Below are 138742 nucleotides of genomic sequence, written 5' to 3' on the forward strand. Positions count from 1 at the left end.
TTTGTAATTTCAGAACAAAACAAACGAATTTGGTTAGCTGTAAATTGAAACTGCTGTACAGAGAATCAAAGAAATCAGTCTGACTTATCTGATTTTAACTGAATTTGAAAAAGACTGTTTAATATCATCTAATTATCAAGAGCCAGCTTGTCAAATTGTAACTGCCTGGCAGTAGATTATGGGTAATCTGACTGCAAAAGCCTTCTCCAGGGCAGTGACACTGGAAGTGGCCTTGCAGGTTGAGCAGGATTTCCTCACAACAGAGAGAATATGAAGTGTAACAGTATCGCTTTCCCATAAACAAATACACTTCCTCTATTCTGTTGTGTTTTTAATATTTTTATTTTCTTTAATTACCCAACTTATACACCCTCTTCCAGATAATGCAGAAATGTGTAATCCGTATTCCGCAGAGGTAATCACTGTTTGGAGTTTGGTTGTGTGTCCTTTCAGATTTTTTTTTTTTACAAACACACCCATAATTTCAACTTCCATTCTTCTTTCTTTTTTTTCCAGATATAAATCACATACCATTTAGTGTTTTTTAAAAATATATTCAGAAAGTTGTGCAACCATCACCACTATCTAATTCCAGAACATTTCATCACTCCAAAAAAAATCTCTATACCCAAGAGCAGTCACTCCACATTCTCCACTCCCCCCGTCCTGACAACCACTCATCTATTTTCTGTCTCTATAGATTTGCCTATTCTGGACATTTCATGTAAATGCAATCATACAATATCTGACCTTTTGTGCCTGACTTGTTTCACTTAGCGTGGTTTTCAAGGTTTGTCCATGGACAAACATTGTAGGATGTTTGTAGAATGTACAAACATTCTACATGGACAAACATTGTAGAATGTACCAATACTTCATTCTTTTTTTAATGACTGAATAATATTCCACTGTATGAATAGACCACATTTTGTTTATCCATTCATCAGTTGGTAGACATTTGCATTGTTTCCAGTTGTTGGCTAATATGAATAATTCTGTTATGAGCACTCGTGTATAAGTTTTTTTGTGAACATATTTTCAATTCTTTTGGGTCTAGACCTAGGAATCACTAGGTCACATGGAAACTATGTTTAAATTTTTTGAGGAACTGTCAAACTGTTTTCCACAGTAGCTGCACCAGCTTAAATTCCCACCGGCAAAGTACAAGAGTTCCCATTTCTCCATATTCTCACAAACACTTAGTTTCTTTCTTCCTTTTTTATTCTAGCCATCCTCGCGGGTGTGAAGTGGTATCTTTTGGTTTTGATTTGTATTTCTCTAATGACTAATAATGTTGAACATTTTCGTGTACTGAGTGGCCATTTTATATACTGTCTTTGGAGAAATGTCTATTCAAATTCTTTGCTCACTTGAAAACTGGGTTGTCTTTTTACCATTGAGTTACAGGAGTTCTTTATATATTCTGTTTTGTTTTGTCATTGTTGTTTTTTTCCTTTTTTGACCATGCTGCACGGCATGTGGGATCTTAGTTCCCTGACCAGGGATGGAACCCACGACCCCTATAGGGGAAGCGCAGAGTCTTAACCACTGGACCACCAGGGAAGTCCCACAAGAGTTCTTTATATATTCTGGATACAAGTCCCATATCAGATGACTTGCAAATCATATATCTCCCATTCTGTGGATATTATTATTTTTTGTTTGTGTTTTAGACTCAAAACGAATTATTAAATATACTGTTCTGTAACTTGATTTTTTTCTTCGATGGTGAGTATATCATGGGCATCTTTCAACATCAAGAGAAAGCTATATCATTCTTCCCCCCCCCATCTTATTTTTTTTCAATCCTCCTTCTTTTTTGTGGCTACATAGCATTCCATTACGGTTGTACCACAGTTCATCTGACCAATCCTCCACTGAGCTTTAACGAATCTTAAGTTTGTGCGCTGGTGAAGGACTGAGACACAGCAGCTCTCGGGCAGCACTACTGTGCTGCCTGCCCCTGGATGATAAGAAAATGCAAGCAGGCACAGGAAGTGTCTTTAACCTGCTTACACTTCCTCTCTGAACCCATGCGGTTTCACAACCCCTCCAGGCACAACCCTCTCTCCCCCAGTGCAGTGTCACCAGCCTGGCGCCTCTGTGAGAAAGTTCCACTGCAAGAGGCCCCGGGGCATTATCATTTCCCTCTTTCACCCTGTCTAGGTTGCCAGTAAATCCCAAGAGCCCTCTGAGACTGCACCTGGGTCGGGTCCCTCCAGCCCCTTGAAAGATGAATTCCTGCATCATGGTGATAAGGCTGCTGCTGTCTGGGCCTTTTCTCTTCGGTAGGCAAGAGGGGTGGGGAGGGGAGGGGACATGTGTCTGTGCCCAGGGAAACTGCAAGGCTTTGTGGAACCAGAATAAATGAGCAGCTGTTTTAAGTGTGGGATTGGCCACAGGTAACGTGGGGCCCAGGAATCCTGGAGGGAGAAGGGGGAAAAGAAAGAAAGTCAGAGTCCAAAGTATAGGCAAGGTCTGAAGGAAAAGACAGAAAAGGGAGACAAAGGTGGCAGCAGTGAGAGACGGGGCAGTGTGCCCTTAAAAAAGGGGGATGGTTAATGGGTATGGACAGCTGGTCTAGGGTCTGGTCCTACCCATGGTTCTACCTCTCTTTGCCATCTTAGGCAAGTCCCTTCCCCCTTTCTGGGGGGGCCAGCATCTCTGACATCTTAAGGTGCTGTGAAATGAGCCTGAGGCCTGGAAGGAAAGCAAGGCCAAAAAGGACAGTTTGGGGCTTAGGTGGGGGATGTGATGGGGGAATTTGAGATCTAATGGTTATGGCAGAGACTGGTCCATGGTGGGGTGGGGAGGGAGGGAGCATTACGTGAGTGAGGAGGCAGCTTCACAGGATCAGGGGATCTTGAACTTTCACGGGGAGGGAGTCTGAGGCTAATTATCTGAGTTTTCAGGGCGACGGGGCCCCAAGCCCAAGGGAGAAGTGGGTGTGTGTGGGGAGATGCACCCTGCCTTGGGGCATCCCCACCGCCTCGGGGGTTGGGGGGGCCTTTTGACCTCTCTTAGGGGCCTCCGCCTTCTCATCCTTCCTTCTTTGCTGATGGGCCAATCGGGAAGTTGTGTGTCCTCCCCAGGCCCTGGCGCTGCCAGAGTTCTGGGTAGTAGGGAATTGCTTCCACATTTCCTGGAGTCCAGGAGATGGGCTGCCAGCCCTGCCCCGGGTGTGGGCGGCCTGGGGAGAAGGAAGCGAGGTCTTTGGGGGTGAGGCCGCCCACTGGGGGCACGTGGGTTGCGGCCAATCAACGACCGCCGTTCCGGGGCGGTCGTGGGGGGGTCCCTGGCCGGAAGTGGCTGACCTGGTCCTGGTATCCCTCAGCCCCAACCTGGAGCTACAACCTGGATGTGCGACACGTGCAAAACTTCTCCATCCCACACGCCGGGAGGCATTTTGGGTACCGCGTCTTGCAGGTTGGAAACGGGTGAGCTGTCGCCGCAGGTCCTCCCTGCCCTGGCCAGGACCCTCCTGTTTCGAGGAGTCCGTGGTGGGACCCAAGCAACAGATAGTAGGATGAGGACCATCCATCATTAAAGCATCTTATAAGTGCCTAATAGAAGGGGATATGTATCACAACCCCTAAAACACTTTGCCACACTTCCTAGATTCCAGACTCTTTCCCAGACTAGACAGTGAGCTCCTTGATGGCAGAGATTTGGTTTTTCTCTCTAATCCCCACCCCTCCCTAGTACATACCACAGCCTAGCACATAGCAGGTAGGCCATAAATGACTTTTGAATTGTTGGCTGATTGAATGAACTCATAATGTGACGTTCTAGCAGATCATTCTCTGGGCCTCTGTTTTTCTGGACTGTAAATGGAAAAGATCCTTAACTTTCTAGAATTCTGTCATATTGGATTATTTATCTGGGATTCAATAGGGACGAGATGGGGGCTGAGGAGTCACCCAGAAGAGGAGTGGCTGAATTGCTTTGAGATATCCTGTGGGGGGTCCGAACCCCCTTAATAGGTAGGAGTGGGTGGGTAAAGGCCTGGGCAACTCCATCTCACAGATGCGATTTCTCATCAGGGTTGTCGTGGGAGCTCCAGGTGAGGGGAACAACATGGGAAACCTCTATCAGTGCCAGCCGGGCACTGGACACTGCCTGCCAGTCAGACTGAGTAGTGAGTAACTGATTTGGGAGCTGGGAGGAACGGTACCAGGAAATCGAGGCTGGCCCCATCACACCTGGATTGCCTAAGTTCCTCCAGATCAATCTTCTGGTGCCTGCAGGTTCCAACTATACCTCCAAGTACTTGGGAATGACCTTGGCGACAGACCCCACAAGTGACAGCCTTTTGGTAAGAGTTCTGTACAGTGTGATATCAGCGCCTGTGAAGCTTGATGCTAGGAAAGGGAGACAAACGAAAGAAAAAAATGGATTAAAGATCCTATAGAACAGCGGTCCCCAACCTTTTTGGCTCCAGGGACTGGTTTCGTGGAAGACAATTTTTCCACTGACTGGGCTGGCGGGGGGATGGGGGATGGTACAGGCGGTATTGCGAGCTATGGGAGGATGGTGAAGGGAAGCCATGGGGAGAGGCAGATGAAGGTTTGCTTGCTTGCTTGCCGCCGCTCGCCTCCAGCTGTGAGGCCCAGTTCCTAACAGGCCCCAGAAGGGTAGCGGTCCACGGACCGAGGGGGTGGGGACCCGTGCTAAGCCAGAAAGAGAAAAACAAATACAGTATGCTAACACATATATATGGAATCTAAGGGAAAAAAAAAAAAAGGTCATGAAGAACCTAGTGGCAAGACGGGAATAAAGACACAGACCTACTAGAGAATGGACTTGAGGATATGGGGAGGGGGAGGGGTAAGATGTGACAGGGTGAGAGAGTGGCATGGACATATATACACTACCAAATGTAAAATAGATAGCTAGTGGGAAGCAGCCGCATAGCACAGGGAGATCAGCTCGGTGATTTGTGACCACCTAGAGGGGTGGGATGGGGAGGGTGGGAGGGAGGGAGATGCAAGAGGGAAGAGATATGGGAACATGTGTATATGTATAACTGATTCACTTTGTTATAGGGCAGAAACTGACACACCATTGTAGAGCAATTATACTCCAATAAAGATGTTTAAAAAAAAAAAAAAGAAGATTATAAGCATCAGAAAGATTCAGATTCAGTCAGTGTTTATTGAGAACCATCTATCAGTCAGCTATTTTTGAGACCTTAGTTATCTCAGTGTTTTTTCCAAATGTACAATATCTGTGACCGTTAATATACAAGATGATTTGTGGTGGTACACAACTTTTAATGTTTTAATAGTCATATATTTATTTAATGGCTTATTAGAAAAAATATTCAACAGGTACATTAAATTCATGATTTCTTGGCTCGCATTGCACAGGATGAGGCTAAAGTTTAAAAAAGTAAATTTTAAACAACAAGTTCCTCTTGGGTTTTTCTTTTGTTTTTTGTTTTTGTTTTTAATTTTATTGAAGTATAATTGATTTACAATGTTGTGTCAATTTCTGCTATACAGCATAGTGACTCAGTTATACATATGTTCTTTTTCACATTCTTTTCCATTATGGTTTATCACAGGATATTGAATATAGTTTCCTGTGCCGTACAGTAGGACCTTGTTGTTTATACATCCTATATATAATAGTTTGCATCTGCTAATCCCAAACTCCCAATCCTTCCCTCCTCCATCCTCCCTCCCCCAATAAGGTCCTATAGTATAGCACAGGGAACTATATTTAATATCCTGTCGTAAACCATAATGGAAAAGAAAATATGGAAAAGAACGTGTATATATATATATCTGAATCACTTTGCTGTACTCCAAAAACTAACACAACATTGTAAATCAACCATACTTCAATTTTTTTAAAAGAGTAAATTTTGGGCTTCCCTGGTGGTGCAGTGGTTGAGAATCTGCCTGCCAATGCAGGGGACACGGGTTCGAGCCCTGGTCTGGGAAGATCCCACATGCCGCGGAGCAACTAGGCCCGTGAGCCACAACTACTGAGCCTGCGCGTCTGGAGCCTGTGCTCCGCAACAAGAGAGGCCGCGATAATGAGAGGCCCGCGCACCGCGGTGAAGAGTGGCCCCCACTTGCCACAACTAGAGAAAGCCCTTGCACAGAAACGAAGACCCAACACAGCCATAAATAAATAAATAAATAAATAATTTTTTTTAAAAAAGGTAAATTTTAGTTAAATAAAATATTAAGTAAATAATAGTGTGGATGATATGCCCATATGACAGAAATTGTGAACTGGTACACAAACGCCTAAAGTTTGGGAAACACTGCCTTATCTCTTTTAATCCTCAAGACACTCAGGTGAGACAGGGATCAGTATACAGATTTTACACATGAGGAAACAGGACCAAAGGGGTTAAAAGACCTGGTCAAGGTCACATGGTTTTAAAGAGGTAGAGCCAGGATTTGAATATAATTCCTATTTGATTACAAGTCCATTACTCTTTACAGTTCATCCCAACAGCATCCTTCTGACACAGGTATATGAGAAATAGAAAGCTAAGCGAGTGAAATATTTATCCAGTATTTAATTGGAGCTTGATTACTTAGCTGCTCTTACATGCCAGGCATTGTGCTGGGTTCTGATGGGGGAAGGGGAGTGAGATACAAAGACCATGACATGAGCCCTGACTTTCAAGAAATTACAGTCTGGCAGGAAAGATAGTCATAAATGAAAGAAACATCATTGTATATTCTGGGAATAGGGAGTCATTTGATTTGGCTTAAACACAGAATGTGTAATTGGAAATAGAAGAGGATGGGTTTGGAAATGTAGGATAGTGCCTACTGTAAACTATATGAATGCCGAACTAAGGAATTTAGACTTCGTCCTATAGGCAGCGAGCATCCGTTGGCATATAACATTGGTAGTGGGGATGGAGAGACTGATACAAGATGCCTGGAGGCTGAATTACCTTGCCTTGGTAACCAGTTGGATGATGGGAATGAGGTCGGGGGATGATGACCCTGAAGGTTCTTGTTCTTGGTTGATGATGCCCAGAAGACACACAGCAAGAGGAAGCCCCAACCTTTTTAAAAATCTTTGATTCCTTCAGGCCTGTGACCCTGGACTGTCTCGGACATGTGACCAGAACATCTATCTAAGTGGCCTGTGTTACCTCCTCCGCCAGAATCTGAGGGGTCCGGTGCTGCAAGGGCACCCTGGTTATCAGGGTAAGGAACGGGGGATCCAGTGGGTAAAAATACCTCCAAGTGGTTGCCCATACATGGGAACTGGCATGGGCAGGCCAACCCTCAGAGACCCTTTACCAAGTCCCTCTGTGTCTGGCCTCTGTAGAATGTATAAAGGGCAACGTAGACTTGGTATTTCTGTTTGATGGCTCAAGGAGCTTGCAGCAAGATGAATTTCAGAAAATTCTGGACTTCATGAAGGATGTGATGAAGAAACTCAGCAACTCTTCCTACCAGGTAAATATATTAGTTAGGATTCCTGGTTGTAGGCAATAGATGCCTACCTGAGCTAGCTAAGGGCATAAAGGGAAAATTTAGTACAAGGTGTCTCTAGAACCTAAGGGCATGGCTATTACTGGACGTCTGCTTCCAGGATTCTCCCTAATTCTCATTTCTGTTTCTTTTTGGCTCTTGCTTCCTTCTCTCTTTCTCTTTCTCTCTGTAGACTGGCTCTCAGCTTCTTTAGATCACATGGGCCTGTGGAAAGCTCCCAAGTTCACATGTTAAAGTTTCAGGAGGAGGTTTTTTTTTTTCCCCAATCTTCCTCTCAAGCAACCCCTCCCTCTGCAAATTCCAGTTTCTCAGAGAAGAGATTCTGACTGGCCTCACCTCAGTCCCAGCCAACTGTATCCTGTTTAGCAGGGTCACTCAGCAGAAATATGGTTGCTGGGAGCCATCTCTATTGATGAGGTAGGCAGAACCCAGAGAACCGGAGCCCAGCAGACAGCGCTCCATAAGGGGTTCCAGGTTGATTTATTTCTGTGTTTGTTTATATACAGCCTCATTTTCAAAAGAATGATTCGAGGGACTTCCCTGGTGAATCCATGCTTCCACTGCAGGGGGCATGGGTTCCATCCTTGGTCGGGGAACCAAGATCCTGCATGCTGAGAGGTGTGGCCAAAAAAACAAAACAAAACAAAACGAAACAAAACAAAAGAATGATTCAAGGCAGGAATGTGGAGTTGGGTTGCCCAGGTCCTGGATAAGAAGTAGAGATGGGTGGGACTTCCCTGGTGGTGCAGTGGTTAAGAATCCGCCTGCCAATGCAGGGGCCACGGGTTCAAGCCCTGGTCCGGGAAGATCTCACATGCCGCGGAGCAACTAAGCCTGTGTACCACAGCTACTGAGCCTGTGCTCTAGAGCCCATGAGCCACAACTACTGAGCCAGCATGCCACAACTACTGAAGCCTGCGCGCCTAGAGCCCGTGCTTTGCAACAGGAGAAGCCACCACAATGAGAAGCCCGCGCACCACAACGAAGAGTAGCCCCCGCTTGCCACAAGTAGAGAAAGCCTGAGCGCAGCAATGAAGACCCAACGCAGCCAAAAATAAATAAATAAATTTATAAAATAAAACAAACTTATTAAAAAAAAAGTAGAGATTGGCGCAAACAAGTGGGAAGGACTATGTAATGACATTTTTTGTCTTCCTTCCTTTTTCTAGTTTGCGGCTGTTCAGTTTTCCTCAACCTACAAAACAGAATTTACTTTCTTGGATTATGTTAAATGGAAGGACCCTGATATTCTGCTTGCCAAAGTCAAACACATGCACCTGTTGACCAACACCTTTGGTGCCATCAACTATGTCGCGTGAGTTCCCTTTTGTGAGAGAGCCCATCCGTCGGTTGTTCTGTGTGTACTAGCTCCTTCAAGTTGCAAGGTGTAGGAACTCAACAGGTGGGTTCAGCAAGGGGCAGGTTATTGTAAGCATTCTAGTGGAGCAATTATATTCCAGGTTCTTTATTATTATTATTATTGAAGTATATAGTTGATTTACAATATTGTGTTATAGTCCAGGTTCTTTTGATTTTTTTTAATTTTTATTTATTTATTTATTTTTGGCCACGCCACGTGGCTTGTGGGATCTTAGTTCCCCGACCAGGGATTGAAGCCAGGCCCTGGGCAGTGAAAGCACAGACTCCTAACAACTGGACCGCTAGGGAATTCCGGGGTTCTTTTGATTATAACAGGACTCTACACCAACTAAATCCCAAAGGGGAATTCATGAGAGGATGCAGGGATAGCTCATGAACCTTTGGGACAGAGAATATTTCCAGGCCTCATGAGGGATTAGAACCAGAACTTGAAAAGAGATTGTGAATGATGGCAGCCACGGTAGAGTCACATCTTAGTTGGGGATCAGCTTTTGAAGTCAGTGTATGAATACAAATCTCAAAGAGTCAAATTATTTTTGAATTATTCTTTGAATTGTTCATCAGAGTCAATATATCCAAGTCCCATATTGGAAATTAGCATATCCTGATTTTCTAAACCTACTGACCCAGAGTTGGATCAGATTACTGTGTTTAAATTGAGGCCTAGATGAATGTAGTTGGACTGTGTTAAAGGGCCATATTGTGTATTTTAAAAATACCTGTATTTAAACATTAGAGTGGCCATGGAAACTGAGACCACTTTGGGGAATAAGAGAATTACATCTCTTATCTCATGCTCCCCCAGGGCATACGCTCAGATTGAGTGAAATAGCAGAAAGGATCTCCTGTACTATTACACTTATATTTTTCATTTATATTTCTTTGCCAAGCATGTATAGTTGGATTTGCATAAGTTAAACATGCATGTGATGTATCTCGAGACTCTGCATGTGTTTCCAGCTCTTTTCTTCTGGGGCTTACTTGACCTGTCATGTCTACTTCATTCTTCTCTCTGTAGATTGCTCTGGTGGGTACATGATCAAACAATGTCCATTGAAAAAATGGCAGCCTCAGTTCCTCAATTCAGGTAAACAACCTGAATTCTAGCTTCCAGGAGAGGAAATCTGATTGGCTGAGCCTAGATTGTGTGTCCATGGGTCAACCCAGCTCAGGTCTTGTTCTACTTCATGGCATAGAGTCACATGGATTCAGGAGTCCCACCTCCATTGGGAAAGGGGCAGTTCTTAGAGAACTGGGTCCCCACAGGATGGGAAGATACCCCAAAAGGTGTCAACTGTGGGAACAAAAAGAAGCGGTCATGGAAATGTATTTCATAAATAATTCTTGACCATCTGGCTGTGTGCCAGGCAGTGTTCCAGGTCAGGACTTGGCAGATTTTTTTCTATAAAGGGCCAAATAGTACTATTTTAGACTTTTGTGGCCACATAACAGTTATCTGTTGCATATTCTTTGTTTTTGTAATTCTTTAAAAACAAAAATATAAAAACCATTTTTAGCCCAGAGACCGTACAAAAACAAGCTGTGGGCTGGCTCTGGTCTGCAGGTTTTTGTTTGCCATTTTCTAGGTGCTAGGAATTAACAGTGAACGAAACAAAGAAAAGTCTCTGCCCTCCTGGAGCTTAACATTCTAGTAGGGGAGAGAAATGTAAGAAATAGGCTAAATAAGTAAATTGGATCATATAGTAGAAGATGTAAGTTTTACAAAGAAAAATAAAGCAATGTTCAGTAGGAAGATCAGGGAAGGTTACATCTGAGCAAAGACTTGGAGGTGAGGAAGCAGGCCATGTGGATACCTGAAGGAAGACTATTCCAGGCAGAGGGAACAGCAGAGGCCCTGATCCCATGCTTGGGATGTTCACAGAAGAACCAGGACACCAGTGTGGCTGGAAAGAAGTAAGTGATGAGTTCAAGTAGTAGGAGGTGAAGTCAGAGAGATCATCGAAGTCTGGATGAGGCCCTAGTGAGGACTTTGGCTTTTCCTCTGAGTGAGATGAGAATCATTGGTGGTTTTGATCAGAGGAGTGATAATCTGATTTATGTTTTTAAAAGGATCCCCCTGGCTGCAGGGTTGATATTAGACTGTGGAAGGGACAAGGGTGGAAACAGGATGCCAGTTCGCAGACTATTGAAAAATCCAGACGAGAGACGATAGTGGTTTAAACCAGGGTGGAAATCCATGAACAGGATCCATGATAGGCCATGTCCAGGTGGATGGAAGTTGGGGAAACATTTGCATCCGAGATAGAACAAGACGTGGTTTTGACCCCGCCCATCAGGTTCCTCTGTCTTTGGCAGCTTCCAAGTAGCTCTCCTGCCCTCCTCTCTGTATCTCTTCACCTCCCACTGTGGCCTCTCCAGGTGAGTTTCAGCTTCTGTTCCCAGTACAGGTCATGCCATAAGTCAGGGGTTGTGGATTGGCTGCTCTTGGATTAATTGTCCATCTTTGGTTAGCTGTCGGGTGAGGAGGGGAGGATGGTTCAAATAGAGCGGCTGTCCCAGTGGAAGCTGTGGGCAACCTGTCTTGCTTCAGAAGGAAGCTGTGGGCAGGGCAGGAATTTGGAGCCTCAGCCTGTCCAGAATTCAGTCCTTCCTTCTTTCTCTTCTACCGCATGCACTGAGCACCTACTCTGAGTCAGGAGCCAGAGATACAGCAGCAAATCTGGTTTGGGGAAAAACTGACACAGAAACAAGTCTCTCTGATTGCCTAGGAGATTTGCTGCAGCAGAGATGTACAGGTAGCCTGGCAATGGTAGGGGAGGCAGAAGGGGGTGTTATATGAGCTTTCTCTAGAAGAGTGGCTTTCCAATTTCCTTCTGCCGTGGAGCCCATCCTTCCACTGGAATCTCACCTAGATCACCAGCATATGTAACTGATTAAAGGGTAGTTGCCACGTGGTTGAAATGAAGAGTAGGAAGCCCAGAGTTTCCCCTCACTGCCCACAGACTCTGGGACAACCTCGTGGCTGCCCAGAATTCGGTTGAAGACCACTGGTCCAGAAGGAGGGATACGGCAACCAGGGTGAGGAAGGAGGTTCAGAAGAGAGCTTTGAAGACTGGGAATAGCTGTCTGGGAATTGTGAGAAGGGATTTGGCATAATCAGCAGGACAGTGACTTAATGAGCAGGGTGAGGGGGAGACCTCAGGTGATTTGCGGGGAGTCTCTCACATCCCCCCCCCCTTCCTGGACACAGGACCAAGGTGTTCCGGCAAGAGCTGGGGGCCCGACCAGATGCCACCAAAGTGCTTATCATCATCACTGACGGGGAAGCCACTGACAAAGCCAACATTGACGTGGCCAAAGACATCATCCGCTACATCATTGGGGTATGGGCTCCAGGTCCCTGCTTCTTCTTATGACCCATCTTCCCTCTCCTATTCCTGAACCCCTCTCCCTTTCTCCCTGGGGCCAGGGTCTTGTGAAAATAACAGAAAATTGGTCTGCCATTCTGGGGATGCTAGCTCTTCACTCTTCATTTCTTCCAGATTGGAAAGTATTTTAAGACCAAGGAAAGTCAGGAGACACTCCATGAATTTGCCTCAAAACCTGCGGAGGAGTTTGTAAAGATTCTGGACACATTTGAGAAGCTGAAAGATCTATTCACCGAGCTGCAAAAAAAGATCTATGTCATTGAAGGTGAGTGGCAGACCCTGGAAGAGAGGGTTCAGGGGGATGTATACAGAACCTCACCTGGGACATTAGATTAAGGACACGCGGAATAATAATCACGGGAGCTTACAGAGCATCTGCCACTGTGTTAAGAGCTCTCCGGTTAAAAGACCTCAGGTAGGAACTTAGGGGAGGGTGATTTAGGAGCAGCCTCTATTTCCCTCTGAAAGTCTGTCTTCCTCTTGAAGCTCAGCCTGGTCCAGGATGGGTCCCCGAGCTGACCTATATCTTGTAGGCATCAGCTGAGCCATGTAGAATGACAATAATCCCTTCCTCTCCTCACTCAGCTCCCTCATTGTCACTTGTCCTGGGCCTCAAATTATTTAAGACGGGCAAGCAGGCAGGGGCCAAGTGCAAGGAGCCCACAGGCCCTCTTCTTTGGCCCAGAATAAGAGAAGGTTTGATTGTAGTTGCCAGATGGAGGACTGCCTATGGGAGAGTATTTCCCCAGGTAGCTTAGTCTGCTGAAAGGTACCTGATTCCCCCAGGAAGCCCCTTCACTAGGACACAGCCTTGGTGTTCAGTTCACTTGAAGAGGCAATGTATTATATTTAATGGGACCAGGCAAACCTGCTCAAGAATTCACTCTGCCTGTGCTGTGTGACCTCAGCCAGGTGACTTTCCCTCTCCGAGGCTCATTGTTCTCTGTTAAAGGGGGATAGTGATACCAGTCTCAGGGGGTTGTAAGGTTTAACTGCTGTATTCATTTCCTAGGGCTGCTGTAACAAAGTACCAAAAACTAGGTGGCTTAAAGCAAGAGAAATGAAAAAAAAAAAAATAGCAAGAGAAATGTGTTGTCTTGCAGTTCTGGAGGCTAGAAGTCAGAAATCAAAGGTTTGACAGGGCCATGCTCCTTGTGGTGGTTTCGGAGAGAATCCTTCCCTGCCTCTTCTAACTTCTGGTGTTTGCTAACAGTCCTTGGTGTTCCTTGACTTGTAGCTGCATCACTCTGGTCGCCTGGCCGTCTTCTCCCTGTGTGTTTACCCATCGTCTTCTCTCTGTGTCTGTCCCTCTGTGTCCAAATTGCCCCTTTTAATAAGGACACCAGTCAGATTGGATCAGGGCCCACCCTAATGACCTCATTTTAACTTGATTACCTCTGAAAAGACCCTATTTCCAAATAAGGTCACATTCTGAGGTACTAGGGGTTAGGACTTAGACATCTTTTTTCAGGGAACACAATTCAAGCCCTAATGACTGCTTAGCAAAGTGCTTGGTACCTTGTAGACTCTTGATAAATCATAGCTCTTATCCTCTATCCTTCCCTGCCCTTACTCATCCTTCAGATCGTAGGTTAGATGTCATTCCCTCTGATAAGTTCTCGCTGATCCCAAGTCTGGGATCCCATGTGCTGCTTTAACCATTGTACATTCCCTGTCACAGCCCCTGTGACATACATTGTATTAAGAACTCTCTATTAGGGGACTTCCCTGGTGGTCCAGTGGTTAAGAATCCGCCTTCCAATGCAGGGGATGCGGTTTCGATCCCTGGTCAGGGAACTAAGATCCCACATGCCGCAGGGCAACTAAGCCCGGGCACCACAACGAAAGATCCCACATGCCACAGCTAAGACCTGACGCGTCAAAAAAATAAATTAAAAAAAAAAAAAAAAGAGCTCTCTATTAGATGTCTGTCTCCCACACTAAACTGAGAGGTTTAGTGACAAGTATTGTGCCCACTTTCCCACCCTTGTATCCCTGGCACCAAATATTTAGTGACTCTAAATGTTTCTTCAGTGAATGAACAAATCTTCATAATAATTGCTATGGTTCTTGAAAGCTTACAGGTAACAGGCACTTTATCTATATCATTGAATCGGTCCTTCTCAGTATCCTTGCAAGGCTGGTGGTATTATTTTCATTTTATTTATTCATGCTGGCAACAACCATGGAGCAGGCACTGTGAATCAGACTCTCAGGGATATTGCCAACATAGAACTCATATTCAGGTTGGATAAAGAAAGACAGTAAACAAACAGGATGATTCAAGATTGTGGTAAGTGCTATAAAGAAAATGAGTAAAGTGATAAGACAGCTTTAATTGAAAGAAGCCACTTTAAATAAGCTTTTCAAGGAAGGCCTTTCTGAGATGCAATTTTTTTTTGGCCACGCCGCGCAGCTTGCGGGATCTCAGTTCCCTGACCAGGGATTGAACCTGAGCCAGCAGTGAAAGCCCGGAATCCTAACCACTAGACCACCAGGGAAATCCTGTGAGGTGCTTTTTTTAAAAGTGAGGTAAAATTCACTGAGATAACTTTTGAGCTGAGGCATGAAAGATGAGAATCAGACAGCCATGGGAGAAGTGTGGGCAAAGGGCATTATAGTCAGAGAGAAGATCAAGTGCAAAGGCCAGGAGATGGGGCAGGGCTCGGTGTGCTGGAGGAACAGGAAAAAAGGTCAGTGTAATAGCAGTGTGGGGAGTAAGGGAGACAGAAGTTTGGAGAAGAAGACAGGGGCCTCCCAGCTCCTCATGAGTTTGGATTTTAGTCTTCAGACCAATGAGAAGTTACGAAGGATTTTAAGAAAGGGAAAGATGAGGTCTGATGTACATTTTTAAAAAAGAGTACACAACTTGCTCTGTGAAAAAAGGCATAGAAAGAGGAAGAATGAAGTCAAAGGGGCTTCCCTGGAGGTCCAGTGGTTAGGACTCTGCACTTCCACTGTAGCGGGCACAGGTTTGAGCCCTGGTCAGGCAACTAATAACCCATGTGCTGTGCAGCATGGCCAAAAAAATAATAAATTTAATTAAAAAAAAAAAGAAAAGAATGAAGTCAAAGAGACCAAATTAGCAAGCTCCTGCCTTAGTCAGGCACAAGAGGAGGATGGCTTGGGCCAGTGTGGCGGTGATACAGACGATTCACAGAAGTGGGCAGATGTGTTTTGCAGGTAGAACTATCATGATTTGGTCATGTGTTGGAGGTAGAATGGAGGGAAAAGGGAAGAATCAAGGTTGTTTCCGGGGCTTTTAGCGTGAGTCACTAGGTGGGTGTGGGGTGCTATTCATTGAAGAGGGCAAGCCTGAGTAGGAGCAGAAATCAAGAGCTGCCTCTTAGACGTGCTGAGTCGGGGAACGGAATATCCACACCTGGGGCGCGTGGAGAGTCACGGGAGACTCAGGGCATAAGTCGCTTCCCCGTCTGACGCTAAAGTTCATGCTCTTGGGAATTCCCTGGCAGCCCAGTTGTTAGGACTTGGCACTCTCACTGCCAGGGCCCCGGGTTCGATCCCTGGTCGGGGAACTAAAATCCCATAAGCTGCACAGAGCTGCCAAAAAAAAAAAAGTTCATGCTCTTTCTACCTTGCCTACGGGTAGATGCTGTGTTTTTTTCCTCAGTCCTTTCTTGAGCATCACAGTTTTCACTGCTCCTTGGGTCTCGGCCCTTTCTCCCTACCTCGTCCCTCAGGCACAAGCAAACAAGACCTGACATCCTTCAACATGGAGCTGTCCTCCAGCGGGATCAGCGCGGACCTCAGCAGGGTGAGTGGCAGGCCTGACACTACCGGCTGAGGGATGTGGTGGGAACGCAGCTGACCCGCACTCATCTCCCTCCCTGGGCAGGGCCATGGCATTGTAGGGGCCGCTGGAGCCAAGGACTGGGCTGGGGGCTTTCTCGATCTGAAGACAGACCTGCGGGGTGATACATTTGTTGGGAATGAACCATTGACACCAGAAGTGAGGGCAGGATATTTGGGTGAGTACTTCTCTTTCCTGCTGGGTTCTTTCAGCTTTGGGGAACCAGGGAGTCACTCAGATTGACTTTCGAAATAATAATGAAAACAATTAAGCAACAACATGAACAAACTCAGTTTAAATATGGTTATAATAGTCTTCATTTTTCCCTTACTAACCCCTCACCTGTGTATTAATCATGTTTTTATTTTCTGTACCTTATGATGCTTTGACATCTTGTGGCCTTGCTAATCCTGGAGAGACTTCTCCTCCCAGGGCCAGCTAATTCCTACAGGTAGGAAACAACTTGCCTGGGAGCAGGCCTTCCATAAGCCAAATGGCCAAACCAGACACTGCATCCCAACCACCCTTTTATCTAACTTTCACACACCAGGCCAGTATCTACCCTGACGTAAATCACTCCAGGCCCAGGTACTAGACAACTGAAGACCACCTCTATAGCCCAGAGCCTGCCAACATTATTCAAACCGTCCAGTCCTAAGCTTGTTCAAACTTGCCTTGCCTCCCTCATTCCTTCCCACCGAAACTGCAATAACGGCTCTGGGCCATTCTCCCCTTGCTCCTTCCACCCTGGTGCTTCTCCCATGTGGCCCTGCATGGCCTGCTGTGGCGCCTGCTTTGGGGAGCTGTGAGTGATAAACTTTTTTCAATGGCAGTGACTTCTCTGTGTCGTTACTCAGTTATACCTATAAATTAAATCCCGAGTCCATTTTAAAACAACCTGCCTCATCGGTGGGAGGACCAGCCCCTCCTCCGTGAGGCTTCCTCCCCTTGAATTGTCCAGGAACTCCAGGGTTGATTCAGTCTCAAGAGTTCTCAGATGCCAAGCACAGAGGAAACGAGGCTGGTCAATCCACAACTGCTGTTGCTTCTCTCTGCCTCATGGTGTCTTGTCCTGCATAGTCCTGGGGATGCTGTCCATCCAAGCCGACGCCAGTCTCAGGAGCAGAACGGCTTCACCCTTGTGCTTGGGGTTATAGCTCTTCTCGTTCACTTTCAAAGAGTCAGCCTGTCTCAAGGCACGAACTGACTCCAAGAGCCCTGGGATAGGAGTGCTTCCAGATTCTACCTCCTCATAGATCTAGAACCACCACCCTCCACCCTGCCTCACCCATGACCCTTGCCTGGGGGTGGGCTCAGTACACAAAGATTATTGTTAAACTTTCAAAACACAAGATCTTATTAAATACTTTCCTCGGGAAAATTGGTGCTATTCATCGTGCATCTACCCTTACCCTTCTAAGGGAGACTGCCCTCAGTGATTTTTTTCCTTGTTTTCCTTTTCTTTTTCTTTACTGAGCAAGTATTATGTGCCAGGTACTGTTCTAAGTGCATGGCACATATTAAATTATTTTTATCTCATTTTATCCTCCCAACAACCCTGTAAGTAGGTATTTTTATCATCTCTGTTTTACAGATGAAGAAACTGAGCCCAGGAGACTTTAAATAACTTCCCCAGCATCACAGACTAGTAGGTGGAACCCAGGTAGTCCAGCCCCAAAGTCTGTGCTTAGTAACCACTGCACTTACACTGCAGCACCTACACTACTGCCTTCAAGGTGGTTTTCTGTTCTTCAGTATCCAGTTGGCCCTCTGCAGCTGCGGGTTCCACGTTTATCATCCATGGTTGGTTGAATCCCCAGATTTGGAAGCCGGGGATACCACGGGCCAATTGTGGGACTTTGAGCGTCTGTGGTGGATTTTGGTATCGGGGCAGGTCCTGGAACCAATCCCCTGCGGATACGTAGAGATGACTGTACTGCAAAATAGCTGGCAAAGTTGCTCACTGAATAAGAAGAAATAACCCAAAGTTGAATCTCTAGTTAGGCACCCATACCACTATATACACACACACAGATGTATGTGTGTGTTGTGTATATGTAGAAGTAAATATAATCTTGATTGCCTACTATGCTACTATCCTTCAGATCTTAGTTTAGATCTCACTAACATGGTGCTAAGCATTTTACATCCACGGTCTTATTTAATCCTCAAAACCCCCCTATAAGGTTGGTATTGTCCCAGGTTTTTTTTTAGACGAGAAGACTGAAGCTCAGACACATGAAGTAATTTACTCAAGATTAGACAGCCAGGAAGAAGTAATACTCAGATTAAAACCTTGTCTCTCTGATTTCAAAGGGCAAGTTCTTAACCCTTGTACTTCAGGAATATACATGAAGAAACAGGAGAGTGGTTCAGCCTCTTCACCCTTCCTCTCATGGACTATAGAGTCTCGGACATCTGTTTTTCTCATTCACTTTCAACTGCTCTGAGCAAAGAAGGTCATGTGGAGGAGGGATAAATTGGGAGATTGGGACTGACATATACACACTACTATACATAAAATAGATAACTAATAAGAACCTATTGTATAGCACAGGGAACTCTACTCAGTACTCTGTAATGACCTACATGGGAAAAGAATCTAAAAAAGTGGATATATGTATATGTATAACTGATTCATTTTGCTGTACAGTAGAAACTAACCTAACATTGCAAATCAACTGTACTCCAATAAAAATTAATTCAAAAAAAATAAAGAAGGTCAAACTGGGTCAATGAGTCATCTTCAGAGCATTCCTGTGAGGTGGCTCCTGGCTCCCGCCCAATCCCTGGTCCAGTTTCCTGCAGCATCTCCTCCAGCGTTTCATCAGTGTAGGAACAGAGGGCAGGGAACCTCAACCACAGGAGTTGTGAAGTATGTAGATAACCTCAGTGATATCTTGAAGCAGAAATGTTTTCAAGTCTCCTGCTTTTTTTTTTTCTTGAGGTATAGTTGATTTACAATAACATGTTAGTTTCAGGTGTACAAGATAGTGGTTCAAAAGTTTTATAGATTATGCTCCATTTATAGTTATTATAAAATATTGGCTATATTCTCTGTGCTGTACAATCACCACTCCTTATGTTTATTTACTTTAATTAATTAATTAATTAATTTTTGGCTGCGTTGGGTCTTCGTTGCTGCTCACGGGCTTTCTCTAGTTGCAGCGAGTGGGGTCTACTCTTCATTGTGGTGTGCAGGCTTCTCATTGCGGTGGCTTCCCTTGTTGCAGAGCATGGGCTCTAGGTGCACGGGCTCAGTAGTTGTGGCACGCGGACTCAGTAGTTGTGGTGCATGGGCTTAGTTGCTCCGCAGCATGTGGGATCTTCCTGGACCAGGGCTCGAACCCGTGTTCCCTACCCTGGCAGGCGGATTCTTAACCACCGCGCCACCAGGGAAGTCCACCACTCCTTATGTTTAAATTTCAGTATTTTTATTAGGCTATGTCTCCATGCTGATGGAGTCGTACTACGTTACCAAACTTTTTCATTGAAACGCATCTTTAATCTTTTCTACCAAATTTTTCTGCAAAAATTTTCACACTTTGAGAAAAGTTAATAGTACAGTGAATATCTATATACCCTTCACCTAGATTTATCAGTTGTTAACATTTGCCACATTTGCTTTATCTCTCTTTATATATATATACACATATATATGTAAAGAATAACATACATATGTATATATTATTTTATCAGTCAGGATTCTCCAGAGAAACAAAGCCCATAGGATATATCTATATGTATATCTGTATCTGTATCTCTATATAGATACATAATTCTTTTTCTCTCTTTTCCTATCTATCTATCTATCTATCATCTATAAAGAGATTGGTTTTAAGAAATTGGGTCATGCAATGTAGGGGCTGCCAAGTCTGAAACAGGGCAGGCTGGCAGTCTTGAGGCATCTGCTGCTTTATTTTTAATCTTCGTGCAAACTTTGCCTTCTTCTTACTAATATATTCCATTTCATTTTACTCTTTAAAAAGAAGGTAGTCTGCTTTATAAACCCTTAGGTGAACTGAGCCTCAGGAAGATGTTTACCCTGCAGTACGCGGCTGCTTCGTCCTGCGCATGCGTGTTGTCCACAGTGTGAGACATGCAGTCTTGGACCCTGACGGCACGATTTGTACTCCTCGGAGCACGTGGCTGCTCTTCTCGGGAGAAGGCCTTCTGGCTGTCTCAATGCATCTTTGCTGCTAACCCAGCTTCCCAGGGTCTCTGCCGCCTTTCCCCCTGGGTTTTACCTTCGTTCAGCAGCCGTTGTGTTCCTAACTCCAAGCCCCGTGCTCGCTCTCTCCTCAGGCTACACGGTGACCTGGCTGCCCTCCCGACGGACCCCGTCGCTGCTGGCAGCTGGAGCCCCCCGATACCAGCACGTGGGGCGGGTGTTGCTGTTCCAAGAGCCAAAGGGCGGAGAACCCTGGAGCCAAATCCAGAAAATAGATGGGATCCAGGTGAGCGTGATTGCAGGGGTGTCCGCCCAAGAGGGGGCTGGAGTGACACTAGTTATGCTTCCTGCTGTCTTCCAAACACGCATCCACTTGCTGAGCGCACGCCCTGTGCCGAGCACTGTCACATTTGTTCCCCTGCAAAGTCTCTGAGGTTAGCCTTGTCATCCCCACTTGCCAACTTAAGATCCCAACTTGTCTGAATTCATACGGGTTCTAAGTGGGATCCAGGACTTGGACCTTCATTTGAGGGCTTAGAGTAGGATGGATAGGGTGCACTTGATGGGGAGGGAGTTGTCCTGCTCTAGGTTTCTTCCTCAAACGTCTTCCTCTCCCTGCAGATTGGCTCTTATTTTGGTGGCGAGCTGTGTGGCGTTGACATGGACCAAGATGGGGATACAGAGCTGCTGCTGGTTGGAGCCCCCCTGTTCTATGGCGAGCAGAGAGGAGGCCGGGTGTTTATCTACCAGAGAAAAAAGGTGGGGACCAGGACACTGAGCGGAGGATGTGGGAGAAGGAGATTCCCGTGCCTTCTCAGGTCTCAGTTATTCTGAAAGCTTTTCCCTGCCTGATCCTGTGTTAATCAGACCTTTAGAACAACGACAAACAATAGCAAATATGCGGAGGTGGGTAAAATGTGTGCAAGGCCCAGTGCCAAACTTTTTATATATAGGATACCTCGTTTGATTCTCATAATCACCTTCTGGGATACTATGAGCTTTATTTTACAAATGGGAACGTCGCAGCTCAACAAGGCTGGGCAACTTTCCAAAGGCACAAAGTCACACAGATAACAAAGGTGGGGAATTCCCTGGAGGTCCAGTGGTTAGTGCTGAGTGACTGAGGTGGGACCTGTTGCCTTGCTCCTTCCCAGCTGGGGTTCGAAATGGTCTCAGAGCTGCAGGGGGATCCCGGCTACCCCCTTGGGCGATTTGGAGCAGTCATCGCTGCCCTGACGGACATCAATGGGGATGAGCTGACGGACGTGGCCGTGGGAGCCCCTCTGGAAGAGCAGGGGGCTGTGTACATCTTCAATGGGCAGCAAGCGGGGCTGAGCCCCTGGCCCAGTCAGGTGAGGTACCCCGCCTGCCAATCAGAACCCATTCCCAGGCACCTGGCAGCCACCAAGCCCCAACCCCACTCCTCAGCCCGACTCTTCCCGCCCTTCCGCCCGTCCTCTCCCCAGCTTAGCATGAATTTCTCTCTTGGTCTCAGCGGATAGAAGGGACCCGGATGCTCCCAGGAATTCGATGGTTTGGACGCTCCATCCACGGCGTGAAGGACCTTGGCGGGGACGGCCTGGTAGATGTGGCTGTAGGGGCTGAGAGCCAGGTGATCGTGCTGAGGTAAGATGGGACTCCTGAGTCCTACCTGGGGATGACTGCAGTCCTCATCCTTTCAGCAGTTACGATGTACTGGGCATCGTGCTAAATGCTTATCAACGTCGGCGCATTTGGTCCTCGGCTCAACCCTGTGAGTTTGGTTCTCCTTTTATACCAGCTTTGTGTCTGGCTCCAGGTCAAACAGCTGCTATTCAGTGACAGACTGGGATTTGAACCCAGGCCCATCTAACACTAAAACCTCCTAGAGAGATGTGGGATGGCTTTAGAACCTGGTGACCTGGATTCAAGTCGAAGCTCTGCCGTTGACTTCTTGGGTGATCTTACCCCAGTCACTTTGCTTCTCAAGACCTCAGTTTCTTCATCTTTGAAATGGTGATGGCATTTCCTGCCTGACCCAGATCTTAGAGTCACTGGAAGCCTCATGTAACGTCATCTAGTGACTAGATACTTTCTTCAATACGGAACAAGGCATTGGCTACAGTGTATGTGTGGGGAAACATATAATAAAAAAGTAAAACAAATAAATAGATCATTACAATTGTGATAAGTGCCATGAGGGACATGAACAGGGTTCTGTGAGAGAGAGTAGCAGGGGAGACCTACTATAGACTGGGTGGCCAAGAAAGGCCTTTCTGAGGAACTGGGACTTGAAAGATGAGAAAGAGCCAGGCTTGCAGAAATCTGGCGTAAGAGCTTTCTATGTCGAAAGCCCGGGAGGTGTCAAGGCTGTAAGGCAGGCAAAAGTGTGACGTGTTCAAGGCACGGAAATAGGGTCAGTGTGGTAGGAGGTGAGACTGGAGAGGAGGGACTTCCCTGGTGGTCCAGTGGGTAAGACTCCGTGCTCCCAATGCAAGGGGCCCGGGTTCAATCCCTGGCAGGGAACTAGATCCCGCATGCCTCAACTAAAGATCCCCCTGCATGCGGCACTGAAGATCCCACGTGCCACAACTAAGAACCAGCGCAGCCAAAAAAAAAAAAAAAGACTGGAGAGGCAGGTGGTATGGCACAGACAGTGAAAAGTTTAGATTTTATTCTGAATACCATGGGGCATCCTTGAAAGGTTACTGGCATGGAAGCTCAATATCTTTGTTCCCTGACCAGGGATCGAACCTGGGCCCTCGGCAGTGAAAGCTCAGAGTCCTAACCACTAGACCACCAGGGAATTCCCTGACTTTTCTTTTTATAAATTTATTCATTCATTCATTCATTCATTTTTATTTTTAGCTGCGTTGTGTCTTCGTTGCTGCGTGCCGGCTTTCTTTAGTTGTGACGAGCGGGGGCTACTCTTCGTTGAGGCACGCGGGCTTCTCATTGCAGTGGCATCTCTTGTTGCGGAGCACGGGCTCTAGGCGTGCGGGCTCAGTAGTTGTGGTGCGCGGGCTCAGTAGTTGTGGTGCGCGGGCTCAGTAGTTGTGGTGCACGGGCTTAGTTGCTCTGCAGCATGTGGGATCTTCCCGGACCAGGGCTCGAATCCGTGTCCCCTGCATTGGCAGGCGGATTCTTAACCACTGCACCACCAGGGAAGTCCCGACTTTTCTTTTTAAAAGCTCATTCTTCTGTGTGAGAAATGGGTCAGAAGGCTGCTAGGAAGAATTATCATTATGGGGAGCCCTAATGAATTATCATTATTATTTTCATTGCAAAGAGACAGTGACATTGAGGTCTGCTTTAGGGAAGGGGAGTCCTCTGGACTCTGCTAGCTGGAGCCCCAGGTCTGGCTGGGGATGGCAGTTGAGGCTGAGGGAGAGCGTTGGTTGTTGCCTTCCCTGCAGCTCCCGGCCTGTGGTGGATATCATCACAGCCATGTCCTTCTCCCCGGCCGAGATCCCAGTGCATGAAGTGGAGTGCTCGTATCCCACCAGCGACAAGAAGAAGGAAGGCGTTAACATCACAGTCTGTTTCCAGGTCAAGTCTCTGATCTCCCAGTTCAAAGGTCAGTGCTGTCTTCCTGCTTCCCAGCGCAGCTGCCTGCCCCAAATCCAGGCTCATGGCCCCAGCATCCGCCATCATTCAACTCTTGCCTTTCCACCCTGCCCAGGGCACCTGGTTGCCAACCTCACTTACACTCTGCAGCTGGATGGCCATCGGAGCAGAAGCCGGGGGTTGTTCCCAGAAGGGAAACATGAGCTCAGCAGGAACACAGCTGTCACCTCAGTCAAGTCCTGCACTGGGTTCTGGTTCCACTTCCCGGTAAGGAGCCAGCAAGGCTGCTCAGGGCAGGGAAGGGGCGGACGAGCTGACCGCAGCGGGAGGCAGCCCCAGTGCCAGGCTCGGCTCCATTGCTGTCCAGCACAGGTCACAGGTCACCTTGATCTCCTGGTCCTACCGTTTCCTCTTCTGTACCACAGTAGTAACAATACCTTCAGCATATTTTCTTCTAGTCCTTAATCCACATCCATAGGCATTTTAAACATGATTACAATTGTAAAGTACTTACCATTTTTTCCCTACTCTTTTCACACATCATATATTAATGCTGCAGCCCAGCTTTCAGATTATTTTTAATGGCCACAGAATATTCGGTCCTATGGAATATTCAGGCGCAGTGGTGTGTCACTATTTGCCAGGTACACGTGATCATTTATTATTATTATTATTTAAATATTTATTTATTTATTTATTTGGCTGCACCAGGTCTTAGTTGCGGCACTCGGGATCTTCATTTGCCACATGGGTCTTTTATTATTAACATCCATCCCAGGGCTTCCCTGGTGGCGCAGTGGTTAAGAATCCGCCTGCCAATGCAGGGGACACGGGTTCGAGCCCTGGTCCAGGAAGATCCCACATGCCGCAGAGCAACTAAGCCCGTGCGCCACAACTACTGAGCCCGAGTGCCTAGAGCCCGTGCTCCGGCAACAAGAGAAGCCACCGCAATGAGAAGCTCGCGCACTGCACAAAGAGTAGCCCCCCGCTCGCCACAGCTAGAGAAAGCCTGCACGCAGCCACGAGGACCCAACGCAGCCAGAAATAAATAAATAAATTTATTAAAAAAAAAAATCCATCCCAGAAAGAATTTTTTTAAGTTCTTGTTAGTTTAGATAACTGCCAAAATACCCAAATTCCGTTTGCTTATACCTGTTCTGTATGAAATAAGATTGATATTAAATTTTATTCTGGCCTCAAATATTTCATAAGAGACTGAATATGTGATTGGTATACTCAGTATAAGATTTTGAAGTTTGTGTTCAAGTTTTTATTATGGGAAATTTCAGACATACAAAAGTAGAAAAATAGTTTAATGAACCGCCAAATAGCCATCACCTATTTTCAACAATTTTCAGCTCCCGATCTCATTTCATTCAGAGCCCCTCTGCCTCCTCACACCCCTAACCCGCATTACAAGACTTGGAAATGTTAAACATAAATTTGCCAGAGAAGAGGCCCTGTGACATGATGGAAAGACTTTAGACTTGGGAGTTGGACAGGCCTGGGTTCACTTCCTAGTTCTCGTCCTTAGGAAAATTGTGTCCCCTTTTTACACCTCACTTTCCTCGTCTCTAATGTGGGGATAATAATGTCTACCTCTTCGAGTTGGGGGAAACTTTAGGTGAGGACAAAAAGTCCTCCAAAGTGAGCGTCTCCAAAGTGTCAGGCACTGGTAATAATGTAAAAGACTGACACCCACCCCTGTTCTCAAGGAACTGGGATATTCTGCTTATTCTAGAGTATTCTTTTCTTGTGCAAACTTTGATAATGGTTGCCTAGAGGAGTTTGACAAAGATTCAGGGACTTCTGTTAGGACTCAGTGGGGAAAAGTGCCGTGGTTGATGACTGATGTCTGCCTTGGGATTGGGGCTGAGGGATGAACAATCGTACTGAGAAGCAAGCTGGGCATATTATAAACACCTGATGTATAGTAAACATATTTCCACTCCTGGTAAGGTCTCAGACAGCTAGCTACTGGAATGTCATCATTTATAAAGTATGGACAAGGTGTGCATTTAACTGGAAGTGTGGTGAAGGTTAAACTCATGACATAAGGTGTATTCTTACTGCCCTCAGGTGTGCACTCAAGACCTCATCTCTCCCATCAATGTCTCCCTAAATTACTCTCTCTGGGAGGAAGAAGGGACACCGAGGGACCAAAGGGCGGTAAGAAGAGATCAGCTGGAGAAACTGATAGGAAATAAGGGAGAATAGAAATTCAATGTAGGAGGACTGTATTACATTGGCTTCAAGCAATAGAAACGAAATATGCTTACTTAAGCAGAAAGGAGTCTATGGGAGTTTGTATTTAAGAGAAATTTGGAAAACTGGGATTGGGAAGATGGAGGACCAGGGTGGGTGGAGGCTCTGGGGGCTCTCAAGAGGAAGAAATAATGGATGGACTTCCCAGGGCACGGCCCCTTCCGTGAATCTGCTCCCCGTCCCTCCGTGCATCAGCTTCAGACCTCATTAGGCTTCTAACATGGGGCGAATTCTAACAGATGCAAATTACAGGGAGAGAACACCAGAAAGCCTAGGACCATCCCTTATCTGTGGAAGGACAGGGTATCCTAATTAGCCTTCTCGCCCAAGGGTATTCCGTTGAGGGCAGGTAGTTCCCTCAAAGCCTAATTGGGGTGCCCTTGTTATGTAAAAGAAGAGGAAAACACTTTCTATCCTAGTCTCCTGGATCACACGCTCCCTACCCAGTGCCAAAAGCCTAATTTCCTCTTCTGAAATCCTTGACACTCAGCTGGTGGTTTGGCTTCTGTCGGAAGGCAGCAGGGTCTGATGGAAGGAAGCTGGGCCTGGAGGCCTGAAGATGTAGATTTTTTTTTTTCTGGCCCTGAAGATGTAGATTTTTTTTTTTTTCCTGGCACAAGCACATCTGTCTTTCTTCGGGACTGTTTCTGCATCTCTGAAATGAGTTGCAACATTCTGAGGCCCCTTTCAGAGCCGGAGCACGGTGACTGATAAGCACACTCTTTCTTGTGGCTTTTGGCAGCTTGCACTGAGTGCCCCGCCCCCCAACCTGCCACCCACTCAGGATGTATAGGGGCAACCAGCAGTTTCTCCCATCAGCACTAATTGAAAAAAAAAAAAAAGTCAAACTGTGTGGTGCAGCAACTCAGGCTTAAAAAGAGACCTGGGAATTCCCTGGTGGTACAGTGGTTAGGACTCCAAGCTTCCACCACAAAGGGCACGAATTCAATCCCTGGTTGGGGAGCTAAGATCCCGCAAGGTGTGTTGCCCGGCCAAAAGAAATAATAATAATAAACAAATTAAAGGGTAATTTTTAAAAAAAGAGAGAGAGACCTGAGGTCACAGTTGTCAAAAAGTCTTCCTGGGGGAAGTGTCATTGGTTCCGGGTCTCACAGAATGAGTAGATTTTGGGTAGGTTGAGAGAGAAGAGGCACGATTTTAAGTTCGGGGGAAATGGGGAGGTGGGCTTAGCTTCTGGCAGCACAACTGAGCAAGACAGAGGCCCTGGATGGCCCTTTGGGGACGGGCTGTGGTCTGGTGGGTGGTGGGAAATCTGCGTGGGAATGTTGGGGTGGCTGCGAGCAGTCAGCAGAAGCTGCCAGGAGCCCCGCCCTTAGGGGAAAGTCTGGAGGCTGCTTGGCAGATGGCCTGGAAGTGGAGGAGGCTAGAGTCTCTCGAGAACATACAGTTGATCACCCATAAAACAATCCTGTGTCACCATTACCCTCAACTGCCTAATATGGCTTGCAAGGCGGGGGAGCGGAATCTGGACCCTGCTTCTCTCTCCTGCCCCTCCTGACACGTGGCGCTCCAGCCAGTCTGAGCATCTTCCTGCTCCTTACACGGGCACAATCTCTCTTGCCTTGGCCTTCACATAAACTGTTCTTTCCTCGTCTCTTGCCATTCTCTTCACCTGGCTCCCTCCTCCTCACCCTGTGGATTTCAGTTGAGATGCCGTCCCTTCAGGAAGCTTCCCTGATCTCCAAGCTTAGGATAGGATCCCCTTCTATATCCTCTAAACATACCCTGTACTTGTCCCATCCTCACACTTGAGGATGACGGGCCGTTTCTCCCACCAGCCTGGGAGGACGGGCAGTGTGTCTGTTTTGATCTCTGGTGGGGGTGTCTGGCCCAGAGCAGAAATTCTGGAAATGTTGAAAAAACTGGCCTTGATCTGATAAGAGATGGAGAGCTGGGGTTCACAGAGGAGAACCACAGGAGGAGCTAGTTCCAGGCAGGCGAGCCTAGAGGCTGCACGGCCAGGTGTTGCTCCCAGCAGAGGCTGGGAGAACCTGGGGGAGCTGCTCGGTCAAGGCCCAGATCTCGTGGCCAGGACAGGAAGTAGACACCCTGAGCCTCCCTCAAGGAATTGCCACCAGAGGAGTGTGGCACAGACAGCCTTGGGCTGAGTCGGGAGGTTGGGGCCTGCCCCGGGAAGGCGTTGGCTCCTGAGAGGGCCCCGACCACAGCCAGCCCAGCTGAGCACCAAGCTCTGAGCCCCTCCAGCTCTCCTCCATCAGTTCTGCTGCCTCAACTATTCTCTCCTGTCTCCCCCTCCTCCGTGCTCAGCAGGGCAAGGACATCCAGCCCATCCTGAGACCCTCACCACACTCGGAGACCAAGGAGGTAAGAGAGGAAGAGGGGCAGACAGAGAGGCCAGGGTCCAGTCCTCCTGGGTGTGGGGATCTGAGCCTCCTGGTCCTTTCTTCTTGGCCTTTCAGATCCCTTTTGAGAAGAACTGCGGAGAGGACAAGAAATGTGAGGCTGACCTGGGGCTGACCTCCGCTGCAAGGTCTGTAAGCCCTCCTATTTCACTCGATGTTTTCCCGAGGCAGCTCCTGTGTATAGAAAGAACACGGGACTTCAGGTCGGAAGACCCCCACGGTCACTGACTCCGTTTGTCATCTGGGCCTTAGTTTCCCCCTCTGAGAAATGCTGGTGCCTTGCAGCTCTCCTATCAGGAATAGATGAGATCGCAAAACTTAAAGCCTGTGCATAGGAGCTTATTTTTGTGTATTTCTTTTTTCTGGCCTACCGGATCCCTCAGTTCTGAAAGTCCCCACCTCTGATCCTGCTTCCTTTGTTGGCCCCCATAACTTTGCCCTGATCCTCCCCCCAGATCCAGAGTCCTGCATCTGACCCCCTCCGCCAGCCTCTCTGTGGAGCTGACACTGAGTAACTTGGGAGAAGATGCTTACTGGGTCCACCTCAGCCTGAGCTTCCCTCGGGGACTCTCCTTCCGCAAAGTGGAGACACTCAAGGTGAGCGAGAGGGTGGGGTCTGCCCGAAGACCACGTGCCAGGCTTGTCCTGTCTCTTGGAGCCCCAGGCGGTCAGGACAGCCTGAGGATGTGGGCGGAGGTCTTCGGACCACCTCTGGGTTCTCAGCCTGATGGCCACCCTCGAGCTGTGTGAGCTGAGATACAAGGTTCATCCTCTGTGAGCCTCGGATTCGCGACCAAGAAATGAGGCTGGGGACATCACAGGGTTAGAGGGTCGCATGAAATGGAGAGTGTGACGGAGGCTCATGGACCTGGTGACCAAGAAGGTGTGCACAGGTTCAGGGAGATTGAGCTACCTTCCTCCTAAAGGTGACCAACTTGTCTTTGAGGGATGGCCTGGGTTGTTTTATTATTTTGTTTTATTTTTTCTTCTAATTTTATTGAGATATAATTGACATAACAGCACTGTATAAGTGGAAGGTGTGCAGCATAATGATTTGACTTACATATATCATGAAATGATCATCACAATAAGTTTAATGCATATGCATCATCTCGTATGGATACAAAATTAAAGAAACAGAAAAAACATTTTTGTGTGTGATGAGAACTCCTAGGATTTACTCTCTTGAGCTGGGTTATTTTAAGTACAACTTTTATTTTTTAAATTATTGTTACAAAAGTAATACATGATCACCACAGAAACTTGGAAATTACAGAGAAGTTTAAAGAAGACAAACACCCATACTTATACAACCCACAATTATGACTTTTAATATTTTGGTGTTTATCCTTCTGTTTATCTATATACATAGGTATAAATTATTGATACATTGTATATTTATTCTGTATTTTAACTAATTGGCATTTTGCTCTCCATATGGTTATTTTTCCTCCATGTTTTTTTAAAAATTTTGAATTTTGAAATTTAAAAGAAAAGTGTTGAGCCATACAATATTTGTCTTTTTGTGTCTGTCTTACATCACTTAGCATGATGTTCTTCACCTTAGCATTATGTTTTTGAGGTTCATCCCTGTGATAGCAGGTATGAATTTCATTCCTTTTTTTTTTTTTTTTTCCAAATCATGCAAACTTTTTTTTTTTTAATTTATTTATTTATGGCTGTGTTGGGTCTTCGTTTCTGTGCGAGGGCTTTCTCTAGTTGCGGCAAGCGGGGGCCACTCTTCATCGCGGTGCGCGGGCCTCTCACTATCGCGACCTCTCTTGTTGCAGAGCACAGGCTCCAGACGCACAGGCTCAGTAATTGTGGCTCACGGGCCTAGTTGCTCCGCGGCATGTGGGATCTTCCCAGACCAGGGCTCGAACCCGTGTCCCCTGCATTGGCAGGCGGATTCTCAACCACTGCGCCACCAGGGAAGCCCTCATTCCTTTTTAAGGCTAATATTCCATCACATGGATATACCACATTTTGCTTATCCGTTCATCTGTTGATGGATCCTTGAATTATTCTTATACAGCAACATTAAATGCTTTCTTAAGGGGCATCTAATAGAGTGATTGAGAACTTGAGATCAGGGGTCAAACAGACCTGTATTCAAGTTCCTACCAGATCCCTGTTGTGAGACTGGGGGGGAAGTTTCTCGACTGCTCTGAGCCTCTATTTCCTTATCTAATTTTCTTCCCAATCTGAACTGAAATCTGTCGCTCCCAGACAGTGATGAAGATGAAGAGTTTTGTCCTCCTTAGCCCAGGATCAAGTTCATTTTGTAAATGGTTGCTGAATGTGTGGATGTAGCAGCATTTTAACTCTCTCCTGTGATTGTACCACGATTCACTGAACGATTCCCACCTCTTTGGATTGTTTGATCACTTCCAGTTTTTCCCTGTGACAAACAGAATTGCAGTGAACATCTTTGTACTGAACCCCTGGCTGTAACCCTGATTCTTCGGCCCCACCTTTCTGCAAATGTGCCCTGGCAGGGGGCGGGGGCCTGAGGGTTGGTGGCCTCTGAGGAACCCTTAGCCTTGCCCACTAAAAAGCTCCTTCTCTCTCTTCTCACCCCCAGCCCCACAGCCAGATACCTGTGAGCTGTGAGGAGCTTCCCGAGGAGACCAAGCTTCAGAGCAGGGCCCTCTCTTGCAACGTGAGCTCTCCCATCTTCAAAGCGGGCAGCTTGGTGAGTGCTTCCAGCCCCCAGGAGTCAAGCAGCCAAGGGGCTGTAAGCTCAGGAGGGGAGGGAGCTCCTGGCTCTGGGAAAGGTGAAGGTGATTGGAAAGGCAGGGCTCATCCCTACCCCAAGAGAATGTGTGCAGAGGTGTCCTGTGTCGTGTTTGAGAGCCTGGACTTTGGAATCAGAGAAACCCAGGGTTGGGTCATTCATTTTGTGACCTTACACACATGACTTAACCACTCAGAGCCTCGGTATCCTCATCTCTACAATGGGGATAAAACACCCAGCCCAGGGCTTGAGATAAGCTGTCACTGTGACAATGGCAGTGGGGGCATGGGGGCTGTGAGGGGCTAAGGTGGCCCCCTGAGGGCCAGGCGCCTTCCTTCTTCATTCCCCTCTCCTCCCCTGACAGGTTGATATCCAGGTGATGTTTCATACGCTGCTGAACGGCTCCTGGGGGGACTTTGTCGAGGTGCACGCCAATGTGAGCTGGTGAGCAGGCCCCAGGCAGGCCCCTGCCAGCATCCCCTCCCACCCTGGCCTCAGACTGTCACACAGTCCTGGCCAAGCCGTCTCCTAACACTGCCCTCTACCTTGCCCCCTGCAGCAACAATGAGGACTCAGGCCTCCTGGGGGACAACTCGGCCACCACCAGCATCCCAGTCATGTACCCCATCAACGTCCTCACCAAGGAGTGAGTCCTGAGCAGCCGTCCCCCCTCTCCTCCCACCTCAGCCCCCCCACCCAGGGCCCCAGCCTTCCTCCCAGGGCTACCCCTCAAAGCCCCCCTCACCTCTTTCCTAGAGCCCCAGGGTGATTAGAACTGATTCTAGCTACAATCTCAGCAGTTTTCAACACTCAGTAGAGTGAAGGCCCTTGAAGAGCTCTGAGTCAGATCGATACTTACTGACGGAAGAAAAAGTGCACTGAATGCTGACCTGATGTGAGCTTCTGCTCCAACTGCACTGCGCAGCTGAGGGCTTTCCCTGGAGCTTTCGACACCTCGCGAGGCACCTTGCCTCTCTCTGATTTACTGATGAACAGTGAGGCTCAGAGAAGGGAGGAATCTGCCCAGAGTAGTACAGCTAGGAAGTACTGACACCAAGATCTGAACTTAAGTCTGTCTGACTCCAAACCCCAGCCAAGCTCTTGAACATTTCCAGCCGTGCTAGATTCCCTCTTCCCCGGGGCCAAGAGTGCTGGAAGAGATAGAAAAGTTTTCACAATGGCCCTTGCCCACAGAGAGGTTATGGTCAGGTTGGAGAACCCAAACACACAGAGTGAGTGAGTCTCAGAATGCTGTGGCAGGAAGGACCCATGGGGATTACTAGTTGGGTTTTCTCATTTACAGAAAAGAGGATGAAGCTGGAAAAGGGAAGTGGCGTTTTTAAGTCGGCTCAGTGAGATAAGGGCGGGGCTGTGTCTGAGCCGGGTCCCCGGTGCTTTTGAACATAAATGCCAAACACAATATTGTCTGAGGTGTGATGTGAAATTAGAGCCAGGAGAGATGATGTGAGTTGGAGGAGACTTGAAAGGAGTCGTGCAGAACAGGGGCTTGAACTGGGGTCTGGAGGGTGAGGAGGTTCAGGTAAGGGCTAGGAAGGAAGGCAGCCGTTCTCATCAGAGAGACTAGCAAAGGGGAAGGCACGGAGGCGGCAAACAGTGGGGCAGATCCGGGGAGCAGGGAGTGGGCAGGCCCAGAAGATGGTAGGTATTTATGGGGAGCAGTGGGCAGGCAGACTAGGAAGCGGGCAGGTCTGGATATGGGGGAGCTTTGGACCTGACCCTTGTGGGCAGCAGGGAGCCATTGATGGATTCGGAGGAGGTGAGTGGCAGGATCAGGGAGTGATATTAGGAAGGTCATTAGACGGATGGGGTGGGAGAGCGAGCCAGAGGCTGGTGCACTTCTCGAGGAGATGAGCAGTGGGGCCCAAGGACAGTGGAGGCCCCGGCGAGGTGGCGTCTAGTGGGGAGAACACAGCTTCAAAAGCCATCCACTTGTGTTCCAGTCCTTGTCCCCCACTGCAGGACTTTGGGCAAGACTGACCCCTTCAGTGAGCCCTAGCTTCCAAAGGGCAAGAGCAGAGCGATGTCAGGATGACACAAGATTGTGCCTGCGCCGTCTCTAGCACAGTGGCTGGCAACTCCGAGGCTTCCCCTGGCTCAGGGCCCCCTGGGTGACTGGATTGCTGTCTTCTCCAGCTGCTCCTCTCTCTCCACAGCCAGGAAAACTCCACGCTCTATATCAGTTTCACCCCCAAGGGTCCCAAGATCCACCATGTCAAGCACATCTACCAGGTATGAACCTCAATGTGAAAGGGTCCTTAGCGGTTTCACGTTCAGCCCCATCCTGAGGACCAAGGATGCAGAGACCAACTAGACCCAGTCCCATCCTCAACGAGCCCAGCCCTCCACCTCGTTCTGTGATCCTTTCCCTGAAATGCTCCCAGTGGCGCATACTCACCGGCTCCTTTCCAACTCTGGATAAATTATTTCTGGAATCACAGAACTTGAGAGCCAGAAGGGCTCTGAGAGAGAACCTAGTTTTGGGGTTGTTGTTGTTTTAATTTATTTTATTGAAGTATAGTTGATTTACAGTGTCGTGGGGTGTTTTTGTTTTTTGAAGTAGAAAGTTCCCATTTATTTTAGGATTCAATTATATAGACATTTGATCTCCTAATTGTGTTCTCAGTTAGGTACAGAATCAGATTCATGTTTTCCGGAGAGAACCTAGTTTGGTTTCTTTTGCTGCACTGTGAGGCTTTTGGGATCTTAGTTCCCCAACCAGGGATCGAACCCGGGCCAGCAGTGAAAGTGCCAAGTCCTAACCACTGGACTGCCAGGGCATTCCCGAGAACCTAGTTTTTATTCAAACATTTAATGAGCTACCATTCTAGTTTAGGTACTTTCCTAGGTGGTGGGGCAGCAATAAATAAAACAGGGTCCGCGACCACTCACCAAACCCAAGTTCTGAGCCTGGACCTCTATACATGCTAGCCCTGTAATTCACACCCAACCGTGAGAGCCTGTAAGACATGCAGTGTCGTTCCCATTTTACAGATGAGAAATCTGAGGCATAGACAGGTCAAGTAACTTGCCCTGGTTACCCAGCTAGTAAGGGGAACAGGTCAGATTCAAGCACTTACTTGTATACAAAATCCATGTGTTTAAGTCAGTGGTCCTCATTTCTCCTGCAATGCTCGGTGCTGTAGTAGAGTCTTCATTATGGGAACTCAGAAGAGGGAGGCCGACCCCTGAATCTAAACCTTGAGGCGTCTAGGGCTTTCTTGAGGTAACCTCAGAGAGGAGCAGGCGCTGAACAAGCCAAGAGCATTTTCATTTTACCGTGGGGGAAACTGAGGCCCCAAAGAGGAGCCATCTTCCCCAAGGCCGCACTGAAGTCAGGGCCGACTGGGCAGTAGCCAGCGGGGAAGGACCCCGGGCAGTTCAAGCCCCTTCAGAACAAAGGTGGGAGCCATCTCACCTTGACACCTCGATGAGGGAGAGGGGCCTTTGGGAAGGTCAGATGCCCATTTGCATTGAAATAGAACGTTCTGAGTGACCAGTGGAGTTGGCTTCCAGTGTCTTTCACTGGGATGGCTCTGGGCTCCCTATGGGGGTCGACCAGGCCAGTCCTTTTACCACCAGAATGGTGGGAAAGAGTCCGACAAACCCCAACTCTGTCGCTTGCACTCTGTATGACCTTGGGCCAAGGATTCACCTGTCCGTGCCTCAGTTCCCCACTGTGACAAGTGAGGTTTGGGATAAGAACTTCACAGGTGGTCGTGAGGTTTAAATGGGTCACCTGCTTCCTCTAGAGTGCTTGGCACAGTGTCTGGGGACGTGGAGGTTGTTACAGGGGTGAGGTGGGTGTCGTGCTGCAGCCCTGACCCTCCCAGCTACTTTGGAAACCTTACATTCTTGCCTCACTCAGCCTGGAACCAGCTCAACCCCTTGAGCACGCTCTCTCTCTCTCTCCGCCTCTGAATAGTCACCAGGGCTAGATGCCTGCACCACCTCACCAGCCTCCAGCATCTTCAGCCATGCATTTGCCTCGCTACTGCCTGGCTTGCCAAGCAGCCACTCTTGCTAAAGGCCCTAATGGTCTCCATTTTAGCTAAACCCAACACGGCATGAGTCATGGGTGATCCTGTCCCTCCCTCCTGAAGCTGTCCCATTAGTCAGGCCCTGTTTGCCTCAAGGAGGTCAGCTCTAATAACTAAGGTTTACTGTGGGCTAAACAGGCATGGAAACCCAGTGAGAGCTGGCCAGCTGGGCCACCGGATCTCCTTCCTCGTGGTCTCCTGCTCCCCTGGCTGGTTAGGAACATAGGCTTCAGCCAGACCCGAGATCTTTTTGAAGCTCTGCCACTTAAAGCTGTGTGACCTTAGGCAGCTTACTTAAACTCTCTGAGCCTCGGTAAAACGGGGATAGTAGCACCTACCTTATGGGGTTTTCAGGAGGCACAAATGAGAAAATGCAATTTAATTTTTTTTTTTTTTGGCCATGCACCCGCGCCCTCAACAGTGAAAGCGCAGAGTCCTAACCACTGGACCACCAGGGAATTCCCAGAAAATGCAGTTTAAGAGCTTAGCACAGTGCTGACACAAACGGTATCAGTCAACGTTGGCTGTTTTTAGCATTATTATTTTCCCCATCATCCAAGGAAGGTGATAGAACACAGTGGTTCCAGTCTCTGGAGTCACAGCCTGGGTTAAAATGCCAGCTCTACTACTTGATAGCTTCAGACAAATTAGTGAATCTCCCTGAGCCTCAGTTCTCTCATCTGTAAAATGGGGATGATAGTACTGCCCATCACATAGGAATATTGAAAGAACTAAATGAGATCATGCATTTAGTGAGACTCAGACGAGGCCTAGCATGCTAAGTGTTCATCAGGTGGGGATAGTTACCACCTACGTGTTCTAATCATCTGTCCTCTGCTTTGTCACCATTGCCATTGCCTCCTAGCAGATTCGGGGCTCTGGGCTTGCGCTACTGATTGTTCTGTTGTGTCTGTTTCCACTAGGTGTGTCTCACTTCCAGGGTCAGTGTCCCCCTTCCAAATGACAACTCTGAATTGTGTCCCTCTTGCTCCGCCAATGCACCTGTGCCTGCAGCTGGTCACTGATCTCCCCTGGGATGTCTTCCTAGCATCTTTTTTTGTTGTTGTTGTCTTTTAATGGCTTTATTGAGATAGAATTCACATACCAATTTACCCATTTAAAGTGTACAATTCAATGGCTTTTAGTATATTCACAAAGCTGTGCAACCATCACCATAATCTAATTTTAGAACATTTTTATTACTCCAAAAAGAAACCCGGTACCTATTTGCAGTCACACCCCCTTCCTCCCTCCCCCAGCACCTGGCAGCCACTACTTTTGTCTCTATAGATTTGCCTATCCCAGACGTTACATATAAAAAGACTCATACAACATGTGGTCTTTTGTTACTGGATTCTTTCACTTAGCATAGTATTTTCAAGGTTCATCCATGTTGTAGCATGGGTCAGTATTTCATTCTTTTTTTTTTTTTTTTTGCGAAATAATATTCCTTTGTAAGACAGGCCACACTTGATTTATCCATTCTTCAGTCTGTGGACATTTGGGTTATTTCCATTTTGGGCTATTATGGATAATGCTGCTAGAACATTCCTGTACATGTTTTTGTGTGGACATATGTTTTGTTTCTTCTGGATATATAACTAGGAGTACAATTGCTCCTCTTGAAGCTTTGGTCTCAGGATGTTCGAAACCAAATTTATCATCTTCCTGTAAGCCAGCATCTCCTTTGGTTTGCTTAGAATCCTTTAAAAGCACCACCTTTTCCTCAAGCAAAACTTCCAAGTCCGGGTGAACGTCTCCTTCCTCTGTACTTGGTTCCACTGCCTCCTCAGGTGCTGTTGTCTATATCCTCTTCTCTCTTCTGACCTCACTACTGCTCAGACTGAGTTCCTCATCTTCTTGCAGCTGGACTATGGCACAGGCTCCCAACTTCTTTCCATTCCGTGCCTGCAGTGGGTGCAACCCCCTGGAGCCATCTTCCCCTTGGCTGCCTTCCAGGACTGCCCATTGCTTAGTCGTTGGTCCCCTGACTTCTGGCCCTCCAGCCTCTGGACACCAGAATCTCATCCCAAGTCTCCTTTCCAGACTTATCTCCTATCTCTCCTTCCCAGGCACCCTACCCTCTGGCCACATCACGCTCACCTGGTGCTCTCCTAATTCCCTGCATTTTCTCTTCCCGCTGGCTTCCCCCATCTTTATCTGTTAATCTCCTCTCTACCTTTCACAGCTAAATTCAAATGCTGCCTTTAACATTAGGCCATTTAAATTTAACTTAACTGATGCTTTTAAAGTGTCCACAAATGTTTGTTGAATGAATAAATGGTAGAACCCCACAAACTGGATATGTATTTCCCTGCTTGACCTCCCTGCGATTCATTGGTGCTACTCCTGCGTCACTTTCTTCTACATTTCTGGGTCTTCCAGCCCTAGCACAGACAGATCTTTTTTATAAAAGGCACTTAGGAAATGATTTTTTTAAAAAAATCTTGGCTGCGCCGCACAGCTTGTGTGATTTCAGTTCCCCGACCAGGGATTGAACCCAGGCCACAGCAGTGAAAGCCCGGAATCCTAACCAGTAAGCTACCAGGGAACCCCCAGGAAATGTTTCTTAAGTAAATTCAGTGCACTTGCCAAAATGTTTTTCCCAAATAATTTTTGCATCTATCCTTGTTAAATGTCCTTCCTTCTTTCACTCATTCAAAAAACTACTTTTTGCGAGGCTGGTTTTGTGCTGGGTAGTGTGTCAAGGCCGTAGGGAATTGCAGGTGAAATGAGCCCCCAGCTCCTGCCCTCTCACAGCTCACAGTCTAGGGGGGATAAACGCACACAAGCAGATGCTTTGCCATCTTGCTGGTGAACGAGGGTGCTGTGGGAGAGTCAGCCAAACCTTCAGGGATGATGTTTGAGCAGTACCTTGCAGGATGGGCAAGGGTTAGCCACATGGAGGAAGCAGAGAAGCACGTGGAACCCATGCTGTAAGGGTACGGTTGACCATTCCCCGCTGCCTAACGAAGAGTGGGCCTTTGGGTCCCAGCCAAGGAGGATTGGATCTGGGGTGGCCGTTGGGGTGGCATTCAGGGCTCTGCAGCCCCTTGTCCTCTGTACCAGGTGAGGATCCAGCCTTCTGTCTATGACCACAATGTGCCCACCCTGGAGGCCTTGGTTAGGGTACCACAGCCTCACGGCGAGGGGCCCATCATGCACAAGTGGAGCGTGCAGATGGTGAGTGTGGCCCACGGAGGGAAGGGCGCCCAGGTCTCTGGGGGTGAGCTCATGACGTGGGGTTGGGGGGAGATGTGTGGGGACAGGAGTGAGGATGATTGAATCTGCCAGGGGCCAGTGGGGGAGAACTGGGATGCAAGGTGGTATCTGAGAGTGGGGAAGAATGCCAGGTCTGGCCTCAAGGGGCTGGCGTCCCCTCTCAGCTCTGGACTAACTGAAGACCTCGCCTCATCCTTCCCAGGAGCCTCCTGTCACCTGCCACCGTGAGGATCTGGAGAGTCCATCTGATGTGGCTGAGGTGTGGGCCCGTGACCTCAGAAAGTGGGGTGGGGGCTGGCCAGAGGGCAGGTGGGAAGAGACCTCCCTGACCCCCTGCTTTCCTTCTTCCCGCAGCCTTGCTCACTTGGAGCCGAGTTCCGCTGCCCAGTGGTCTTCAGGCAGGAGATCCTCGTCCAAGTGATCGGGACGGTGGAGCTGGTGGGGGAGATCAAGGTAGCTGGCAACAGACTCCAAGTGGTTCTGGGGGGGCCTCGAGGGGTGGAGGGTGGGCTTCCCCCCCAGAGAGCCTCCCTGCATTTTTTTGTTCTGTCTTGAGGAAATAGCCCCAACGTTTACACAGTTGCAGATGAAAGAGGACCATGATTTGTTTAAAATTTGCAGGACTGTTTTCAGGGGCCTACAGATAATTCCTAGGTGTTCTTTATAGGAAAAATGTCCTCCCAATAATGGCAAACGGCACGTTAGAACGCTCCAGGAGAGAATGGGGTAGAGATGGCGCACCCACTAGGACCCATTTTCCTCTGCCTCTGCCCCTTGAGTTGCACTGGGGGGCAGAAGTCAGTGGGTTCTGGGTCCTTGTTCCCTCTGGCCTGATGCCCCACCCCCGCCCCTCCCTCCCACAGGCCTCCTCCATGTTCAGCCTCTGCAGCTCCCTCTCCATCTCCTTCAACAGCAGCAAGCACTTTCACCTCTATGGCAGCAATGCCTCCCTGGCCCAGGTATCTCTCTACCCCCTCAGAAGACCCAGGAACAGAGGGCAGCAGAGGAACGGGAGGAACCCAGGGCAGAGCTAGGAGAGCTGGAGCTGGGAGTGTGGGCAGCCACAGAGGAGAAGGTTTGGGCTTTAGTGCAGTAAGAACGTCCCCACAGGGCTTCCCTGGTGGCTCAGTGGTTAAGAATCCGCCTGCCAATGCAGGGGACACGGGTTCGAGCCCTGGTCCGGGAAGATCCCACATGCCGCCGAGCAACTAAGCCCGTGCGCCACAACTACTGAGCCTGCACTCTAGAGCCCGCGAGCCACAACTACTGAGCCCGCGTGCCAGAACTACTGAAGCCCGCGTACCTAGAGCCCATGCTCCGCAACAAGAGAAGCCACCGCAATGAGAAGCCCGCGCACCACAACGAAGAGTAGCCCCCGCTCGCTGCAACTAGAGAAAGCCCGCACGCAGCCACGAAGACACAGTGCAGCCAGAAATAAATAAATTAAAAAAAAAAAAAAAGAACCTCCCCACAGCCAGAGCCATCAGCCTTGGCACAAGCAGACCACAAGGTCAAGATGGGTTTGATGGCAACTCAGCCAAGGGGCCCCCACCCCACACGCAGGGCATGACGGGAGGGGCCCAGCACGTGCAGAGCCCAGCGTTGAGAGAGTGGGCGAGATGGGTTTAAGAGCAGGAAGCTCAGAGCAGGAGAAGGGAAGGGGCAGCTGAAAAAGTAAGCAGAAGCCAGATTCTGGAAGGCGTTGCATGCTGAGCTGGGGTTCTGGCATTTCATCCTGGGGCTAAGGGAAGCCTCTTAAGGGTTTAAGGGGGCCGTGGTGCATATTTGCCTGTTCATTCTGGTGGCTGCAGTGCAAGGTGTACTGGAGAGGGGGTCTGGGCCCAAGCCCCATGTCGTGCGTGACACAGTCCAGATGGGAAATGCGGAGACCTAGGGACTGAGGCCAGATTCACAAGAAATGTCAGGGGTGGGAACGGCTTCTTCCCTGCACTCCCCACCTCTCCTCTCCCCCAGGTCATCATGAAGGTCGACGTGGTATATGAGAAGGAAATGGTCTATCTCTACGTGCTGAGCAGTATCGGGGGACTCTTGTTGCTGCTACTGATTTTCTTAGCTCTGTACAAGGTAGGAGCTTCTGCGAGGAACGGGCACCCAGCCAGGCTGGGGAAAGTGGAACTGGCAGGAGTCAGGGAGCAGAATGCCAAGATGAGGGGGCTTTAAAGCCAGAAGGGGCCTCAGGCTACTCCTCCTTCTACAGATAAGGCTACTGAGGCCCAAAGGGCAGGCAAGACTTTACCCCCATCCCTCAACAAGCACTGGCAGAGCCAGACCTGGGTACCCAGGGAGAGGAAGGAGAAGGAATGTCCCACCTATCGAGGGCCAGGCACTGGGATACGGAGGCACAGAACACACACATGGTCCGTGCCTTTGAGATGCTCACAGTCTATGGGGGAGACAGACACGAACATGATGGGGGCTATACTATGTGCTCTGGGCCTATAACACAGGGACCTAACTGAGGTTGGGGGGAGTCCAGGAAGGGCTCTCAAGAGAGGTGGCCTTTGAGTTGGGGTTTGAAGGATGAGTAGAAGTTAGCCAGATGAAGAGTGCTGGAGGGCAGCTGTTCCACGTGAAAAACTCAAATATTCCAGAAAAGAAAACATAGAAAATCAAAGTTTCTCCCTATTGCAACCCCAGAGGGTTGTCATTAACAACCATTTTTTTTATATTCCTCCAGGTTCTAATTTTATTGTTAACGTATATGGGAATGTGTGAGCATGAGAGAGAGAAAGAGAAAAGCCAGTGGATGTGTGGATGTGTACAAAACGTTACTGTATATACTGCTTGGGAGCTTGTATTTCTCCCTGGATATTATATCTTGATGTCTTTCTGTCTGAGCACACTCAGATTTGCCTCTTGCTCTTTAGTTTTGTTTTTTTAATTTTTAAAAAAACTTATTTATTTTGTTGGCTGCGTTGGGTCTTCATTGCTGCGCGTGGGCTTTCTCTAGTTGCGGCGAGCTGGGGTTACTCTTTGCTGTGGTGTGCGTGCTTCTCATTGCAGTGGCTTCTCTTGTTGCGGAGCACGGGCTCTAGGCGCGCAGGCCCAGTAGTTGTGGCGCACGGGCTTAGTTGCTCCTCAGCATGTGGGATCTTCCTGGACCAGGGCTCAAACCCGTGTCCCCTGCATTGGCAGACAGATTCTTAACCACTGTGCCACCAGGGAAGTCCCTGCCTCTTGCTTTTTAACCCGTGTGGTTTTCTACTGTCTGGATGCCTCCCCTTTTATTTAACAAGATCCTTATTGACGAACGTTTAGATTGTTTGGAATTGACCTTTTTTTCAAACTGTGTGCCAAAAGGCTTTTATTATTATTATTTTTTTTTTTTTTGGCTGCGTTGTGTCTTCGTTGCTGCGCACAGGCTTTCTCTAGTTGCGGAGAGCGGGGGCTACTCTTCATTGCGGTGCGCGGGCTTCTCATTGCGGTGGCTTCTCTTGTTGTGGAGCACGGGCTCTAGGCGCACGGGCTTCAGTAGTTGTGGCACGTGGGCTCAGTAGTTGTGGCGCATGGGCTTAGTTGCCCTGCGGCATGTGGGATCTTCCCGGACCAGGGCTCGAACCCGTGTCCCCTACATTGACAGGCGGATTCTTAACCACTGTGCCACCAGGGAAGTCCCAAAACGCTCTTGTTACCAACATCTTTGCACACTTGTCCAGATATTTTTTAGAATCAATTCCTAGAGCTGGTATTACTGAGCCAAAGAATATATATGTTTTGAGCTGTCACCAGAGAGTGCATGGCCCCTACTAATAAGCCCTATATAAGTGCAGGCTCTTGCTGTTAGTATTACTAGATATTGTCAAATCACCCACCCGCAGTAATGGTACGTGACATTTTGATGAGCCTCAGGAATGAACTATTAAACGTACAGCTTTTTAACATATTGCCAAGAAGCAGGTGTGGCAGATCCCCTCGCCCCATCCCCGGAGCAGATGCCACCTGTCTGTGGCATATGTGACTTATCCCTATAAACGGTACTTTCATGTTTTGCCGGGGCCGAATGGTCCAAAGGGCTCTGTGGACTCTTTGTTTACTCAAGTCTTGTCTTCCTACAGGTTGGTTTCTTCAAACGGAACCTGAAGGAGAGGATGGAGGCGACCGTAGATGCTTCAAATGAAATCGCTGGAGAAGACGCTGGGCAGCCGGCGTCTGGGGAAGAAGCCAAGGACCCGGGCTGCCTGGAGCCCCTCCACGAGGAGGAGGCCCGGGACGGAGGTGGCAGGGACTGAGGTGCAGGCTGGATGCAGAAGGCCCAGGACTGGACTCGGGATGCCTGGTGCCAGCCTGCCTCTACCTGAATTTCACCATGTGTCCTTGGGCAAGTCACTGCCCCTCCGTGAGCCTCAGTTTCCCTATCTTGAACATGGGCCCATTCCTGCCTGCCTCCTTTGCAGGCTTATGGTGAGGATCCTTTGAGGGATGGGCCAGGAAGGCCACAGAGGTGAGGCCTTGTTATTATCATGTGGACCTGGCTCCCACTGGCCCCTGTTAGTTTCCTTCCCTGGAAGAAAACATCTCTTCTAAATTTGGAGAAATGGCAATCTCAGAACCTAGCGACACTCCAGGCCCTCATACCCACCTGCCCTTTGATGTCCGCAGAGGCCTCAAGCTCCCAGAACCTTGCCTTGCATCCTCTCCTGCCTGGAATCCAGTCAGCTTTCAATTCTCCTACCAGAGAGCAAATCTCATCTGTGTCACTACATTGCTCCTGCAAACCCCTTGCCCTTTGGCTAACAGACTCCTTAATAGGCCTTCCAAAATCTGCAAAACTGGGCTGTTTCCTTCCCAGCCTCTTCTAGAGACATCCCGCCTCCCTTTCTAAGTGCCAGTTAACCAGCCTTTTCACTTGCCCAGCTCCTTCCTGGCTTACTGCTTTCACCCAGACTCTTCTCACTTCCTGGAACATTCCTCCTGCCTCCTTTTCCTGCCTAACCCTCTCTCAGCCTTCAGATCTCAGTTCACACATAACTTCCGCAGGGCAACCCCTCAACCCCAACTCAGTTTGGTTCCCATATTATACATGCTTACACTAGCCCGCACTTGTCCTGCATAGCACTGATCATATTCGTTAATTGTTAAGTGATTTACTTAAATTAAACAGTGGACTCCAGGGGGTTAAGGATCATACCTTTCTTGTTCACCTTGGGACCCCTGGTGGTATCACAGAGCCAGACACATAGTAGGTGCTTGAGACAATTTCACTGAATTGTGAGGGTGCCTGTGGGAAGATAGGGAAAAAAGTTTGGATGGGCCCCATGGCAACCCCATACGACAAGGCTCAGTCTGCCCCAGGTGCCTGCCCCCTCCCTCCACAGCCCCACCCCAGGACTCCATCACATCCCACTGTGGCCCCCACCATGAGATTTTGAGCTCAAGGATGGCAACTATGTCCGTTTACCTGGCTCCCAGTGCCAAGCACAGCGCCTGTACATATTTACCAAATAAATGTGAAATTCTGGCCAATTTTGTGATGTTTTTGTGCTGGTGCAACATTCCAGCCTGGCTCAATTAAATGAAAATTTCCTGGAATTAAATGGGAATTCCAGTGGTTAGAACTTGGAGCTTTCACTGCCAAGGAGCCGGGTTCGATCCCTGATCGGGGAACTAAGATCCCACAAGCCACGTGGCGTGGCCAAAAAAAAAGAACATTTCCTTCTCACCCTCCCACTAAGTGGGACCAAAACAGTCAAATCTTTTTTTCTTCCCTTTCTCCCTTCTCCTTCTCCTTTTTTTATTTGCCGTGATGACCCTCAGAAACTGACATGTGCCGGACGTTGTCAGTTCATTCAAAAGAAGCAGCAAGAGAGGCACAGAAAGTGAGGAAAGGTTAGGGAGGCATTGACAATTCATCAAGCTGTGAGAATAGACCTTCTCTGATACCCCCGCTTTAAAATTTTTTTTTTAATTGAGGTATAGTCGATTTATGCCCTCCCCCTTTTTTTAAAGAAATGGTTGTTGGGCCTTGACCCTGAAACCGCCTCCCCCCGCCCCTGCCTTAGAAGGAACAGAGGGGACTAGTCACTGCTGCCCTCTTGTGGTCAGCAGGACACCGGGGGACTATTGAGTAACTCTTAAGGTCAGCTCCTGTCCAGCAGTGGGAGGTGAGAAGCAACATTTGGTCCCCCAAGCAGTGACCTTTGATGGCTCCCTTCTGCCTACAGTGGAGTAAGTGGACATTCCTGAGCCGGGCACACGGGCTTTCAAAGCCTGCCGGCCTCTCCAACCTCATCACCCCCTTCTGGTCCAGCCTCCAAGGAACCATGGGGCTGGCTCCAAAGCAAGACATCAGGAAGGAATAAGTGAGGCTCATTTTCCCAGAGAGGGGAAGAAAAATGTTTTGACCATCAGGAGTATCGCTGAACTGCTAAAAGTACATGAAATGATCTGTAAGCCTCATGAAGCATAAGTTGGGTTCTATTCATTCCTGCAGGATTTCTTGAGCACTCTGTGTCAGGCCCTGTGCTGAGTCTGAGGACCTGCTTGTGAACATGACAGACAAGTCCGTGGCCTCGGGAAGCTTCACTTCAGTGGGAAAACAGCGAAAAAGTAGAAATGTGATTCCAGGTAGTGATAGGGCCGTAAAGAAAGTGAAGCGGGACAAGGGGTAGGGGGTGATGGAGAGGGCCCTTTTACACAGGTGGTCGGGAGAGTCTCTCTGAGGAAGCGAGATTCTGTGACACGAGGAAAAAGTGAATATTTTCATCAAGGCTGGCAACAAAACACAGAAAATCTGGGAGGTTCATTTCAGGAACAGACCTGCTGTCATCACGCCAAGGAATCTCTCTTCCAACTCGCTCAAGAGTACTGTCTTTGTGGTAGTTCCCTGGCGGTCCAGTGGTTAGGACTCCACGCTTCCACTGCAGGGGGCACAGGTTCGATCCTGGTCGGGGAACTAAGATCCTGCATGCCGTGCGGTGCAGCCAAAAAAAGAAAAAAAAGAGCACTGTCTTCAAACACCTCGGCATCCTTCCTGCCTCTGTGCCTTCACACGTGCTGTTCCCCTTGCCAGCCTGTCCAACTCCACCTGTTTTCTTTTCTTTTGAACTCTTCTCCATTATGGTTTATCACAGGATATCAAATATAGTTCCCTATGCTATACAGTAGGTCCTTGTTGTTTCCACCTGTTTTCTATCCTTTAAAATCTTCTTACTTCAAAGTATTGATACTTCAAAGCTTTTCTCATCCCCTTGGTTCCTGGACAAAGGACCCAATTCAACACCACTTGGTTTATGGCTCATTGGGGCACGTGACGCTGACTCTGTGGGCCCCTCTCTCAAGATTAGGAGATTCTGGAAGGCAGGAATCAGGCCTCACGTGCATTACCAGCACCGACCCCTCACCAGGGATGGCACAAAGGTATTGTTCAATAAATGTTTGATTCAGTGGCCCTAAATGTATATGGGTTAAATCTATTGGTTTTATCCAATTAGAAATTAAACCGGAGAAAAACTCAAAACATAAGAACATCCATGCCTACATTCCACGCAAGCCATTAGAGTGATGACACATGTCATCACATGTCATGCAGCTTCTAGAAAACAGTTCTTTATGGGAGAAACAGAGTGAAAAAAAGTAAATAACATCTTTAGTATCGTTAGGAAAATGGTCAAAACCCAGTCAGCCCTAGGATGGAATCCAGGCTCTGCTGCTTCCTAGCTGTGTCATGTGGGGCAATTTCCTTATCTTCTCTGGGATTCATTTCTTCATCTGTTAAACAGGAATAATAGTAGTCTATACCTCAGAGCCGCTCTGAGCGTTAAATAACACGTGTAAACTGCTTAGCATTGTTCCTAGCGTTTAAGCGCTCATGGTGGTGGACAGAAATGGTTGGTCTATTGTGCAGGAGGAGGGTGTAGTAAAAGCAGCAGGCTGACCACAAGTCAAGAGACTTGGTGCTGGAGCTCTTCCATTAGCCCTTCCACCTTGACCTTGGGGAACACACATGTCCTTTCTGGGTTTGGTCTGCTTCACCTGGCATCTGAAGGTACCTCAGGAGCTGTCATGAAGAGAGGGATAGAGGCTGAGCAGCTGAGTCCCCACCCTCATTTGAACCGATATTAAATACCAAGGCTACTGGGAATTCCCTGGCAGTCCAGTGGTTAGGACTCTGTGCTTTCGCTGCTGAGAACATGGGTTCAATCCCTGGTCAGGGAAATAAGATCCTGTAAGCCACATGGTGTGGCCAAAAAAACCCCAAATACCAAGGCTACTTTATCAATTAAGCACCACAGGCACTATACCCAGGTCCTTCTAGCTTTCAAGTGCCTACGGTCGGGAGCCGAAGAAAACTTCAACTCCAAAATAAGGAGATTAGGGCTTCCCTGGTGGCCCAGTGGTTAAGAATCCGCCTGCTAATGCAGGGGACACAGGTTCGAGCCCTGGTCTGGGAAGATCCCACATGCCTCGGAGCAACTAAGCCCATGCACCACAACTACTGAGTCTGTGATCTAGAGCCCAAGAGCCACAACTACTGAGCCCGCGTGCTGCAACTACTGAAGCCCACGTGCCTAGAGCCTGTGCTCCGCAACAAGAGAAGCCACTGCGATGAGAAGCCCACGCACTGCAAGGAAGACTAGCCCCTGCTCGCTGCAACTAAAAAAGCCCACACACAGCAGTGAAGACCCAACACAGCCAAAAATAAATAAATAAAATAAATTTTAAAAAACAAAAAAACAAAATAAGGAGATTAAATTGTATAATTGAAATAAATGTTGTAGTAAATGTCTACAAATGTAATATTTTAGGTAGTCAAATGCAGTTCTGTTCGACATATATAGTTACATATATGAACTACATTAAATGTGGGAGTTGGAGTATTTTAATATTTGAAATTATGTGTGGTAGGGTGGCTGTACAAAAATGTGCATAAAGTTTACAAAGGTCTTTAAAAGACTGTGAGATTTCCCTTGAAAAGTAATGTTCTACATCCAAAATAATTTAATCTTTGAAAACCACCAAACACACCAAACCGTACTGAACTACATGATCTCTAGGGCCCCTTTCCGGAGTTGGTAGATCATGAGAGGCTGGATTGAAATGTGCTTAGAGAGGTTATTTGCCCTTGACAAGTTATAAGGCCTGAGGATGGGCGCGGGGCCGAGGGTGATGTCAGGATCCTGAGGCCCAGGAGGCCGTATGGAGCGATGACTCCCCACCCGCCTGTGAGGAGGCTGAGCTGCTGGGGGCAGGTGGAGCCGGGCAGACATGGTCTGAACGTCTCCTTCACAGGGAACTTAGCAGGTGTTCCTCCCAAGATGTGCCCTGCAGCTGAGTAGTTCCCTGAGGTGTGGCCTGTCCTCCTTAGCTAAGTTCACGACAGGCCACACTCCAGAATTCCCCCAGACTCACTGATGGCACCAACTCCCCATCATTTCCTGAGGAGCCAAGTGTTAGGAGGCTGAGGCTCAGATGTGAAAGGAAAGTAGGATAAAGATGGGGTGGTAACAACACGGTCCTAAAAAGGACCAGCCTAGTGGGTCTTAAAGGCTGAAGTTGTCCAACCTTCGTACTGGGTCCAGTATGCTCCCCCTATGGGTGGGGTTGGAACTGCAGACAATCCCTGTAATTCCGGTCAGTCAGAGTGTGCACAGAGGGGTGGCTAGAGGTTCCAGCTGGGAGCGGGGAGGGGACAGCCCAGCTGGCTGCTGGGAGCCTGGGAGAGCTGGAACGCAGGCACTAGGCCTGGATATGAGAATCAGGGTCTGTTTTCTGGCCCAAGGACAGACCCTCCGTGTTTGGGAATAGGGACCTCTACAAGGTTGAGGGTTTTCTCACACCTCCACTGGACCCCCTTTGTGTTTGTGCAGCATTCAAAGCACAGGATGTGAACTTGCACAGATATGGGCAAGTCATGTCTCCTGAGCCTCAGTTTATAAGACTCCAGTGAACCACTGAATATAAAAGCACTTCCCAGACAAGGGCTTACAGCTTCACTGGCTGTAGTTATGACCTAGTATCTCCCACTGCCCAGAGCACTATCCATGCACACATTTTAAGGACAAGTCTCTTTTACCACATAAAGGTTTTTATTGAACTCAAATTCGGGGGCTCCAAAGCCTGAGGAAGACAAGGGAGGCTGGGGTTTGCACTCAGAAGCCAGGCCAAGCTTCGGGGCCCCACTCCCCGCCCCGCCTACCCTTACCCCTTCCTGACTCAACGAGGGTCTCAGTAGCTACCAATCTAAGCTACCCACTCTAATTAAGTAACCCAACCCCCCCTCCCCCCACCCCCACCTAGCACTTTGCCAAGCCAGGCTTCCACCAAGGGGCATGCTGCTGCTGAGGCCAGCTCTCTGCTGACCTCTTTCTGGATCTCTCCCAGAGCCTCCGGCTGCCAGCTTGGCCTCCCTCCAACCCCTCTTCATAGCCCATTTCCCATAAGTCTCCGTGTCATGTCGCTTCCTCCATCCCGGTCCCCTCTCCTCCTAGAACCCTCGACTCCTCCCTCCTCCAGCGTTTCCCCTATTCTCTCTCAAGGTTTCTCTAGCTCCCTGTCCCCTTCTCTTCTGCCCACCACCTCCCCACCCCGACAGGGTCCCAGGTCAGCGCCGGCCAGCCGCATGGGTCCGCTGGTGGCGGATGAGGTCGGAGCTCTGAGAGAAGGCCTTTCCACAGTCATCGCACTTGTAGGGCCGCTCCCCGCTGTGGACCCGGTGATGCTGCAGCAGCGTGGAGGAGCGGCAGAAGCCCTTGCCACACACGGCACACCTGTAGGGCCGCTCGCCCGTGTGGGAGCGCTGGTGCTGAATCAGCGTGGAGGAGCGATTGAAGGTCTTGCCGCAGTCGGGGCAGCTGTAGGTGCGACCCGGCAGGTGGGTACGGGCGTGGATGGCCAGCACCGAGCTCTGGCCAAAGCGCTTGCCGCACTCAGGGCACTTGAAGGGCTTCTCGCGGGCATGGCTGCGGGCGTGGGGGATAAGTGCCGAGCGCTGGGAGAAGCTCTTGCCACAGATGCCACAGCTGAAGGGCCTCTGCCCGGTGTGCACCCTCTGGTGACTACGCAGGGATGAGTTCTGGCTGTAGCACTTGCCACACTCGGGGCAGCTGTAGGGCCGCTCATGGCTGTGGGTGCGCTGGTGCCGCAGGAGGTAGGAGCTGTCGCCGAAGGCCTTGCCGCAGTGCGGGCACTTGTAGGGCTTCTGACCAGAGTGCGTGCGCTGGTGGCGAAGCAGGTAAGAGCTGTCAGCGAAGGCCTTGCCGCAACGGGGACACTTGTAGGGCCGCTCGCCCGTGTGCGTGCGCTGGTGTTTGATGAGGTCAGAGCTCTGGGAGAAGGCCTTGCTACAGACCTCACATTTATAGGGTTTTTCACCTGTGTGGATGCGCTGGTGCTGGATCAGGGTGGAGCCCCGCCCAAAACTCTTCCCACAGATGCCGCAGATGTTAGGCCTCGGGCCCTGCCCACCCCTGGCCCGGCCACCCCGTCGGCCTGGACCACGAAGGGTCCCCGTCAGGCCCAGGGGATTCTGGAGCATCTCAAACTGGGGTGTAGCCAGCAGGGCCCCTGTGGGCATCTCAAAAGGGGGCCCTAGGGGCAGGCCCCCAGTGGGCTGCTCCCCAAACCCTTGGGTGAAAGAGTCCAAGGGGTGGACTCCCAAGGGGATGCTCAAGGGATTCTTTTCCTCAGGATTCAGAAGAATCTCTGCACCTTCCTGGAATTTGGAACTTTGAGCTTCAAATTCAGGGCTCTGGGTTTTGAACTCAGGATTCTGGGGTTCAAATCCAGGGTTCTGCAGTTCATACCCCGGGCTCTGGGATTCATACCTGGAGCTCTGAGATTCACATCCAGGGCTCCGGGGTTCATACCCAGGGCTCCGGGGTTCATATCCAGGGCTCTTGGGTTCATACCCAGGGCTTTGGGGCTCATACCTAGGGCTTTGGGGTTCAAACTCAGGGCTCTGAGAATCTGATTCAGGGCTTCTGGGTGCAAACTCAGGGCTTGGGGGCACAAAACCAGGGCTTCGGGACTCAAAACCTGGACTCTCAGGCTCAAACCTGGGGCTTTGGGGTTCAAACTCTGGGCTTTGTGGCCCAAACCCAGGGCTCTGGGGTTCAAGCCCAAAAGGTATCTCTTCCACCTCATAGTCCCCAGTGCCTTCTTGCTGAGAAATTTCCTCTTCCTCATTCTCACTCATGTTGCCTGCAGGATCAGAGAATTACAGAAAACCCAGATTGTGTGGGGCGTGGAAGGTCACTGGGTCCCACCATTAGTTGCCACAAACCTTTCCCTCCTCCTCAAGCAGGGTCGCTGGCCCTCGGGCAAGTGCTGAAATTCCCACCTCCCCCTCAGCAAACCCAGGACACCGGGTCCCCGCCCCCGCCTCTTCCAAGTCCCAGGTGTCCAAGCCCCCGGCTCTCTTCCCCTCCCACCCACTACAGCCCCCTCTCCCGCTCCCAGTCACGCCCCTCGGAGGGGCGCTCCCTCCCTCACCTTTGAGGGACCCTTCGGGGCTCCCCATTTCGTCAGGACTTTGCACATCCCGGGGCTCGAGGCCCCACGGCGACGCCTCCCGTTCCATCCCCGCCGGTTCCCAGTGCGGCGGCAGCGGCGATGGCGGACGATCCTACGACCCGGTCTGAGTGCCCCGAGACCCGGGCCCTCGCCGCCCGCCCGCTCAGCGCCACCCAAGGGACCCGGCTGTCCAGCCCCGGCCCCTGAGGCCGGACGTCTTGACCCTGGGCCTCTCCGGCCCGCCGGGCCCCTCCCCTACCCGCGGCCCCGCCCCCACCCACAAGGTCTCGGCTTGCCCTGGGGTCCTCGCAGGCCCCCACACGTCGTGGCCTCGGAAATGAGGGGCTTCACGACTCGCCTTGCCGCCCCCGGATACCGCTCCCCGCCCAAGACCCCGACGTCTGGCCTCCCAGCTCCGGGGTGGGCTGCGGCTGGCCGTCCCCCTCCCCTCTGCACAGGAAGTGTCCGTCCGCGGCCAGTTTCCCCCGCTGGCTAGCGCCGCGGCCTCTCTAGGAGCGGCTGGAGGTGGAAACTCGTTGGCATTAACCCTGGGCTGGATGGCCCCGGCGTCGAGGTAGGCGAGGACGGGGCGCCCTGGAGCCGGCGGGAGAAGTTGGGGCAGTTTGTGTGCCTATGTCCTAGGTCCTGTCCGCCCGGGGGCCTATATGTCCGTCTCCCGGCCCTGCGTCCGTCAGTGCCTGTGGCCAAGGGCGAGGCAACAAGCGAGACCAAGGTCAGCGAGAAGGAGCGACGCTTCCCGGTGCCAGCGGGGGCGGTGTCTAGCTCCCCTCCCCTCCGGGGCCTTGGGGTCAGCTCTGGCCGCGCCTCGGGACCCCACCCCGCCACTTAGGCTCATCGAGGCTCCTGAGTCTGGAACCCCCCTCCTCGAACTCCACTCCCCCACACCGGCGCGCCCACCCCCAGTCCTCCTGGCCCCCTCCGCTCGCTGCTTCTCCTAATCTCCACCCTTCCCCCTTCAGGGAGGGCTAGGATCGTTGCCAAGGAAACAGGCCGGCCTCCAGTTTCCGGAGGCACCGCCCCTCCCTCCCAGGGAGTTCACCGATTGGTCGGTGCTGCGCGTGCTTTCACCGTCCCGCCTCCTCTCACTACACCAACTGCTAGGCGTTAATGGTCGCCAGGGAACAAGAGGCACCTTTCTGATTGGTTGCATGGTGCGCAGGCCGGTTCCACCTTCTCTGTGCTTCAGAAGTGCTAGCGGGAGGAGTGGGAGGGAGGTCCCTGGCGTCTCCCTTCTTGTCGAGCCTGTGCTTTCAGACATTTTCCCGCCCCCATTTACCCTTCATTAGGTTTTATCTTTCTGAAGAATGAAAGACAAGGCATCTGAGGACAGACACCCTTGACTCCCCGGTCTCTTTTCACACTCTCTTTCCCAGCACTTTCCTTCTTCCCACAGGTTCCAGGTGCCGAAGGGGCCAGTGGGAGGGATCCTGCCGCAGAAAGGTTGTTTCCTTTTCTGTTACCCTGACTCTCCCCTTCACCTTCCCCAAAGACTGAGTTTAACTCAGTCCCTTGGAGCCTTTGTCCCTGGTTCCTGGATTTTCTCAGGAGTGGAAGTGGATAGGAGAGAACCACTCTCCAGTCCTGTCTGACTTGGATAGAGGCTTGTAGAGGAAGGGAACCTGAGAAACACTGCCCTAGGTGCAGCTTTGAATCAAAGGAAAAGTGACCCTGGAAAGACAATTTAATAGGATCCAGTTCTTGTCCTTCTTCTACCCTTGCTGCTGAAACTAGTTGGTAGTGTTCTTGACAATTAATGAACCAAATTCTCTCTGTGGGAGTGATGCAGGAGCCATAGATTGTGTTTTCTTATTGCCTTACCAGACAAAGGAAAGAAGAAAACTGCTTAGGAGGAAAGATGGCATCTTCCATTCTCCTGAAAGGAGATGAGAACAAGAATTTGGAGAATTCCAAATGGGGAAAGGCTGGAGAGACGCGATCTCAGTTCTCAGTAGAGGCTTACAGACAGAATCACAGATAGATACCTTCCTACAAATAAAGCAGGAGTCCTTTTCTGCCCTCCAGAGGATCAGCTTCCAGCTCCATGCCTCTCTCCCATCCCACTGTCTGTCCTAAAACCTTCATGAAGAATGGTTCACAGGGTCCAGCACTAGAGGGCCCACACAGGCAGAACACCCTACAAGTGCAGTGATTATGGGAAGAGCTGGACCTGGGCCACCTCCTGGTCATCCCCAAAGCACACAAATGAGAGACAAAAGTCTCCTTCATGAGACACTTTTCTCTGACCTCCAACCTGCTTACCCACCAGAAAATTCCCACAGGAGAGCAGCTGTCCCCTGCAAAGTATGTGGCGAGTCCTCCAGCCCCAGCTCTGACATGGTCCCTGCCTGCACTCTTCATAGCGTGGGCCACAAGCCCCACGAATAGCAGAAGTTGGGCCAGGGCTTCAGTCTGCTCTGGCACCAGTATTTCCATGTGGAAATTCAGTCTCACTAGTACCTGGCCGACTTCCAGGCAGCCTCCTCCAGCACCTGTCCTCTCTATGCAATGGACCTTCGAGAGGCAGCCAGCCTCTGCCGGCCACATGCCCATAGCAGGGATAGGCTCTAAGCACAGGGAAGACGCTGATGAGGGTTCCAACTTGACCAAGTGCATGTCCTGAGTTGGGCAGCCACTTTGTCCACAGCATCATCCCTCGGTGTGCAGCAGCACTGGGGCAGAGCTATTCAGTGTGCAGCCACAGTTTATGGTCCAACCAACTTGGCCCACACCCAAGAGAGTCCTGACAAAGGTTCTGTGTGAGAGGGGCTTCTGTGTGATCTGTTTCCTCCCTGCATGCAAAGGACAAGCCCTCTAAGAGGCCTTCTGTCAGATGCTACAAGAGATGCCCAGGTATATTCAAGAAGCTTTGAGGTACCCAGAAAGAGACCAATCATGACACAGGCCCCTTTGGGAAGAACAAAGGAAATGGGAGTCTTTGTGTATGGTGAAGTCATCAGCTGGCCTGACACATTTAGAACAGGCCCTGACACCAACCCCTACTCTTGCAACGCTAAGAGCAGCTAGAAAATAACATTTTTATGTTCAGAGCAGTGGTTCTCTCAAACTTTAGCAGCCATAAGATTCCACCCCTGGAGATACAACAGACTAGGGACAGGGCCCAGGGAGCTAGCTGCATTTTGAAGAGATAACTGCATGTGATTCTGTGGCAGAAAGGCCTTACTTTGAAAAATATTGGCCTAGAGCAGGTTTTAGCTTCTGAGTCATAAATGTCTTTGCACGTACTGTTCCTAGAAAGATACACATAAACAAATATTCCCCCCAAATTTAGGGGTCTTTGGAGCTCAAATCAATACTTATCCTTTACATGGCTTGGACAAACTAGGAAGGGGCCATGTGGTCATGGCCTTGACCTCTCACTCTGGCCATGTGGATGGGGCTCATGTTTTCACTGGTGCAGACAAGCATTTCTCCTGATGCACCAATGAAGCCCTAGGAAAACCCTCTTCCTGGCTTAAATTGCTTCAGGGGCTGAGCCTCAAAAACCTGTGGTAGCGGAGAGAAAAGGGAGCCTTACCTTTAGGGCAAGTATCCGTGCCAAGGAGTGAGGAGCTAAGAAGGGGGTGAGGCTGAGGCTTAAGCGTTCCATGATACTCAAATATTAAGTGGGGGGAAAATTGGGTCACGAGGGCAGGAAGCAGAGGAGTTGGTTCTGGTTTGGGGGCCCTAAGCAAGTCTTGAAAACTTCAGAGCACTCAGAGAAAAGTAGTAATTATACCTTTAATTGGCAAGCTCAGACAGGGTCCAGATCTGGCTTTGAGGCTGACCTGAGAAGTGGTATTGCAGGCTGCGCTTTCCCCAGGCAGTGCTGAGGGGCAGGGGGAAGGATGGGTTGGACACTGGCTTCTCTAGGGGAATAAAAGCTGGTACAAAGGTAGCTACTACTGCCAAGGTGCCTCTCCTCACTCCCAAGGTGCCTCTCCTTACTCCCACATTCTCCCTGTGACAGGTGGCATATGAGCCAATCCTCCTGGTGAAGTTTAGTCTAAGAGAGATCTTGGTGGGGTCAGATTGGAAAATTAGGTTGGAATCAAGTCAGTTCATCACTTTACCTGAACAGTGTCTTTTCCCCAAGTTTTGTACCTCTTCCTTTAGAAGTTTCTTTAGGTTGACAAATCTGGTTTCTTCCTAAGGCCAGACACGGGGCTGAGTTCTCAGAAGGGAAGTGCACACAGGCCACCGAGGACATAAGTCCTTGCTACTCCTACTTGAGAGGAAGGGTCATCCTGACCAGAGGCAAGAAAGGGTCTGCACATGGCTGGCTGCTTCCATCACCTGGACAAGGCTGGACTCTGACCAAAGGAATGAGTGGTAGATGGATGATGGAGTCACAGGGTGATGGGGGAGGGATTCTCTGCAGAGCTTGGGAATATAGAATAGTACAGTTCCCTCTGGCTACTAACCCCAAATGTTCCTGGCCTTATCGCCCTTTGTTGGTGATGGAGGTCCTAAAGAGAGTGAAGATGCAAGCTTTGATTTTGTTGGCCCTGGAACTCTCATCTAAGGCTAGTTTCTCCCTTGCCTTGTTGGCTATGTGGCTGTTTTGTCACTCATCTTGTACCTGGGCTTCACTAACACTGGGCTGCTCTGTCCCTAGTCTAGGTCAGTGCCTGGGTGTCATCTCAGGGAGTGGGAAGATGCTTCCAGAACCCTGGCTGAGACACTGGCAAGGAGCTCAGGAGTGGTATGGTAAAGACAGCAGGAAACAAAGAATCCTAGCATCTCACTCTGTGTGTGACCTTGGACAGGTTGCTCAGCTTTCCCCAGTCTCAGTGTCCCCAAATGCAAAAGGATGGAAAAGCTAAGATCTCTTCCAGTTCAGAAATGTGATGAGGCCCTCCTGGCTGGGCCTAGAATAGCAAAGCCTGAGCCATAGGGCTCTCCCAGGGAGGCCCAAGGAGTACTAGAGGGGTCTCTCAGGCCCCTCCCCTTCAAAAACAGGAAGTGCAGGTCAGCTGAGTGGTGCTGAGGTGGAGACACCACTCCATTTGGGGCAAAAAATTCAGTCCTGACTACCTCTTCCTGATGGGCTGTCCTCTCCAAGCAAGATGCTTCCTTCCATAGGCAATTATGAGGGTGAAATGAGTTGATGGACAAGACAGTACTTTGTAAACCATAAAATGCAATATGAGCCAAGATCTAACATAAAGCCTCCTTTTACTTCTCTCCTGCCACCCTTTCACAAATATGCTCTCTACCTGAATCCCTGATTCAAGAACAATTGAATGCTGTAGACTACAGTTTGCAAACTCAAATGACTACAGAAACCCAACAGGTCATGTAAATGAGTAGAAAAATGCCAGATGGAGAGGGCCTGCTTTGCCAGAGATGTTGGCGAGCCATGATGGGTGCCAGCTGACACTGGTCAGGAGGTGATAAGGAGTGGCGGGCATGCTGAACTGGAGAGCCTGGTCTCCATCCAAAGGGGCAACTGCCCCTCAGCTCCCACCAATTGTGGTTTTGTGGGAGCTCAGGTGGAGTTGCCAAATCTTCGGATTTTTCAAGAGAGGCCAGAAACCTGTTTTTTTGTGTGAAATATCCTCATTTTTAAATCTTAACCAATAATTCATAACATTTAAACATGCTGGCTGGGCTAAATATATATATATATTTTAAAAGGCTGCTACAGACCACATTCAGTCCTGAATGTGACCACATTCAGTACCCGGACATCAGTTTTTAACTTCTGCAGTAAAGTCAGTGGGTAAAACAAAGTTCTCCACCTCAGTCCTCTTAGAAACAGCCTTTTCTTCCCCACAGTGGAAGTCTAGTGGGGGTTCTAACCTCAGCCCTAACTCAGCAAAGGGGGCTTCTAGAGTCTGGGACAGTAGGGAACAAGGTATCAGCAGATGAAGCTCGTGAGGGCCTAAGATGAAACAGTCCTCCTCCCCCAGGTCCAGCTCTGGCTGGGACTTCTGTGGCCTCCCCGGAGTTGCCGGAGTTTCAGGCCCCTGAGGCCACCCTGGGCCTCAGACAATGTCTAGATCTTCACCCTTTGCCTTGTCACCGTTGAGGCCATCACCCACACTCCTGGAATATCTCTGGGTAGTGCTGGAAGCCCACGGGTGGGTCCAGGTCCCCTCGGCCAGAGGCCAGGGGCACAGGCAACCCACTGGCACCCCGGCCCCTGCGCCGCCCCGCCCCGGGCCGATGGACCCACTGGTGCTTGGCCATGGCTGACTTCTGGCCGAAGCACCTGCCGCATTGCGGACAGGCGTAAGGGCGCTCGCCGCTGTGGGTGCGCCGGTGGGCCGCCATCTCGGAGCTCTGCCGGAAGCAGCGCCCGCAATCTGGGCACGGATAGGGCTTCTCGCCCGTGTGGGTGCGCACGTGGCGCCGGAGGTCTGAGGCGTGGGCGAAGGCGCGGCCACAGTCTGGGCACGGGAAGGGGGTCTCGCCGCTGTGGACCCGCTGGTGCTGGTAGAGGGCGGAGCTCTGGCTGAAGCAGCGGCCGCAGTCAGCACAGCTGTAGGGCTTCTCGCCCGTGTGGACCCGGAGGTGGGTGGTGAGGGCGGAGCGCTGGGTGAAGGCCCGACCACAGTCCGGGCAGCGGTGGGGCCGCTCCCCTCGATGGATGGCCCGGTGCTTGCTCAGAGAGGAGGCCTGGCTGAAGCCCTTGCCACAGTCAGGGCAACTGAAGGGCTTCTCGCCTGTGTGGGTGTACAGATGCTCCACCAGGGTGGAGCGCCAAGCGAAACTCTTCCCGCACATGTAGCAACCGTGCCTCTGGTCTGCCCTGGGGACCGGGGGATGGGCACAGAGTGGTGGGCGACCCCGGCGAGGCACCGTCGATGGCTGCTCCCAACCATAAGAAAACCCAGCAGAAAAGGGTTTGAGAGCCGTCAGCCTGGGAGGCTGAGCGTCCACAGAAAGGATCTTCCCCAGTGCCTCGGTCCCTTCTCTTTGTCCTTTCTCTTCCTTGTCTCTGGAACCTGCTGGGAGATAAGGGGAGAGCTCAGACCCTGGCTTATCCTGGTCCTTGATTCCCACAGCCCATATGAGGACAGAGAAGCCTCTTAGATACAGGCACCTTCTGGACCCACAGCTGCCTCTGGGACTCAGCTTGGTACAGGCAGGGAAGCTAGGAGTGACACCTTTTCCTCAGCTGCACAGGATGGTAAGAAAAGCTGCAGAGACAGAGAGAGAAGGAAGGAACAGGGGCACAGTACATTCTACCTCAGGGCTGGGAAAATGGGGGTCAGAGGGATGACAATTTAACTGGATCACGGAGGATGAGTGGATGGTAAGGATGCAGCACAAAGAGAGGCATGAAGGTGACTGGCATTGACAAGTTCAGAGGGGCTGGGCACGGTGCAACAGGTGAACAGGACGAAGTGGAGGAAGAAAACCGTGCAAGCCAAGCGAAAGGAGGCTGCTACAAAAACACAACAAAAAGAAAGTAAACGAAAACAGAGGAGGTGGCAGAGGAGCTAGACAGCAGGCAAACAGCAGATGGGGTGATGCGGAGCTCCAAAGAGCTTAGAGACCAACTAGATGTGAGGGGCTCAGATAACGCGGAGCTGGGAGTGGAGAGGCAGGTATGCCTGGGTCACACTCACAGCCCCTTTCTAGGCTGAATCCAGAGCTAGGCAGGGACCAGGCATAATAACCTTAGCTGGGAAAGCAATTCAGGGAGGAAACTGATGAGCAGGTAAGGAGTTGGCAGAGGGTAGCAGGATGGGTCGGACCCAGAGGAAGTCCCCACGGGACAAAGTACCCACTACTTCACCTGTGTCTGCTTCTCTAAGACACTCTCCCGTCTCAGGATCCCGGGCATCTGGACCCCACAGTTCGGCCTCTTCCTCCACCCAGGAGATGAGGGCTGGCTTGGTGCCTCGGAAGCCTGGGGGAGAAGAACGCAAAGCCCACGCTGCTGGGGAGGCCGCCGCCCAGGGTCGCGACTTTCTGGGGCCTCCCACTCCACGTGCAGGACCCAGAAGTTGGGCGGGGTGGACGGGGTTGTGGGCGCAGGCGAGCAGGTGGAGCCTCACCGAGCGCGCCCAGGTGGCCGTAGGTCTCCCGCATCACGTCCCGGTACAGGGCCCTCTGAGCGGGCCGCAGACACCCCCACTCCTCCGGGGAGAAGTACACGGCCACGTCCGCGAAGCTCAGGGGCTCGGGTTTCCCCCCCTGGCGCCCGGCCCCGTTAGGTTCCCGCGCGGGGAGCGGGGCCGGGGGCGGCGCCATCGTAAGTGCCACCCCGGCGGCGGGCCAGCGCCACCCCTACCCTCCGGGGTCCGCGGAGCCTCCGCGATCCACAACGCTCCCTGGTCGGGCCTGAGGGTCGGGGCGCCGCCGTGAGGCCGGGAGACCAGGAACGGCCCCTCGAGGGCCCACGGGGGTGGCTGAACACTAAGAGCAGGTGGCTGAAGGTGCACCGAGAACCAGAACTGGAAGATGCCTTCCTAAGAGATGGCGGCAACGCGGCCCCACGAACTTCCCTCCCGCGCCATCGTGCCCAGATGACGCCGCCCCGGTGTCTCCAGGTGGCTTTGTCTTCGAGCCCTCAGCCAACATGGCCGCGGCGGCTACAGGCGCCCGAGGAGGCGCTGCCACCAGCCCGGAGGCGGCGTTCCCCAGAGCTTGGCGCCCGGCCCCGGAGGCGCGGCGGCCCGGCTTCCCCGCCGGGTCCCCGCGCCCGCCGCGCTGGAGGCGCAGCCGCGGCCCCGCCCAGGTTTGGAACAGCGACCTCCAGCCCAGACCCCAGGCCGCTCCGCGCTGTTAATTCAGACGTTCAATTTCGTCGCTGGCCCATCACTGGGTGACAGCAGGCTTCCCCCAATGTTGAGGGTAAAAAAAATGGAGCGGGTAAAAGAACCTTCTCTACTGGAAGCTTGATAGAGCCTGAAATTATGGGAGCTTCTGTTTCAGGAGGTCGTGGGGGCAACTGGGGAAGAGTAGGGTGAGGTCTGAGAAAGGTCGGAAGGACCCTCTTTCTGTAAGCTTACGCTCCCCCGACATGCCCTACAGGACGTCTCCCGAACATCTATTTACCTCTAGCTCAAGCTTGGCTCCTGAGCGCCTGATCACAGAGCCACCTGCCACCTTGCCCCGGCATGGATGGCCCACAAGCACCTCGGACTCTGCGTGACTCAAACTGAACTCATCCCTTTCTTCCCATAACCTGCCCCTCCTGGGGTCTTTGTCTTAGCAAATGGCACCAACTCTCTCCATCATTTCTACCTCCAAACCCTCTCTCTCACCAGACGCATTTATTGACTGTCTAGTCTGTGCTTCCCACAAGCCTTCATAAATACCCTGCCCTAAGAAGCCTTGATATTTTTCCTTTGGCCACTTAAATCAGTCACAGCATTTCACACACTTCATGGACATGCACGTCACATCTTCAGCAGCTCTGGGGTCTACTCTGGAGCTCTTGTCTGTTTGCCTCCTTCCAAAGGCCCCCCTGAGGCTTCCGCCTGACACCCTGTATCCAGTGGCTGCTTCTCCCTAGGGGAGCTGGGCAAGTAAAGAGTTGATCTCAGCAGGAGAGAAGGGGAAGACATAAACTTGGGAGGGGTCAGCCTGGCCAAGGAGAGAGGCTTGTTGTAGGGTGGTCCGTGGGGGATAAGGACTAAGGGTGCAGAGTTGCCCAGGGGCTCAACCCCAACAAGTTGTCTTAGCCTCTCAGGCCCCCTGAAGGACACAAAAGAAATTAGAAAATTTCCACTAAGAGTGATGGCTTTTTCTCACCTGTCAGTGCCCATCCCTATCACACACTGGAAGAGTCCTGGGTAGTGCTGAAAGCTCGCAGGAGGGTCTGGACTCTCCTGGAGAAGAACCTTGGGCAGAGTCTGCACCCCTGGGTCAGACCCTGAGGGCCATGGTACCAAGCTGGTGGGTCTACTAGTGGCCTCTGGCTGAAGCACCTCCCACTGTGGGGACAGTAGTAGGCCTGCTTGCCTGTGTGAGTCAGCAAGTAGCATGAGAGGTACTGCACTAGCTGCAAGTAAAGTGTCCCTCTCCAGAGTGCACTGGGCCGGGACTTCCCTGGAGGTCCAGTGGTTGGGACTCTGTGCTTCCACTGCAGGGGGTACGGGTTCGATCCCTGGTTGGGGAACTAGGATCCTGCATGCTGCGTGGTGTGGTCAAAAAAGAAAAAACCACAAAACAGAGCACACTGGGCCAAGTTGAAGGTAAAGGTAAAGCATGACTGCACTTGGGGTGGGGATGAGGGTGTGGTGTGAGTGCCAGGTGTTGAAGCTGGGCACAGACTGAGGGCCTGGGAAAGTCCTGACTACAGGGAGCCTTGGCCACAGGCTCCAAGACCACGTCAGTGTCTCTGACTCCAGAGCCGCATGACAACTCCCAAATGGACTCCTTCTGCTGACTCCTTCCAAATGTATCATTTTTCTGAGTGAGTGTTGGGAAACATAGCAGATTCAAAACTTACCTTTTTTCCTGTTAACTCTCCAAGGCCTACTTATGTTCAGGTGATGGACTCAACCTTCACAATGACAGAAGCATTCAGATGGGTACCCAGCCCTGGAAGCCCCCTTCTAGACTGTATTGGCCAGTTGAGGGCTCCCAAGTCAGGGACATTCCCACCCACTCCAGGGCCAACCAGAAGAGATACTCTCAACCAGAAGGGCAGCTGTTATAGGAACCAGGGACCTGGAAGACTGATGAACTGCCTCCATCCTAAACTTGAATTCACACACTGCCACTGACCTACGGTCTGGATGATTCATACAGTATGACCTAATCATGTGACCACTTGGATGCCTCAAAGCCAATTAAGTGAGAAAGAGAAGGTCAAGATTGCAATCTCCAGTGGGTGTCATAAATTCAGGTCAGCGAAAATTAGTAACGCCAGCAGTAAAGAACATATAGATGGTGTTTCTTGCTCAACAAACGTTTTCCCTTATAGCTGACACTGGGACATCACCTCCACTTCCCATCTTTCTGGCTTTCTCTCAGGCTTCCTCCTCCAGGGGATCCTGAGCATCTGTACCCCACAGCTGGGTCTCCTGCTCCACCCATTTGATGAGGGCTGGTTTGGGGTCTGGCAAAACTGGGGAAGAACCCTAATCATCCAATAAACATTTCTTAAGACTACCTACGCATTCATTTAATGAAAATGTATTGGGCACCTCATGTGTGCCAGGCATTGTTCTAGATGTTCCAGGTATTGGAGACATTGGTGAACCAAGATAAAGTACCTGCTCTAAGAGAGATACCAGGTAGGAGCTTTGCTGGCACAGGTGCAGAGAAGACCTTTGGGCAGATTGTGCTCAGGGCTATAGAGATGGACACAGAGCTGCAGTTTAGAGGAGACTTCCAGCACAGGGCAGAAGAGCTCCAGGAGGAATTTCATTTCTTTTCTTTCTTTCTTTCTTTCTTCCTTTCTTCCTTCCTTCCTCCCTCTCTCTCTTTCTTTTCTTTCTTTCTAATTTTTATTAGAGTATAGTTGATTTACAATGTTGTGTTAATTTCAGGTGTACAGTGAATCAGTTACACATATACATATATCCACTCTTTTTTAGATTCTTCTCCCATATAGGCCATTACAGAGTATTGAGTAGAGTTCCCTGTGCTATATACTAGGTCCTTATTAGTTATCTTTTTTATATATAGTAGTGTATATATGTCAATCTCAATTTCCCAATTTATCCCCCCCCCAAGGAATTTCTTGAAGATGGCATTTGAGAAGGGCATTGAAGGGTGTTAGAGTTGGAGGTCAGTGTATAACACAGCAGAATAGCAAGAACAAAGGCTTATTAAGCTAGAAGCATGTCCAAAGAACAAAGATTCTACTTAGCTGGAGTCAAGGAGATGGCTTGCCTGTAGAGAAAGATTTGGCTTGAGTCCGTGGAGGTTAGTGTGCCATGCGCCTTGAAGGCCGGTACAGGTTTTAGAAGTTTTTGCAGTGTTGAAATCTGACCGGAGAGGGTCACTTATGAATTTAGACTGATCTGGCGAGGATGCCGGGAAACAGAGTCACCCTGACTCTGCTGGAGTCAGGCTCAGTGGATTCAGGCACCTGGCCCTGTTCGTCCCACCCACCCCCTTCCCTTTTCAGAGATCCGGGACGCTGGATCTCACCGAGCACGGCCAGGTTAAGGTATGCCACCGCAGACATCCCCACTCCTCGGGGAAGAAATACAGGGCCATCTTCACGAAGCCCGTGGCCCTCGGCCTTCTCCCAGGTCCTTCCCGCCCGGCCTTCACCGGCACCTGCACAGGGAGCCCAGAGCAGGGCCGGGGACGGAGTCTTGGGCTCACCACCATATCCCCGGGTTGGGACGCTGGGGATTCGGCCTGCGGTGCTGGGTGGGGGTGGGTCCCTCCGGGCCCAGACGACCGGAAGTAGCTTTGGGTGGGGCCACTCTAGGACGGCGGGAAACGGCCCGTTACGCGAACTCGTTGGTCCCAGGGCCGGGAAATGAAGAAGCCCTCAGAAGAGATGGTGGCACCCTACCGTCCTTCTACTTTAGCGAAAGGCATGTAACAGCTTCAGTGTCGGCCTGGCGTTGATGATCTGGTATACTCCCCCCTCTACTTGTCTTCTCTTGCTGTTCCGCTAGTGGCCTTGCAAGGGCCTCTTGCCCGTAGTTAAGATGGCCGCAACCGCTTCGGCGCCCGCGCTCAGGTCGGGTGGGTGAAAGGTGAGGCGCGGGTGCGGGCGCGGGTGCGGGCGCGGGTGAGGGAGGGCTGGCGGCGGCGAGAGGTTTGGGAGACGGGGACGCCGGGCTAGGAGTGAGGGCCTGTCCGGCCAAATGTCCTCTTCCCAATCCCCGCAAGAAGGCCCACTCAGTGACCCGGTCATTAAAATATTTTTTTTTATTACTGGCAAACTAATTCATTTCTCAGGTTTTTGTTTTTTGTTTTTTCATTTACAAGGTACATAAGAATATTCAGTGAATGTCCTCTCCCCCAGACCCCCACCATTCCTCTAACAGTTTCTTAAATGTCCCTACAGTGATTGTGCCTTATAGAGATAGTCAGTTTGTCTATAGTACTTCCACACATTTACTAGCTCTTACTGAGGACACTGGGCCGGAATGCCTCTCAGTCCCTTAGAGTTCAGTCATTTTACAGAAAGGAACTGAAACCCAGTGATGACCCAAGGTCAGGCAGCCCATTAGTGACTCGGGGTTTTCAGACTCCTAATGCGAGCCTTTCCACCGTCTCCTGGCGCTGCCTCCTCCAGGCTCCCAGAAAAGTAACATGAACGCTTCAAATTTACTGGCCCCTGCTGACATTGTGAAACAAACTGGATTCTCGTTATTAAGTCATTATTGTAGTATAAAAAGTTAGACGAGGGACTTCCCTGGTGGCGCAGTGATTAAGAATCCGCCTGCCAATGCAGGGCACACGGGTTCGAGCCCCGGTCCGGGAAGATACCACATGCCGCAGAGCAAGGAGCCCGGGTGCCTGGAGCTCGTGCTCTGCAGCAAGAGAAGCCACCACAATGAGAAGCCCACGTACCGCAACGAAGCGTAGCCCCAGCTCGCCGCAACGCAGCCAAAACTAAATAAATAAAAAATTTTAAATAAACTTATTTTAAAAAAAAAAGGTTAGGGACTTCCCTCGTGGTCCAGTGGTTAAGACTTCACCTTCCAATTCAAGGGGCACAGGTTCGATCCCTGGTTGGGGAAGTTCCACATGCCGTTGGGCGTGGCCAAAAAAAAATGTTAAAAAAAAGAAAAAAGTTAGATGAGTTACTGGATGACAGGACCCGTTTGCTTTCATGCTCCATCTAAATGTGCTTCCAATTCCAAGCTCCCCTAACAGAACAGTGGCCGACTATGCAAGAGCTGCAGTTGGTTCTGTGATGTGACTAAGACATTAATAATATTAGCTTATCTTGATCGATCACTTACTGCATGCCAGACTCTGTTCCAAGTGCTTTTGCCTGTTAACTCAATTAACCCTCACAACACTTCAGAGATAGGTACCCTTCTGGATCAGGAAGCTGAGGCGCAGAGGAATGACCTTGCCCCAGGCCACACAGCTAGTGAGGGTTCTGACTCCAGAACCCATGCCATGATGTCTCCAATTATTGAAGGCACAATGTCAGCAACCAGAGACAGGTGGGATTTTAGGCCAGGTATGCAGTTGTAATGTGGGGTACGGCAAGAAGCAGGGACCTAGGAAGTCAGAAGAACTGCTTCTGGTCACCTATGCAATTCCATACTGTTGTATTAAATTAAAGAGAAAAAATTAAAATGATGCGCTCTAAGCATTAAAAGGATTGTGTTTAGGGGTCAAGTCACAGGGAAAAAAATATATCATTCGAGTGCTTGGGAGGTATGTGAAATTGCCCTGCAGGAGGGTGACAGGCTTCACAAAAGGCACCCTGTAGCAGCTCTTGCTCAGGCCGTTGCTGATTTAGGCCTGGGGTCTCCTACCTGGTCTCTGGGCATCCAGCCCTTTGCCTTTCCCATCCATCCGGCACTGCAGCCTGGTGCAGTGAGAAGATCAAGAGCATCAGCTGAGAAATCGGGAGCTTTAGGTTCCAGGACTGCCTCTGCCACTAACTCAACTGTGTGGTCTAAGCCAGGTCCTTCCCGTCTCCGGGCCTCAGCCTTTCTCAGGGTGTATTCTGTGGAACAGTATTCCCATGAGATGGGAACCAGTGTTCTTCCCCGTGCCCCAGAGAGTCCCCTCCCGCCCTCGGCTTCCCAAACCCTGCTTCAAACATTGGACCAGACAGCTCCAAGAGCTCCCCGCCAGCTCCAAGATGCCACAGTCCACCCTGTCATCACGCCCAGGTCCACCCCAGGAACTGCCCCTCCATCCTCCTCACTCAGCCAGAAACCTTATCACCGTCCTGGTGCCCCTCCAATGACCCAGCCCCCACGTGCAGCCCTGGACAGGCCCTGTCCCTTCATCTTCCAGTGTTTACCTCCAGCCCTTCAGCTACTCTCCGTTTCCACTCTATCGCACCACTGCCGTCCACTCTCAGAGCAGCCAGAGTGGGTTTTTAAAATGCAAATCGGATTGCCTTGACCCTTGACACTCTGCTTAAACCCCCCCCCCAGTGGTTTATATGAGGTCCCTAAAGTAGTCAAATTCACAAAGACAGAAAGTAGAATGGTGGTTGCCAGGGGCTGGGGGATGGGGAAATAGAGCATTATTGTTTAAGGGGTACAGAGTTTCAGTTGGGGAAGATGAAAAAGTTCTGGAGTGGGATAGTGGTGATGGTTGCCCAACATCGTGAATGTACTTAATGCCACTAAACTCTACACTTAAAAATATTTAAAATGGTAAATTTTGTTATATATATTTTACCACAAAACAAAAACAGCAATGATCCAGTGGCTTCCCAGTATATTTAGAATCAGATCCAAACTTCGCATCATGGCAAGCAAGAGCTCTGTGACCTGCCCCTTTCCCACTCCCCACCCCCCCTTCCCCTGCCTCCAAACTCATTTTTGGCACCTCACCCAAACTCATCCCTACCTCAGAACTTGGCACTTGCCGGTCCCTGTTTAGAAACCCCTCTCTCCCACTCCCAGCCCCCCGGCCTCTGAAACCCTGCCCTCCCCTACTCCCACATCCTGTGACCCTACCCGGTTCCCCTTGGCTCCTTTTTTTTTTTTTTCCTGGCCACGCTGAGCGGCCCTTTGGCTCCTTCTCATCCTTTGGATCTCAGCTCAAACGTCTCCTCCTCACCAAGGCCCGGCCTAGGTATCCCCCCGCAGCAGGCACTTCCAGCATGTCCTCTGTTTTAGTTCCTTTGTAGTGCTTGTTATTTGCAATTACAGTACTTTGTCTTATGTATGTACTGGCTTATCACTTGTCTCTCCCCACCCTACCCGAATGAAAGTCCAAGAGGATGCCTATGTCTGTTTTCCTTGCTATACCTTGGCACTTAGAATAGTACCTAGTACATGGTAAATGCTTAGTAGATATTTTGTTGTTGTTGTTTTTTGTTTGGTTGGTTGGTTTTTCTTTTCTTTTTTTTCAGCTGCGTTGGGTCTTCGTTGCTGGGTGCAGGCTTTCTCTAGTTGCGGCGAGCAGGGGCTACTCTTCGTTGTGGAGCACGGGCTCTAGGCACGCGGGCTTCAGTAGTTGCAGCATGTGGGTTCAGTAGCTGCGGTGCACGGGCTCTAGGGCACACGGGCTTCAGTAGTTGTGGTGCACGGGCTTAATTGCCCCGCAGCATGCGGGATCTTAGTTCCCTGGCCAGGGATCAAACCGGCGTCCCCTGCTTTGCAAGATGGATTCTTAACCACTGGACCACCAGGGAAGTCCCGGCAAAGACGTCCGATGGGACCTGTCAAACAGCCTTGCTACTGCTCAGGGATTTTATATGGCTCCTCAGTGCCTACAGGGTGAACTTCAAGGTCCCCGCTGGGATCTGTGGTCCTCCCAGATTGGTCCCACTTCTCCGGCTGCATCTGTCATCCATCATTCTTTACTTTCAGTCTTTATGTTTCAATCAAGTGGAACTGCCAACCATTCCCTATACATGCCCATCCTGGTTGAAATCTTTCTCATCCTTCAAGGCCAGTTTGAACCACCTCCTCCAGAAAACCTTCCTCAGTCTCCTCTTGGTCCTCCTCACATATTATTTTGTGTTGTATTTGAATAAAAACAATAACCAATGTTTAGTAAACACTAATATGCAAGGCACCGTTCTATGTTATCTCATTTAATCGTTATGTCAGTCTTATGAGGTGGGTGCTATTATTATCCAGGTTTTATAGATGAAGAAACTAAGGCAGAGAGAGGTAACTTGGAGCAAGAAGTGATTTGCCCACGACTGCAGAGCTATAAAGCAATTGAGTCAGGATCTGAACCCAGACAGTCTGACTCCAGAACCCATGCCCTTAACCTTTACTCCATGCTGTGTCCCTCTTTTATCCTTTTTAGGAAATAAGCCTCCTTCGCTGCTTCCTCTGCCTGAAAATCTCACTACATACCAATTCCTCTTAATGCTATGGGAAGCACAACCACTTCCTTCTCCAAGCTACACTTCCTGGCATATCACCAACCAGGATGGGTTAAGTGGTGCCTCTGGACTTCCTCCATCACAGCCCAAATCACTGTCTTGAACATTGGACTTGAGTCAGTGTGTCCCTGGCGCCCTGCACAGAACCCCCGAGTCTTCAGACGGTGTTTGCTGAATAAAGGAAATTAGCCTTCCTCATCTTGGGATTCCCTTATCACCTGGCAGTCTCTCCAACAGAAGCCACTCAATATATGGTCACTGAATGTTGACTGCAAAGGTCTCTGGCCTTGGCGGGGCTCTCATTTTCCTGCTGAGACTCCCCCAGACAGGTGAGACTGGCTCCCCCACTTTACCCTCACCTGAGCCCCTGACCCCTGTTCTGCCCAGATCTGACTGCTCATAGGAAGCGGTAGATATGTGTGGGCACAGTGCCAGTTTCCAGCTTTGCTGCTTTGTAGCGGTGAAACTTTGATCCTCAGTTTACTCATCTGTGAAACACAGCTGTTGCTATCCATCCCTGCCTCCTTAGCAGACTTCTTTTCAAGGTCTGAAGTGTAAAATATCGACAATCATTTTCAATTGTGTTTCAACAAATGTTTATTGCACATTTACTGTGTCATACATATTATCTTGTTACAATTTCAGTCTTCACAGTAACCCTTTGAGGTAGATATTATTGATCCTTATTTTACAGATGAAGGAGCTAAGGCTCAGGGAAAACATGTGACTTACCAGCTATGCCTTGGGGGCAAGTTGCAGAGACTAGGTCTGCACCCGGTGCTTCTGTATTCTTTCCACCCACTTCACTGCCTGAGCCTCCTGTTGGTGTCAGTTACCCGGGGCTAGACCATGCCCTACATCTGAGGCCTCCTCCTCGGCCATAGTCCACCATAGCATTTACCTCTGCTGCAGATAAGCAGCGGGGATTTTTTCTGGAGACAGTGTTTGCACATGATCGTGGTTGCACCTGCTACTGAGATAACACTTTGAGAGAAGTCCAGCATCTCACTCTCTTCATTTTTTTAGAAAGACTAGGGAGAGAAGGTGTCAAGTTTAATCTCTTTGAATCTTTAGAGGCACTTTTGTTTTTACAAGTTTGGAAACTAGAGGGATCCTTGAGGGAAAACCAAGGGATGAATTTTGGGTCCCAAATTCCTGAGTCAGGAGCCTCCCTCAGGGCCCAGTTAGTCCTTAGCGCTGAGGTCAGGCTCAAGCCCAGCCAGCGGGAGCCGCTCACCCGCACTCTTCAAAGATGTCCGGGTAGTGCCGGAACAGCACCGGCGGGTCCCGGTCACCTCGGACCGGGGCCCGAGGCACAGCCCGGATTCCAGGCCTCCGGCCTCGCCGGCCCCCAGAGCAGGAGCGGTGGATCCACTGGTGTGCTTCCACGGCAAACTTCCTCTTGAAGCGCATGCCACACTCGGGGCAGGGGAAGGGCCGCTCACCCGAGTGCATGCGCCGGTGGCTGACCAGCAACGAGGGATAGGTGAAGCGGCGGCCGCAGTCTGCACACACATGGCGCCGCTGGCTGGCCTGAGCATCTACGCTGGGCACCAGGACCGGGGGCTGCGCACCTGTGCTCTGGTCACAGGCAGCTTTCCTGGGTGGCTGTGCTCTTGCCGAGGTTTCGCTGATGGTTGAGTCAAGATTGTTTTTAACCAGCTCTTCAGGCCTCTCCTTACCAGGAGTCTTTTTGGATTCTTTGGCTCCTGGCCCTTTCTCGGGTTCCTCTTCCTTTTTGTTTGGGGCATCTCCTAGGAAACAGGAATCAAGTTACATTTTAAAACACATTCGCTTATATCGTCTTAGGTTATAGGATGCTTTTACTTAAGGAAGTGCCAGAAAAGTACTGCCCAGTGATTAACACACAGGCTCTGAAGGATGGTAAACAGGGTGCAAATCTCTTAAGAATGACTCATCTGGGCCTTGCTTCCTCATGTGTCAAATGGGAATCATAATGGTTTCTTTAGTTCACAAGTTTGTTGGGAGAATTAAATGAGTAAAAGTATCTTAAGTACTTAGTAAATGCTCAATAAGCAATAGCAGGACTTCCTGGTGGCGCAGTGGTTAAGAATCCGCCTGCCAATGCAGGGGACACGGGTTCCATCCCTGGTCCGGGAAGATCCCACATGCCGGAGCAACTAAGCCCGTGAGCTACAACTACCAAGCCTGCGCTCTAGAGCCCGCGCACCGCAACTACTGAGCCCGCGTGCTGCAACTACTGAGCCCACGTGCCCCAGCTACTGAAGCCCGCACGCCTAGAGCCCCTGCTCCGCAACAAGAGACGCCACAGCAATGAGAAGCCCACGCACCGCAGGGAAAAGTAGCCCCCGCTTGCTGCAACTAGAGAAAGCCCACGCGCAGCAATTAAAACCCAATGCAGGGCTTCCCTGGTGGCACAGTGGTTGAAAAATCTGCCTGCTAATGCAGGGGACACAGGTTCGAGCCCTGGTCTGGGAAGATCCCACATGCCGCGGAGCAACTAGGTCCGCGAGCCACAACTACTGAGCCTGCGCGTCTGGAGCTTGTGCTCCGCAACAAGAGAGGCCGCGACAGTGAGAGGCCCGCACACCGCGATGAAGAGTGGCCCCCACTTGCCGCAACTAAAGAAAGCCCTCGCACAGAAACGAAGACCCAACGCAGCCATAAATAATAAATAAATGAATAAATAAATAAAGGAAAAAAGATGGTTCAATTTAAAAAAAAAAACCCAATGCAGCCAAAATACATAAATAAGCAGTAGCTATTATTATTTGTGGTTTCTCAATTTTTTGTAGGGTTAAGACATTTACAGAGGAGTACAGATATTTGCTCAAGATCACTCTGCTGAGGGATGGTGAAAGGAGAAGGGCAAAGTTGTCAATTACTGGCCAATTACTGCTTTGCCTTGTTTGAGAATGTGAAAAGCACACCTGAAGCTGCTTTCATTCTTAGGGGATTTTAGTTGTTCCTGAAAAGGGGAGAATGAGCAGCGCTTCTACCAGAGGGACTCTCAGACTTGGGCTCCTGATTATCTTACTCTGGTCTCGACTACTGTACCAAATTCTGAAAAATTTGTTATCAGGTTTGCCTCTTTTCCTTCTCCCGTATCCAACATCTGCTGACTCTTTCATTCCTTTAGGAATGCTGGAGGTGACGATCTGAAAGAAAACACTGCTAGACAGGAAGCCCTGGAATACTGGGGTTGGGGGAAACTTGGGACCATCCCTCACCTCTCAGAGCTCCTCCCAGGCTTTCCCCCTTCTCAGGATCCTGGGCGGCGGGGCTCCAAGCCTCACTCTCCTGTTCCATCCAAGAGATGAGGGCTGGTTTGGGGCCTGGGAATCCTGGGAGAGAACAGGGATCACAGTGCTGGCCTGAGAGGCTGCCCTGGGAAGATGGCATCCCCCTGTCAGGGTGAGGTCACCTCCTCAGAATTTAGGCTCAACCTGGACAGGGTCTGCAGTGCTCCTGCCTGAAGGAAGCGGATGCGGGATGGAAAGACTCCCGAGAGGGTACCTGAAGAGCTGGGGATGGGAGGTGGCTGGTGGTGTTGGTGGAATAGTGCGGGATTAGGCCTCACAATCCTCTGGGTCCTTATGTCATCTCCCCTGTGAACCCCAGTGAAGGAGCAGGCGGACTCTAACCCGGGGCCTCACCGAGCGCGCCCAGGTGGCCGTAGGTCTCCCGCATCACGTCCCGGTACAGGGCCCTCTGCGCGGGCCGCAGACACCCCCATTCCTCCAGGGAGAAGTACACGGCCACGTCCGCGAAGCTCACGGCCGCAGGCTTCTTGCAGTCAGGCCCGGTCTCCCCCGGTCTCAGCACCAGGAGCGGGGCCGGGGGCGGCGCCATGAGGCCTCCAGCCCCGAGCAGCTGCCGCCTGCTCCCCGCGCCTGGCCTCGGCTCTCGTCGTCCACAGGAAGGGCTCCCGAGCCCGGGGCCCCGCCCAGCCTTGGCCTCCGAACTCAGCCGAGGGAACCGAAGCAGCAGGGTTGGCTGTTTGGTATTCGGGATTCTGATGGGGACAAATAAACACCCTCGGTGTTTAGTCACTTCATGGCAGCTTGGACACAGACACCCGGGTTAAGGGACCCGTAAGGTGCCTTCAGAAAATATGGCGACATCCTGGCTTCAGTTGTCACTGGCTGCCCTTAAGGGCGCCGTCCCTTGACCGTATCAAACATGGCGCCGGTCTGGCTTCTCATTGTCCACTTGCCCTTAAATACAATGGCCGTGCAGGTGAGTTTTAACGGAGGGGGAGCCGAGGAGAGCTTTTCTGCCATCAAGAAAGATGGACGTGCCCGCGGCTTCCAGCACTCCCGCTGGCCGCGTTGCACAGCCGCCGGTGATTGGCCGCGACAGCAGGAAGCGGCTGTGCCGCGAGGCGGGACTGGCGGGGCGTTCTCGCCCGGAAGTCTCTGTAGGCGGGATCTGGAACCCACCAACGATCTCGGCGGTTGTGGAGCTCGGGACTTAGAACTCGATGGTCTCCCTCTGCGCCTCCCGGCATCGGGATTCGCAAGCCAGTCTCCGGCCCCTGCGGGAAGACGCACACACCTGGCCAAACCCTGGGGGCAGCCGAGGTAGAGACCAGGTACACGTTTACACTTGGGTGCACAGCTGCGGAGCCGACCCGACTCCTTGCACCGGCAGTTCCGCTCGCTCATTTTCTGGACTGGAGCCGCCGGCGAAGGAAGGTGCTTGGTGCGGCTGGAATTGGAATAGGGAAGTTTTAAATTACTTTTTAAGTTTTTCCAAAATAATTAACGTACGCGGTTTTTAAAACGTAATACAAAAGGTTTGTAATGAAAAAGGCAGCCTCCCTACCCATTCCCCCTGTTCCCTAGAGGCAACTACTTTAAACTTTTTATTAACTTGAATTATATTGTACATACAGTAAAATGCACGGATCTTCAGTGTGAAATCCGTCGAGCTTTGACAAATGTATGCCATCACCCAAAACGAGATGTAGGACATTGGTATCACCCCTGAATGTTTCCTTTCCAATCAATACATACTTTTTTATTGTGATATATGGCATAAAATTTTAACCATTTTTAAGTTTTCAATTCAGTAGCATTAATTACATTCACAATGTTGTGCGACCATCACCAGTGTCATCTTCCAAAACATGATTTTCATCCTCACAAAAGAAAACCTGGAACCCGTTAAACAGTCCTTCCCCATTCCTTTCCTCCCACCCCTGGTAACTTCCAATCTACTTTTTCTTTTGGAATTTACTGTTCTTGGTACCTCATAAAAGTGGAATCATACAGTTATTCATCTTTTTGTGTTTGGCTTATTTCACTTAACATAATGTTTCCAAGGTTCATCCATGTTGTAATGTGTATCTGAACATCATTCCTTTTCTTAAAAATTGTGATAAAATATACATAACATAAAAGTTATCATTTTAATCTTTTAAAAAATCATTTTAACCATTTTTAAGTTAAGTGGTATTAAGTACATTCACAGTGTTATGCAACCATCACCACCATCCATTCCGGAAATTTTTCATCTTCCTAAACTGATTCAATACACTTCACTCTTAGCCATTTCTTCTGGAGCTTTCATTTAAAAATACACGTTTTTTAAAAATTGCTTTTTCTTGGTATACTCATTTTAGACACTATGGGCACCCTGCTATGATACTTGATACTTAATTTCTAGCCCCATTCCCTTGACCTCTTTTCCCAACATACTTAATGCAATAAATTATTATTTTTTAATTAATTAACTTATTTATTTATGGCTGTGTTGGGTCTTTGTTGCTGGATGCGGGCTTTCTCTAGTTGTGGCGAGCAGGGGCTACTCTTCATTGCGGTGCGTGGGCTTCTCATTGTGGTGGCTTCTCTTGTTGCGGAGCACGGGCTCTAGGCGCACGGGCTTCAGTAGTTGTGGCACACGGGCTTAGTTGCTCCGCAGCATGTGGGAATCTTCCCAGACCAGGGCTCGAACCCGTGTTCCCTGCATTGGCAGGCGGATTCTTAACCACTGCACCACCAGGGAAGCCCATTGCAATAAATTATTGTAAATAACATTTCCTATATATGCTATTATTATACTTCCTTTCTTGTCAACTGTTTGCTTTTTTTCAATTTTATAATTGTCTTTTCTCCTTGTGTTATCTGCTCTGCTTCTTTAAGTTGTTGCAAATTACCAAGGAGAGCATCAATCTCAAATCCCCATTTTTTTTTCCCTGGGAAATCTCCCTCCTTGGGCCCTCAGTCCTCTCTCCAAAACAGACTGGGCCTCAGCTGTCATCCAGGGTCTTCCCTCCCTGCCCTTGGGTTGTATCCTCTGCTTCCTAGACTCAGTGTCTTCCTATTTTTGAGCTGAGACGGGTCATCTTAATGGCTTGCACTGGACTGACTACAGGTGCTAGATGTTTTCACTCCCACCTTTGGAATATTTCTGCAGTCAGGCACGATGCAGACTCTAGTTGCTAAGCGTGGGGCCGGTCACTGGAGATAACAGATGGATGAGATCTACCAGGTCTCTGTTGGCAGCAGCCCACAGTCTGGTCTTGGAACAATTCCTTGCTTGCCCTCCTGCCTGCCCTACATGCCGAATCTCCCCTTTGTGTTCAGAAATTTCAGAAATGTTCTTTGCTGATCATGCTAGTGCCTTTTCGGTCTTTATATTTTCTGGCCTTGTCCTTGCTGTTTTTCACCTGAAATACTTTCTGGCTTTAAGTGTGACTTCTGATTTTGCCTCAACAATTATGTGCTTATTTTAAAACTTTTTGAGTTCTGGAGGTACTTCACTGTGTGAACAGTGTAGAAATGCAGTAAGGAAAAAAACAGATCCTCAGAAATAAGTCTCCTTTTAAACAGGGAATCAGGGGCTTCCCTGGTGGCACAGTGGTTAAGAATCCGCCTGCCAATGCAGGGCACACGGGTTCGAGCCCTGGTCTAGGAAGATCCCACATGCCGCGGAGCAACTAAGCCCGTGCACCACAACTACTGAGCCGCGTGCCACAACTACTGAAGCCCGCGTGCCTAGAGCCCGTGCTCTGCAACAAGAGAAGCCACCGCAATGAGAAGCCTGCAATGAAGAGTAGCCCCTGCTCGCTGCAACTAGAGAAAGCCCGTGCGCAGCAATGAAGACCCAATGCAGCCAAAAATAAATAAATAAATTTATTTAAAAAAAAAACAAAACAGGGAATCAACTTTATGTAAAGAGAAGCTATAAAGCATTTCACTTGGACCAAAAAATATTTCTGTTTATTCAGGTACTATGTTGTAAATCATTTCTCTTTGCACTAGGGATGGAGAAACCTTAAGAAGATGGAGCTAAGTACAGTAAACTTGGCTGTTAACCATCAGATTGCAACGTTCAAGACTAAAACTGTTTGCTCATAAGTGGTTGGTGTCATGTTTTTCCTGCCAATCATTATAAAAATACAAAAATGATGCTTTCAAATTGTTTTATTGCCCACCAAACTGTAAATGTTTGTTGAAGAATCTTGATCAGATAATTATGAGACGTTAGGAAACATGCAGGAGATCATTATAGTTCACAAATTTTACTTGTCAGTTTACATCTGAATAATGTAATAATATAATATGCTTAAGGCCACACAGCTAGTGGGGACTGAGCTGAACCTGGAATCCAGGTCTACCAATTCAGGAGAGGCTATGTGGTGAAGTAAAAATAACCATCAGTTCCCATTAATAATCATTTTTGGAACCCAGGTATTTGGAGAAGCAGTCTTTTGGTCAAAAGATAATTTGAGCCACCCAGCACCACTCCTGACATGCAGACATGCTTAGTCCCCCCCACCTCCTTGCTTTTATTCCTTCAGGAGTTTCCTGTTCTAAAGTAGGGCTAGCAAATCTAAATAGGTCAGAAAGACCTCTCAACTGTTGACACATACATTACAGTAAAAATTAAGACAGAAGATAACTATGCCTTGATTTCAACTCTAATCACAAGTAATATACTCCTTCTTTAAAAAAAAAAAAAAAATTCCCCAGCATCATATTTCTAGCTGCTGTGGCCCAAGAATACATCTTTATTCAAAAGATGCAAAATCCAGGAAACATGCAAATATCTGGAAAAAAAACAAACAAACACATTGCAATTACTAGTTCATAAAAGTTTGGAGAAAAAAACCCTTTAAGCTCACTAAGTTTGATACCTTTGTGCACCATGTGCAGAGCAAGTGTGGAGCAGGAGAGTTCCTCACCTGAAGCCACTGTCCTCTTTACGGCCACCTCTAAGTCTTCAAGACCAAACAATGCCAACAGAGGCTTGACACCACATGTGTGTCCTTGCTAGCTACTTGACCTGCTCTGGCTAAAAGACAGAATCCTTGGATGAGCTTCCCCAGTGTGGACAGGCCCAAAGCGTGCCCTCTATTCCAGGGAGCACCAGCTCCTTTAATAGGCTGTTGAATCTAGGGTACTCCGTCTCTGAGAAGCGGGAGAGATACAGTCCAGAAAGCAGAATGCACTAAGGGAGAAAATAATCCAGAAAGAAAAGCCAGTTAGGTGAATGGTTTTCAGTGAAGTAACCTCAAGTGGGACTTGGAAGAGGGACCAGGAGTCTCAGCCCGAGAACTGAACACTAGTCGCGGGTGGCTGAAGGTGCACCAGAACCAGAACTGGAACGTGCCTTCCTAAGAGGTGGTGGCAACGCGGCCCCAAGAGTGCTACCAGTCTCAATTTAGCTGTTCTGTTGAGCCCTTTCTGCAGATCAGGTGCAGGGAGACACGGAGGGGCTCTAGAGTGGGCAGTGTGTGCTGAGGCTCCGAGTGGGGGAGGAGTTTCTCAAAGGTCACGACCTGGGGTTTGAAGTGAAGGACCTTTCCCTCGTCTCTGCTGACAGCTGCAGAGATGTGGATCCTGGGCCTCTGGGCTCCACGCCTCCACCTCTCTTTCCACCTAAAAGATAAAAGCGGGTTTGGGGCCTGAAAATCCTCACAAAGAAAAACACTGGGCTCGGCTGAGAACCCGGGAGGAGAACTGAGGGCGCTTGCTCAGTGCTCCACACTTCCAGCCCATTGCCTCTGGGCGCATCAGTCCCCGCTTCCCACAGATTACTGGGTCCTGGCTGGGCCGCCGGGCCTCACCGAGCGCGCCCAGGAAGCCATAGGTCTCCCGCGTCACGTTCCGGTTCAGGAACCTCTGCGCGGGCCGCAGACACCCCCACTCCTCCGGGGAGAAGTACACGGCCACATCCGACGAACCTCACGGCCCCTGGGCTGCTTTCCCTCGTCCGCCCGGTGCCGGGCCCCCGGGCACATCCGCCACCGGGAACCGGACCGGGGGCGGCGCCATGGGAAACCCTTCTGTGCTTCGCAGAGAGGCTTCCGGAAAATGTGGAAACGCAATTACCTGTTTCCGCCCTTCCTCGGAAAACGTCCTGAAGGGCCCACAGTCCTGCCCTTAACTAAGATGGTGCCCCTCCGGCCTCAACATCCCTCGCCTTTCTTATCTGCCCTTCCATGCCAAGGGGCAAACCGGAAGGGAGGTTGGACTCCACGGCGTAACCGTGGAGAGATAGCGTGCGTTGATTGGACAGCGCCGGTCGCTAGGGGAAGAAGGAAGGCTCTGATTGGTCTTTCCGGAGCGGTCTGTTTGAAAGGCCGAGAGTGAAGTAGCTGCAGATCCGAAGGTGGCCGGCGGTGCAGGATTTCTCTTGATCTGGCTTTTCTGGGTCTGGCATCTAAGAGAGAGGTTCTAACGGAGTAAAGGTACTCATTTCTGCTACTCTTATGAGACCTCTTATGGGCAGGTCCGGGGCTTGGAGGTGAGTAAAAGCCCAAGGGCAAGACTGAGGTGGGTTCTGGAGGTAAGGGAGTGAGCTCTGGTACTCGGGCAGGGCTAGCCCCGTGAGCTGTGGAAATGGGTTCCTACCCAGTATTTGATCTGGCCCGTGCTCCAAGGTCACAGATGTCTCCCCTTTTACAGACGCTGAAACTGAGTGACGGGGCAGGTGACTGCTCACGGGGCAGCAGAGCCGGATTCAGAGTCATCTTCTGGCTCCCGTTTCGGTTGAACTTAGGTTCAGCTAAGTGCTTAGGGTAGCGCCTTGCACAAAGTACTCAATAAATAGGAGCTTATAGTTGTTATTGTAATTATAACACTATCTGGACCCTGCCTCAATCAGAAAACCTGTGTTCAAATTACAGCTCATAAATGAATAATAACACTGAGGAATGAGTCAGATCGTATCTTAAGATTTTTTTCAATTCTGGATCAAGGTGGTGGAGTAGGAAGATCCTGAGCTCACCTCCTTCCAGGACACACCAAAACTACAGCTACATATAGAACAACTATCTCTGAGAACTGACCTGAAGACTAGCACAACAGATTTTCTACAACTAAGGATATAAGGAAAAGGCCACATCGCGAAAGGTAGGAAGGGCAGAGTCCTGGTCTAGTGAGAACCTCCCCCACTCCCGTGGGGCAACCCACAAGCAGGAGGGATATCACAACCGCAAAGGTCCCCCCTGAGGAGCAAGGGGTCCAAGTCCCACATCAGGCTCCCCAGCCTGGGAGACCTGCACCGGGAAGCCAAGCCCCATAACATCTGGCTTTGAAAACCATCAAGGCTTACATCTGGGAGAGCCCGAGGGCCGTGGGAAAGGGAAGAGACTCAATTATTAAAGGACTCTCGCAGAAACTCACTCGCTCCAAGTCCTAGCACAGAGGCAGCAGCTTGAAAAGCGCCTGGGTCATACAAGAAGGAGATTCATTGACTAATTTCAGGGCATGCACCTGAAAAGGGGCAGGGATCTGGTGGAATTTTCTCTGGGGGTGGAAGCACTGGCAGACGTCATTTGTTTTTACTTTCTTTCCACGTAGCTGGCCTGGTGCTGGTGAGCACTATGTCTATCACTCTCCATTAGCCTAGCTAACACCACGCGCCCTGCCCCTGCTTTCCCCTGAGGACCCAGGGGGCCAACCTCACCCACCAGCACACCTGCAACATTTGCTGCCCAACCGCAACAGGAGGGCACATGCAGCCCACACAGGGGATACCCCTGGAGCACCTGGCTCTGTTGATCAGGGGAGATTGCACCACTGAGCCCCACAGGACACCTCCTACGTAAGGCCACTCTTTCAAGACTGGGAGATGAAGCTGATTTACGTAGAAATGAACACAGAGGGTTAGGCAAAATGAAGAAACTACAGAATATCTTCAGAAGGGAAGAACAAGAGAAAACCTCAGAAAAAGAACTAAACAAAGTGGAGACAAGCAGTTTATCAGATAAAGAATTCAAAGTAACAGTTATAAAAATGCTCATCGAACTCAGGAGAAAAGTGGATGAATCCAGAGAGGTAATCTGTGAGGAAATCACCAAAGGACTAGAAGATATGAAAGACAAAGATTTAGAACTTTTGAATTTATTAACTGAAATGAAAAATACACTAGTGGAAAGCAGCAGGAAATCAGAGAATGCAAAAAAAAACAAAACAGACCAGTGATCTGGAAGACAAATGGAAGTTGCCCAATCAGAACAGCAAAAAGGGGGACTTCCCTGGTTAAGACTCTGCACTCCCAATGTAGGGGGCCCAGGTTCGATCCCTGGTCAGGGAACTAGATCCTGCATGCTGCAACTAAGACCCGGAGCAGCCAAATAAATAAATAAATATTAAAAAAAAAAAAGGAATCCCCAAAAAACAAGAATAGGGTCCCCACCGCGGGTCCCAGCAGCTCCAGCGCCGGGGAGAGTGGCAGCAGCTAGGCAGCCCAGCTTCGAGAAGCCTCTTGGCAGTCTGGCTGGCACACCAGGGAAGTCCCTATTCACTCTTTTTTAGATCCTTTTCCCATATAGGCCATTACGGAGTATTGAGTAGAGTTCCCTGTGCTATACAGTAGGTCCTTATTAGTTACCTATTTTATATATAATAGTGTGTATATGTCCATCCCAATCTCCCAATTTATCCCTCCCCCCCATTCCCCCTGGTAACCATAAGTTTGTTTTCTACATCTGTGACTCTATTTCTGTTTTGTAAATAAGTTCATTTGTACCATTTTTTTAGATTCCATATATAAGCGCTATCATATGATATTTGTGTTTCTCTGTCTGATTTACTTCACTCAGTATGATAGTCTGTAGGTCCATCCATGTTGCTGCTGTAAATGCTTTTTTTTAAGAGGTGAAGTCATTTGCTGGTTGTTTATTTTTTGGTACAACCAGAAAATAGTGGCATATTGAATATGGGAGGTTCTGATTGTCTTGGGTGTCAGCTTAACGTTCCATAGATGGGGTAGCTTTTCTATCCTATAATACAAAGCATACTAAATGGCAATTTGGAGTCAGTTGTACATTTAATGTCTTGAACACTTTATTTTTTTTTAATATTTATTTTATTTTATTTATTTATTTTCCTTTTTTTTTTAATTGGCTGCGTTGGGTCTTAGTTGCGGCACACGGGATCTTTCTTGAGGCATGCAGGATCTTTCTCGTTACAGCGCGCGGTCTACTTGGGCTTCTCTCTAGTTGTGGCATGTGGGTTTTCTCTCTCTAGTTGTGGAGGGTGGGCTCCAGGGCACGTGGGCCCTGTAGTTTGCGGCACGCAGGCTCTCTAGTTGAGGCGCAAGAGCTCAGTAGTTGTGGCATGCGGGCTTATTTGCCCCATGGCATGTGGGATCTTAGTTCCCCAACCAGGGATCGAACCCGCATCCCCTGCGTTGGAAGGCGGATTATTTACCACTGGACCACCAGAGAGGTCCCTTGAACACTTTACTTCTCTTCCCTTGTTGTTTTTGGTAGAATTGTTTCCTAAAGCAAACCACTCCTTGATCTTGGCTCTCCTGGTCAGAATTTTGTGCACTCTGTAACATCTTTGGTCCTGGTAGTCCAGTTTTCCTAATAACTTTGTTAATGTGCTGTGAATGATTGAAAACTTGAGTATGTAATGTATATGATATTAAATTGTGAATTAGTGGAACTTAAGATGTAACAGCATATCAACATTTGAAGATATGGGTACTTGATATCCTGTTAAGGAAAATTTGCCTCCGAATTTTAAGCTGGAAAGGCACTGGAATAACTGTTCAGAAAAGAATCATGGGGGACTTCCCTGGTGGTCCAGTGGGTAAGACTGTGCTCCCAATGCAGGGGGCCTGGGTTCGATTCCTGGTGGGGGAACTAGATCCTGCATACATGCCGCAACTAAGAAGTCCTCATGCCACAACTAAGAGTCCACATGCCGCAACTAAGAAGCCCGCATGCCGCAACTAAAGATCCCACATGTCACAACTAAGCCCTGGCGCAGCCTAAGTAAATTAATTAATAAATTTAAAAAAAGAAAAGAAAAGAAAAGAATCATGGGAATTTCCTGGCTGTCCAGTCGGTTAGGACTCTGTCCTTCCACTGTGGGGGGCACAGGTTCGATCCCTGGCTGGGGAACTAAGATCCCACAAGCTGCGCAGCGCAGCCAAAAAAAAAAAAAAGAATCACAACTACATAATTTTTTAGGTTTTTGGTATGTATGTTAAGAATTGTGTACAGGGCTTCCCTGGTGGCGCAGTGGTTGAGAATCCGCCTGCCAATGCAGGGGACACGGGTTCGATCCGTGGTCTGGGAAGATCCCACATGCCGTGGAGCAACTAAGCCCGTGCACCACAACTACTGAGCCTGTGCTCTAGAGCCCATGAGCCGCAACTACTGAGCCCATGTGCCTCAACTACTGAAGCCTGCGCGCCTGGAGCCCGTGCTTTTGAAAGTTTGAAAACGGTCTTTAACTTTTGACATTTTAATTATGTGTCTTTGGTGTGGGTCTCTTTGGGTACATCTTTTTTGGGACTCAGTGCTTCCTGGACTTGGTTGTCTGGTTCCTTTGCCAGGTTAAGGAACTTTTCAGCCATTATTTCTTCAAATAGGTTTTCTGTCCCTTTCTCTCTCTCCTCCTTCTGGGACCCTACAATGCAAATGTTAGTCTGCTTGATGTCCTCTCAGTGGTCCCTTAAACTATCTTCATTTTTGTTTTGTTTTCTTTCATAATTGAGATTTTATTGGTTGTTTTGAGGATCAGTACACAGGCATCTCAATTTGTACACAACTCTTATTTTTAAATAAATTTATTTTATTTATTTTTTGGCTGCGTTGGGTCTTCACTGCTGCGCGCGGCCTTTCTCTAGTTGCGGCGAGCAGGGGCTACTCTTCCTTGCGGTGCGCGGGCTTCTCATTGCGGTGGCTTCTCTTGTTGCGGAGCATGGGCTCTAGGAGCGCGGGCTTCAGTAGTTGCGGCATGTGGGCTCAGTAGTTGTGGCTCACGGGCTCTAGAGCGTAAGCTCAGTAGTTGTGGCGCACGGGCTTAGTTGCTCCACAGCATGTGGGATCTTCCTGGACCAGGGCTCGAACCCGTGTCCCCTGCATTGGCAGGTGGATTCTTAACCACTGCGCCACCAGGGAAGTCCCTGCATTTTATTTCATAATATAACCAAATGCAAAAGAATATATAGTCAAAAGTAAGTTTCACAAGTGTTGAACTCTTATACTACTGGTGGAGTGTCAGTTGGTACAGTCACTCTGGAAAGCTGGCAGTATATAATAAAGCTGAAAATATGCCATACCCTATGACCTAGTAATTTCATTCCTAGGTGTATACCCAACAGAAATGAATACATATGTTTACTGAAAGACATGTGCTCACAGCAACATGAGTTGCAATAGCTCAAAACTGGAAACTATCCACAACAATAGAATGAATAAACAAAGTGGGATATTCACTAAATGGAATACCATTCAGGAATGAGAATGAATCATCTACAACCACATGCATAATATGGATGAATCTTATAGACAAATGTTGAGCAAAAGAAGCCAGACACAAAATAGTATACATGATTCTATTCATATAAAGTATAAAAACAGGCAAAACTAATGCACGCTATTAAGAATCGGGATAGAGGGTTACCTTTTTTGCTTCTAGGGTGCTGAGGAGATTCTGATTCCTGTTCTAGGTGCTGGTTACTCAGATGTGTTCAGTTTGTGAAAATTGAGCCGTACACTTGTGATATGTGAACTTATTTGTGTATTATGCTTCAATTTTTTACAAAAAGTCTCTCCTCTAGTCCCTTTCCCCTCCCTAGAGGCAACTTCTGTTACCCGTTTCTTATGTCCTTCCTGAGTTATTTTACTTTACTTTTTTTTTTTTTTTTTTTTTGGCCACGCGGCATGTGAGATCTTAGTTCCCCAACCAGGGATCGAACCCACGCCCCCTGCATTGGAAGGCAGATTCTTAAGGCAGGTTCAGACTGGACCACCAGGGAAGTCCCCCAACTTCATTCTTTTTCATGTCCCAGCACCACTTGTTGAAAAGACTTTCTTTCCTTGCAGTGTCTTGGCACCTTTGTTGCAAATCAGTTGATCATAAATACAAGGGTTTATTTCTGGAAGAACATTTTGTCTTATTTAATACATTTCTCTCATTTGGATCTCTAAGAATTAGAATCCCTGAAAACTCTAGTTACTTCCCTTCTCCCATGCCCAGCCACCCTGGTAGATGGCTGCAGGTACATTTGGAAAAGGGTAGGAAGAAGTTTTACAGTGTCTTTGCCAATGTAACATGGTCCTTCATCAAGGGGACCCAGCCTTCCCTTATTCAAGGAGCTCTCGGTCTGGAATTGGCTCAAGTCTGAGAATTTGCTGAGGGCAGAGCCTTGTGTTTTTTGGCGTACTCAGCAAGATGTGTAGCAACATGAGAGACCCATGGAGGAGCATCTCCTAACACTGACTTTATGGGGTTCTCATACCAACTATAGATTGGCATGTATATAAAATGCTTAATGCCATGGTACATGGCACATCATAAATGCTCAACAAAATAGCTAGAATACTATTGCAGTAGGCCAAAGAATAAACGGAGTGGATGTAGTGAATGTAGGCTACTGTTGTTTTAAAAAACTTAGCTGAAAATAGGAGATGGGGACTGAGGCCAAAGGGAAATTTCTTTGTTTTCAAAGACAGATTTTACCATGTTTATAGGTTGGCACGTATATATTCCAGGCAAGAGAGGGACTCTGAAACCATAAAACTAAGAGAGAATAATAGATGGAGCAAAGTCCCTGAGAGGGCATAAGTAGATGAAATCCAGGCACACCTATACTGACAAGCTCTGCATATGAGGGACTTCCCATGAGGTGGGTCAGAAGCAAGTACGAGTGGTCACACTGGTAAATAGGGAGTCACAGCAGGGAGTGGAATGTTCAGGGAGTTCCTATTTGACCGCCTGTGTTTTCTTAGTGAAGGGGAAGGCAGTCACTGGTTTGGGGCTATAAAAGACATAAACAATGTTGAAGGTGCAGCTGAGGATGGAGTGGAAAGGCTGGCCCCTCTCAGCAGCACTGTGATTTTTTTTTCTTCATAGCTCACATATAGGCATGAAGGCAGATGGGAGATATACCCATATTGGGGCTGTGGATTAGTTAATTCTTTTGGTTGCAAGTAACAGAAACTCAACTTAAACTACCTGAAGCAGAAGGGAGAATTACTTGGAAGAATACTGGGATCTCCCACTGACTACAGTTAATTGTCAAAGGGATCCTGGGACTGAAGTGCATTAGGAAACCTAAGAACTTGTCTGTCATCTCGGCCCTCCACAGACCACATACTGGGACTTGCCTACCAACGGCTCCCAAGTTTATGAGTTACAATCCAGGCCCAAAGAAATTTCTAAAATTCCTAGGTAAGGAAGTAGTTGGGTCAGCCTGGTGATAGAGGTAGGGAAAAGAGGCAGTTCTAAAACAGGAAGCTAGGCAGAATTCTAATAGGTTTCTGCTAGGGAAGGGCAGGTTTCCATCAGAACTGTAAAAATGTCTACTTAGTCAAGGAACTAGATTTACATTTTATAAACAGTAATTCCACACAGAACATAATCATTCATCAGACATTTTAATGAAACCCAATCTGGTATGACCCCTGCTTTGGGGGTAGCCCATCAATCCAAGGAAAAACAAACAGTTACAATGCAACTTGCTAAATACCAGAACAGGTAATTACAAATACTGTGTGCCCCAGCTACACCACCCTGGGGCTGATATCAGGTGGACCGAGGGAAGAAGCAACAGGGGTAGGAGGATGACCCACACCAGCTGTTGGAATATGAGATACGTCATGTTTGGAAATTCCAATTTGGTACAGCTACCCAAGGCAAAGTGGTAGGCCTTGTTTACTTAATTCAGTAAAGCTTTACTGCACACCTACTTAGGAATGGGTGCCATGGAGGCATATCAAAATTAAAACACATTGCTGCTGCTGCTGCTGTCTGGAGCTTATATGAGGGAGGCAGGGCATGAACACAACTTGATGACTACGGACTCTTCCTGCTTTGTATTCAGTTACCTAACTCTTTAACCTCCTTGAATGGCCTCACTTCATTTCATGGAAAATGTTCACAGAGGACTCATGGAAGGTTCTGTGCTAGTGTCTCCTGATTCTGATGAGACTCAGGGAGGAGTGAGACCCAGTTCTCAAGAATTTTCCAGCTACTGGCTGCCTGGAACTAATCCAAATCCACCAAATAAAGTACAACAAGCTGGTCCTGGTTCTACTTCTTGCTGCCTAGACCACAGCTCCCCTGTTTTTCCTTAAAATTAATCTTCTCCCAAAACTCACTGCGCTTATGTCCCAGACCCATCTTGAACCAACTTTCCAAACACAGGGTGCAGACGACTTACTTCACAGCATGTGGTTTTAGAACAAAAGAAAAAGCTTAGGTATCTAGGTGTCTGAAACCCAATAAATTCCTGGTACACTGCTACCACCCCCAAATCCAATGCAATCTAGAGCTGTTAAAACAAGTACAGACCAAGGAGGTATAGTGTATACTGTGATGCTGGCTTACTTTGTATGATCCTTTAAAAAGGACATTGAAAAACCAGCACCTGTTTGGGGAGAGATCATGTGTGGGACTTGAAAACCTATCTTTAAGGAATGACTGACCAAATTAATGCTAATTAACCTGAAAACATGGGGGCAGAGTATTTGTGGTTAAGTTTTCTGAAGGGCTGCCATGTAGATCAAGTTTTAAACATATTCTGGGCAAGGCTTCCAGGGAAGGAGAATGTTGTTCTTAAGGGCCTTCTAATTGTCAGAGCTGTCCCACAGTGAAATGACCTGCCTTGTGAGGTAGTGAGCTCCCTGTCAAGGGAGGTTTTAAAGGGTAGAAGACCACTTGGCAGGAATATCGTCAAAAGGGGGCTAAACCAGGTTTGTTTAAACCTGGCATGGAGGAAGAGGCAGAGGAGGAGATCTTGCTCCGCATAAATGGGATCCTCCTGACTGCATGCAAGGGGACAGGTAATCCCTGCATGCACAAACTAGAAAACACAAAGCCCGTAAATCAGATGGAGAGAACTTTTAGCCCGATATCCACACACAGAAATTCTTTTAGGATAAGGTAGGTTGGAAAACTTTAACCAAATAATCTCACTTCTCCTACTGGGACTGTCTGTTCTAGACACACGTATTAAGGCAGCCAGCGTGGTAGAATAAAGTTCAGCTCTGTGTAGCAAGAGACCTGGGTTTTAGTTCTGACTCTGCCCTGTATGACCTGGGGCTCCTTCCCTTTTCTGGGCCCCTCCGCGAAAACAAATGAACTTACACAGTCCTTCCCATTCTAAAGGGCGTTGCCTTTCTGGCTAGGCGCCCCTGTAGCAGATCTAGGGCTACAGTTCTGGACCCTGGGGCTACACTTGTGGACGGCCAGAGACCACCTCTGGCGGAAGCAACGGCCACACTCGAGGCAGGGGAAGGGCTTCTCCCCAGTGTGCAGGAGCTGGTGCTGAGCCAGGTGGCTCCACTGGGCGAACCGCTTGGAGCACAGGTCGCAAGCATAGGGCCGCTCGCCCGAGTGGACGCGCCGGTGACTGGCCAGCAGTGAGGGGTAGGCGAAGCGGCGGCCACAGTCGTCACACGCGTGCAGTTTCTCTTCGGTGTGCGTGCTGCGGTGTATGGCGAGGGAACCGCTCCGCCGGAAGGCACGTCCGCAGTCCGGGCAGGGGTAGGGCTTCTCTCCCGTGTGCAAGAGCTGGTGCTGAAGCAGCGTGCTGCGCTGGGAGAAGCGGGCCTCGCAGTGCTCGCAGGCATAGGGACGCTCTCCGGAGTGCACCCGCCGGTGACTGACCAGGCGAGAAGAGGAGGAGAAGCGCCGCTCGCAGTCCGGGCACGGGTAGGGCTTCTCGCCCGTGTGGATGCGCTGGTGGATGACCAGGGCGGTGCGCTGGCGGAAGCGCCGGTTGCATTCCAGGCAGGTGTAGGGCTTCTCTCCGGTGTGCGTGCGCTGGTGGATGGCGAGCAGGGAGGGGTAGGCGAAGCGACGCCCGCAGCTGGGGCACTGGTGGGGTTTTTCACCCGTGTGTGTGGTCCGGTGATTGGCCAAGGACCTGCTCCTCCGGAAGCAGCGGCCACAGTCAGGACAATGGTAGGGCTTCTCGCCTGTGTGGATAACCTGGTGCTGGGAGAGGTTCTTGCGCTGGGAGAACCGCTTGCCACACTGGTCACAAACGTAGGGACACTCCCCAGAGTGTGCCCGCCGGTGACTGACCAGCAGGGACGGGTAGGAAAAGCGGCGCCCACAGTCTGGGCAAGGGTAAGGCTTTTTCAGATTCTGGGCACACTTGTGGCTCTGCAGGGCCGGGTGATCGGGAAAGGTACAGCCACAGTCCGGGCAGATGGGACCTCCGGATGTCTGCCTGGGGATGAGGCGGGGTTTGCTGGGCCGGCGGCCTCGCTTCCCCTTTCGGGGTGCCTCCTTAGGCGGGAATACTTCCTTCTCTTCATTCTTCTTTCTAGTTCTGGTTTCTACAGGAACACAAAGGAGAAATTAATTTAACAAACACAGGGCTCCTACTCTTTCCTATTATAGTGTTACAGGTTATAAAACAGACTCGGCCCGCCTTCAAGGAATGTTAGTGACAAAGACAGCCAACCGAGTGTGGAAATATGGAAATACGGAGGGTATTACAGGAACCCCTAATCCAGCTTGGAGAAATCAGGGAAGGTTTCTTGGAGGAGATTAAGCTGACTTAAAAAAGGTTTTGGGGCCTTCCCTGGTGGCGCAGTGGTTAAGAATCCTCCTGCCAATGCAGGGGACACGGGTTCGATTCCTGGACCGGGAAGATCCCACATTCCGCGGAGCAACTAAGCCTATGCGCCACAACTACTGAGCCTGCGCTCTAGAGCCCATGAGCCTCAACTACTGAAGCCCGCACATCTAGAGCCCCAGCTCTGCAACAAGAGAAGCCACTGCAATGAGAAGCCCATGCACTGCAAGGAAGAGTAGCCCCGCTCGCCACAACTAGAGAAAGCCTGCGCGCAGCAAAAGACCCAACTCAGCCAAAAATTAATTAATTAATTAATTTTTTTTTTTTAAGTTTTAGGGACTTCCCTGGAGGTCAGCGCTTCCACCGCAGGGGGTATGGGTTCAATCCCTGGTCCGGGAACTAAGATCCCGCATGCCACGTAACGTGGCCAAAAATAAACAAATGAATAAAATAAAAAAATAAAAATTAAAAAAATTTAAAAAAAAAATTTTTTTTTTAAGTTTTTGAAGAGGTAAGTATAAGGTAGGAAGTGGAAACAAATGAGGTATGATTTAGCATTGACTAAGTCATAAGGCCCTTTAAGCCAATGCTTCTCAAATTTTATTGTGATCCGAATCATTTGGAGGGTTTAATGAAACAGACTGCTAGGCCCTACCCCCAGTTTTAGATTCAACATGTCTAGGATGGGGCCCAGGAATTTGCATTTTCTAATACATTCCCGAGTGATGCTGCTGCTGCTGCTGCTGCTGGTCTGAGGACCACACTGTGAGAACCAAACCTAAATGTACATCCGAATCATCTGAGGCTATTAAAATATGTATATGTTCCTAGACATCCATAAGAGTAAATGAGTAGTTCTGGGATGGGGTCCAGGAATGTGTATTTTCACCAAGTTCCCCAAGTGTCTTAGATATCACTGACAGCCATTTGACAACCTGCCTTGGCAAAAACTGAAAGGTTTTAAGCAAGGAAATATCATGTCAGATCTGAATCTTAGAAAGATAGCCCTGCTCTTAGAGAATCTGGCACAGAAACTCCAGCCCAGAGAGTTGCATCTGCCCCTGTAGGTGGATCTGGGGGGCCCTTCTACCTGAATGGCCTTAATCAGAGCCTTGCTTGATCCTGAGGAGACTTGCAGATTCCTGCACTGATGGGGATCATTCTGCCAGAAGGGCAAAAAGAGGCCCCTGCACCCCAGCCCCCTGTTCCCCATAAGATCCTTCACCCAAAACCTGGAAAACTCAGAGGTATAGGCTCTATCAGTCAGAGCCCAATTCAAAGCATGCTGGAGACAGAGTCCTGGGAAGGAGGCAGGAGGGTTGCAGCTCTTTTGAAAAGCTCACTGATCCATTTACACAACAGACAACTGCAGGTGGTCAGTTTACAAACTGACAAGTGAATCTTTGGTAGAGGAACTCGACACCATGAAAGAGACAAGAACCTTGAAGTAAAAACGAACACGATAAATGGAGCGTGGGTCATAGGTACCCCTAGCCACGGAAACTCTGGACTGAGTCATTAGGGGCTGCAAGCCCTCCAGAGGCATTTTTCACTTACTTCTTTGGACTGTTACCCGCCTTGGACACTCCTGTGGATCCAGAGCAGCCGGTTCCCAATCATCGGTATTTCGTTCCAACCAGGAGATGAGGGCTGGTTTGGGACCTGCGCACCCTGGGGAAGGAGAATCAGTCAGAGGCCCAGCTCGTACATAACGCTGGGTAGACTTATCTACCCGGTGGCATCTCCTGCCAAGCCCCTGTCCTCCCGCCTGACACAACCTCTTCGCAGGCCAGGACCCTGGACACTCTGGACTCCGATCCCCAGTTCCTCCATCCCTTCGGGTCCCGCGGAAGCGGATTGGGGTGGGCCTCACCGAGCGCGCCCAGGTGGCCGTAGGTCTCCTGCATCACGTCCCGGTACAAGGCCCTCTGCGCGGGCCGCAGACACTCCCACTCCTCCGGGGAGAAGTACAAGGCCACGTCCCCGAACTTCACCGCCCTCGGCCTCCTTCCCCTTCTCCGGCCGGGTCCGGCCTCTCCTGGTCCCCGCGCGGGGAGCGGAGCCGAAGGCCGTGCCATTGGACCCGACTAGCCGGCGCCACGGCTTTCCCGGTCCCGGCCTTGGCCGCTGGCGGGCCCCGGGATTTGGGAACCCAAGCCGGACCCGGGCGGAGCGTGCCTGGGGAGACCAGGAGGGAACAGGAATCGGCCGCCGGCGGGGCTAACGGAAACCTTTCGCTGTTATTCAGGAAACTCCTGCCCGAACTTGGGTGAAAGGCACCGGAAGATGCCTTCGGGGAAAATGGCGGCGCCGCTACTGCACCGCCTTTGCCTGAAACACAGACAGCTTCCAGCTATCGATTTTATTGACCGGAGCGCCATGCCGGCTGCCTAACCTCTTTGCCCTCAAGTGTGATGGCGCTGCGATTGGGCTTCACGCCCTTCCCCCCCCCCCATTTCACGCGGTCATTGGGCGGCGGCCTAAGATCGAGTATTCTGATTGGGTGTTGCCAAAAGCGGCCTGTTTGAACGAAGCCAACGGAAGCGTAAGGGCAGAAAGTCGGACCCTCGGTGTCGGGTGACTGCCCGGGAGTCTGGAGGCGGGAAGGGGCGACCCCGCCTGGGATCAGTAATGACCCTCTGTTTCTTGGAGGCGCAGCCTAGCCGAGGGAGGGAAGGATTTGAGCGACGGAGCCACTCTGGCCAACCCGGGGCTGGAATATCCCTGGGTCTCCTTTCCTGGCTTTCTCGGAAGAGCCTTCGCTTGCGATAGTGGGTAACTCCCTCCTTGCCTTTTGGGGAAGGGAATTAACGTTAGCGTTTCCTGTGCGCAGGTACCATGCCCAACATATTACACGTTCAACGTATTTATTTTTTGCCACCATGTGTGAAATGATGATTATCATCCTGGTTCTACTGATGAGGAAAATCTCAGAGGGTACTTGCTAGTAAGGAGAAGAACAAAGATTTTGTCCAACTGAAGAAAACGTACAACCTAAAAGTTGCGAGTTGAGTTTTTTTCCAGGACCATACTGAGGACTATCCTCTCAGCTCTGAGGAACTGCTCCAAAGAGGTAAGGGAGGAGCCAGGATATATAGCAGTTTTTTCTGGAAAAAATATATATATATTTGAACATCAAAACATTATTGCTAATCACAAAAAAACAGACATTTCAAGTTAATGATTTTAGGGCTTTTCTATATATGGAAAGATGCAAGAGTCTGGGCTTGTTGAAATTGTTCTTTAGATATGCAGCTTAACTATCTAGCCAGTATCCAGAGCACAGAATGTTTCCTGTATTTTTCCATCTTGAATTTCCCTCAAGGCACACCTTGGTAGGGAGTAGGAGGGCCTGGTGGCTGCAGTGGCTGGTAACTTGATGGCCGGCAGCATTTGTTGTTTACCAAATGGCAGGCAAGGTTCCCTTTCCACAGGGCCCCTTCTATTTTTTTTTTTTTTTTTGGCCACGCCCAGCGGCTTGTGTGATCTCAGTTCCCTGACTAAGGATTGAACCCAAGCCATGGCAGTGAAAGCCCGGAATCCTAACCACTAGGCCACCAGGGAGCTCCCACACAGGGCCCCCTCTTGGTCATAAATTCGACCCAGGTTTGGGAGGCATTTCATGGTCAATTTGTCATGGAATTCTCATTCCTAGGTCAGAGGAAGATTTTGTTGATCAGCCACCCAATGTGCTGTTTCTGTTTATTTTTTTTTTAATTTTTAAAATTTTTATTTGGTTGTGCCAGTTGTGGCAGATGTGCTTCTTAGTTGCGGCTCACCAGCTCCTTAGTTGTGGCATGCGAACTCTTAGTTGCGGTATGCATGTGGGATCTTAGTTCCCTGACCAGGGGTCGAACCCAGGCTCCCTGCATTGGGAACACGGAGTCTTAACCACTGTGCCACCAGGGAAGTCCCCCAATGTGCTATTTTTGGATTAGGCCCTGTTAATAACGTAAAATTCTCTGGATCGTGTGTTTTACTAGTCTATTCCTATAATGCAGGAAATGTTTTCCCTTGTTGCTTCTCCATATCTAGAGTCTCACTGTTACAATTATTTTACATAGAGTTATGTATATGATCAATTGCCTCAAGACACTTAGCCATCATTAGTTTTGTTGGAGGCCTGGTGATACATTAGGTAATGCAAGAGGTAACAATCTTATAAAATAGACAGGATATAAGTAATATAGCTAGTAACATTAATAAGGTCATAGTACAGCAGAGAGAGACACAAAGCATAAGCAATTTGAGAACAACAAAAAGAGAACAAATTTCAATGATTAGTATAACTAGTTGTAACCTGGTCGCAAGAAGCCATCAAGTCCAGAGGGGAGCTAGCTAGAGAAGCCAAATTCTGGAGGGATCAGGCAGAGAGAAAAAGATCAATGTTTCATCTTCATTTACAATACAGAGGTATACTTTATCAACTTGTTGTAGGTCATAGCATAAGAGGAAAGGTTTTCTGGAAAACAGAGATTAAAAGCCAGCCAGTAATATTTTAGACAAAAAGTCATAAAATTATAAATCATATTTATCAGTTCATTCAGTCCCATGTAATTAATTCCTGTTAATCTGGAAGAAGCCATCAGGTTTCCTGTTAGAGTTTTGTAATTTTTTATCCAGTTCAGTGGTAAGATCTAAAAGTCATCAAAAGTCTTATTTGTCAAAAAGTCCTTTATGAATCTCCTTGAAGATCTTCATTTTATAAAAGCATCAGAGTAAAACAATGTCTATAAGTGACAGAAGACTTAAAATGGCATGGTTGAGGGACTTCCCTGGTGGCACAGTGGTTAAGAATCTGCCTGCCAATACAGGGGACACGGGTTCGAGCCCTGGTCCGGGAAGATCCCACATGCTGCAGAGCATCTAAGCCCGTGCACCACAACTACTGAGCCTGCGCTCTAGAGCCCGCGAGCCACAACTACTGGGCCCACGTGCCACAACTACTGAAGCCTGTGCACCTAGAGCCCGTGCTCCACAACAAGAGAAGCCACCACAATGAGAAGCCCACGCACTGCAACGAAGAGTAGCCCCCGCTCGCCACAACTAGACAAAGCCCGCACACAGCAACGAAGACCCAATGCAGCCAAAAATAAAAATATAAATAAATAAATTTATTTTTAAAAATGGCATGGTTGAAATTGATATAAATGATCTCAGTTGAAACTCATCTTCAGAGTCCCTATGAGGATGATTATCCTTCCAGAGTCATTATGAGGACATTTCAGAAGGTTGAGCAGCTTGCCCAGAACCTGTTAGTAAAGGCAGGGATGAGATTTGAACCTGGAATGTCCCCTGTGTTGCACTGGCAGCTCCAAATTGGGTTTTGAAAGTCTTCGAGATTAATTTCTCCTTGTTTCATGCTCAGTGAGGGGCAGTGCCTGAAAGTACAACTTCCGATTATAGTTAGTACATGTGGACTTCACCTTATAGACTGACAAACCTCACCTTTGCCTAAGATGTCATTGCACCATAAACCCAGACTTGAGCAAGCAGTGTACTTAATCCTGGGAGAGAGTAATGAGTCCTGAAGGACTTACCTTAACAGATTCATGTAGGCTAGTTCCAACCTGTCCCTTTCTTTTTTTTTTTTAATAAATTTATTTATTTTATTTTCGGCTGCATTGGGTCTTCATTGCTGCGCGGGCTTTCTCTAGTTGCAGCGAGCGGGGGCTACTCTTCGTTGTGGTGCGCAGGCTTCTCACTGTGGTGGCTTCTCGTTGCGGAGCACGGGCTCTAGGCACGCGGGCTTCAGTAGTTGCAGCACGCAGGCTCAGTAGTTGTGGCTCGTGGGCTCTAGAGCGCAGGCTCAGTAGTTGTGGCGCACAGGCTTAGTTGCTCTGCAGCATGTGGGATCTTCCCGGACCAGGGCTCAAACCCGTGTCCCCTGCATTGGCAGGCGGATTCTTAACCAGTGCACCACCAGGGAAGTCCCCAACCTGTCCCTTTCTAAGTAAAGTAATTCACAGGCACCTTTCTGATTACTTCTATATCCTGCTCTCTGAAGGGGGACTTCAAGGCAGGCACATACCTTATCACTTAGTACATCTCCCCCTTTTTTCCCTCTCTCTCCTGCCTCTGCTCACCCTGCATGGCCAACACTCGGATGAAAAGAGATATCTTCCATCATAAGCCTTCACAGCATGTGACCCAGGTCCCCCATACTCCTGGAATCTGTCTTAGAAATAGCGGATTTGAACTGGGGGGCCTGATCCCCAGGGATGGAGCCTGGCACAGGGACTACCCAGCTCTCCCACACCTTTGCCTCTCCCTGTTTGTCTGATGGATCCACTGGTTGGCTTTCAGGGCATACTTTCTCTTGAATCTTTCCCCCTCTCAGTGCAGGGAAAAGGCGTCTCATCAGAGTGGATGCGCCCTTGGCTGAGCAGGAGGGAGGAGTAGAAGCAGATGCCAACTGCAGGGAGAACGTTTCTCGCCTGTGTGTGCGCGGCTGTAAATGGCCAAGGAAGCCTCTGGCGGAAGCACCGCCCCCAGTCACAACACCAGCAGGACTTCTTTCCCGTGTGGGTGAGCTGGTGCCAGCGCACGTTTTCCTGGCAAGCACTTTGTAGGCAGTAGCGGCGGTGCTTACCCAATGCGCGAGCCCATGTTGGCTGGGGTGGGTGGTGGGGTGGGCGTATGCAAAGTGGCACCCACAGTCTGTGCACATACGTCTGCACTTGTGGATATAGAGGACCTGCTCGGGTGGAGGTGGCGGTCATAGGGCACAGGTGTGTCCTGCGTGGAGCAGCTGGTGCTAGCCCAGGTGAGCCCTCTGGGAAAAGTGGATGCCACATGACCATAAACATGGGCACGGTAACCAGAGTGGACCTACCACTCTGCGTCTAACAGTGCGGGGAAGGCAAAGAGCTACCCACAGTCCAGACATGAATAGGACTTCTCCCTTCTATGGGTGGCCAGTGCCCTACTCATTCAAAAGCAACAGCCACACTGGAGCCAGGGGAAGATTGCAGGGTGCTGTGAACCACATAGCTCGCTCTCTCTCTCTGGGAAGCAGGCAGTTGTGTATGGAGATGGAGCAGCACGTGAGACTGAGTACCCATTCATCCGAGGCACAGGGGTCTGAGTGTGACCCCCTCGTCCAGAGATACCCCACCTGCCTCAGGCAGAAGTTTCCCCTTTTCAGGAAAAGTACCATCCCTTCTTCCTCACTCAGGGCCTCCAAAACTGTATAGTGTTCTCATAAGAAAGTGCTGAATTCTTTTCATAGGGAAGCTAACACCTCTCCCCGGTTAAAGACCTTAGATGTGGGCATTTCAGTGAAAACACTTCTCAAACTGAGATCTCAGTGCCTTTTAAGCACACAAAAACACCTGTTGCCATCTTAATTGGAAGGTGGCAAGTCATTAAATTCCTTATATTGAGGGGTCTAGGCAGCTTCAAATGGCAGGGTACTTCCTTAGAGGCAAGGGCGGGCCAAGAAACCTCACCAAGTGAACTGGCCCCTCTGCAAGGCCAATCAGAAATATGGTGGCATCTAGGCTTAAATTAGCTAAAAGTTAAAATTCCCTTCCTCAGGCACACTAGCCACATTTTAAGTTCTAAATAGCCACATGTGGATAGTGGCTTCTATGTTGGACAGCATAGATACAGCATATTCTCATAACTGAAGAAAGCTCTGTTGGACAGCAATGCTCTAAGTACTCTAAGCAGAAAGAAGGCAAAAGATCTCAATCCCCAACAGAGCTGCCTCACCCCAAACCCGCAGTGCGGACCAGTGGGACCAGCTTCCCTTGAAGGCAAGGAGGACGCCAGGTGTGGTAAAGAGAACTTGGGAAGAGAGGGTTCACTGGATTCGTACGAACTGGGGTCTTTAAAGAGAAGGGCTGGGGAAGGTAGGGGGAGGGGCTCCTGGGAGAAAGGGCCGCCCGGCTCACTCCCAAGAGAGGCTGACTTCCAGCTCAGCTCCGCTTTCCTCACCTGTCCCAGATTCTGGGCGCCTCGCCCCCTCCCCAGGATCCTCCGCCTCCCGGCTCCATACCTCCTTCCTTCTCTCCATCCAGGAGATGAAGGCAGGGTTGGGGACTACAGAAACTAGGGGAGAAGAGGCCAACAGCGGACAGGGTAACAGGATGGAGCCTAGAGAAGATGCTTCCTCTGCAGGGGTGGGGTACGGCCCCTGAACCCTATGAACCCTCAAAGAGAAGACCCTCCCCAACAATAGACACACACTCAGGCGTGTCCGGACCGAAGCCGAATGGTCCCCGTGTCGTAACAAGGGAGAAAAGGGGAGGGCCGGGCCTCTGATCGCGCCCAAGTAGCCGGGGGTCAACCGCATCACGTCTGTACCGCGAGCCCTCTGCAAAGCACCAGGTCCATGAACTCTTCGCCCTGAAGTGTCATGGCGCTGCTGAGCTTCACGCCCTTTTCCCTCCCGCGCACTGTGATTGGGTGACGTGCGGCAGAGGGCAAAGAGCCAGCGTCCTGATTGGGTCTGAGAGAATCGTTCCGGTTGCAAGGAAGCTGATAGTAGCATGAGGGCAGGCCTTCTTCCTAGAGCTCCAGCCAGCTACTGTTCAGCACCTGCTGCGAGCCAGGCGCCGTGCTGCGGACACTTGCCAAGGGACAACGGCGCAGCCCTGCTGCCCAAGAGCTCACAGCACAGGCTTCCTCCTGACCCCGCACTTGGCCCCGCTCTCCCCAGAGCCTCGTCTGCGTTGCTCTGGGGCTCCCTGCCTCCTCTACACCCAGACTTGGACGACGATCAAACATTTATTGAGCGCCTACTGCGTTGAACAGAGTTATAGGCGCTGGATAGAGGGCAGGGAGCTACTCAACGTGTCCTCAGCCGTGGAGGTTACATTCCTCTCCACAGCCTTCCAGATGCTCAGGTCTCCACTGGACTTGACTCAAGGTTTAGTCCTGGAGCACCTGAGGCTCTCCACGTCTGAAGCGATTTAACATGACATCTCCAAACATAATGCTTGGGACCGGAAAGAGGTGGCTCTAAGGGTGCCTGCTCCCAGTGGTGCTTACAACCTACTGAGGGAGACACACAAATACACAAAGGTCTGGCTGCCTAAGCCACAGTGGTAGCACTGACAGACTCCAGGGAATTATGAGACAGTCTCCCAACTCCGAGTTGAGCACAGAAAGAAATAAGCATTGTGAGTCACTTAAGGGGAAAAAAAGGTAATAATAGCTTCCAACTCACTGAAACATGTAAAAGTAATAGAAAATTACATTAAAAGCCGTTGTTTCCAGCAATGATTATTAAGTAAGGCTGTCCTCAATATTCCAAAATCTCTACTGTGTGTGCAAAACTTGGAGGATATACAATGTGGAAAATGTTGTACTAAACAACTAATGTTGTACAGGGGTTTTTTGGTTTGTTTGTTTTGGGCTGTGCAGCAGGGCATGTGGGACCTTAGCTCAGCCCCCACCATCTTCTGGACCCAGGGAAGGCCCTGTTGTACAGTTTTGACTAAATATAATTTAATCCTCACAATCACCTTGGGGGCAATATTATCATACCTTTTTTTTTTTTTTTTTTTTTTTGGCCATGCCACGAGGCCTGTGGGATCTTAGTTCCCCCACCAGAGATCAAACCCGGGTCCCCTGCAGTGGAAGGGCAGAGTCTTAACCACTGGACCGCCAGGGAAGTCCCTGTCATACTCATTTTATAGTCAGAGAGATGTTGATGAGGCAAGGGATGAGTTAAGATTGAATATGGGATAAACTGTTTCAAAGCCTATAATCCTCTGCTTCCATTTGGCTCCAAGCTGGGTGAGTGGGTCTGAGATTTGTTTCCCTGAGATCTAGAGTTAGGGGAAAACTGGGAGCTGAAACTGTCAGGAAGCAGCAGTCAGTGCCAGGAGAGGACTGGAGGGGTCTCAAGCTTTCCCTGGCAGATTATTCAATCTGGATGTGCTCCCTCTAAGCTCTGGTCTCTGCTCCCAGGTCTCTCATAGACTCCAGATGTGGCTCAGCCCCCACCGTCTTCTTTTTGATTGATTCCCTTTCTCTCTCTCCCCTCTCTTGTCCCTTGCCCTCTCTACACCTCCTTCCCAATACTTGATGAGGGAGAATCTTAAGACATTATCTCCTCCACACTGCTTAACTGGGAGACAGTGGCACTACTGGAACATATCTGGAAAACGCCAGAAGTGTACTGAGGGTTCCTGGGCCTCATGGACAGAAGTCTGAGCTGGGGGTTGTGACGGAGGTCTGTCACCCCTCCGACTTGTCCTGCCTGTACAGTGGATCCATTGGTGGGCTTTCAGAGCACTCTTTCGCCTAAAGGTTTTCCCACACTGGGGACAAAGGAAGGGCCTCTCAACAGAATGGGTGCACCTGTGGACGCAGGAAGAGGTAAATCTGTGCCCGCATTCAGGGCAGGAGTAGGGCTTCTCCCCTGTATGGTGTGCCTGTGGACGGCCAGAGAGCCACTTTGCCGGAAGCAGCGGCCACAATCAGGGCACTTGTAGGGCTTCTCTCCCATATGGATGAGCTGATGCTGGAGCAGGTTATTTTGCTGGGCGAAGTAGGCACTGTAGTGGGCACAAGATTAGCGACACTCATCAGAGTGGACCTGTTGGTGGTTGGTCAGGAGGGAGGGGTAGGCAAAGCCCCGACCACAGTCAGAACAGATATGGGGCTTCTGCCTAGTGCGGATGCACTGGTGGATGGCCAAGAGGGAAGGGTGGGTAAAGTGGTACCCACACTGGGTACACAGGTACAGCTTCTCCCCACCATGTCTGTGTCTGTGGATGGCCAATGCCGCAGTCTGGCGGAAGCTGCGGCCACAATCTAGACATGAATAGGGCTTGTCCCCTGTGTGGAGCAGGCGGTGATGGACCGGATGAGCCCTCTGGGAGGAACTGAGCCCCACAAGGCCCACAGACATAAGGACGGTCTCTAGAGTGGATTCGCCAATGTCTGACCAGCATGGAGGGGTAGGCAAAGAGCCTTCCACAGTCTGAGCAGGAGAAAGGCTTCTCCCCTGTGTGTGTGCGCATATGCACGGCCAGGTTGCCTCTTTGGGGGAAGCAACGTCCACACTGGTCACAGGGGAAGGGCTGCTCCCCAGAGTGGACCTGCTGGTGGCTGGCCAGGAGGGAGGGGTAGCTGAAAGATCGGCTACATTCCAGGCAGGGGTAGGGCCTCTTGGGAGTCTGAGTGCACCGGTGTCCCGTGTCTGTGGGGACCTGAAGCAAAGAATGGCCACAGTCCTTAAAGGCCAGTCTGGCTTTCGTTGGTGGTCCATTCCTCACAGGGGCATCCTCAAGTTCCCAGGCCCCCGTTTTGTTGCTCCATTCATTCTTCTTTTTCTTGCTTTCAAAGAGACAAGAGAATTGAAACTGAAGACTCAAGTGCTTGCATCACCACACCTGTTTTCTCTCCATATGGGTAGATGTATGTGAAGGGAGCAGCAGGCCCTGTTTCAGAACTCCCAGTTTCATCCATGGCAGCGGTTCCCCATTCCATGGGTGGATGCCATGTTTTTCCCCATTCAGGTCTTGGAAACTTGTAGTATTGTCAGAAGGTGACGGATAGTACTGCTTGACAGAAATAAGCAATCACCTGCCATGTTAAAGCCCTTAAATGTGGGCATTTCAATAGGGACTGAGATTTCTCAAGGCACTGGAACCCACAGCAGGTCAGTGAATAAAAACAGCAGTCGCCGCCTGGGCCGACAGTCCCGGCTGCACAAGTGAACTTCTGGCCCCTTTCTGAAGGATGCAGACTCTCTGGGCACAGAGAAGGAGGCTCAGTAAGTTCTATCCCGAGCTACTCTTCCCCCTACCTCCCTATTCTTGACCCAAGGAAGGCACCAGGTCTAATAAAGGAACTTTGGAAGAAAAGGTTCAGAGGATTCTTACCAGCTGGGGCCTGTAAGAGAGGCTGTGTGTGTGGAGGGCCTCCTGGGAGAAAGGGTCGCCCGGCTCACTCCCAAGAGAAGCTGACTTCCAGCTCAGCTCGGTTTTCCTCACCTATCCCAGATCCTGGGCGCCTCGGCCCCTCCTCGGGACCCTTGGCCTCCGAGCTCCATGCCTCCTTCCGTCCCTCCATCCAGGAGATGAGGGCCGGTTTGGGGCCTGCAAAATCCTAGGGGAGAAGGGCCAACAGCGGACAGGGTGAGAGAATGGAGCCTAGAGAAGGTGCTTCCTCTGCAGGGGTGGGGTGCAGCCTCCCGATCACTCGGGAAGAAGACCCTTCCCAACAACAGACACACTCTCAGGCGCGCCCGGACCGAAGTCTAAGGGTCCCCCGGTCACAAGAAAAATGTTAAAGGGGAGGGCCGGGCCTCAGCGAGCGCGCCCAGGTGGCCGTAGGTCTCCCGCATCACGTCCCGATATAGGGCCCTCTGCGCTGGCCGCAGACACCCCCACTCCTCCGGGAAGAAGTACACGGCCACGTCCGCGAAGCTCACGGCGCCCGGCCTCCCTCGCCCGGGCCGGGCCTCCCCCTGCCCGCCGGCAAGGAGCGGGTCCGGGGGCGGCGCCGTGGGTCCAGCGCTTTTCCCCGGGTTTGCCGCTGGGCGCCGGGTTCTGGACGCAGTGGGGCCGAAGCCGGCCTCTGCTCGGACGCAAAGCGCCGCCGAGGAGGCCCGAAAGGCTCCGCGACCAGCCTCTCCTGGAGCCAGTGAAAACTCCTCCGATGTTATTCTCACGGGTCCTGCAAGGACCGCTGTTGGAGCTTGGGAAGATGCCTTCGGGCACAGTGGAAGCGCCGTTGAATCTCACCCACCGCTAGGCGGCGCCGGGGCCCTAAACTCTTCGCCCTGAAGTGTCATGGCGCTGCTGAGCTTCACGCCCTTCTCCCTCCCGCGCACTGTGATTGGGTGGTGTCCGGCAGAAGGCAAAGAGCCACCGTCCTGATTGGGTCTGAGAGAATCGTTCCGGTTGGAAGGAAGCCGGCAATAGCGTTGAGGGCAGGCCATCTTCCTGGAGCCCCAGCCAGCCACTGTTCAGCACCTGATCGGTGCTAGGCGCTGTATTGGGTGTACGTGCCAAGGGACAGCGGCGCAGCCCTGCTGCCCAAGAGCTCACAGCACCGGCCTCCTCCCTGGCTCGGCACTCGGCCCCGCTCTCGCCAGAGCCTCGTCTGCGTTGCTCTAGGATTCTCTGCCTCCTTTACACCCAGACTTGGATGATGGTCAAACATTTATTGAGCACCCACTGGGTTGAGCACAGTTGTAGGCGCTGGGGAGAGAGCAGGGAGCTACTCAAAGTGGCCTCGGCCGTGCAGGTTACATTCCTCTCCACAGCCTTCCAGATGCTCAGGTCTCCACTGGACTTGACTCAAGGTTTAGTCCTGGAGCACCTGCGGCTCTCCATGTCTGAAGTGATTTAACATGGCAAATATAATGCTTGGGACCAGAAAGAGGTGGCTCTAAGGGTGCCTTCTCCCAGTGGTGCTTACAACCTACTGAGGGAGACACAAATACACACAGGTCTAGTTGCCTAGGGCACTGGAAAAGCCCCGAGTGGAGCCAGCAGCCCCCAGGTAGTAAAGGCATCATAATGCAGCGCAGACTTCACTTCTAGCTTAGTAGTGTCTTCTATAAGCATCTGAGAGTACGACAGTAGGCCTCTTGCATATTTCACCTCGGATGATGCCCGTATTTCCAATGTATTTACCTGTTAAGATGTATATGGAATCTACCAAGAGAAGGGCACAGTGACACACCCCAGGGAATAAGATAGTCTCTCACCTCCGAGTTGAGCACAGAAAAAGATAACCATTGTGAAACAATTAAGAAGAAAGAGAGGACTTCCCTGGTGGCGCAGTGGTTAAGAATCTGCCTGCCAATGCAGGGGACACGGGTTCCAGCCCTGGTCCGGGAAGATTCCACATGCTGCAGAGCAACTAAGCCCATGTGCCACAGCTACTGAGCCTGCACTCTAGAGCCTGTGAGCTACAACTACTGAGCCCCCATGCCACAACTACTGAAGCCTGTGCACCTAGAGCCCATGCTCCACAACAAGAGAAGCCACCACAATGAGAAGCCCGCACACCACAATGAAGAGTAGCCCCAGCTCGCCACAACTAGAGAAAGCCTGCAACGAAGACCCAACACAGCCAAAAATAAATTAATAAATAAAATAAATAAATTAATTAAAAAAAGAAGGGAAAAAAGCTGGCTGAAACATAAAAGAGCTAGAGAAATTGCACTAAAAGCAGTTGTTTAAAACAGATGATTAGATAAGCCTGTCTTCAATATTCAAAAAACTCTAATGTCCTCACACACATTAAGATGGCTACTATTATAAAAAAAAAAAAGAACAAGTGCAGGTGAGGATGTGGAGTAACTGGAATTCTTGTGCACTGTTGGTGGGAATGTAAAATGGTGCAGTTGCTCTGCAAAACATTATAGTGGTGCATCAAAAAGTTAAAAATAGAATTACTTTATGATCCAAAAATTCCACTTTGGGTATATACCCCAAAGAATTCAAAGCAGTGTCTTGAGGAGCTATTGATGCACACACGCTTATGGCAGCATTATTCACAATAGTCAAGAGGTGGAAGCAACCCAGGTGTCCATGGACCAATGAATGGATAAAGAAAATGTTGTGTTTACATACAATTGAATATTATCCAGCCATGAAAAGTTAGGAAACATGACACGTGCTACAACTTGGAGGAAACTTGAGGACATTAAGTGAAATAAGCCAGTCACAAAATGATAAATACGTATGATTCCACTTATATGAGGTATCTAAAGTAGCCAATTTCATAGAAACAGAAAGTAGAATGGTGGTTGGGTGATTACCATGGGCTGAGGAGAGGGGAATATGGGGAGTTTTTTAATGAGCATATGTTACTGAGTCTAAGCTCGTACTGCTCGCCACAAGACAGGCCAATAATCGAGAGAGGAGTTGCTGGGGCAAGGAATAACGACTTTACTCAGAAAGCCAGCTGACCGAGAAGATGGTGGGTTTGTGCCCAAAGAACCATCTTGCCTGAGTTAGAACTCAGGCTCCTTTTATACAAAAATGGGAGGGAGTAAAGCAAAACACTTCCTGATTCCCATCTGCCTCCAGAGGGGATGTGTTAATTTCTTCCTCCCGCAGTCATTCACAGGTGGGCCTGGTCAGGATGTTTCCCGTGAGCTAAACAAAGGTATTTAGCTTAATGCTCATTACCTGGGAAGCAGGGTTCCCAGAGATGGGCCATTATGTATAATTTAAGCTTACAGGCAACATCTCTTTAGTGATTAACCTGTGATAGAATACAAAAGGTTCTTCCCTATTACATACAGAGTTCCAGTTTTGCAGGATGAGAAAGGTCTGGAGATTGGTTGCACAACAATGTGAGTATTCTTAACACTACTGAACTGTACACTTAAAAATGGTTAAGGTGATAAATTTTATGTTGTGTGAATTTTACCACAAATAAAAATAAAAACAAATACCTAACAAAATACAAGAGAAGACCAAATCCAGCAACACATAGAAAGGATTATATAGCATGATTGGATGGGAGTTAGCCCAGGAGTGCAAGGTTGGTTTAACATTTGAAAATCAATTCATGTAATACATCATATGTCAATAAAATAAGGACAAAAACCACAGGATCATCTTAACAGATGTGCAAAAAGAACTTGACAAAGTCCAACACCCCTTCATAATAAAAACACTCAGTAACTAGAAGTAAAAGGGAAAGTCCTCAACTTGATGAAAGACTGAATGCTTTTCCCATAAGATCAGGAACAAGATAAGGAGGCCCACTCTTTTCATTTCTATTCTATTCACCAACATTATTCTCATTATTACATACTATAATATATATATTTTTTTCTCATCACTTCCATTTTATTCTGTTACATTATACTGTTCTAGGCAGAACAATTAGGCAAGAATACGAAATAAAAGCCATCCAGATTGGAGAGATGTAAAACTCTTGCTATATGTAGGTGACATGATATACAAACTCCTAAGGAATTCATTGAAAAAAATTAGTACAGCCATTTTGTAAGACTGTCAATTTCTTAGAAAAATAAACATACTCTTATTATATGATCCAGCAATTATGCTTCTTGGTATGTACCCAAAGGAGTTGATAAATTACGTCCACACAAAAACCTGCACACGGATGTTTACAGCAACTGTATTCATAATTGCCAAAGCTTGGAAGCAACCAAGATGTCCTTCAGTAAGTGAATGGATAAATAAACTGTGGTACATCCATACAGTGAAATATTAGCGCTAAAAAGAAATGAGCTATCAGGCCATGAAAAGATATGTAGAGACCTCAAATGCATATTACTAAGTGATTACTGTATGATTCCAACTATATGACATTCTGGAAAAGGCAAAACCATGGAGACAATAAAAAGATCAGTGGTTTCCAGGGGTTGGGAAAAGGAGGAATGAATAGTTGGAGTACAGAGGATTTTTAGGGTAATGAAACTATTGCACATTATACTATAATAATGGTGGATACACGTCATTATGCATTTGTCAAAAGTCATAGAAGTACAACACCAAAAGTGAATCTTAATGTAAACTATGGACTTTGAGTGATAATGATGAGTCAATGTAGGTTCATAGATTGTAACAAATGAGCCACTCTGGTATGGGCTGTTGATAGTGGGGGAGGCTGGGGGGAGGGCAGAGGAATATGGGAACTCTCTGTACATTCAGCTCAATTCTACTGTGAACTCTAAACTACTCTAAAAATAAAATCTATTAAAAAATTTAAATAATGATTCATGTTATAATACGGATGAACTTTAAAAACATGCCAAGTGAAATAAGCCGGATAAAAAGAGACCACATGTCTTACGATTCCATTTACATGAAATGTCCAGAAAAGGCAAATCTACAGAGAGAGAAAGTAGATCAGTGGTTGCCAGGGGCTGGAGGAGAGGAGAATGGGGAGTGATGGCTGGGGAGTTTCTTTCTGGAGTGATGACAATGTGTTTAGTTGATTGTGGTGATGGTTTCATAACTCTAAATATACTAAAAAACATTGAATTTTACACTTTAAATGGGTGAATTACATGATATGTGAATAACATTTCAATAAAGCCGTTTTAAAAAAAAAAACTATGTTGTAGTCATAGACACAGCAAGATGGTCATAGTAAATTATTAAAAAAAAAAAAAAAAAAAAAAAAAGGCTTTCAAGAGACACTCTAGGACAGTCCCTCCCCAAGCCTCAGCCCACTATCCCCTCTGTTCCCCTCCGCTCCAGGCATTTTGCCCTGTCTGAGTAGTCCGCATCTGCAGTTCTAGCCCAAGAACTGGCTTGGGTACATCGTGAATAGATGAATAAAGAGTGAGCAAAAATGGGCAAAGGGAGGAGACCACTAAAGGGCCTCACGGAGCGCCCCCAGGTGGCCATAGGTCTCTAGTATCACTTTTGGTAAAGGGCCTTCTGCGCCTCGGATTTCACCACTTCTCCAAGAAGAAATACTCCGCCACGCGGCAAAGCTACACAGCTCACAGCCTCCGCGGCTCGGATCCAGGCTCTGGGCTGCAGATGGGGAACGGGACTAGGGCGGCCCTTGAATTCTTCCAGTCCCCAGGTCCTAGATGCCCCAATCCAAATGCCACTCTCTTCTCCGGACCAAGGAGACACTGCCCTGCTAGACCCGGTGTCTGAGCCAGCCCGGATTTGGCTTTGCGTGGGGCCAAGCTGCGGCCCAAACAGAGGAACCACAACGTCATGGGTCTCTCTGGTACGCAGAGTGGACAACGGTACCGGAAAACGCCCTAAGAGAATATGGCGGCGATCTGCCTTCACAACCATCATTCAGATGCAGTCGGAGGCTGGTCATTCTTTCCCCCCCAGTTGGTCTTATCAAATAAGAGCCAGCTCCGAATACTCAGCTCCGGCTCTTAAAATTCCTAACCCCTCATTGGTGCTTGCGGCGATTAGCTTGAGGAGGTGGCTTTTGACAGCGCCAGGTGACTGGACTGTTCCCATCACTGAAATAACTAAGTACGCGCTGATTGGCCTCTTGGGCCAGACTCTAGGACGCTGTTGCTAGGTAACGCCTCACAGAAGGCCGGGTTCGCAAGAACAGGATCAGGAGTCCCCGGAGGTTACCATGTAGCGAGCCCGCATTGGTCAGCGTCCTCTGGGCTATTCCACCTCAGCTCCTTCTGTTCTGCTGACCCACAAGGCCTCGGAGAGTGCGTCCTGGCCGCAAAATTAACTGGGTTCCTGTCCTGAGAGAAGCCAGTAGGGAGCTGAGCACCTCTGTGGAATTTCTACATTGCCCCAGGTGCACAACAACCTTCTTAGAATCATCTGACCCTGATCAACGCTCCATGTGAGGGTAGGGAGTGTGGTCCCTATTTAAGAATAAGAACATTGCGGGGTTGCGGGGGGAGAATAAGAACACTGAGACTGGGTGACTGGTACCCAGGTCTCTCTGGCTCCAAGTCCAGTGGTCTTTCTGACCTAATCACTAGGGCTTTTCCTTCTGAGCCATCTTGGCACTTAAGCAGCTCAGACACACTCCTGGCATAGAGTCCCTGACCACCAGCTGGACTTCAGTGACTTACAGAAGCACCCTCTTCCCTTTTCTCCATCGCTCTGAGGGCTGAGTGGGCAAAGTCATAATCTTATTCTCTGTTGCTCCTAAGCATCTAATAACTGTAGTGTGACAAGAAAAACAACAACCCACACCATGTGCCAGGAACAGTGTGAAACACTTCAAATACACTCTCTCATTTAATCCTTGAAACAACCCCATGAGGCTGATCATCTCACTTTCCGAATGGGGGTGCTCAAGCTCAATCCAGTAAGAAACTCTCCGCTGTAACATGAACACCACTAAATTAAGGAGACAGCAATAGAATCCAATGTATCTGACTTTGAAGCCCACGTATCCTAACCGTTGTGCTATACAGCTACTGCTGGCAGGGCAATTTTTCAAAAATATTGAAGTAATGAAAAAAGTTTTCTTTGCTTTCCCGTTGTTACTGGCTACTGGACTGCATCTACATTTTCATCACCTGTCCCACCTAGGACACATACGTGTGCACACACACACACACATAAACCCATGCCAACCAGGCTCTTGTCCTGCTGTTCCGCTAAAACAATTCTCTCCAAGACCTGCTAACCTCCTTGTTAAATCTCTCTGCTACTTTTTTCCAGTGGCTTCTGAATCCCTTTTTGTTTTGTTTTTTGGCTCATCTTTGTCTTCTTTGTTACATTCCCCATTTTTAAAGTACATTTTCCCAGGGACTTCCCTGGTGGCGCAGTGGTTAAGAATCCGACTGCCAGTGCCGAAGATCCCACGTGCCACAGAGCAACTAAGCCCGTGCGCCACAACTCCTGAGCCTGCGTGCCTAGAGCCCGTGCTCCGCAACAAGAGAAGCCACCGCAAGGAGAAGCTCGTGCGCTGCAACGAAGAGTAGCTCCCGCTCGCCGCAACTAAAGAAAGCCCGCGCGCACCAACGAAGACCCAACGCAGCCAAAAATAAATAAAATAAATTTTTTTTAAATTAAAAAAAAAAAGTACATTTTCCCAAGGTTCAGGCATCCAACCTCTTTCCCTTGGTTCCAACTGTCATTATATCCTCTAGGCCAGTGATTCCCCACTTGGGGGGGGGTGACTCCCCACTACCCCACCCCTCAGGGGGTGTTTGGCAATGTATAGAGACATTTTTGGGTTGTCCAGCATGGGGGTGGAAGGTTGGGGAAGGGAGGGTCCAGGGAGGGGTATGTGTGCGCTACTGACATCTAGTGGGTAGAGGCTAGGGATGCTTCCACTAAGCATCCTCCCATGCACAGGACAGCCCCTCACAACAAAGAATTCTCTGGCTCAAAATATTAATAGTGCTGCGATTGAGAAATCCTCCTCTAGGCCTGCACATCTAACTGGCTGCTAAACATTTTCACATGGTTGTTGAGCCGAGAGCTTCTTATTTGTTTCTAGATATTTTAGTTGACTATTCAACTACACTTTACTTCTGTTGCTAGCACATGACCTAAAATCCTGTTACCCGAGTCCTTCCTTCTCATGGTTTTCCCATGTCAGTCCCGAGTCTATTATGTACCAATAGTTTAGGACAAATCCATGGGGGAAAAACAGGCAAAGGTTCTCTCCTCAAGGAGCTTACCTTCCAAAGCAGGAGAATGGACAATTTCTTTTTTTTTTTTTTTAGAAGGAATGTTACCTTTTTTTTTTTTTAATTAATTAATTAATTTATTTATTTTTGGCTGTGTTGGGTCTTCGTTTCTGTGCAAGGGCTTTCTCTAGTTGCGGCAAGTGGGGGCCACTCTTCATCACGGTGCGCGGGCCTCTCACTATCGCGGCCTCTCTTGTTGCAGAGCACAGGCTCCAGACGCGCAGGCTCAGTAGTTGTGGCTCACGGGCCTAGTTGCTCCGCGGCATGTGGGATCTTCCCAGACCAGGGCTCGAACCCATGTCCCCTGCATTAGCAGGCAGATTCTCAACCACTGCGCCACCAGGGAAGCCCCTGGACAATTTCTAATCGACATAGATAAGGGATCCCTCCGTTTAATGGGCGGGCCCAGGGGTATCAGCTGTCTTGCTCAAAACCAGAAAGCCCTGCTCAGTGAAAAATGTCCCTCGTCCTCTACCATGCTCAGAATGCCCCGTGGACATTCGTGTAGGTGAAAACAGGTTTGTAATTATCTGAGTACAGAACCTAAATTTATTTTATATAGAAGCACAAACTTACAAGTACAGTTTTAATCCTGACTTTTCCAGAAAGGCCTGTATAAATGGAGGAAAGACTGTATTTTGTTTCGTTTGGAACTTTGCCAAGAATGATTTGCCGTTTTGGAAAATCACTGCACAGATGGCCACACTTGAATTTGAATCAGCAACACAACCCATCTGTGACAGCCTGAGTTTGCAGCTGCTGTGTTCATAGAAATCCTATATGTAGTGCAAGCATATTTCCAGATGATCGCTTCACTAAATCCTTTGGCAAAGCCCTGCCCAAGCATTTACATATTGAGATATACATTACTTTTTTTAAAGAATAATATAGTACACGAAAGTGCACAAATCTTAAGTATCAGCTCAATGAATTTTCATCAAGTGAACACACCCACATAACCAGTACCCAGATGCAGAAACCAAAACATTTCCAGCACCCTAACCCTAGATACCCCTCATGCACCTTCCAGTCACCACCCTTCCCAAAGATAACCACTAGTCCAAGTTCTAACATTACAGATTAGTTTTGCCTCTTTTTGAACATAATACAATGGAATCACTGTATATATATATACACAAATTTTTTGGTGCCTGTCTTCTTTTGCATCTAAAATTCACTCATATTGTTGCCTATAGTTGTAATTTTTATTCTAAGTTACTTATAGGTTACCATTGGATACACATTTTTTAAAAAATGACTTTATTTGTCCTTTAAATTATAGTAAGGGTTATAGTGATTTTCTAAAAGTAGGACTGTAGATGGCTTATTTCTCTATTTATTTATTTCACTGTAATAAAAGGAGCATTCAACATATTTATTCTATTAATTAATTCATTTATTTTTGGCTGCATTGGGTCTTCGTTGCTGCGCGTGGGCTTTCTTTTTGGTTGCAGTGAGCGGGGGCCACTCTTCATTGCGGTGCGCCGGCTTCTCATGGCGGTGGCTTCTCTTGTTGCGGAGCACAGGCTCTAGGCGCACGGGCCTCAGTAGTTGTGGCTCGCAGGCCCTAGAGCGCAGGCTCAGTAGCTGTGGCGCATGGGCCCAGCTGCTCTGCAGCATGTGAGATTTTCCCGGACCAGGGCTCGAACCCGTGTCCCCAGCATCAGCAGGCAGATTCTTAACCACTGCGCCACCAGGGAAGCCCCAACGTATTTATTCTAAAAGGCATGCATTAGTTCTGAGAGGTTGACACCCAGTTATTTGCAGCCTCCTGAGTTTTGTCCTCTGGTCCTTTGCACAGTTGTGATGACCCATGAACAGTCTCCCCACCGACCCCCTTTCCCTCAGTTCTTAGATGATTCATCACCTTCTCTGAGGTTTCTCTAGTTCTGCTTATGTGCTCTTTTGGGAACCTGCATATAAGCTGAGTTTAGCATCTATCTCACTATGCCCTGGTCTGTTTACTTGTCTCTCTGCGGACAAGGACTCTCACTGTCTTGCTCACCATAGTATTTTTTGTGTCTGGCATGTGGTTTGAGTTTTAAAAATGTGTTGAACAAATAATTGGACATGTCATCCCATATTTATAGCCTTCTTTTTTTTTATTGATTTATTTATTTTTGGCTGCGTTGGGTCTTCGTTGCTGCGCACAGGTTTTCTCTAGTTGCGGTGAGCGGGGGCTACTCTTCGTTGCGGTGCGTGGGCTTCTCATTGCGGTGGCTTCTCTTGTTGTGGAGCACGGGCTCTAGGAGTGTGGGCTTCAGTAGTTGTGGCTCGCGGGCTCCAGAGCGCAGGCTTAGCAGTTGTGGCGCATGGGCCCAGTTGCTCCGCAGCATGTGGGATCCTCCCGGGCCAGGGCTCGAACCCGTGTCCCCTGCCTTGGCAGGCGGATTCTTAACCACTGTGCCACCAGGGAAGCCCTAGAGCCTTCTTGACCAGCCAGGGCCCTTGCCTCCCATGTCTAGGCCTCTTTCTCTGGAGGAAAGGTCATAGCCAGGTGAATGTGTTTTGTGTGTGTCATGGACCTCCCTGCCCCAGCATTGCCACTGATACCACTGTCCCTCTGCCTTCTCAGCCTATAGTATCAGGTACAGTCATTTCTAGAAACCCCTACCTGGACTTGTTTTCTGAGTGTTGTCTAGAGCTGGCCTCCACCTGAAACCACAGGATGTCAGGAATGGCCTTTAGATAACATGGCAGCTGTCTAGCCCAACTTTCTCCACTTCGGTTGAGCCAGCTGTCCTCACAGGCACCATCGGCTCTCAATTTTTATTTTTTTCTCAGGTGCAATAGGAGCATTCAAAATGCATTTAAGGAATATGTCTGCAATGCAGATTTTAAACCTCTCTCAAAAATGGCCTACTCTCTGAAATATCTGCATAGTAATTGCAGTAGGAACTTTCAAGATTCGGATATTCCATTTTCTTTACTGCTAAAACACTAGTATTTTTGTTGGTGATGGTGTAAGTGTGGGTGCAATTGGGAGAATCCACATAGCAATTTCAACAAGCAGAAGTTTATTAAACAGAATTATTGGGAGTTCCCAATAATTGGGGTGGCCTAGTGGTTAGGATTCTTGGCTTTCACTGCTGTGGCCCAGGTTCAATCCCTGGTCAGGGAACTGAGATCCCGCAAGCCATGCGGCGCAGCCAAAAAAAAAAAAAAGAATTATCGGGACTTTCCGGGTGGTCCAGTGGTTAAGAATCTGCCTCCCAATGCAGGGGACACGGGTTCAGCCTCTGGTTGGGGAACTGGGATCCCACATGCCACGGGGCAACTAAGCCCCCACGCTCTGGAGCAACCAAGCCTCTACGCTCTGGAGCCCGCGCACCACAACTAGAGAAAAGCCCACGCGCTGCAACGAAGATCCCGTGTGCTGTAACTAGGACCTGATTCAGCCAAATAAATAAATAAATAATTTTTAAAAATACTTAAAAAAAAAGACTGATCAACTATAAAAGGGAATTAGAGAAATGAGAGATTGGATTATGTATTAGTTTCCTAGGGCTGCCATGACAAATTACCATAAATTGCAGGCCTTAAAACAACATAATCTATTCTCTCTTAGTTCTGGAGACTAGCATCCTGAAATCAAGGCATCAGCAGGGCCATACTCTCTTTGAGACCCTAGGGGGAATCTTTCCTTGCTTCCTTCTAGCTTCTGGTGGTTTGCTGGTGATCTCTGGCATTCCTTAGATTTGTAGATGCATCACTCTAATCTCTGACTCTGTTACCACATGGCATTCTTCCTGCGTCTCTTTGCGTGTCTTCACATGGCCTTCTCCTTTCCATGAGTCTGTGTCCAAATTTCCTTCTTCTTACAAGGACACCAGTCATTGGATTGAGACCCAACCAAATACAGTATGATTTCAATGATTATGTCTGCAAAGACTCTATTTCCAAATAAGGTCACAGTCACAGGAACTGGGACACAATTCTGAGGGACACAATTCTGCCTGCTATAGATAGTAAGAAGTAAAGAGAATTCTAAAGAATGCAGGAATAGCAGCTACAAGAGCAGCCACTACCCCTCAGCTGGAGATACTGCACCTAAGAAAGAGCCTCTACCTGGGCCTCCCTGGGGCTGAGATCCAGAATTTTGGGGGGAGAACACAGAAGTCACTGGAGTGCCACTCTGGTAGAACATGCTGGAAATCTTCCCTCTAGGGTGCCAGGGAAAACTGTTCATGGGAAGGTGTCTCACCAGAGGCACTCTACCACTAAACTGTCCGAGGGGTGTACCAGGGGAAGCTGCTGGCCTTTGGGTGCCGCTGGCCACTACGTACTTCAGGAGCCTGCCAATAGGGCTCATGGGAACCAGGAAGCAAGGCCCTTCCTTCCTGCAATGTCTCCTCAGCTCTCTACTGACAAAACGTTAATTGTGCCAGCTGGCAAAGAAAAAGTAGTTAAAGGGCCCAGATCCATTTTCACAGAGCAGGCAAAAAGAATGAATTTTTTTCCAAGAGGTAATAAATGAATAACTGGCACAGTGACATACATCTGTTTCAGATACTAATAGGTAGCTCCCTTTACACTTCTTGACTCTCTCTCTAATCCTCCCAACGTTCTTCCTTCCCCTGACATCCTCACCATAAGCCCTATCACTTTTTTTCTGGCTGCACTGTGGGGTAAGTGGCATCTTAGTTCCCTGATCAGGGATTGAACCCGTGCCCCCTGCAGGGGAAGTGCGGAGTCTTAACCACTGGACTGCCGGGGAAGTCCAGGCCCTATCACTTTACCATTCAGTTCCTCCAAACTTGACACCTGCCTATCATATCCACCTAAAAAAAAAGGAGGTGAGGATAGTAGTGGTGGCAGACGGTTCTAGACTGGGGAAGATGAGTTAGACCATGGGCAGGACCAGTTTCCCCAGATAAATAAAAATTCTAGCAAGTAGCTGACCAGAGTGGAAGAGCCCCCAGAGGTGGTCTTGAAAGCTCCTCTCCAGGGGAACTAAATTGGACAGGAGTGTGCTGGCACCTGGTGGACTAAATACTTCAGGGTGGAGGGGACTGAGGCTGAGGGAAGCAGCGGAGGCAACGGCAACCTTGTACACAGGCATATAAACTCCAAACTCCTAGGGACAGGCACCTGTCTGTTCCCACAGCATGACACACAGGTAATGAAATTTTGTTGAATGGTTGATGCGAACCAGAGTAGCAACCCAAACCCAAGACTTCCTGTCATTTCTCAGGGGTGGTTCTTGGCAAAGGGCTATAACTGAACATCCCTCCCATCTCAACACCCTGCAGCCACAACCCAACCCAAACCTCCCTGGCCGATCTAGAGCTCAGGCTAGAGGCTTCTACAGAGAAAGATACTGAGCAGAGTAGCTGGCTTGAGGACCAGAAGGGACAGAGCACTCTGAGAGAAAGAGGCAGTTTTTATCATCCTCTTTTTACCTGCAGCCTGAGACTTAACTTATCAGGCGTTTTCTGATGTGCCTTCTCACTTGATCTTCTAAGTCTATTTTGAGGCAGGCACGACAAGGTTTATTGTTCCCATTTTACAAATGAGACCACTAAGGCCAGGAACAGTTAGGCAGATGTGAGCCCAGAGCCTAAAGGGGTCCAGAGTTTCTGAAGAATAGATACACGGATGTGCCAATCTCCAGCCACATCACCTGTCCTGTAGGAGGCTGGGTGAGGCCTCTTGCCACTGGATCAGCACACATTGGCCATGCCTGGGGTGTGTACACAGGTGTTGGATAAGGTAAGAGTTTTTGATATGGTAGTCACAAAGAGGTGACTGGAAATCTTCCCTCTGGGGTTATTTCCAGAGGCAAGGCCGTGAGGGTATGAAGGCTTGTCACTGCTGGCCTGGGCTGAGGGCCAAGAAACCACAGTCTACCTTATTCAATTTGATGAACTCCAGCGCCCCAAGTTAGGGTCGTAGGGCTGGGCCCTCCCCGCCAGATTCTCAGGCCCTTTCTTTAGGCTACTTCCTTTGCCCTCAAAACTCAGATCAGGTTTGCTCGGCCCTTGAAAGGTTTTCATTGCCCTGGAGTCTGGGAAACACCTGTGTGTTTAAGCAGGAAAGTGAAAGCCTACAGGGGCCCTCTCAACTCACCAAAGTTGAGAGGGATCTCTACTCACAGCTGGAAGCATCACCATACCAGCAGGGAACATCCTCAGGCACCTCTGTAGCCGGCCCTGCTCCAGGGCGGAGAGAGAACACTTCTAGTTGGAAGAGCTGCTGCTTATTCGCACCAGAAGTCTCACCATGCATTTCCAGAGGACCCAGCAGGCCTTGTGCTACAGAGAGTCACTGTAGTCCCAGAGACCTATCTGGATGAGTCCTTGGTTAGAGTTGGGGAGTCTTCATTTTCCACACCAGCTCTTACCGATGCTGTTCTTTCCATATCTTCCTTTCTGGATCATTACTCTTATCACTCAATCCCATAAAAGAAAATTATGCTGGGCTGAGTAGGTCACTCTGCACCTTCATCTCAGACCCAGGATTCTAGGCTTCAGGCTTTTTTGTTCTATCAAGAAAATAAATACTAGGGAATCCCCTGGCGGTCTAGTGGTTAGGACTCCCAGCTTCCACTGTAGGGGGCAGGGGTTCGATCCCTGGTTGGGGAATTAAGATCCCGCATGCCCTGGGGGCGCGGCCAAAAATAAATAATTTTTTTTTTTTTTAAATAAAGAGAAAAAAGAAGAGTACTAGTTTGGACCAGGGAATCCTGGGGAAGGAGAACTAGTGGAGGCATGGGCTTTGGTTAGGTAGTGAGGGCGCCTTCACAGTACAAGAAGCCAGTACATGCCCACTACCTCCCCACCAACAGCAGACTCCTGGTATAAAAGTTCCGTGACGCAGCCTCTCTAAGCAGCAGGTTTCCATCCCCGATCCCCTACTACTAAGGACTATTTACACACCCCTAGTCCCCTGCAGGGGGCACGGGTTCAATCCCTGATCAGGGAACTAAGATGCCACTTACCCCACAGTGCAGCCAGGCCCCTCTTGAAAGAGGGCTCGTGGGAGCCCCAGAGAAAAGCGGGCCCATCAAGCACGCCAAGGTGGTTACTGGTCTCCCGCAATGACGCCTCTGTACTGAGCCCTCTATAGAAACCCCTGCTCCTCCAGGAAGAGGTACACAACACTCGGGTAAAGTGAACCTCAATGCCCCACCCTCTTCCCCACTTTGACTGAGCCCAGTCTCTCCAGGACACCGTGCGAGCAAAGGAGCCTGAGGCGGCACCAGCCCTAGCCAAACTCTTCCCTGCAACGTGGGAACCCGGTTCAGGAGCCTACGATGGTACTGGAAACGGGCTCAATGGGGCCTCTCTAGGAAATTGGGAATTTCACATATCGTTAGCACTCAGTTCACGTTTATTGGCCTAAAAACGAAAGAACCGGAAGATGCCCTTAAAAAACGTGGCGGTAACCTAGCTTCACGACAGTTGCCTCAATAGCTCAAGAAACTTGCCATAGTCTTCGGCCACTCACTGACTGGAGAAGATGACGCCGTCCGGTCTACTTCGGTTCATCGAGTTCAGCGCAATCTGCCCTCAATTATAATGGCGGCGCTGCCAAATTTGGCTTCTTGCCCCTAGGGATGATGGCCGCCAGGCGGCTTCACTTAGTTTCTCACCACCCCGGAAGACGGGGACCGGCGATTGGGCGGTGCCCCAAGGCTTCGAGAAGAAGGCCCTCGGCGGTTGGGCAGTGCTGGGTAAGGCTAGTTTTAAAGGAGCCGGAGGTGGGAGCCGTCGAAGACCCGGGATCCGCGGGAGGCGGCGGTGAGCGGCGCGCGGGGGAGGGCACCGAGCGGCTGGAGAGAGGGCGGGAGGAGGGAGGGAAAGAAACTTTTGAACCATCTGGTCCCGGGTTGGGGAGAGCGCTGGGCGGGGATCAGGGGAGGGCGGAGGGAGGGGGTCTGTGGGCGGGACCTCCCGGGATTGGAGTGAACGGGGTATCTGCTTGACAGTGGATCCCCAGGGATCCGGACTGAGTTCGTGATGCTCAAGCTCGGGCCGCTCCTGTCTGAGTGGAGCTTTGCGGAGCCGAAGCTCACAGGGAGAGGAGGATCCTCGCGCGGCGTCCGTTTGGAGGAACCGCGCTGTAGGATTCTTTCCGCGGGGATCCAGTCTAGGGGATCTGGTGGGAGGGGGGGACCGTCGGCGTGTGGGAGTATTGCTTCGGAGTCCTCGGCCACTCGCTGGGGGTGGATGAGAATTGAAGAGGGATCCGGCGGAAACTGAGCCTCCGAGGCCCGGGATCCCAGCTGATCCCGGGGGAATCTCAGGGCGGAATCTGCAGGGACAAAGGCCCCAGGAGGCTCGGGCCGTGGGAGAACGGGGGCCGCAGCAATCCAGGTTTTCGCGGCCCAGGCAGGGCGCGAGTGATCCGCGGGTCGCTGCGGCGGCAGCGGGAAGACACCCGTTCCCGGCAGCCAGGCGGGGGCGCCCTTACGCGCCCCAGGGCTCCGGCCCGTGGGCTACCGGGAGCCGCGGGCGGACCATGAAGGGCGGAGCCCCACGGGAGGGGCTGGCCTTCACTCCCGGCTCCCCCGCTCCCCCCCCCACCCCAGGCTGGAGCCTGGGATCCCCCAGGGACTCCCCGGAGCCGCCGCTTCCCCCATGGACTTGCCCGGGGACTCCAGGTGAGAGCGCACCCCGCCCGCCTGTCTTGAGCCCGGGAAACGGGGAGCCTGGTGGCCGTACCGGGGAAACCACAGAGCCAACAACAGGCTCAGGCGACCGTCCTCTGCTTCTCTCATCCTCCAGCCCGCCTGGCCGGCAGGGTCTGTGCCGCCAGCCCCTGGCTCGAGCGTTATGGGGAGCCAGGAGCCCCAAACGGCCGAAGCTGCAGCCCCTCGGGGCCCCTTCGCCCTTGGAAAAAGCCTCTCGGCGAGTCCTGGCCGTGGTCCTGGAAGATGTCATGGCTGCCCACATGGTGAGCCCCTTGAACTGAGAGGCCCCCTTCTCTCTCAGGTCCCCTCAGTACCAAAGTCAAACTAGATCACTAGTGAGGATAACTGAGGTCCAAACACCTCACACTCACACTCGTCCATCAGGCAGCCTCCCTAATGCTAGAGTTTTTTTTGTTTTTTGTTTTTCCTTGGCTCTCACTCCAGCCTGGAATTGGGCAGGGTCTCCAGTGCCCATTCCCCACTACCAACTCTGTTGGGCTGAAACCACATCCCTACAACTCTTAAGTATGAGAAACCCTTCTGCTTTCTTCCCAGCACAACTTCTAGGCAATCCTTGGGAAGCAGGCTGAAGACTTTGACTCCATTGCACAGATTAGAAAAACTGAGGCCCCAAATAGGGCAGTGACTCACTCCAGGTCACCCTCTCCTTTTCATTTCTTCAAATAGCCTAGGTGACATTATCCAGCTCCCACACCAGCAGCTCAGGACACTGTTATATCTGGCCCTTAATTGAGGGCCATCACTGACCTCTTCTTTGGGGATCTTGAATGAATTCTAGCCATGATTTCTGTCATTTTTGTGGCATAGGGCACTGTTAGGCACAGGGAGGCCCTGTCCAGCCTCATTCCGTCACCTTGCTTTTGACACTTCCTCCTCTTCTAGGTCCCCCTGGTGCCCCAAGAGGAGATCTCCACCCCACGGCACCGCAGCAACCGTCGGGATTCTGTCCGCAGCCATCCATCTGCCTCGCCACCCCGACAGGCCACGTGGTCCCCACAAGCCAGGTGAGCATGGCAGGATTGGGGGTAAGCTGGGGACACAGCTGAGCCCCACTGATATTCCTGGTCCCTCTCTAGGCCTCCCGACCCACTGCACTTATGCCGAGAGCCCTTGAGCCGTGTGCATCGGCCCCCTTCCACACTGAGGTGGCGATCAAGGACAACACCTGGCCCAGAGGAGGGCCCTTCACAAAAGGTGGACCAGGCCCCCCAGCCCACTCTGGTGGTGATGCTAGAGGACATTGCCAGCTCCAGACCCCCAGCGGAGGTATGGAAACTTCAGGGAAAGATGTCAGGAGTTCAGCTGGGGGCAGGCATGCCAGTGGGCATAGAAGACAGGGGTAGGAGGGCTGAGTCTGGGGTGGATTTTGCTCAGAGCGAGGAGGACAGCGTTTTAGGGTGGAAGACACTGTCTGAGCAAAGACCTATATGAAAAAGTCTTTAGTGTGAACCCAGGCAGGAATTTGGAGACCAAGAGAGTTGGGATGTGGGAAGCTACGGAGACCACAGGGGGCTTCCCTGCCTCCTCACAACCATCCCGTTTATATCCAGGGCTTTGCCGATGAGACTCCCAACTTCAGCATCCCAGCGAGAAGGTGAGAGGGCTGGGGAAGGGATTATCAAGATGTGCAGGCAACAGCCATTATCCAGGCAGCCAGAGCTAGAGGCATCAGAATTTACATGTCCAATCCTTCCTTGTAGCACTTTCAGAAGCCTTAAGGGACAGGGGAGGTGCTGGCTCAGGTGGGATCTGAATCTGGAAGCTTCCTCAGCCTTTAACTTGCCCCTTCACCCCAGAGCTGAGCCAAGGATGATGGTTCACCAGCCAAAGCCTCCACCCAGGGATGTGGAACCCCCATTCCAGCCATCTGCCCTGTCTGCAAACCCTCTGGAGAGCCCACCACCAGGTAAGGACTCAGATGGATGAGACTTGGGGTTCTGGAACATTCTAGCTGAGCTTAGAAATGTGAGGTGACGAGTTGGGGATGGGACTTAACCCCCTCCCAGGGCAGAGCTTGGTGTATGAAGATGGGGTTTAGACTTCAGAAACCTGAAGCTTAACTTCTACATTTAGGGCTTGGCATTTTAGAGATGGGCTTATTCCTCTGTGGGCAAAGATTAGTGTTTGGGGAGGGACTAAGGCTACTGAAGTGGGGCTTAGACACCTGCAGCTGAGGAATACCCACCTGACCCTCTCCTTTCCTCAGCCCCAGATCCTGTTCTGGAGCTCCCATCGACCCCACCGCCATCCAGCCTTTTACGCCCCCGCCTCAGTCCCTGGGGCTTGGCCCCCCTCTTCCATTCCGTCCGCTCCAAGCTGGAGAGCTTTGCTGACATCTTCCTCACACCCAACAAAGCCCCACGGCCCCCGCCCCCATCACCCCCCATGAAGTTGGAGTTGAAGATTGCCATCTCAGAGGCCGAGCAGTCCGGGGCTGCTGAGGGCACTGCCTCTGTCAGTCCCCGGCCCCCTATCCGCCAATGGCGGGCCCAAGACCAGAATCCCCCAGCACCTCTCCCTAAGCCCTCTCTGGGCCGAAGCCAATCCTGCCCTGATCTGGGGCCCCCTGGCCCAGATACCTGCAGCTGGCCCCCTGCTCCACCCCACCCAAGCCGGCCACGGCCTCGGCGGCACACTGTGGGTGGTGGAGAGATGGCCCGAGCCCCGCCACCCCCTCGGCCCTGTCTCCGGAAAGAGGTCTTCCCTCTTGGAGGAGTGGGAGGCTCTCCTCCCCTCGTCACATCTTGCTCGTCTACCACGTCCACTTCTTCCTTCTCTGAACCTGCAGAACCCAGGTAGTGCTCTTGATAAACCCTCCTTAAAGCTCTGGCCACAGTCTGGGCCCAGCCTCCTTCCCTAGTATCCAGTGGGCAGGAGATGGGGATGTTGCTGTGAATGCTCTTTGGCCCTGAGCCTTGACCTTCTCTGCAGGTTGAGCTCAACCAAGAGGAAGGAGCCAAGGGCCTCAGAAGACCAGGTGTTTTCAGACCCCAAGACCAAGGTAGAGGTACAGATGAAGGGGGAGGAGACAAGTGGGAGCCTGAGCCCATGCTGCACTTTTACACTCTGCCCTGTTTTTGCAGACCATGGGAAAGGTTTCTCGGTTCAGAATACGCAGGACGCCGGCCCGTTCTCAACCAAACCTTACACCAATGGGGCTGCCTCGACCAATCAGGTGAGAGGCTTGTTGTGCATGGAGCTGCCTTGGCCAAACAGGTGTAGGCTCAGATCCCCTGAGTGTGGCTTCATCTCCTCTCAGGGAGCACAGTCCAGCTTGGAGGAGTCAATTTGGTCTGGACATGGTTTGTGCTTAGAACCATTTGTCTGCCTCAGGCAGCACTCCTGGCGTGTCCTAGAAACTGAAATACAGACCAGGCTTTGATTATCCCTTCTCCAGGCCCACTGGCCCCAGGTTTCTCAGAGGCCTCTGCTCCTCTTTGCTCACAGGTTGAACAAGAAGGAGTTCAGCTTGGAAGAAATTTACACCAACAAGAATTACCAGTCACCCACAACCAGGAGGTGAGAAACTTTGAAGGCTTGGGGGTGACAGAGGGAAATGTGGAACCAGGGGGCGTGCTGGTAACCAGCACTCCTCCCTGCCTGGTCCAGGACCTTTGAGACCATCTTTGAGGAACCCCGGGAGCGCAACGGGACTCTGATTTTCACCAGCTCAAGGAAGCTCCGGCGAACTGTAGAATTTCGGGACAGTAGTCTTCCTCGATCCCGGCGGCCATCTCGCGGGGCCCGGGTTGCAGCTGGCAGGACCCTTACTCCCAATCTGGCCCCCAGCCCAGATGTAGGACCCCTGCTGCAGCAGCGACTGCAGGAGCTGGATGCCTTGCTCCTGGAGGAGGAGGAAGGGGATCGAGAGCGGCCCCATCGGACTTAGAAGCTCCATCTGTTTGTCCACCCATCCTGGAGGGAGGGGAAGTCTCTGAGACAGTTATATTTTTTTCTCTGTGTTTCTAGTAAAGTTTTCGATATGTTTCTGATTCTTTTGTATGTCTCTAGCTGAGTTTGAGATTAACTGGCAGTACTGGCTGATGTTTCTACTTTGGCACCCGAAACTGGGAAACGGGAGGGACCAGGGAAGATGATGAAGGTTGGATGTAGGGAGGGGGGTAGAGGAATGGTCATTGGAGATACCCTCTTGATTTGAGAATTTTCCTATGTGGAGGGATACTTCTGAATATGCTCCAGAAGATAATGTGACCCTGGACCCTGGTCAGGGTTCTCCCAGTTCACTTACATCAAGGAGGAGACCGAAGGAATTTCCTGGCAGTCCAGTGGTGAGGACTTCGTGCTTCCACTGCAGGGGGCACGGGTTTGATCCCTGGTCGGGGGACTAATATCCCGCATGCCGCGCAGCGCAGCAAAAAAAAAAAGAGACTGAAAGTCCCAGAGTGGACTAAGGCCTTGTTCAAGATGGCCCTGAGTTCCTCCTAACACGCAGGCCAGGAACCTGCTGCTGGATTCAAGTGCTAAGAGTAATCAGCTGTAATTAAGCACCTACAACAACCTGTCACAGGTAATTGACCTACACATAGCCCTGTGAGAATTATACCCATTTTATACATAAGAAAGCAAGTTGATTCTCTGTGTAATGTCCACATTAAAAGGGTAACCCAGGCAACCAAAGGACACAAGCAGCACTCTACATCTTTCATAACTTAGAACAGAGCAGTGGTAAAGAGCACAGACTGGAGCTAAGCTTCTTGAGTCCAAATCTTGGTTAGGAAACTAAATGTGCATCAATTCCCCTCTCCATCTGTAAAATGGGGCCGATAGCGGTACTTTCCTAAGATACTTCTCATTGTCAAATGAGTTAATATGTGAGAAGGTACCCGGCACTGTTTTTTTCTTGTTAGCACGAGGAGACCACAGACCAGCACTCTCCCACTGCACCGAGCGATAACGGGATGCGGTTTCCTTCCCGCGCGACTAGCGCTCTCAAAGCACGCCGCGTGCTCTACCCACCACGCACGGCGGGGGATCCCGCTGAGCTGCCAGCCGGATGGTGGTATCACCACGCGCGTGCGCGAGAAGCCAGGCTGCCGGTGGGCTAAGCCAAGCAGCGGAAAGGGAGAGAAGACGTTGCTGGCCGTCGACTGCGACCTTCCGCGGCCGCGCGCCGCCCAGCGGCCAACAGTCCCCTAGGCCTCGCGCACTACATCCAGATCCTCGCCTTGACGCCGTCAGAAGACGGGCCAATGAACGAAGAGCAGGAAGAGGCGGGGTCCTCTGGAGAACCGCCCCAAGCACCTACTTCTAACCAGTCGAGTCATAAGACTTGATGATGGGCGGAGCTAATCTGACGTATACCCAATCCAAGATTTGAGGGCGGTTACATATTACTCACTCCCCCGAGTTTGACTCCGCCCTTCGCCTTGACGTACACTTCTCAACCTATCAACGACTAAGGCTGTAGAGGGGTGAGGGGGAAGGGGGCGGAGAGTGGGAGGAGGCCGAGAGAGGAAGGAGGCGTAGGCTGAGAAGGAAGAGGGAGGAGGGGCAGGGAAGTCCTGGCGGAGAAGAGGCCCAAGACTCCAAAGGAGACGACAGGAGGGTGAGCTGGGGTTCCCTCGCTGCCCAACAGCCGTTCCGGATCCCTTAAGACGCAAATCAGACAGAGACGGAGGAAAGGAGGAAGAGACTTTTATGTCGGCAGACAGACAAGCTTTACCCGTCACCGTTGCCTCACATCCGGGGCTTTGGAGGGCTGGCCCCGCGGCCCCGCCCCCCACCTCGCGCCTTTCATGGCGACCGGAGGCGGAGGCTGGAAGAGCTGGGCCTGGAAGAGGCCCCTTTAAATCTCCTTAAAGGGGTGGCCACTGATCTCGGCAGACTACAACGCCAGCCTTTAAAGGGGAAGCCACCGAACAGACGCTGACAAATTGAGAACTGTACTGTTGGGAGAAGTGGAGCTAGTGGGAATTCTCACCGCCACTTCTCCCCCACGCAAGAAGTCCTTTAAATTCAACTTAAAGGGGAAGTGGCTGCTTGTGGAGGACTAGAAACTAACTCCCGAGCCCTTAAAGGGGCGGCCTGCTCTTTGGAGAATCCTGGACTCTTTAAAGGGGTGGCCTCTTTTAGCCGGCGGACTTGAGGCACTTTTAAAGGGGAGGTCTGCGTTTCGGGGCGAGCTTTCGGCCCCTAGTAAAGGGGTGGCCCTTCCTCTTCCTCGGGGAGAGTTGTCTCGACCCCTGGCAGGGGGCGGCCACCGAACTAGGCCGGTCGGACACCGTCGGGTCGTCTTAAAGGGGCCAGGGGCTGGACAGCTTGAGGCCTTGCCTTAAAGGGACGACCGCCCCGTTTTCGCTGTCTTGGCCCCGCCGGCCCCACAGGGGGGGCTCTCAGGCTTGTCGCCCCGGGGGCGGCGCCGGCTCCCCGGGCCTTGGCCTTGGGGCAAGCTCGGGGCCAGCAGATCCTGCTTTAAAGGGGAAGCCGTGGCCCTCTCGTCCCTGTGCAGCCGCCAGCGCCGCGCCTGCGACCCCGGGCCTGCGGACAGGCCGTTTCGGGGCCCGCCGCCTCCGGATGCGGCGCTGAGGGCGGTCGCCATGGAGACGGCAGCGGCCGCGGCTCCGGGCCCTGGCTGGGCCGCTGAGGGGGAGCGGCGGCGGCGGCGCTGCTCGCGCCGAGACCGAGACCGGGAGCAGCGGCGCCGCCGAGGTCCCGGCGGCGACGCGCCCCGGGCCCTGTTGGCCGCCCCGCGCGGCTCCTCGTCGTCGTCGTCGCCGCCGCCGCCCACCAGGCCCTGGTCGTCAGCTTCGTCTGGAGAGCGGCCTGGAGGCCCGAGACGGCGGCGGCCGCGTCCTAGGCCTCGGCCCCCGCGACCCCGAGCTCGGAAGCGGCCTGCTGGCTCGGGCAGCCGCGGGGAGGAAGAGGAGGAGGAGGAGGAGGGGGGCGCAGACGATGGGGAGGCTGAGGAGGAGCCTGAGGAGGAAGAAGAAGAGGAGGAGGACTTGATCGATGGCTTCGCCATCGCCAGCTTCGCCAGCCTCGAGGCCTTGCAGGTGGGGCCTGATGGGGCCGGGGACCTTTTCAGAGGGCCAGAGAGAAGGGTACGGTGCCTGGAGGGGGTGGAGTTGAGTGGGGAATGCTGGCACCCCAAACCAGAGCAACCGGCTCCTCTGGCCAGGCCGCTGCCCCACCCTGGGGTGGGAGGAGGTAGAGCCAGTCTCCAGGGACCAACCAGGTTACCTGGCCTGAGAGCCACTTTGGTAGCCTGGTCACCCTTAGAGAGGTCGGAGCTTTCCTTTCTCCATCTACTGTCGTTCTACCTTCTCCTCCACAGAAGGATGCGTCTCTTCAGCCCCCAGAGCGACTGGAGCATCGGCTGAAGCATTCTGGGAAGCGGAAGAGGGGGGGCTCCAGTGGGGCAACTGGGGAGCCAGGGGACAGCTCTGATCGGGAGCCTGGCCGGCCCTCTGGGGATCGGGCCCGAAAATGGCCCAATAAGCGGAGAAGGAAAGAGGTGAGCTTGTCCCAAATCCTTGTCCTTTAAAACTCTCTGCAGGATGTTCTTCACATAGACTCATTTTTCATCAGTAGTGCTGCTACCCATGGTAAACGGTGACCCCAGCCTCTAAGGGGAAAGAGAAAGGCAGAGCAAATTTGAGGTTCCACTGCCCCATCCAGGTCTGACAAAGACATGTCCACAGTCAGACTTGCCTGCTTTTGGCTGACACTACGTCTGCCTTAAACATATTGGTAATTCAGAGATGTATCAAAGGGATTTAGTAGAATCATAAGTTAGATATGGTCTCTGCACACCTTTTCAAGTCGGTGTCAGTGTAGCAGGAAAGAAGCAGTCTTTGAGCAAATACCTAGACGAAAACCTGAGAAGCAACAGAAGGCAGAGATCTGGGAGAGATGCTGCAGAAACCCACATGAGGAAGCCACTCATTCTGTCTGGGGGATGGGAGGAGGGCTGTGGTTAGGGAAAGCCCCCTGGGATGTCTTAGTCAGGCCTTGAAGGATAGTCATAAGTTTGCTAAGAAGAGAAACAGGGCTAAGTTGTTTTGGGCGAAAACACAGAGATGTGAGAATCTGGTATATTTGAAAAATTGCCAGAGCATTGAGAACAAGGGGTGGGCAGTAGAAAGAGATTGAGAATAGGTCATGAGGAGCCTTGAGTGCCTTGCCAGGCAGTTTAGACTTTATCCAAAGGCCTCGCCAGTCAGCCTCCCTTACCTCTGGACTCTGGTCTTTCTCAGGCCTCCTCCCGTCATTCTCTGGAAGCTGGATACATAGTAAGTGCTCTCCACCTGTACCAGCCCCTCCCCTTTCGCTCCCTGTCTGAAACTCCCCTGTAGACCTTTGCCCCCACTCCTCTTCCCTCTTGTGACACCTCTGTCTTTCCTTCTCCCCAGTGTGACGCGGAAAGCGATCTGGACGAGAGGGTGAGTGGGGCTAGAACTTGTTGGGTGGGCAGTATTACAGCTCATAAAATGAACTGCAGCTTAAAGGTTTCCTTGTGCAGCAGAGTCTCTCCTTTAGTGGGGAACGTGTGTTAGGTTGAGCCAGAATTAGATTTTGGGGGAGGAAGTATGGGGTGGGGGATTGAGAAAGTAAGTGACAAGTTATATTTGGTAACTAGAGCCAGTTGACCAAAGAATCAAAGGCCCATGCCTTGCTGTGCCATCCTTTCCAAAGCCCTTGGAGACACCAGTGGTTCTCCACGGAAACCTGGGGTGGCTGTGGAATCCAGTTGGTCCTTCCTGCTGGCCATTAGTCTGTTCCTGTAGATTAGAGTCTGAGCTGAGACCATGGCCATGGCAGTGAGGACACTAAACCGTTGTAGTCAGTTTAAGAACATATCCTGTAAAGGTGTATTTCATTTTATCCTTAGGGCTGATGTGTTAATTTTGAAAGTGTGTTCTAACGGTTGGTGCTATATTCTTGTAACTAACTGAATTTGTACTCCCTGATGTGTGTCTTGCAGTAGTTTAAAAAGTTGGCTGGTCAGGAACTGTGGTGAAACAAATAGTACTTGTCTATCCGAACGGGGCAGCCGCTATTGGGAGAATAGGGGCCCATTCTCAAGAGAACCTGAAAGTCTGAGTTTTTATGAGGAATCTCCGGATTTCTAAATATCAGCAATTAGTTTAAAAATTTTGCTAACATTTATGGACCAAACAAATCTGTAAGCCAGGTAGGCATCTGAGCCAGCAGTTAGTGATATCTGACATTTTTGATTTGCTTGTTTCTCTTCTACTTCCGTGCTGCCTCAGTTCAGTCTTCCCAGCCTATCAGATTCTCAGGCTCAGTTGCTCTGCCCTTCTCCCCAAGCACAGGGCCCCCTAGAGCTCACAATCTTTGGTGGATTTCAGCTAAGTTGGTGGAATAGACTTGTCGCCACTACCAGTTCCTAGCAGACTCCAGAGGCTGTTGGCCTTCCTGAGTGAGGGCCTGACCTGACCAGAACCTGACCCTGTCCCTGTCCTTCTTCCCCAGGTCTCCGATGATGACCTTGACCCGTCCTTTACTGTCTCAACCAGCAAAGGTTGGTCCCAAGGGCTGGGGTTGGAGACAAGGGAGGGAAATTGGGTGAGCATGGACCTCAACTGAATATATCTGCCGTCCTGCCTTCACAGCCTCGGGCCCCCACGGCGCCTTCAATGGGAACTGTGAAGCAAAACTCTCCGTAGTCCCTAAAGTGTCGGGCCTGGAGCGGAGCCAGGAACAGCCCCCAGGGCCCGACCCGCTGCTAGTGCCTTTCCCCCCGAAGGAACCACCGCCTCCACCGGCCCCTCGGCCTCCTGTCTCACCCCCTGCACCCTTGCCGGCCGCCCCCAGTCTGCCACCCCCACCCCAGCCCCAGCTGCAGCTTCGGGTCTCGCCTTTCGGCCTCCGCACTTCCCCCTATGGCAGCAGCCTGGACCTCAGCACTGGCAGGTGAGTGGTCCAGGGGTTTGGCCTGGTCTGGAAAGGCCTGGTCATTTTGGTGTCAACCCCTGCATTCTGTGGCTGGGACATGGGATGGTACCTGTGGGATATGACTTGAAAAAGGATTAGAAGGCTAAAAAGTTTGAGAGACGCTGGGTGGAACAGATCTGAAGAGATTACTACAGCACTTATCAGAACCCTTTATACGTTCATATAGAGGGGAATCCAGTTTGTGCCGTTTCCCAATCTTATTTGCTGGTGAGACATTGTCGCAAGGCACATCTGCTAGGAATAGTGTTCTTTGGAACATACTTTGGGAAATGCTGACATGATGATTAAAAGTGCTGGCTTTGGTGTCAGTCAGACCTGGATTCAAATTCTTGCTCTGCCACTTAATGGCTGTGTGATTTTCGACAAGTCACTTAACCTCTCTGAGCCTCGATTTCGTTCTTCTGTAAAGTGAAATAATAGTATCTTCATTGTAAAGCTGTTGTGAGGATTAATTACGAGTTAATGCAGTGTTTCCCAAAGTGTGTACGCTCTTTGTTAGTGGTATGTGAGCGCATTTTAGATGTTATGCGAGTAAAATTTTTTCAACTCTGATGTGCTTTAAAAAAATATGAGTAGTTCCTCAATCCTTTTATTTCACGTGTTACTGCTTGGTGAGGCTAAGTAAAAACAAACTGAGTTAAGTTAAAGAAGTAAATGGTACAGGGGGTTCCATGGATGCGGCAGCAATTGGGAAGGTGATGTGGAATATTGGAGACTTGGATTAGCATATAAAGCAGGTGACAGCTCTTGGCCTACAATAAGTGCTCACTAAAGGGTAAGAATCACTGACACTATTATTATTATCGATGTTATCTTTGTTATTATTGTTATTATCATTATCATTCTCTTATTATTGGGAAAACTAAGGCTCAGAGAGGGGCAGTGACTTGCTCAAGGTCACCCAGGGTGTTAATGGCAAGATGGGCCTAGAATTCAGGTCTCCTGACTCCTAGGCCAGGCCAGGGCGGTGCTGCTTCCACTGTCTTAGGGTGGGAACCCAGGTGGCCTGTCGTAATTAAGCGTCAAAGTGAAAGATATGTTTTGTGCTGTGGTCGAGTCAGAAAAGGGAAAGTCACGTGGCCAGAGATGTCAGAGGCAGCTGTGTGGAAAAAGAGACCTAGAGAGGGGGCTGTTGGGTGTGGGAGGTACCTCAGTCTGAGGATGGGTTCCCCGGGTCGGTGGGTGGGGGTCCTGGGGGCCAGGTTCTACCACCTTCCATGTTGGAGAACCAGGGTCAAGGTATCGCCCAGGCTTCTGACCCCCTCCCGTCAGAGCTGGCACCTCCCAACCCCTCACTCATCTCCCCACTTCTCTCCCCAGCTCTTCACGGCCGCCCCCCAAGGCCCCGGCCCCTCCCGTGGCTCAGCCTCCCCCCTCATCATCCTCTTCGTCCTCTTCCTCCTCATCTGCCTCCTCCTCGTCCGCGCAGCTCACCCACCGGCCCCCGACGCCCTCACTGCCCCTGCCTTTGTCCACCCACAGCTTCCCCCCACCCGGGCTGCGGCCCGCACCCCCACCCCCCCACCCCTCCTTATTCTCCCCTGGCCCTGCCCTGCCCCCGCCCCCACCCCTGCTGCAGGTGCCAGGGCACCCTGGGGCCTCAGCCGCTAACGCCCTTTCTGGTGAGTTTGGGGTCCTGGCCGGGGGGTGGGGGGCCATGGCCCCGGGCTTGGGCCCAGTTGGCTTCGGGACATCTGGACCTTAGCAAGCAGCAGGGCGTGAGGAGGGAGTGGCCCAAAGCCAGAAGGGAAGGCCAGTCACCCGGGCCCAAGGAGGCTGACACGGTGACTACAGATGTTAAAGCCTTCTCCCCCTCCCCTCCCACAGAGCAGGACCTGATCGGCCAGGACCTGAACTCTCGCTACCTGAATGCCCAGGGTGGCCCCGAGGTGGTGGGGGCAGGGGGCTCCGCCCGGCCCCTGGCCTTCCAGTTCCACCAGCACAACCACCAGCACCAGCACACCCACCAGCACACCCACCAGCACTTCACCCCTTACCCCCCGGGCCTGCTGCCACCCCACGGCCCCCACATGGTGAGCTCCTCATTGGGCCGGTGATGAGGCTCAGAGGCCTGGGGGGAGGGTATGGCTTCCAGGGGAAGGCCCTGGGTTCCTGGCTGGCAGCTTACTCTTCCCTTCTCTTCCCTAGTTTGAGAAATATCCAGGAAAGATGGAAGGCCTTTTCCGGCATAATGTGAGTGTGTGTGTGTGTGTGTGTGTGTGTGAGTGTGTGTGTGTGTGTGTGTGAGTGTGTGTGTGAATGTGTGTGTGTGAGTGTGTGTGTGGTGTGTGTGGTGTGTGGGCATGGATGCATCAATGCGTGTGGCCCTGATTGTTGGGGTCCAGTCTTCAGCTTCAAAAGCAAGAGCTTTGAGCCTGGGAGAGCTCCCTGGGGGGGATTTAGGGTGGAGGCCAGAGGACTGATGGGCAGACCACAGATGGGCTGCACCTCCACCCCCAGCTTGGACTAGTCCCCTTCTCTCCACAGCCGTACACGGCCTTCCCTCCCGCAGTGCCCGGCCTACCTCCGGGCCTCCCGCCGGCTGTCTCCTTTGGCTCCCTGCAGGGGGCCTTCCAGCCCAAGGTGAGCTCCCAGTCCAGACGACACCACCACCTCCCACCCCTTACAAACCCGGATACCCCTGGATCCACTTACCTTCCCATTCCCCAAAACCATGCCCGTTCTCCTGCTCTCCCCTTATGGACCCAGGTTTCTCCAAAGCCGTGCTCCCTCCCTGTCCCAGCCCCCAGCTTGGTTTTAGACCCCTTTTATGCCTGGTGTCAGCTCACCTGACTGATCCCTCCACTCCCCTTTCCCAGAGCACGAACCCCGAGCTGCCACCACGACTGGGGCCAGTGCCGAGCGGGCTTCCCCAAAAGGGGACACAGGTGAGGGGGGCCAAGGCAGGTCCTCGGGGAGCTGGAAGATCTGTTGAGGGAGAGCAGGGTTGACTTGAGAGTGAACCACTGATTCCTCCCTTTAATGTATATGGTCAGGGGTGTTCCTGAGAATCTGAGAAGAGGGAATTTCTGTAAATGAAGGATTTCTCAGGCATGAGGGATAGGAATTTCGTGGAGTCGCCCCAGAAATAAGATTCCTAGGATGGTGGTTTTTGTAGGGGTTTTCGAATTTTTTTAAGTCACAGCACTCTGTTTTTCAAATGACATCATACCAGGAAGTTTTGTCCATAAAACAATGCAAAGATAAGCTGCTTCTCTGTGAAGTGACGTGGGGAGCAGCCTTAAAGCCCAGGGCTTTGGGAACATCATGAAAAGCACAGGATCTGTTCCTAAAGGAGAGACTAGACCAGAGGTTTTCCAGCTTTTAACAATAGTAAAGGCTTTTTTCTAAAGAAGTCTTAAGCACATCTTCATTATATAAAGCTGCTTATCAGATAGCTACTCTTTTTCTCTGAGAAACCTGTCCTGCCTGCCCACTAACCCACTCTGCAGCCTTCCAAGCAGGGCACCTCCTTGGAGCCAGGTTCAGTAACTTGGTGCTGGAGGGGAGGTGCCCGGAGTGGGAGAGATGGGGAAAAGAAAGGTTTGAGGGAGCCGCATACAGTCTCAGGGAGGTGTTTGGGGGGGCATTGGGGACTGTGGAGATGAGGTGCCCAGGTCAGTAAACAGGTCTGAACTGCTGCCAATCTCTGCTTTGCTATTCCCAGATCCCTGACCATTTCCGGCCACCTTTGAGGGTGAGTTTGTTGAGGACCTCAGGCTGCATGAGGCTGGGGGCTGGCGTCAGGGTGTTTGTGTGAGGGGAGGGTCTTGCTTGGGAATAAGCAAGAAGCCCAAGACGTGGAGGCAGCCAGATGTGGAACAGCAGGAAGCGAAAGGCTTGCAAACTGCAAATCTGGGTTCAGACACAGCTGGCCGTGGGACCTTGGGCAAGACAGTTTATCTCTCTGAGCCTCAGTTTCCTAGGCTGTGAAATGAACCTAGTCATCTCTCAGGTGTAGGGGTGATGAGTGGGGACGTTGTGTGGCAAGGCTGGGCCCAGGGCCAGGTCTGGAGTGGGTGATGAGTGAACATTCTTTCCTTCCCTTTCCCTTTGGTCATCCTTCTGGGGCGGCAGAAACCAGGGAAGTGGTGTGCCATGCACGTGCGCGTGGCTTACATGATCCTGAGACACCAGGAAAAGATGAAGGTACTGGGGCCGGAGGGCTGGGGAGAGCGGGCCTGCCAGAGCTCTGGGCATCTACCTTCAGCAGAGCTTGGCAGAATCTTGGCCAGAAATGTTCCCTCCTGTCCCTGGTCACTGCCTGAGCAATTCCAAAGTTAGCACTAGGTTCTCTTGCTAACTGGGGGGTGGTCAGAGAAGGCTCTGAGAGAGACAGAGGCCCACCCAAGCCCTGTCTTGGCGCCAGGCAGCCCTCGGAGGGGGCCTCGGGGTGGAAGAGCAAGAGCGGGACCACACCTGGCTCCTCACTCACTGCCCGTCTCCCTGTCCCATGCAGGGCGACTCCCACAAGCTTGACTTTCGGAACGACCTCCTGCCCTGCCTTCCGGGGCCCTATGGGGCCCTGCCCCCTGGGCAGGAGCTCTCCCACCCGGCCGCCTCCCTCTTCACTGCGACTGGTGAGTCTGGCCAGCCCTCTCTGGGCCTGAGGTTGCCCACCTGTAGCCCGAGGCCCACCTTGCGTCCACTCAGCCTCATCAGAATCTCCCGCCTCTCTGCCCCAGGTGCCGTCCACGCTGCAGCCAATCCTTTCACGGCAGCTCCCGGGGCCCACGGACCCTTTCTGAGCCCCAGCACCCACATTGGTAAGAGCCAAAGGCATGTTGGGCAACCTAAGCCTTGTCCCTGAGTTCCAGGAGGTGTTAAGCTGGGGATAGAAGTTAGACCTGAGAGGCAGCTGGAATGGAGGGTAGACCTGGTTCCACTTGCTTTGTGACCTTGGGCAGGTTACTCTACCCCCTCTGAGCCTTGATCTCATCCTCTGTAAAATGGGATAGGGAAGGGCAGAGTAATTGCTAATCTCTGACAGCTCAGTCACTGTCTCTAACCAGTGGTAGTGGGGAGTGTGCCACCTGGGAGAGTGGGGTGGAGGAAGGTTGTGCAGGCCCAGCAGAGAGCGTGGTCACTGGCCCCCAGTGATCTTGGCAGGCTTCTTGGGGAGATTTATCCTGGGTTTGGATGGACAAGGAGGAGTTGAGCCGGCTGGCCTAGGGAAAGGTGTTCCTAAAAGAGGAAATTGTGAGGTTCCCATAGCTTGCTAGTTACATGTCTGATTGGCTATGTGATGTATATACAAAGTTAGAGTCAGGTTGAGAGCAGCCCTGCATGCAGGTGGGAGGAAGCTAGCAGAGGCTTTCAGGCGAGTGGCTTGCTGTAGAGCTGGTCTGGGTGGCTGGTGTCGGGGGTTGTGGGGTAAGAGCCTGACCTCTGGAGTCAGAGGCCCTGGATTGGGGGTTCCACTCACTGGTTAGATGACCATTGATTGGCAAGTCACTTCACCTTTCTGAGCCTGTTTAATCATCTTTAAGTGGAAATGCTTCCATCTGCCTCATGGAGCTTGTGAGGTTAAACAACACGTTGCACCTTAAAGCTCAGTGCTTTTCTGGGGCCTGCTTGGTGATCAGCCTCTTCCCTGCCAGTCCTTGATGCCTGCTCAGAGCTGGCCGCCCAATGCTCTGACCATCCCCCTTTTCTCCTACAGATCCCTTTGGGCGTCCCACAAGCTTCGCCTCCTTGGCTGCCCTCTCCAACGGGGCCTTTGGAGGCCTGGGCAGCCCCACATTCAGTGAGTGCTGGACGGGGTGGGGTGGGGGCAGTGGGCTCCTGTGCTCAGGCAGGGGGCTGGGAGGACGCCTGAGTGAGACCTCCCACTCCTGGCTCCCATCACTTTCTACTTTGTCTTCTGTCTAGACTCCGGCGCCGTCTTTGCCCAGAAAGAAAGCCCAGGGGCCCCACCAGCCTTCGCCTCCCCCCCAGACCCATGGGGCCGCCTGCACCGCAGTCCTCTGGCCTTTCCTGCCTGGGTCCGGCCCCCTGAGGCCGCCCGGACACCAGGCTCAGACAAGGAGCGGCCTGTGGAGCGGAGGGAGCCCTCTCTCACTAAGGAGGAGAAAGACAGGTGTGCTTCCCCGCCAGCCCCCACCTGCCCTGCCCTCCGCTCTCCCTTACCTCGGTCCGCCCTCCCTTACCTCGGTCCGACCTCCAGAGTACCTTCATCCTCTCCTCCCTCACCTGCCCCCAGGGACCTCCCCTTCTCACGGCCCCAGCTCCGAGTTTCTCCTGCTACTCCCAAGGCGCGGGCTGGCGAGGAAGGGGCCAGGCCAGCCAAGGAATCGGTGCGGGTAAAGGAAGAGCGGAAGGAGGAGGCTGCCGCCGCAGCTGCCGCCGCTGCCGCCGCCGCCGCTGCCGCCGCCGCCGGGCCTCAAGGCCTTCACCTGCTGTTTGAGAGGCCCCGGCCACCCCCCTTTCTGGGCCCTAGTCCTCCAGAGCGCTGTGCTGGCTTCCTGGAGCCAGCCTGGTTGGCAGGGCCCCCTCGCCTCTCTAGGCCACCCCGCTTCTATGAGGCTGGTGAGGAGCTGACTGGCCCAGGGGCCGTGGCCGCTGCCCGCCTCTACGGTCTAGAGCCTGCCCATCCCCTGCTATACAGCCGCTTGGCTCCACCGCCGCCGCCAACTGCTGCCCCGGGAACCCCTCACCTTCTCAGCAAGACCCCGCCAGGAGCCCTTTTGGGGGCACCTCCTCCGCTTGTGCCCGCCCCTCGGCCTAGTTCCCCACCTCGGGCCCCTGGCCCAGCCCGGGCTGACAGGTGAGGGAAGGGGAGGGGCAGGGGCATAGCTCCATCCCCCTTTTCTTTTGACAAGGTCCTAGAGCTGAGGTTTCAAGCCAGGGCTGGAAGGCAGAGGTCATGACCTCACCAGCCACCTCTGAGGTCGTGGAATCTGGGAGCAGTAAGCCCCAACCCCCACTAGATCAAGCATCAGTTGGATCTTGGGGTCACTGGGAGGGCAGAGGTCACAAGCCTTTAGAGAGGTGTGTGTGTGTGCATGCGTGTGTGTGAGTGTGTGTGTGTGTGTACATGAGAGTAGGGGTCATTTCAGAGGTCATAGCTCGTGATCTCCTGAGGTGCACCATCGCCCCTTCTGAGGGCCCCTAGGCCCTTGGCCTGCCTCCCCAAGGGCTCACTAAGCCAGAGGCCAAAGTGCCCCCCTCCTCTTCACCTACCACCCAAGTCCTCATGCCCTCTCAGGGCTGGGGGAGGAGGGGCTAAAGGAAGGGGGGTTCCATGTACATATTTATCTCCCCTTCCACATAGCCCCCCAGACCTTTTGTACATTTTTACAGGGGTGCCCCTCCCAATAATCCCCCTTCCTGGTTAATTAAATCCTAAGACTGGTGCTGTGTTCCTAGCCTCTGGCCTCTCTGTGGGGGGAGGGGGGATTGCAGGGGGGAGAGCTGGGAGGGAACAGGCAGGAACCCAGGGCTTATCCCTGGAAATCTGGGGCCCAGCAGGAGGTGGACCAACAGGAAAAGGGACGTGGGTACCTAGGCTAGAAAGAAGGACAAGTGCTTTGTGCTTGGCTGTCAGCCCAGGTTCCCCCCACCTGTTCCTGTTACCTCTGTGTGCCCCCATCCCCAAAGGCGCAACCTCTAAGCTTCAGACTCCACCTCTTAGTGGCTTGGTCCCCCCCACTCTATTTCCAAGTGCCCCCAGGATTCCTGGGCCTTGCTCTCCAGAACCTTGTTGCCCAGTACCCTGCCGCAGGCTCCTTAAGGGGAGCCAGAGAAGGTCACCATGTACCACACACCAAAGAAGGGGGTCGGCCCGGGGGTGGGCCACACAGGCAGCTTCTTCAGCAGCCTCTTGGCAGCAGCCCCAGCCTTCCCAAAGCAGCAGGTGCCCCCAGGCTGGGGCCCAACCTAGAAGGCAGGGGTCGGTTTAACAAAAACATAACATTGACTTTTTTCCCCGGTGGGGCTTATTCTGTAACATGACTTGCAGATATTTATATAAAAATGAGTGTTACAATGAGGCCCCTTGGCTCCTCTTTGAGTGTGTGTGGGCACCTGGGGGGGATTGGGGTTGGGGAGGGATGAGGACAATATTGTCCATGTCCTGATGAAGGTTTTCTCCTCCTTCCCACCTGGGCAATTTGTTCTACTTCTGGATGGGTGGATTGGAGTGTTGGGCACTGAAGTTCTTCACATTTTTCTACAGTCCAGGAGTACATATTCCAGTTGACCCTTGAACACGGGTTTGAGCTGCACAGGTCCACTTATACGTGGTTTTTTCCCCAATAAATACTTCATACAGTACCACATGATCAGTGATTGGTTGAATCTGTGGATGTGGGACCACAGATATGGAGAGCTAACTATGGGACTTGAGCATCTGAGGATTTTGGTATCCATGGCAGGTCCTGGAATCAATACCCCAGGGTCAACTGTGTATAAGATTCAAGCAATAAAGACAGCAAAACTAGATCTCCCGTTTACGTGTCAACATACCCCAGCCCTGCACCCTTCCCGAGGTAACCACTGTCAATCATTTGGTATTTGTGTTTACCTGCACATATATATGAACATGCATAGTAGTTAATGTTAGAAAAGATAAAAGATCTATAATTTTTTAAAAATCAGTATTGGTTTTTCTTTTATACATGGTCATTATAAAACAGTTCAAACACACAGAAATACATAGTACAAAGAGGAAGTGCCTCATAATCCCATTCCTCAGAGATGGCCACTGTTAACTGTTGGGCATATTCCTCCAGTTATTTTACTAACTGTATGCTCAAAATATTATGAAAAAAATGGGATCCTGTGAAATGTACTATTTTACAACTATCTTTTTACACTTAACATCATTCTTTGATGTAATCATTAAAAAACAAGTGACAACTAAACTGAGCTAGAGAAGCTGGCTCCCACCCGAGCCACCCAGAATTGACTTGTTCCGAGTATACCCATTACCTTAAGAAAGATGCATCCAACACTCTTCTGCTACCACCACACATACCCAAGACTTCTAGGGAGGACTCAAGTCTACCTTGCTCCGACAAGTCAGAAACAGGTTGACCAGGAGAAACTTGGCTTGCAGACAATATTTCACCTGGCAGTCCTTGTTTTCAGCTTCTCTTGAAAAATCCAAAAATCTGTTAACATTGTACCTGCTCTCCCTATGACTGTCACTTGAGATGGGGCGTATTCTCTCCAGACTGGCACTGTCCTTTCCACTCTATTGTCTAGGAATGGGGCATTGGCATGATTCAGGGCACTTCCCTGGTCCCTGTAAGCATTTGGGTATGGAATTCTCAGTGAAATATTTTCTAGATACGTATATCCAACCTCTCCTAGATCTCTCCCGCAAGTACCTCAGATCTCTGATGCTGCACACCACCCCACCCCTACTCCATTTCCACCTCTGAGAGTTTCACCAGCACCAAAGTCAGAAACCTCCCTCTGTCTGATTCCCTGTCTGCACTGCCTTTTATTCTTTCAACTGCTATTCGCTTCATCTATCATGCCAGGCGCTGAACTAGTGGCTGGGGATACAGAGGTAAACAAAACAAAAGCCCAGCTTTCCTGGAGCTTACATGCTACTGTGAGAGAGGAGCAATAAACTCATACGAGAAGAAAGAGTAAAGGGAAAGAATCCCAAGGGCTACCTTGTTAGGGCCTATCCTCAATAACCATTGTCTTCCATTGACCCATCTCTGGCTCTGACCCTAACTTATGCAGTTCCTTAGGCAGAGGTAAAAGGGGAGTCCAGAAACGACTGTCAACATTGGGGAAATACAAAACAAAACCCAAATCATTCACCATCAGGCTGCTATTTGGAAATGTGTTTCTTTGTTCTGAATGAGCTCAGCAGAGTAGCTGTGTAATCTTAAGCAGTGTGCTCATTTCGGTGCCATGGTTTCCTTATTTGCAAAATGGAGGGTTTTAAAAACAAATTTACTGATATATAATTCACGTACGCTACAATTCAACCTGTCTTTTATGACTGGCTTCTTTCATTTAGCATTGTGGTCTCAAGGTTCATCCCTGTCGTAGCTTGCATCAGTACTTCTTTCCGTTTTTTTTTTCTTTTAAAAAGAATTTCACTTTATTTTTTGGCTGTGTTGGGTCTTCGTTTCTGTGCGAGGGCTTTCTCTAGTTGTGGCAAGCGGGGGCCACTTTTCATCGCGGTGCACAGGCCTCTCACTATCGCGGCCTCTCGTTGCGGAGCACAGGCTCCAGACACGCAAGATCAGTAGTTGTGGCACACGGGCTTAGTTGCTCCGCGGCATGTGGGATCTTCCCAGACCAGGGCTCGAACCCGTGTCCCCTGCATTGGCAGGCAGATTCTTAACTACTGCACCACCAAAGAAGCCCACTTCTTTCCATTTTATTGCCAAGTAACATTCACCATTGTATGGATATGCCACATTGTTTTTATCCATTCTTCAGTTGATGAACATTTGGGTTGTTTCTTTTGACTGTTATGAATAATGCTGCTGTGAATATCTGTGTGCAAGTTTTTGTATGAAGGCATGTTTTCAATTTTCTTAGGTATATACTTTGGAGTGGAATTGCTGGGTCATATGGTGGCTCTACATTTAATATTTTGGGGAACAGCCAAACTAGTTTCCAAAGTGGCTGAACTATTTTACATTCCCACCAACAATATATGAACCTGGAGTTTTAATGGTTTCTTCTACCATTAATGTATGAATTTGCTACGTTAGTAAGCGTAAAGTTCTTAGAACTGTGCCTGGCACAGGGTACATGCTCCAAGAACGATTGCTGTCATTGCTGGTGATGCCTTTCTGATCAGAAACCGTAAAAAAGAACTTAAAAGCTTTTGCATGGCAAAGGAAACCATAAATAAAATGAAAAGACAACCTTCAGAATGGGAGAAAATATTTGCAGATGAAGCAACCGACAAGGGATTAATCTCCAAAATGTACAAGCAGCTCATGCAGCTCAATATCAAAAAAACAAATAACCCAATCAAAAAAATGGCCAGACGACCTAAATAGACATTTCTCCAAAGACGACATACAGATGGCTAAAAAGATGCTCAACATCACTAATTATTAGAGAAATGCAAATCAAAACTACAATGAGGTATCACCTCACACAGGTCAGAATTGCCATCACCAAAAAAATTACAAACAATAAATGCTGGAGAGGGTGTGGAGAAAAGGGAAACCTCCTACACTGTTGGTGGGAATGTAAATTGGTACAGCCAGTATGGAGAACAGTATGGAGCTTCCTTAAAAAACTAAAACTAGAGCTACCATATGATTCAGCAATCCCACTCCTGGGCATATATCCAGAGAAAACCATAATTCGAAAGGATGCATGCGCCTCAGTGTTCATCACAGCACTATTTACAATAGCTAGGACATGGAAGCAACCTAAATGTCCATCAACAGAAGAATGGATAAAGAAGATGTGGTACACATACACAATGGAATATTACTCAGCCATAAAAAAGAGTGAAATAATGCTATTTTGCAGCAACATGGATGGACCTAGAGACTGTCATACTGAGAGAAGTAAGTCAGAGAAAGACAAATATCATATGATATCACTTATACATGGAATCTAAAAAAAGGGTACAGATGAATGTATCTACAAAACAGAAATAGAGTTACAGATGTAGAAAACTTATGGTTACCAGGGGATAAGGGGGTGGGGGGTGTGTGGAGGGATAAGTTGGGAGATTGGGGTGGACATATACACACTACTATATATAAAATAGATAACTAATAAGGACCTACTGTATAGCACAGGGAACTCTACTCAATACTCTGTAATGGCCTATATGGGAAAAGAATCTAAAAAAGAGTGCATATATGTATATGCATAACTGATTCACTTTGCTGTACACCTGAAACTAACACAATATTGTAAATCAACTATACTACAATAAAAATTTAAAGAAAAAAAGAAAGAAACCTTAAGAAAGAGATTTTTAGAGATTGATGAAAGAGAATGCTTAGTTACAAGCAGTTTGCTGGGGAGGCACATCTTTCAAAACAGGCTTTGGGGGGCTTCCCTGGTGGCGCAGTGGTTGAGAATCTGCCTGCCAATGCAGGGGATACGGGTTCGAGCCCTGGTCTGGGAAGATCCCACATGCCGCGGAGCAACTAGACCCGTGAGCCACAGTTACTGAGCCTGCGCGTCTGGAGCCTGTGCTCTGCAACAAGAGAGGCCGTGGTAATGAGAGGCCCGCGCACCGCGATGAAGAGTGGCCCCCACTTGCCGCAACTAGAGAAAGCCCTCGCACAGAAACGAAGACC

The 138742-nt window shown here is 50.3% G+C and overlaps 6 protein-coding genes and 1 long non-coding RNA gene across 11 annotated transcripts; 4 read left to right on the forward strand and 3 right to left on the reverse strand.

The window, feature by feature from the left end:
• The first annotated feature begins 2233 nt into the window (after positions 1–2233).
• ITGAL (integrin subunit alpha L) lies at positions 2234–43093 on the forward strand. Its single transcript, XM_061210152.1, has 31 exons — positions 2234–2288; positions 3335–3437; positions 4044–4138; positions 4248–4315; positions 7067–7184; positions 7309–7439; positions 8645–8790; positions 12067–12199; positions 12359–12509; positions 15946–16019; positions 16101–16233; positions 20361–20512; positions 20848–20985; positions 21381–21578; positions 21722–21852; positions 23622–23782; positions 23888–24039; positions 25852–25941; positions 28327–28383; positions 28479–28549; positions 28877–29018; positions 31006–31116; positions 31523–31602; positions 31718–31804; positions 33333–33408; positions 38286–38399; positions 38641–38697; positions 38793–38891; positions 39302–39397; positions 40413–40523; positions 42515–43093. The coding sequence occupies exons 1-31, from the start codon at positions 2234–2236 to the stop codon at positions 42686–42688; spliced, it is 3504 nt and encodes a 1167-aa protein (XP_061066135.1). The 3' UTR covers positions 42689–43093.
• A 5600-nt stretch (positions 43094–48693) lies between these two features.
• On the reverse strand, positions 48694–51619 carry ZNF768 (zinc finger protein 768). The gene is made up of 2 exons (XM_061209758.1): positions 50889–51619; positions 48694–50597 (listed from the first exon to the last, which is right to left on the reverse strand). Exons 1-2 carry the CDS (start codon positions 50974–50976, stop codon positions 49000–49002), a joined length of 1686 nt encoding a protein of 561 aa, XP_061065741.1. The 5' UTR covers positions 50977–51619; the 3' UTR covers positions 48694–48999.
• Positions 51620–55578: 3959 nt separating this feature from the next.
• Positions 55579–59547, reverse strand: LOC133104085 (zinc finger protein 764-like). Of its 2 annotated transcripts, none has more exons than XM_061209760.1 (3): positions 58940–59547; positions 58678–58791; positions 55579–57880 (listed from the first exon to the last, which is right to left on the reverse strand). In XM_061209760.1, the coding sequence occupies exons 1-3, from the start codon at positions 59133–59135 to the stop codon at positions 56967–56969; spliced, it is 1224 nt and encodes a 407-aa protein (XP_061065743.1). In that variant the 5' UTR covers positions 59136–59547; the 3' UTR covers positions 55579–56966. The 2 variants fall into 2 exon arrangements, with proteins under 2 accessions (XP_061065743.1, XP_061065742.1); XM_061209759.1 differs by having other exon boundaries at positions 55579–57883.
• An 8927-nt stretch (positions 59548–68474) lies between these two features.
• LOC133104236 (zinc finger protein 337-like) lies at positions 68475–90237 on the reverse strand. The gene is made up of 9 exons (XM_061209871.1): positions 89714–90237; positions 89398–89511; positions 86424–87598; positions 76762–76964; positions 72432–72543; positions 72135–72370; positions 71490–71896; positions 71064–71177; positions 68475–69605 (listed from the first exon to the last, which is right to left on the reverse strand). The coding sequence occupies exons 1-9, from the start codon at positions 89916–89918 to the stop codon at positions 69085–69087; spliced, it is 3087 nt and encodes a 1028-aa protein (XP_061065854.1). The 5' UTR covers positions 89919–90237; the 3' UTR covers positions 68475–69084.
• A 305-nt stretch (positions 90238–90542) lies between these two features.
• LOC133103355 (uncharacterized) lies at positions 90543–97038 on the forward strand. The gene is made up of 3 exons (XR_009703268.1): positions 90543–90913; positions 94181–94368; positions 95791–97038. It is a non-coding gene; the product is annotated as an uncharacterized LOC133103355 (long non-coding RNA).
• An 18489-nt stretch (positions 97039–115527) lies between these two features.
• On the forward strand, positions 115528–120545 carry PRR14 (proline rich 14). Of its 3 annotated transcripts, XM_061208085.1 has the most exons (12): positions 115528–115638; positions 116430–116501; positions 116626–116794; positions 117435–117556; positions 117629–117818; positions 118103–118146; positions 118349–118458; positions 118759–119347; positions 119484–119559; positions 119636–119727; positions 120000–120071; positions 120162–120545. In XM_061208085.1, the coding sequence occupies exons 2-12, from the start codon at positions 116479–116481 to the stop codon at positions 120439–120441; spliced, it is 1767 nt and encodes a 588-aa protein (XP_061064068.1). In that variant the 5' UTR covers positions 115528–115638; positions 116430–116478; the 3' UTR covers positions 120442–120545. The 3 variants fall into 3 exon arrangements, with proteins under 3 accessions (XP_061064068.1, XP_061064070.1, XP_061064069.1); XM_061208087.1 differs by lacking the exon at positions 116430–116501 and having other exon boundaries at positions 115530–115638; XM_061208086.1 differs by lacking the exon at positions 115528–115638 and having other exon boundaries at positions 116007–116501; positions 119484–119553.
• A 1483-nt stretch (positions 120546–122028) lies between these two features.
• Positions 122029–133852, forward strand: FBRS (fibrosin). 2 transcript variants are annotated; one of them, XM_061208682.1, is made up of 18 exons: positions 122029–123565; positions 123847–124026; positions 124769–124804; positions 124925–124954; positions 126009–126057; positions 126149–126449; positions 127812–128113; positions 128319–128524; positions 128640–128684; positions 128979–129074; positions 129311–129379; positions 130159–130188; positions 130569–130640; positions 130951–131071; positions 131177–131257; positions 132154–132237; positions 132363–132570; positions 132694–133852. In XM_061208682.1, the coding sequence occupies exons 1-18, from the start codon at positions 123110–123112 to the stop codon at positions 133259–133261; spliced, it is 2934 nt and encodes a 977-aa protein (XP_061064665.1). In that variant the 5' UTR covers positions 122029–123109; the 3' UTR covers positions 133262–133852. The 2 variants fall into 2 exon arrangements, with proteins under 2 accessions (XP_061064665.1, XP_061064666.1); XM_061208683.1 differs by lacking the exon at positions 128640–128684.
• The last annotated feature ends 4890 nt before the right edge of the window (positions 133853–138742 follow it).

This window comes from Eubalaena glacialis, chromosome 13, assembly GCF_028564815.1.
Source record: "Eubalaena glacialis isolate mEubGla1 chromosome 13, mEubGla1.1.hap2.+ XY, whole genome shotgun sequence".
NCBI classification, from domain to species: domain Eukaryota; kingdom Metazoa; phylum Chordata; class Mammalia; order Artiodactyla; family Balaenidae; genus Eubalaena; species Eubalaena glacialis.

Excerpts from the sequence above, each read along its gene's own strand:
- LOC133104085 (XM_061209759.1), bottom strand. The coding sequence starts at position 59,135 with ATGGCGCCGCCCCCGGCCCCGCTCCCCGCGCGGGAACCTAACGGGGCC. Across the intron at positions 58,792-58,939 it reads CGGCCACCTGGGCGCGCTCG|GCTTCCGAGGCACCAAGCCA; the intron begins GTGAGGCTCCAC and ends CTTCTCCCCCAG. Across the intron at positions 57,884-58,677 it reads TCTTAGAGAAGCAGACACAG|CAGGTTCCAGAGACAAGGAA; the intron begins GTGAAGTAGTGG and ends CTTATCTCCCAG.
- ZNF768 (XM_061209758.1), bottom strand. The coding sequence starts at position 50,976 with ATGGAACGGGAGGCGTCGCCGTGGGGCCTCGAGCCCCGGGATGTGCAA. Across the intron at positions 50,598-50,888 it reads CCCCGAAGGGTCCCTCAAAG|GCAACATGAGTGAGAATGAG; the intron begins GTGAGGGAGGGA and ends CTGATCCTGCAG.
- PRR14 (XM_061208085.1), top strand. The coding sequence starts at position 116,479 with ATGGACTTGCCCGGGGACTCCAG. Across the intron at positions 119,348-119,483 it reads TCTGAACCTGCAGAACCCAG|GTTGAGCTCAACCAAGAGGA; the intron begins GTAGTGCTCTTG and ends CCTTCTCTGCAG. Across the intron at positions 119,560-119,635 it reads ACCCCAAGACCAAGGTAGAG|ACCATGGGAAAGGTTTCTCG; the intron begins GTACAGATGAAG and ends CTGTTTTTGCAG.
- LOC133104236 (XM_061209871.1), bottom strand. The coding sequence starts at position 89,918 with ATGGCACGGCCTTCGGCTCCGCTCCCCGCGCGGGGACCAGGAGAGGCC. Across the intron at positions 72,544-76,761 it reads CGAGCCCAGTGTTTTTCTTT|CCGCACCAAGCACCTTCCTT; the intron begins GTGAGGATTTTC and ends TTCCAATTCCAG. Across the intron at positions 71,897-72,134 it reads GGGAGTGCTGGAAGCCGCGG|CTGCCATGAAGTGACTAAAC; the intron begins GCACGTCCATCT and ends TCTGTGTCCAAG.
- ITGAL (XM_061210152.1), top strand. The coding sequence starts at position 2,234 with ATGAATTCCTGCATCATGGTGATAAGGCTGCTGCTGTCTGGGCCTTTT. Across the intron at positions 28,384-28,478 it reads CACACTCGGAGACCAAGGAG|ATCCCTTTTGAGAAGAACTG; the intron begins GTAAGAGAGGAA and ends TTGGCCTTTCAG. Across the intron at positions 38,400-38,640 it reads ACAAGTGGAGCGTGCAGATG|GAGCCTCCTGTCACCTGCCA; the intron begins GTGAGTGTGGCC and ends CATCCTTCCCAG.
- FBRS (XM_061208682.1), top strand. The coding sequence starts at position 123,110 with ATGGAGACGGCAGCGGCCGCGGCTCCGGGCCCTGGCTGGGCCGCTGAG. Across the intron at positions 124,027-124,768 it reads ATAAGCGGAGAAGGAAAGAG|GCCTCCTCCCGTCATTCTCT; the intron begins GTGAGCTTGTCC and ends GGTCTTTCTCAG. Across the intron at positions 130,189-130,568 it reads ATTTCCGGCCACCTTTGAGG|AAACCAGGGAAGTGGTGTGC; the intron begins GTGAGTTTGTTG and ends CTGGGGCGGCAG.